This window comes from Lagenorhynchus albirostris, chromosome 20, assembly GCF_949774975.1.
Source record: "Lagenorhynchus albirostris chromosome 20, mLagAlb1.1, whole genome shotgun sequence".
NCBI classification, from domain to species: Eukaryota; Metazoa; Chordata; class Mammalia; order Artiodactyla; family Delphinidae; genus Lagenorhynchus; species Lagenorhynchus albirostris.
The window spans coordinates 42,000,911-42,126,084 of NC_083114.1; the positions used below are offsets into that span (position 1 = coordinate 42,000,911).

General features: G+C 52.7%; 5 protein-coding genes and 1 long non-coding RNA gene across 14 annotated transcripts; 3 read left to right on the forward strand and 3 right to left on the reverse strand.

The window, feature by feature from the left end:
- The first annotated feature begins 26,664 nt into the window (after positions 1-26,664).
- On the forward strand, positions 26,665-31,391 carry NAGS (N-acetylglutamate synthase). Its single transcript, XM_060136080.1, has 7 exons — positions 26,665-27,090; positions 27,657-27,931; positions 28,046-28,259; positions 28,560-28,740; positions 29,313-29,484; positions 29,583-29,765; positions 30,967-31,391. The coding sequence occupies exons 1-7, from the start codon at positions 26,665-26,667 to the stop codon at positions 31,118-31,120; spliced, it is 1,605 nt and encodes a 534-aa protein (XP_059992063.1). The 3' UTR covers positions 31,121-31,391.
- Positions 31,392-32,529: 1,138 nt separating this feature from the next.
- TMEM101 (transmembrane protein 101) lies at positions 32,530-46,753 on the reverse strand. 2 transcript variants are annotated; one of them, XM_060136112.1, is made up of 5 exons: positions 45,717-46,753; positions 35,835-36,199; positions 35,330-35,510; positions 34,302-34,448; positions 32,530-33,577 (listed from the first exon to the last, which is right to left on the reverse strand). In XM_060136112.1, exons 2-5 carry the CDS (start codon positions 35,969-35,971, stop codon positions 33,269-33,271), a joined length of 774 nt encoding a protein of 257 aa, XP_059992095.1. In that variant the 5' UTR covers positions 35,972-36,199; positions 45,717-46,753; the 3' UTR covers positions 32,530-33,268. The 2 variants fall into 2 exon arrangements, with proteins under 2 accessions (XP_059992095.1, XP_059992096.1); XM_060136113.1 differs by lacking the exon at positions 45,717-46,753 and having other exon boundaries at positions 35,835-36,417.
- A 127-nt stretch (positions 46,754-46,880) lies between these two features.
- On the reverse strand, positions 46,881-66,621 carry LSM12 (LSM12 homolog). Its single transcript, XM_060136126.1, has 5 exons — positions 66,431-66,621; positions 64,444-64,577; positions 50,889-50,998; positions 49,348-49,474; positions 46,881-48,561 (listed from the first exon to the last, which is right to left on the reverse strand). The coding sequence occupies exons 1-5, from the start codon at positions 66,552-66,554 to the stop codon at positions 48,469-48,471; spliced, it is 588 nt and encodes a 195-aa protein (XP_059992109.1). The 5' UTR covers positions 66,555-66,621; the 3' UTR covers positions 46,881-48,468.
- A 2,667-nt stretch (positions 66,622-69,288) lies between these two features.
- G6PC3 (glucose-6-phosphatase catalytic subunit 3) lies at positions 69,289-73,550 on the forward strand. Of its 2 annotated transcripts, XM_060133288.1 has the most exons (6): positions 69,298-69,628; positions 71,510-71,616; positions 71,933-72,023; positions 72,221-72,339; positions 72,523-72,664; positions 72,890-73,550. In XM_060133288.1, exons 1-6 carry the CDS (start codon positions 69,411-69,413, stop codon positions 73,251-73,253), a joined length of 1,041 nt encoding a protein of 346 aa, XP_059989271.1. In that variant the 5' UTR covers positions 69,298-69,410; the 3' UTR covers positions 73,254-73,550. The 2 variants fall into 2 exon arrangements, with proteins under 2 accessions (XP_059989272.1, XP_059989271.1); XM_060133289.1 differs by lacking the exon at positions 72,221-72,339 and having other exon boundaries at positions 69,289-69,628; positions 72,890-73,061.
- A 1,954-nt stretch (positions 73,551-75,504) lies between these two features.
- HDAC5 (histone deacetylase 5) lies at positions 75,505-110,375 on the reverse strand. Of its 7 annotated transcripts, none has more exons than XM_060134811.1 (27): positions 110,221-110,375; positions 104,636-104,846; positions 97,701-97,772; positions 86,524-86,783; positions 86,282-86,426; positions 86,057-86,171; positions 85,644-85,774; positions 85,362-85,508; positions 85,158-85,270; positions 84,733-84,864; positions 84,291-84,513; positions 83,107-83,318; positions 82,510-82,833; positions 81,533-81,698; positions 80,540-80,673; positions 80,062-80,182; positions 79,572-79,621; positions 79,322-79,429; positions 78,900-78,955; positions 78,675-78,762; positions 77,632-77,751; positions 77,282-77,379; positions 76,991-77,109; positions 76,380-76,513; positions 76,031-76,115; positions 75,722-75,887; positions 75,505-75,630 (listed from the first exon to the last, which is right to left on the reverse strand). In XM_060134811.1, the coding sequence occupies exons 2-27, from the start codon at positions 104,655-104,657 to the stop codon at positions 75,591-75,593; spliced, it is 3,381 nt and encodes a 1,126-aa protein (XP_059990794.1). In that variant the 5' UTR covers positions 104,658-104,846; positions 110,221-110,375; the 3' UTR covers positions 75,505-75,590. The 7 variants fall into 7 exon arrangements, 6 of the variants coding, with proteins under 6 accessions (XP_059990794.1, XP_059990793.1, XP_059990792.1 ...); XM_060134810.1 differs by having other exon boundaries at positions 97,701-97,775; XM_060134809.1 differs by lacking the exons at positions 104,636-104,846; positions 110,221-110,375 and adding exons at positions 98,968-99,046; positions 101,997-102,041.
- On the forward strand, positions 82,008-87,493 carry LOC132511566 (uncharacterized). The gene is made up of 4 exons (XR_009537646.1): positions 82,008-83,854; positions 84,050-84,184; positions 84,612-84,713; positions 86,310-87,493. It is a non-coding gene; the product is annotated as an uncharacterized LOC132511566 (long non-coding RNA).
- Positions 110,376-125,174: the final 14,799 nt, after the last annotated feature.

Below are 125,174 nucleotides of genomic sequence, written 5' to 3' on the forward strand. Positions count from 1 at the left end.
TGAACAAAGCCAGTCTCCGAAGGTCACAGACTGTATAATTCCATTTATATGACATCCTTACAAAGATAAAACTATAGCGATGGAGAACAGGTCAGTAGTTGCCAAAGATTAGGGCTTGGAGGAGGCGTGACTACAAAGGGACAGCCTTAGGGAGTCCTTCAGAGTGATGTAATTATCCTGTATCCTGATTACAGGAGTCCATGCAGGCGTTAAAACTCAGGACTGGGGCTTCCCTGGTGGCGCAGTGGTTGAGAGTCTGCCTGCAGATGCGGGGGACGTGGGTTCATGCCCCGGTCCGGGAAGATCCCACGTGCTGTGGAGCAGCTGGGCCCGTGAGCCATGGCCGCTGAGCCTGTGCGTCCGGAGCCTGTGCTCCACGATGGGAGAGGCCACAGCAGTGAGAGGCCCGCGTACCACAAAAAAAAAAAAAAAACAACTCAGGACTGTACAACAACCAAAAAAGTCAATTTTACTGCATGTTAATTCTTTTAATCTTTTTTTTTTTAAGTTACTATCTCTAAAGTGCTTAAAACAGCACCTGGCAAATAATAAGTTTTCTAAAACTGTTACTTCAAAAGAAAATAAATTCCTGGCTTTTCCAAGCCGAGGAAACTGCCTGTATAAGAAACATACGAGAAACACCCACTGGGGGGCTGCTTAAAGACCAGGAGAATCTCCAGCTTCACTGGGGTCCTTGCCTTCTACAAGGTCACATCCCAGGTGGTGTCTCCACCTAGGACACCACCTGTGTAAGCTGAAGGGAAGCAACATGAGGATTCATGATCATCCTGCACAGACAGCCCGCAGGAGGGGTGAGGTGGTAAGGGGTGGACTGTGGGGGGCGGGTCCTGACGCACTCATGGAGCATGCGGTCCTGCAGAAGCTCAGAGTTCAGCTCCGGAGTCTGACAAACCCCAGTTCAAGCCCTGCTCCAGCTGCTCGCTCGCCTCCGCGACCAAAGCGACTTACTTCATCTCTGAGCGTCGGCTTTGTCATCTGTGAAAAGTAGATCACAAAAGTGCCTGAAAAAGATTATGAGGACGTAATGACGTGAGGCCTGCAAGTTGCTCTGTAGCATCGCCAACTCATTGTAAGCGCCCGATAAAATGCTACTTTTTATGGCTATCATTTGCAATAGAGAGTGGCAGGATGCACCCTAAATGTGAACAGCAGGTAAGCTTTTGTTGTGGGTTTTTTTTGTTTGTTTGTTTGTTTGTTTTTGCGGTACGCGGGCCTCTCACTGTTGTGGCCTCTCCCGTTGCGGAGCACAGGCTCCGGACGCGCAGGCCCAGCGGCCATGGCCCACGGGCCCAGCCGCTCCACGGCATGTGGGATCTTCCCGGACCGGGACACGGACCCGCGTCCCCTGCATCGGCAGGCAGACTCTCAACCACTGCGCCACCGGGGAAGCCCTTGTTGTGGGTTTTTAATCCCCAGTATCTTATTATGAAAATTTTCAAACTTACAGCAGGTTGAAAAGACTGTTCAGTGAGTGTTGTTAGTGAGATTTAGGATGCTTTTTCTTTCTTTTGACTTATCTATAGTGTATCTTTTTCTTTTATTTATTTTTTAAAATCAATTTATTTATTTTTTAAAATCAATTTATTTATTTGGGGCTGCTTTGGCTCTTCGTTGCCGTGCACGGCTTTCTCTAGTTGCAGTGAGCCGGGTCTACTCTTCGGTGTGGTGCGCAGGCTATCTCATTGTGGTGGCTTCTCTTGTTGCGGAGCACGGGCTCTAGGCACACGGGCTCAGTAGTTGTGGTGCCCCGGCTTAGTTGCTCTGCAGCATGTGGGATCTTCCCCGGCCAGGGCTCGAACCCATATCCCCTGCATTGGCAGGTGGATTCTTAACCACTGCGCCACCAGGGAAGTCCCTAGTGTATCTTTTTCTACAGCAAATATAAACTACTTGGGTAATAAGCGTTAAATACAGGGGAGGGGAAAAGGAAAAACATGTTAAGCACAACAGGATGAAGGACAGAACCCCATGGTCCAAAGTCACTGCCTCCAACTGATAGGTCGGCTCTGCCGGCAACTGTCTTTAGAACTGGCCCACATCTAATTAGAAATTCTTCCGGCCATTGAGCCATTTTGCCCACACGTCAACCTTGTGTCCACAGGATGTCAGGAGAGATTTTTTGGGTGCTTTGCCGAAGTCCAGGCACAAGGAGCCTGCAGCACCTCCACCCCGGAGCAAGTAAAATCCCATCAATGGGGCAAATCAGATCAACCCAGAGTAATCTGTTCTTAGTGGTTTCTGATCCCGCCTTCTGCTTCCACATACTTGCAAATCAGGGGTAGTGGAAAGGGCCTGGACTCTGGAGTCACCCTGCTCCTGGCTTGAATTTCACTTGCATTTCTCAGCTGTGTGGCTTTGAAAAAGTTGCCTGACCTCTCTGAGCCTCACTGTAAAAAAGGAATAATAAATCCAGTGTCACCAGCTTTTTTTTTTTTTTTTTTTTTGCGGTACGCGGGCCTCTCACTGTTGCGGCCTCTCCCGTTGCAGAGCACGGGCTCCAGACGCGCAGGCTCAGCGGCCATGGCTCACGGGCCCAGCCGCTCCGCAGCACGTGGGATCTTCCCGGACTGGGGCACGAACCCGTGTCCCCTGCATCTGCAGGCAGACTCTCTACCACTGCTCCACCAGGGAAGCCCCACCAGCTTCTTTTGATAACTAAAATGATGGCTATATATGTCTCCCTCCCCATCCCAACTGTGATCTCCTCAAGGCCAAGGCCTGGGGCCTCCAATCTTTGTACCCCAGTGCCTGGTAGGAAGGAGGACCCTCACTCCACCTACCCCACATATCCCTTCCCCTCCCCTCTCTTCATCCCTGCCACCTGCATCTCCTCATCTCTCCCCACAATTCTCACCAACTCCCTTTCTACCTATTTTCCTCTCCTCCTTCACCCAGCATCTCTCCCTTCTCTCCCCCCCACTCCACCTCCTTGCCCAGCCCAAGTAACAGGTTCCATCCACCACCCTATCCTATGTCCCCAGTATCCATGAGCCACTGTGCAGCCTGTGACCTGCTCCTCAGCCCGCCCCCTCCAACCCCAACGTGGGGAGAGCTGTTGCAGGGGGCGTGATAAAGCGCTGAGAGCTGTTGCAGGGGGAGGGATAAAGCGCTGTCGACTCATTTACTCCATCACTTGTTAGCAGCTTCATTAGTTCTGAGGGCTCTGTGTGTGGAAAGAAAACCATTAGTGTGACTCAGTCTGGGCCATCCATCAGGGGTGGGGGGTGGAGGGTGACAGCAGAGAGAAGAGAAAACAAGAAAACAACCCACCGCCCGCCCTCGTGGCGCCTCCCAGGAAGACCGAGGCCCGGGCAGCTGCGAGAAAATTAGGGTTCCCGGGACCTTTCCTTGACAACCCCTCCACCAGGATTTTTCACCTCTTACGGAATACAGGGGGGTGCTGCCCCCAGCCAGAGGATGCTGGCCTGAAGCCTGTTCTGATGCCCACCCACCCCCGCTGCAGGCACCACAGGCCTGCCTGTTCCCCTGCGGGATGCATTCATGGTCCTCCGCTTCTGCCCTCCTCCATCCTCTGTCCACTTTCTCCTGCTCCCCTCTGCCCTGCTCTGTTCTGTCTCCTCTGTCCAGCTCTGGGATCGCTTGCAAGTGCAGCCCGGTCTCAGAGCCACCTCTGCCACCGCCACAGCAGTCTTCCTGCTTCAAGTCCCGGCTCCAGAATTGGGGCTATTCAGGAAAACCTCTTGAAACTGCTGTCCCAGAGCCTGGGGCTCCTAAAAACCACCACTAGCCAAAAGATGAAGATATTCTCTATGATCAGAGTTCTTAAATGGGGCCCTTCAATAAGTTTCAGGGGTCTCTGAACGCCTTGACGTTGTGTGGCAAAATTTGTGTGAAAGTACATCTTTCTGGGGGAAGAGAGTTCCCAGTTTCCACCCACTCTTAAAGCTTCCACCACCCTCTCCCAGATCACCTCTCCTACTGGCCAGGCTTGGCGGCACTGGGAATTCCACCTCGTATACCCAGTTTGGGTCCATGTCTCAGAGAGAAAAGCAACAAGCCATGCTCACATCCATTGCTTTCATTTGATCCTACAACAAAACTAAAGGTAGGAGGAAGCTGTTTGTAAGGGTCAACCCCACTCCCACTCCACAGCTGAGTCAGGGCCCGTCCCTGCATTCCACACAGCATAACCCTCAATGCCCTGCATCGGGAGGACAGAGATATTTGTCCATCTGGACCCTCCACTGTGGGCACCTTGCTTACAGTGCCCTGGACTTATTCCTCTCCATCCTGGCCCCCAGCCCAGTACCAGGCCAGAGAAGAGCGTCAATAAATGTGTGTCAGATGAGGATGTGAATGAGTCCCCGTTTCAGAGGCACATGAAGGTAAGGTGACTTGCCTTACCTGAGGTCACCTAATCTTAACCTGATGACCCTGGGTTCCCTAGCCCTGGGCAAATGGGGTGGGGTGTGCTCTTTGGCACCTCCTTGTTGCCCCCAATATCTATTCTTCCCTTCTCCATTAGTCAGAGAACTCCTGACTTAGCTGGCACCTGGCCATCCAGAATAAAAGAGCACTGTCCAACCTCCCTTGCAATTAGTTTTGTATATGTGACTAAGTTCTGGCCAATCAATTGCAAATGGAAGTGCTGTTTATAATGTCCAGGAAGTGTCTTTAAAGGCACTCTAAGGCACCATAACACTATGGGTTTGTTTTCCTGCTTCTTCCTCCTTCCTGTTTGCTGGAGGAAGACCTAATGGCTGGAGCTCAAGCAGCCATATTGGACCATGAGGCAAATGACACATGAGGCAGCCAGAATGAAAAGCTTGAAGGACCCTGGGTCCCTGACAATTCAGTGCCACCCCAACCCTGGCCTGCCAACCTCTGGGCTTTTCACATGAGAAAATAAAACCCTGTGTGTTTATGGAAGTCATTCTCAGAGTGAGGTCTCCAGATCAATAGCAACATTATCACCTGGCAACTTGTTAAAACTACACAGTCTCAAGCCCCATCTTAGTCCTACTGAACTAGAATCTGGGAATGGGGCCCAGCAATATGGTTGCTTGTTTTTTTAAGTTCATACTGTTTATTTTATTGTTTTAACTTTTTTTTTTTTAGATATAGTTGATTTACAATAGGTTATCTGTGTTTTAATAAATCCTCTGTGTGATTCTGATGCATGCTCAAGTTTAAGGACCACTGGTTTAAGGCCTTGTTGATTTGAGTTTATCTTCACTCAAAGCTGAACCTAGGGCTTTCCTGGTGGCACAGTCGTTAAGAATCCGCCTGCCGGGCTTCCCTGGTGGCACAGTGGTTGAGAGTCCGCCTGCTGATGCAGGGAGCACGGGTTCGTGCCCTGGTCCGGGAAGATCCCACATGCCGCGAAGTGGCTGGGCCCGTGAGCCATGGCCGCTGAGCCTGCGCGTCCGGAGCCTGTGCTCCACAACGGGAGAGGCCACAACAGTGAGAGGCCCGCATACCGCAAAAAAAAAAAAAAAAAAAAAAATCCGCCTGCTAATGCAGGGGACACAGGTTCGAGCCCTGGTCCAGGAAGATCCCACATGCCACAGAGCAGCTAAGCCCTGTGTGCCACAACTACTGAGCCTGCGCTCTAGAGACCATGAGCCACAACTACTGAAGCCCGCACACCTAGAGCCCATGCTCCGCAACAAAAGAAGCCACTGCAGTGAGAAGCCTGCCCACCACAATGAAGAGTAGCCCCCACTCGACACAACTAGAGAAAGCCCGTGCACAGCAACGAAGACCCAATGCAGCCAAAAAGAAATAAATTATTTTTTTTAATTATTTAAAAAAAAAAACAGTTGAACCTAATTCCAACTGATAAAACATCAAATGAGAAACAAGGCTTCCAGGCAAGGACTGCACTTGTCTATACAGCATCTTTGTGAAAAACAAATTTATAGCATTCCTTCCTCTAACAAAAATTTCTTTAAATATATTTGAATATAACTACATGACCTGAGCAACCAGAAGCAGGCCAGCCCTGGGAAAATGAGAATGTTGGCATCTAGATGAGGACCAGGAATAGAAGAGGGGGGAGAGGAGGGGGGGAGGAACAGGACAGAGAGAGTTTAACCAGTGGCATAGAGCTTAAATTCATCCCAATGGGCGCCCCATAAATGTTAAAAAAATTCTTTTCATCTTTTTGTTTGAGAATAGCACCTGTACATTAATACGCACAAATTGTAAACGTTCAGTTCGATGGGTTTTCGCAAACTAAACACACCAGTGTAACTAGCACCCAGCACAAGAAACAGAGCACGTTATCAACCCTCACCCAGAGGTCCTACTAGCTGCCCCCTTCCCATCACTTCCCTGCCTGATCACTTATCTTTACTTCTAAAGTATCAATGGAATCACATGATAAGTATTCTTTTATGTCCAGCTTTCACTCAACATTATGCTTGTGAAATTTGTCCTTGTGTGTAGTTATAGTTTGTTCATTCTCATTTCTGTATAATATTCTGTGAATATTGTGTGGATATGTCACAATTTATTTCTTTTTTTAAAAAAACTAAATTTATTTATTTATTTATGGCTGTGTTGGGTCTTCGTTGCTGCTCACGGGCTCTTTCTAGTTGCAGTGAGCGGGGGCTACTCTTCATTGCGGTGCACGGGCTTCTCATTGCAGTGGCTTCTCTTGTTGCGGAGCACAGACTCTAGGCTCGCGGGCTCAGTAGTTGTGGCTCGCAGGCTCTAGAGCGCAGGGTCAGTAGTTGCGGTGCATGGGCTTAATTGCTCTGCGGCATGTAGGATTTTCCCGGACCAGGGATCGAACCCGTGTCCCCTGCATTGGCAGGCGGATTTTTAACCACTGCGTCACAAGAGAAGTCCCTATTTCTTCATTCTACTGTTGATGGACATTTGGGTAGTTTCAGGTTTGGGGATATTATGAATACTGAGGCTATGAACATCCTTGGAAGTGTCTTTTGGTGACTACGTGTACACATTTCTGTTGAGTATATATCCTTGAGTGGAACTGCTGGATTATAGGGTGTATATGTTAAGCTTTATTAGATAGAGACAGTTTCCCAAAGTGGTTGTACCAGTTTACACTCCCACCAGCAGGATAAGAGCTCTGGTTGCTCCACATCCTTGTCAACACACGGCATTATCTCTCTTTTGCATTTTAGCTATTCTGATGGATGTGTAGTGGTAGCTCATTGTGGATTTGTTTGGGTTTTTTAAAAAATTTTTTGGCCATGTTGCGCGACATGTGGGACCTTAGTTCCCCAACCGGGAATCAAACCCATGCCTTCTGCATTGGAAGCATGGAGTCTTAACCATTAGACTGCCAGGGGAGTCCCTTATTGCGGTTTTAATTTGCATTTGCCTGATGACAAATAAAGTTGGGCATCTTTTCATATGTTTATTGACTTCTTTTGTGAATTTCCTTTCCTTCTATCTTCCTAGCCTTCTATCCAATTGTTTATCAAATTGTCTACCTTTTTCTTATTGATTTGTACAAGTTCTTTATGTACTTTGGATGGATATGAGTCCTATACAAATCTCTCCTTCTACTCTGTGGCTTACCTTTCCAATCTCTTAGTGGTATGATCACTACAGTCCAATGTATCAATTTGCATAAACATTTTAAATTGGCAGCCAGAGAACATATGCATTCTTTCAGGTACTGGATGAAATTATCACTGCGCAGACACACCTCCAGCTCTGTCCAGCTCTGCCTGGACAGGGACAGGGGACTCCAGAACCCCAGACAATGGAAGCCCTAGCCACATTCACACTTGAACCCACATTCTCACCCACACACATCTCCCCAACCCTGAATCTGAATGGCAGGTCCACGCTAATTGGCAAGCATCCCCACTTCAGAGTGAATGGGCTGGGAAGCACATCCCACGTGGCAGGCTGTCAGGAAAAGCTGGAGGACTCTGGAGCACAGATTGGATGGGGTCAAACCACTTGCACATGTGGGAGCCAGTGAGTGTGTTTTCCCATACATGGCCCTGGGTGCCTGTGTAGGCTCGCCTCTCAATCAAGGACTTGACGAGGAAGCCACCGCACGCTCAGATATATTACTCTGTGTCTACGATGTGAACGGTGCCTCTGAGACTCAATGCTCTAGTGCAGTGCACAGCCTGGATCCTAGTACTTGGAAGCCTTGCTTTCAAGCAGGAATCAGTCAAAATCAGAGAAAGTTTAGCCAAGGTTCTGGCCAAAGTAGGAAAAAAATGTAGATTTAAGCATGTGGCAGGAACAGGCATGACTGCACAGGACTGGACAGTCTTTCAAGCTAATCAGATGTCAGTAAGGCTTACACTTGAACTTGGGCCAGGCTGGATTCTGCTCTCAACTGGGAGTCTGGGCCACACGCCTATGACCAGTCTATGTTCGGCAGGCTTTCCTGGTCTGGGCAGTTGCTCATTTTTTCCTAGATAAGGCAGTTTCTCCCTCAGGCTACCTTGGGCATGGGGTATCCTAAGGAGGAGGAGAAGGGTGGTGGCCCCAAGTCTGCAGCCTCCAGCAGTATGTTGAGGTCCTGAAGGCACTAGGAGTGGAAGATGGGGGCCAAAGGAGGGATGTGGGGACAGAGCTGACAGCCCTGGGATAGAGCAGGCAGTGGGGCGGGGGGTGTTGCCCTCCAGGGGCTCTCTGGCCCTGACCCCTGCCTGGTGCAGTCCCCAGCTCTGGGGTTTGCTCAGTGTCCCACAGTCCCAGCCCTGCTGGGACACAGGCAGCCTGAGGCTCCCACTTCTGGGACCCCAGGGGTGTGGGTGCCTGTCCCCAAGGGGAGGAAGAGGAGGCTTGTTAGGGAGCAGTGGACAAGTAGGTCCCTGAGGCCTGGCTGGAGGGGACGCTGCAGGACATAAGGGCTGTGCCCTGGAGGCTCACACACCACAGGATGGCACAGTCCCTCTGATACCTACTAGTGCCCACTGCCAACACCCCACAAGCTCAGGCACCCAACTGTCACCTTCAGGGATGTAGACACTTCACACATGCTTCCATTCAGACCCGCACGGACTCCCACCGGCTCAGGGGCGCACCCTCCAGAAACTGACAACGCCCCGCGGCTCATCAGCACCCCACACCCCCCACGTGCCCACTCCCCACGCGCTCCCACCCGTCACCCCATACTTCGCAGCTCTGGCCGGGAAGTCGCCGTCGCACTCTCCCCGCCCGCCCGGGGGTCCCGAGCATCCCGAGGCAAGCGGCGCCTGTTTGCGCAGCTAAGTGGCATCTGTGTACAGAGCTGCGCGCTTATCTCAGCAAACACGGCGCCCGCCGCCCGCCTGCATTAGCCCCGGCCCGGAACCCTTCCCCACCGCGCGCTCATCCGGCCACCGCTGATAAGGAGCGGAGGGGACCGCCACTCCCCGGCACCCCACCACCTCCGATCGCTCCGCGGAGCCAGGAAAAGTGACCGGATCCCTGTCAGTGGAGCTCCAACCCAGGCGAGGCCAGAGCCCCTCCAGCGCCTCTCCCGTTGCTGCCCACTGCTGCTCGGTCAGCCCTGCTTCCTTCCTCTCCCCACCGCCCGGACCGTGGCCATCAGCCTCGCTGCCGCAAGAACACCTGGCTGTCCCGGCCTCCTTCCCCTTGTGGGATCCACGTCTTGACCTGGATTCCCAGTGGATGTAAGCAAGAGACTCAACAGGAATTCCTAAATATTACCGCTGCTGTTGCGGCTACTCCTAGTAGTAATAACAATAATCAAAATAATATCAACTTGACCAAGGCTTAGCGGGGGCACAGGGCTGCCTGAGAAGCATCCTTATCATCTGGTTTCATTTTCCCAGCAACTGAGTGAGGGAGGCAGTGTTATTAGCCCCGGTTTACAGAGGTGGAAACTGCTGACTTAGAGAAGTTGAAAACCTTAGCACATGGATTTGAACCTGGTGCTGCCTGAACCCAGAGCCTGCACCGGCCTCCTCAGAAGACACCAGCTGCTTAGTCCAGCCCCCTCGGTTTACCGATGGAGAAACTGAGGCACAGCCAGGAAGGCAGCTCCCAGACCGGCCTCGGCACTGCCACATCTGTCAGGCACCAAGTCGGCTCTGAGGTTACCGATGCTGATTATCTAAGTCTAGTCTCAACTGGCGAGGTCGTTAAATCTCGATTTTGCTCTTAATTAAATCCAGTCGGGTTACATAAGTCGGTGAGAATCACAGAGATGCCTATTTCAAAAAGTAAGGAAGGGCAATGCACAAATGACTCACAAACGTGAATTGATTCAATTCCACTATTAATCAAAGAAATGCAAATTAAAACAGATCCTTTTTTTTTCTATTAAAAAATGTTGGCAGGGCTTCCCTGGTGGCGCAGTGGTTGAGAATCCGCCTGCTAATGCAGGGGACACGGGTTCGAGCCCTGGTCTGGGAGGATCCCACATGCCGCGGAGCAACTAAGCCCGTGCGCCACAACTCCTGAGCCTGTGCGTCTGGAGCCTCTGCTCCGCAACAAAAGAGGCCACGACAGTGAGAGGCCCGCGCACCGTGATGAAGAGTGGCCCCCGCTCGCCGCAACTGGAGAAAGCCCTCGCACAGAAACGAAGACCCAACACAGCAAAAATAAATATAAAATAAATAAATTAATTAAAAAAAAATTTTTGGTAAAGATTTTTTAATGATAATGCCCAGTGCTGCCCAGGCCCCTTTGCAAACACCAGAGATAAGACTATAAAAGAGGGACTTCCCTGGTGGCACAGTGGTTAAGAATCCACCTGCCAGTGCAGGGGATGTGGGTTCGAGCCCTGGTCAGGGAAGATCCCACATGCCACGGGAGCAACTAAGCCTGCGAGCCACAACTACTGAGCCCACGCACCACAACTACTGAAGCCCGCTCGCCTAGAGCCCGTGTTCCGCAACAAAAGCCACCACAATGAGAAGCACACGCACCGCAACGAAGAGTAGCCCCCACTCGCTGCAGCTAGAGAGGGCCCGTGCACAGCAACGAAGACCCAACACAGCCAAAAATAAATAAATAAATTTATCACCAAAAAAAAGGCTGTAAGAGAACTTTCAGAAGGCTGATAATGTGTATAACCTTTCAACCAGAGTTTCCATTTCTATGAATGTAACCAATGGACACATCCAGAGATAAGCACCAGGATATTCATCATAGCTGCAATTAACAACAGCACACACACAATAAGAGAAACAACCCAAACCCCCAAATGGTAAATATAGTATATAGAAAAGATGTACTATTTTAACGGAACCATTAAAATCACGTTTTAGAAAAATGTTAAATGATATGGAAATGTTTATGACATATGCTTACATGGGGGGAAGCAGAGTACAAAAAATAATTCATATAGAATGATTCTGAGTCTGTAAATATATATATATATTTATAGGAAGAAATATTTCTATATATATTTCTAGGAAGAAATCCAGTAGGGATATTCTATACATTAAAATGTCAATATATGTCAACTGATACACTTTGCTGTATACCTGAAACTAACACAGCATCATAAATCAACTATACTCCAATAAAAAAATTGTTTTTAATTAAAATTAAAACAAATGTTAAGAGCATTATCTCTTGGGATGGGATTACAGGTGGTTCTTTTCTTTGTGCTTCTCTGTAATTTTTCTAGTTTAGAATGAATATGTATTTATAATCAGAAAAGTTCTAATTGAAAAAATCAAGAACAAACAAAAGAAATGAGAATAAAAGATGTATAATCGACCACCACCTCCCTGGCCCAGTGTCAAAGTCCAGCCCGCCTCTCCCACCCCTTCCAGCCTCTGGCCACGAGTGAGGGCCCAAGTTAGGACCAGAGCCCAGTGGGGCTGTGGTCTCAGCAGGGAAAAAGCAGAGTCCAGACTCAGGACCTGAGAGGAGCAGAGACCCACGATTCACCAGGATTAGGTAACGAGGTGGAGACACCCCCTTGGCCCATAAAGAGAGAGGTGAGTGTCCAGCAATTTCTCCCCTGAAGACACATGCCCAAGTGTATGTCCAGGGAGGACGGCCTGTGGGGTGTCTGAGGAGGAGGTTGGGTGCCCCATCGCTCCCATGGTTCACCCCAGGATGGGGTCACTTGGTTTCCTGTGACTTGTGTACCCCAAGTTTCTGTAGCCTTGCAGCCTAAAGGAAAGGGTCATTTGAGGACTGTGGCACCAGGCAGGCTTAAACTAGAATCCCAGCTCTACAACCCACTGTTTTTCAGCAAGCCACTTTGCCTCTCTGAGCCTCAGTTTCCTCATCTGTGAATGGGCATAAGAACACCCGCCACTCCCCGGCACCCCACCACCTCCGATCGCTCCGCGGAGCGATTACAATGACAAGGGTCATTGTAAGGACCACAAATAATGGAAAAAATGGACAGAGTGTCTGTTAAACGATACCCGAGGCTGTTTTGCCTGCCCCAGGACTCAGACCCACGGGACCCCGTCAGGAAAGCCTGCGTGTTCTGGACTCCCCACCCAGTCATCTGCTCCCATGTGGATTCTCACACCCAGCAGCCACAAACTACTTTTTGAATCCCGACTCTACATGTGTTTGCTGCACGCTAGACGCACTGCTAAGCATTTTACAGTTAATCCCCAGAGCAATCCTGTGAGATCCGTGTTATTAGTGCCATTCTACTGATAAGGAAACTAAGGCTCAGAGAGGTTAAGCAACTTGCCCCAGGCCCCACAGCAGGTAAATGGCAATACCGGGGCTGTGGGTCGGGCCAGTCTAGCCCTGGCCCGAGCTCTTTCTTCTGTCTCAGGCTGCCTCATGGAACCAGATGCCATCACATTCCTTGGGCCCCTGCTGTTCTGGTGGTCAGCACAGATGTGGGTGACTGAGGCTGTGAAGCCACGTTTCTATTATCGATATTCCCAGACTGTGCAGAGCTCTGCCTTCCTCTGCCCTGATTAATTACACCAGGAGCCTACTGAGAAAATCAGGTCCCTCTCCCCCAACCCCTGCTGTTCTCTGGCTTAATTACTTCTCCTCCTGGCTGTAATGAATGTCTCAGGAAGCTTCATCAGGAGCTGCGGTCTCCATGACTCAGCCCATGCCTCCCATAGCCCTGTCCCTTTGGGCTCAGACACAGGCCCAGCCTCTGCCCCTGTCTCCTACCCCTGCCTCTGTGCCCCGGCTTCAGCTACAGAGAACATCTGTGGGAGGGAGACTCCCAGCCCCTCAGCCTCCCTGCCCCCCATGGAATGCAGACCAGAAAACCAGACACAACAGGTCTGCCCCACACTGGGGGCAGTCCCTCGCCCAGCAATCTGCCCGCAGGCTTTGGAGCAGATGCTCGGAATGGCAGTTCCTCCTGGATCCCTACCTGCTTACAGCCCCACGGGGCCAGCTCAAAGAGGCCATTCTTTCCTTTCCTTCATTCACCCAATATTCCCTGAGCACCTACTCTGTGCCAGTCCCTGTTCCCGGCACTGGGAATACAACAGAGAGCAAGAGAGACAAGGCGCGCGTCCTCCAGCAGCTTACGGTCTAGCGGGAGCACAGATCCAAACAAGTAAACAAACTGATACGTACAATTATTTAAAAGGAGGGGGAGAGTGGGAGCAGAGAGTGACAGCTTGGGGGGCAGGGGATGGGCAGGGAGAGATGGCACATACTCCTCCATCCCATGCTGTCTAATCCCTGTGCTGGAAGTCCTTACAGCAGCCTGCTCTGCATCCCTCATACTTCAAGGCCAACGTGGTCTTACTGGATCATCACCTCCCATGACCCAGGGCTTCGGTCACACACACACACACCAGCCGTCACCCAAAAGAACCACAGGGAGGAGAGAGGGTGATGAGCAATGAAGGCAGGGTTCCTGGTAGCCACCAGCCTCCCCGTCTGCCTCTTTGCCTTTCCATTGGGGGTCCTTTATCCCCCCATCAATCACCAAAATAATTTCCAGGTAGATCAAAGAGTTAAATGTAAAAATAGACTGAACCACTGGAAACCAGGAAGAAACAGAACGATCAGACCTCTTGAGGGAAAAGCTCTTTATGAGCATAAAACCACTGGAAGAAATCATAGAGAGAAAGGTCAACAACAGCCTTGCCCACGGAAGCGTTAAGCATGTGTGCGTGTCATAAAAGCATAGCCGAAATTACGACTCAGACCTCCTCCCTCTGCCAGACTAACGCTTAAGCTCTTCCAGCTTTACTTACACAAGGAACTTGACCCCCACCCCACCGCTCACCCACTCTGGGTCAGCTGTCACCCCTGACTGCTCCCTGAACCCCGGCTGCTCGACCCTCTATCAAAGCAGACATGAAACTGCATTGGGACGGTGCTTTCTACTTCGATCCTCATGGTGCTTGGGTACCTTGATGTCTTCCTGTTTTTATAATCTCCGTGCCCAGCATATAAAAATACTTCACACAGAACTCAATAACCTTTTTAGTGTTATATGTTCTGCTTCCCTAGGTTTTGTGTTTCTTATAATTATAGTAATATACACATAACATAAAATTTCCCGTCTTAATTTTTTTGAGGAACTGCCATATTGTTTCCATAGTGGCTACACCATTTTGCATTCCCACCAACAGGGCACAAAGATTCCAATTTCTCCACACCCTCACCAACACCTGCTATTTTCTTGGGGTTTTGATAGTAGCCATCCTGATGGGTGTAAGGTGGCATCTCACCCTTGTTTTGATTTGCATTTCTCGGTAACTATTTTTTTTTCAAATGAAAGTCAACAGACTAAAAAAGAAATCATCCTTACGGTCGTTATGACAAAAGGTTAGTATATTTTATGTGTAAAATGAATGTACAAATCTCTAAGTAAAACAGTAGAATCTTTTGATAAATGGCCGTGAACGGACAACTCCAAAAGAGGAAAAGCAACATTAGAACAAATAGTTTAGCATCATCGGTTACAAAAAAGACAAAATGGGACAATATTTTACCTGGTAAGATTTCAAAACTTAAAAAAAAAGATAAAACTCACTGCTGGCAAGAGTGCTGACAAAGAGACACTCCTTCATGGCTGATGAGAGTGTATATTGGTACAACCCTTTCGAAAAACAACTTCCAGGGACTTCCCTGGTGGTCCAGTCGTAAAGAATCCGCCTTGCAATGCAGGGGATGCCGGTTCGATCCCTAGTCGGGCAACTAAGTCCGAGCGCAGTAACTACGGAGCCCGCGCCTCCTAGAGCCCCTGCCCCACACCTCACAACTAGAGACAGAAAACCGGAATGCCACAACTAGAGAGGAGCCTGCACGTCTGCGAGGAAAGATCCCGCATGCGGCAACTAAGACCCGACTCAGCCAAAAATAAATAAATAAATATATTTTTTAAATGTTGATCACTGTATTGTACAACTGTAACTTATATGATATTGTACATCAATTATATTTTCATTGGAAATAAAAAGAAATGCAACTTCCAAAGACTCAAGAGCATTAAAATTATTCATGTACTTGAACCCAGAAATTCCGTTTCTGGGCACTTACTGAAATAAACTCAATTTAGAAATCTAAGCACAGGGACTTCCCTGGTGGTCCAGTGGTTAAGAATCCGCCTGCCAGTGCAGGGGACACGGGTTCAATCACTGGTCCAGGAAGATCCCACATGCCTCGGAGCCCGTGCACCACAGCTACTGAGGCCACGTGCTGCAACTACTGATGCTCGCGCACCTAGAGCCCGTGCTCTGCAACAAGGGAAGCCACCGCAATGAGAAGCCGGCGCACCACAACGAAAAGTAGCCCCCGCTCGTGGCAACTAGAGAAAGCCCACGCGCACCAACGAAGACGCAACGCAGCCAAAATAAATACAGAAATAAATAAAAGAAATCTAAGCACAAAAAATGTGCACCACAGTTTATTTATAATAACAAAAGCTTGGAGGCATTATAAATATCTAATAATAGCATATTCAATATTAAATTTTAAAATATTCCTATTGCATAACACCATGCAGTCACCCAAAACATGGTTATGAAGTCTATGGGATGAGAAGCTGTCTAGGATCTAATGTTATGCGGGAAAAGCAGGATCCAAAATGTTAACTGCAATAACGTCTAAACTAGGGAAAAAATTAAGGGTAGTAAGTGTATATGAAAATATACGGCAGGCTGGTGGAAACTATCTCTGGCTGATGGACCTATGCGTAATTCTTCTTTTCTTCATTTTGCTTCTCTGTGCTTCCTCTCTCCACACCAGACCTCTCCCCAAACCGATAACATAATTAAAACATTTCCCAAACTTTTCTGAATATTGATCCTTAAAAAACGTCATTCAACAATATGAGGGAATTTTAATGCATAAAGTGCTAATTAGGACGTTGTTTATAATCATACAGAAACTGGACGCAAATCAAGTTTTAATAATAGAAAATTAATTAAGTAAGTGAGGGAATTTTACCCTTGTTGAAATCTTAGGCAGTCACTACAAGGCCGAGTTAGGAAGTGCTATCGGTTGAATTGTGTCCCCAAAAAGATACGTTGAAATTCTAACCCCTGTACCCCAGAATGTGACCTTATTGGGAAATAGGATCGTTGTAGATGTAATTAGTTAAGATGAGGTCATACTGGAGTAGGGTGGCACTTAATCCAGTATGACTGGGACTTCCCCAGTGGTCCAGTGGGTAAGACTCCACGCTCTCAATGCAGGGGGCCTGGGTTCAATCCCTGGTTGGGGAACTAGATCCCGCATGCATGCCGCAACTAAGAGCCCACATGCTACAACTAAAGATCCAGCATGCTGCAAGGAAGATCCCGTGTGCCACAACTAAGACCCAGTGCAGCTTAAATAAATAAACAATTTTTAAAAAATCCAGTAGGACTGGTGTCCTTATAAGAGGAGGAGACACTCAGGGAGAAGATTGTCAGGTGATGGTGGAAGCAGAGATTGGAGGGATGCATCTATTGATACAAGGCAAAGAATGCCAAGGATTGCCAGCAAACACCAAAAGTTAGAAGAGGCAAGGAAGGCTTCCTCCCTACCAATTTCAGAGAGAGCATGGCCTGCTGACACCTTGATCGATTTCTAGCCTTCAGAACTGTGAGACAATAAGTTTCTGCAGTTTTAAGCCACCCAGTTTGTGGTCCTTTGTTAAGGCAACCCTAGGAAATGAATGCAGGAAGTAATATGAAAGATGTTCGTGACATCATGATAAATGAAAACTCAGGACAATTAATATGTACACAATAACACAGCCATGTTTTAGAAATATATAAAAAAAGCCTGGAAGGAGACAGACCAAATGCAAACAGCAGCTGTATTACTAGACTAGGTGGGTTTTGTTTATCCAGTTTTTCAGTTGTTTCCCTAAATTACTTTTATAATGAAAAAAAGTTTTATTTTTTTAAAAAAGTATATCCTAATTATAACCACCAGCTCCTCTTTCCATTCCCACTGTCAGGACCCTGGCCTCTCTGCCTGGGATCCACCACTCCCACTCCTCCCACCCCATCCCACATCCCTTCCTTCTTCCAAGAACCCGGCTGGGATCTGGCCACTCTCCTCCTCAATATCCCTCAGTGGCTCCCCAGGTCTGTTTAATCCTCACCCACGGTACTGGCCTCAACCCACCCTGGGCTGTGCCCTTCCCTCCCCTTCGCCTGCCCACCACACTAACAGTCCAGTCGAGGAACATTTGTACTTTCCCTGAGGTTTCTCAGTCGGAGGCAAAACAACCGGTAAGGTAGTGAGGGAAGCGAGTTTTCTCCCTGCTGGGAAGACGGAAACAGAGGATCCATCCCTGCGTGGGAGGGAGCGAAAATCCTATTCAAAGCCAGCCCGAGGCCAGTCTCTGAGGCTGGGATCCGAACCCGCGCGTCTGAGCCCAGATCAAGGCAAGGACCGTGCCCGATCCCCGTCTCTACTCGCCCAGCGCCCTACCCGGTACCCAGTGGGAGCTCCATTAATGCGTCCTGTCCCGACTGAGGATGCCTGAGACCCCTCCTCCCATCTTTGCCCCAAATAATACCCCCACTCCTTTCAATGCCTTGGCCCCTGCCTCCCCTCTTTGACTGTACCCTCACTCCCTGACCTACGGGCTGGGTTTTCAGGGAAGAGGGTTGGAGTAAGGGATTCGAGAGAGGCACGCGAAGATGGGGTGGCTCTGGGAGGGTGCTGGCTGGGGGTGAGGGTGGCCAGAGCTCGGGGGGAGGGGCGTAAGTCTTGGCACGAGAGAGCCGGGAGTACCCCGCCCCCAGACCCACCGCCCAGGGTGCGTTCCCACCGGCCCCTCGCGCGGATCTCTTTACTTCGAGGATGTGGGCACTGCGGGCGGAGTGGACGCGGCCAGTCCGGGACTCACCAGGATCTCGTACCGCGTGGCCGGGCCGGCGTTGCCCTCTCGTGGCACTAGTGTGTAATTACAGCCTGCGGGCACACAGCGGAATCCGTCTCTGCCAGCCACTGAGGACCAGAAAAGTATTTTGGGGTGTGGACCTACGCCCTGAGTTCCCTGAGCCCCGGAGGCTGACTGTTCATCCTTAGGACAGTTTCCTGAGCCCTGAGGCCCCACAATCCCCTACCTACACATTAACCTCACCTCTTGACATGCACATCTTAGGATGAACCGTATGAAATTTCCATTAGTTGACCTTTCTGATGTATAAAAAACACACATACTGTCCCACATCTCACCTTCACACATGCCACCATACACATATACACACACACACACACACACACACACACACACTCCTCTCTCCTCTGGAGAACACACAGAGCTTTCAGCCACGCGACATGGAAATACTGTTCCACTTAGCACCACACCACCTTAGCCATGAGTCCCATACAACACCTAACCCCTGCCCAGCCATAAACGCACACGCAACAGCCCTCAGTCCTCACCCCAGTGTCTTCACCTCTCCCTCTTCACCTCCTCAAACTCACTAGGGACATCCCCATATAGAAAGCCACCTTTCCTGACCTCTAGGGACCAGCCCACATCTCTGCTCCACTACTTTTCAGACTTGAATGCCCATAAAAATCCCCTGGGGATCTCATTAAAATGCAGATGCTCACTCAGTAGGCCTAGAGTGGGCCCCAGATAGGGCATCTCTAAACGTCTCCCAGGTGACGCCACAGACCATACTTTGAGTACTGTAGCCCTGCTTCTTTCTCCAGCCTCAATTTCCCCAGGAGTTCCACGCTATGGTCTCATCCCACGCCTCTCCCCAACCCTCTGCCACCTGGTTCCCCCACCCTACCTCCCCACCACCCCACTGAAACAGAAAACTCACTAATGAGTGAAGCCAATGGCCTTTTTTTTTTTTTTTTTGCGGTACGCGGGCCTCTCACTGTTGTGGCCTCTCCCGTTGCGGAGCACAGGCTCCGGACGCGCAGGCTCAGCGGCCGTGGCTCACGGGCCCAGCCGCTCCGTGGCATGTGGGATCTTCCCGGACCGGGGCACGAACCTGTGTCCTCTGCATCGGCAGGCGGACTCTCAACCACTGTGCCACCAGGGAAGCCCAAAGCCAATGGCCTTTTCTCAGGCTTTGGGGCATCTACAGTGTGCGCTGCCCTCTCCTTCTTCAAACATCACCACCTGTGGATTCTTGGTGACTCCTGACTGGCCTCCTACTCTGGACCCCCTCCAACCTCTCCCCTTTCTACAGCCCTCCCTGGCAGCTCATGCCCAGGATCAGGGGTCTTGTCCACCACCCTCTCCACACCTCTCCCGCCCAGACCCCTCTCCTGAGCTCCAGGCCCCTTTTCCAGTTGTCTGCTAGGAAGCCCTGCCTATACCCTGAAAGCACCTTACCTCCACTTGTCTGAAACGAGCCTCCTAGGATCTCTGTAATAATGGTGGGAATTCTGTGGTGGCCTAGTGGTTAGGACTCCACTTTGACTTCCGAGGGCGCAGGTTCGATCCCTGGTTGGGGAACTAAGATCTGTAAGCTGCGTGGGGCAGCCAAAAACAAAAAAAGGTAAAGCCTAACTTCATGGCATCATGTGAGAATTAAGTAAGTTAATACATCTCATGTGCTTATAGCAATGAAAGCACTGAGTCCTAACCGCTGCACCACCAGGGAATTCCCAGAATTTGCTATTATTATAGTAGCCCTTCCTAAATACACCCAATACCTAGAGATTATAAACTGAAGGAAGACCCTTCCTATCATGGAGTTATGGACAAATCCTGCTTTTTCTCTCCCTCTGTTTCCTTCTATCATCTCAGAGAAAATGTCCCCATCAGATGCTAACATGCCTGCCTGTGTGCATCAGGGCATCGTCTTTCTTACACTGCTGATAATCTATTCCTTTTTTTTTTTTTAATTTATTTTGGCTGTGTTGGGTCTTCATTGCTGTACGGGGGCTTTCTCTGTTTGCGGCGAGCAGGGACTACTCTTCATTGCTGTGCGCAGGCTTCTCATTGCAGTGGTTTCTCTTGTTGCAGAGCACGGGCTCTAGGCACGCGGGTTTCAGTAGTTGCAGCACGTGGGCTCAGTAGTTGTGACTCGTGGGCTCTAGAGCGCAGGCTCAGTAGTTGTGGCGCCCCAGCTTAGTTGCTCCGCAGCATGTGGGATCTTCCCGGACCAGGGCTCGAACCCGTGTCCTCTGCATTGGCAGGTGGATTCTTAACCACTGTGCTAGCAGGGAAGTCTCTCTTTATTGGCTTTTGAGCGGCAAGCAGCCAGACCCCGTCTTCGGTTACAGATCCCTGTATAGCACAGGGAACCATACTCAATATCTTGTAATAACCTATAACGGAAGAGAATCTGAAAAAGAATATGTACATATAACTGAATGATATAAGAATATATAATATATACAACTGAATCACTCTGTTGTACACCTGAAACCAACACACCATTGTAAATCAACTACTTCAATAACAAAATAAAAATTAAAAATTTTTTTAAAAAAGCACATCTCAATTCAAACCAGCCACATTTCAAGTAATGAACAGACACATGTGGTTAATGGCTGTTGTACCGAACCCCTCAGAGTCAGAGAATTAAAAATAAAGGGGAACAATAATCGAAGGACAGCAGTGTTCAGAAAAGAGGCTGCCTGCCTGTTGCAATAGGGGAAGAGGGGTGGTGGTTCTCTGGGAAGAGGCCACCACAAGTATTGATGGAAACATTGTCATCATCTTCATGGTCTCCACAGAGCCTGTTCCACCTTCACCCTGACCTTGTGAACTAAGGATTACTCTCTCCTGATTAACAATAAGGAAACAGGTTCAGTAGTCTAAGGGCTGGTCCAAGGTCACACCGTGAAGGAGAACTGGATGTGGGATTCAAGCCCAGGGCTCGTGACTCCTCGTGTTGGCCATACCGTGCTCTGGAAGAACCCGGAACGATTCCTGAAACTCCAAGGGACTCTCGTGGCTTCGTTCTGTCCCCAGACCTCTCTCAGCTCCTGGAGGTCCCGTAGTACACTGCGAGCACTGCTCTCCGCTTAAATGATGGGGTGTGCTAACGTGCTGGACTCGGGGACACCACTGAGGGCACAACAGGGGCCTCCGGGAGGGACACCTAGACCTCACATAACAGAGGAAGAAGGAACGGAGACCCAGGACAGCACAGTGGGCAGGAGAGATGAAGATGAATGTAAAAGGGAGGCTTGGCGCCATCTTCCAAGCAGATCAGACTGAAGACCAGAGAATGGGTCGGATACCACCTCTGAGTTCTCATTTTTGTTTCCGGTAACATCAACGTAACTCGATGAATGGTGATTCCTGATAAGGAGAGTGTGCCCAAGCAAAGCAGGTCCGTTGGCCAACGCACAGCAAGCCAAACGCTGAGATGCCATGGTTCGCAGCCGAGAAAGGGTTTACTCACAAGGCAGCCAAGTAAAGAGATGGGAGAACAAGTCTCAGATTACCTCCCTGAAGTCCGGTTGTCTATTCCTTTTAACAAACCCCCGGGGCAGCAGCGAGAGAGAGGCAGAGAGTAGGGAGCCCCCTGCTGGACAAGAGGTTCATGGCACATTTGGAACTGAAAATCTTATAGCCATAAATCTGTGGGTTTCCTCCTCCACGTTGTACTATGTATTTGTGGAGTATTTAGTATTTCACATATTTATGCCTTGGAGGGAAACTATGCCTGGAAGGAGAAAACTAGCTTTTACTAAGTGTTTACATTATGTCAGACTGGGAACATGCACGTATGGGAATTCACTGAATCTTTAATTTTGCAAACGTCCAAGCATTCATAAAAGTTGGGAGATTGTATAGTGAATCCCCTGTATCCATCATCCAGCTTCAACAAGTAGCAACTCCTAATTCATTGTGGCTCTGTTCCCCCACCCCGCTTTCCCTTCTCCTGGGTTATTTTGAAGAAAATTCGAGGCATCTTATCTTTTCATGTATAAATATTCAGTATGTATACTAAAAGATATGAAATCATTTTAAAAACATTAACAATCATATCACATCTAAAAAATTAATATGTCAAGTATTTTTGTGCTCAAATGTTCCTGATCGTCTAATATTTTATGGTTTGTTTGAATCAGAATCCAAATAAGGAAGAAAAGAGGCTTTTAAAATGCTTCTTTTGATCTATAGGTTCATCCTTCCCCTCCTACTCTTTCCTTGCAACTTATTTGTTGAAGAAACCAGGTTGTTTGTCCTATAATGTTTGCGAGGGTTTGGCTGACTGCATGCCCACAGAGAACTTTACATCCTCACCACGATTCAATGAGAGTAAGTTTTCTTCCCCCCATTTTACAGGTGAGAAAACTGAGGCTCATAGAAGTTAAAAGCCTTGCCCAAACCTTTGCATTCTAGTAAGTGGCAGAGCCCAGGCCTCCTGACTTCCAGCCAAAAAAAAAAAAAAAAGGGACAGCTTCCTCAGAGCACCTAGTTCAGTACCTGGCACATACTGTGTGCTCCTCACTGGTGGAGAGGGCCACCTTGGGGCTGCCTGGGCAATCCTAGGGCCAAGCCCACGAACACAGATTCCACAGACCCCACAAACCATGAAGCCAGACTTTTCTTTCCACAGGCTCTGCTTCTTTCTCTCTGTCCTCTCTTCATTAATTTATCCAATAAATAACTACTGGGCACCTCTCACATGCCAGATGCCATCCGGGCATATGAATGAGTATGGCTGTGTGCCTCTGTACATGGGTAGATGGGTATGGTCTCAGGGAGAAGTGGGTTCTACTTCTAACTCTGCATGTAGTGTGTGTGTGTATACACAAGTCTGTGTACATTTGTATCTCCAGATCTAAATATCCCTGTGGTTGTCAATGACTACAATTGGCTATATAGTTGTGTGTTCTCAGTATCCTTCCATGTAAACGTGCGTGTGTTTCTATGTATGACACAGTCACCGAGAAAACCTCCACAAATGTACACAATTCTGTATGCTTATGTGTGTCTGAGTGGACCTGTGTCTCTCTGTATAGCTGTGTGTCTACACACGTGTATCTCTCTATGTGCACATATGTATCTGTGTGACTACGGATGCTGGAGCTCTCCATGTTATATATATACTCTGTGTATCTCTGTACGCTTGTGTGTCTACACACCTGTGTATCTGTGTGCATCTCAAAGGGTGGCGTGGGTCTCTACTTTTGTGTACTTTGTGTATCTGTGTGTATGTCCCCTCTGGTGCTGTGATTGGGACGGCCACCTATCAACCCTCACCTGCCCAGATTCCTGTCGCCTCCATGCCCACCTATACTAAGTGGCAGTCAAGGAGGACTCTCGTGGGAGGGAAAACCTTGGCCCTTCAAACCAGCCCCTGTGCCCAGGGCTGAGGCCCCTGCTGAGGGGAGTGTGTAGAGGGGTTGGAAGGTTGTGTCTGCTCCCAGCATCTCGAGGACCCGAGGCCTGATTAGAAGATAGGAGCCTGACTCTGGGCCCATTGACAATAGGCTTTGCTCTGAAAGACGAAACATCAGCCAGCTTCAGAGGGGAAAACATAAAATTCAAGCGGGAACCATAGGCCCACAATGATCCTGTAGGTCTTCAGTTCAGACGGGTGGGTCAGGTAGGGAGGTGGACCCCATACCCGCAACCATCTCCTCCAGAAAGCAGGGCCAATTCCCCAACCACGGGCTGGCCTTCTCCAGGGAGAGTGACCCCAGGGTCAGCCGGCCTGGAGTTAATCATCTACTCGGGGTATCCCTGGGCCCCATTGGCTGCCTGGGGACACGGCCCTCTGGGCTGAAACCCAAAGGAGAGGAAAGGAGTTCCCCAGCCAATGTCTGCCCCACCGGCCCAGGGGAGATGGGGAGGATGCTGTTGGCGACTGGACCTGGTGGGCCCTCAGGAAGCCCACAGTCTGGGAAGGAGACAGCAGCCCCCCGCTCAGGAAGCCCCAGTCTGAAGGGAGAGGCCATCCTTGCCCTCACGGGGGCCCCAACCTGGCAAGAAGCAGGACTCAGCCGCAGCTGGGGGGAAAGGACTTAAAAGGGGTGTACGCTTTAGTTGGAAGAAGCGAAGAGGGGCCAGGGTAGGGGCAGAGACCCAGAGCAGCAAAAGCGGGAGAGACCCAGAAAGAGGAAGTCTGAGTAAAGCGTGGCCCGGAGGGTGGGCGCTCTGACAACGGGCTTGGATGGAGAGACCAGGAAGGGGAAGCACATTTGAGGTTGAGGGTCTCTGAGAGCAGAAAGAAGGAAAATGGTTTGGGCTCCAAGGGTTAAGACCACCTCCTCTAGTGGATTCTGGGAAGTGTGGGGATCGGAGGGGCAGCAGTAAAGAGAGAAGAGAACGAAGGCCCTGGAGGTGGCCCCTCAGGGCAAGGGGTACACACCCTCCCTGCCATTGCTTCACTCTGTTGGAACTCAGGATTTCTAAGTAGGAAAACGGAAAAGTCAATGGAGGAGATCACAGAGGTCAGCTCCCGTCTCCCCCTGCCAGGAGTCTCCTGCTCAGGACGGTGCGTGCATGTGCTGTGCTGTGTGTGTGTATGTGCCTGCTCGTGTACGTGTGCACGTGTTCACGCGAACGTGTGTTTTGGTGGGGGATCCTTGGCAGGATCAGTGCACTCACGCAGCATCCTCTGGGATACCCAGGAGAGAAGAGCCCAGACCGCTGCTCCCCATTCAGGCAGAGCCTGACACCCAGCACAGGGAACACAGAGCTGTACGAAAGGAAGGAAAGAGCAGGGGGTAGGAACTCAGGATGTCAAGGGTCCAGCCATGACACTAACAAGCTGTGTGACCTCGGCCAAGTCACCTCCCCTCTACAGTTGATTTCACCGCCCTCTGTAAAGACAGAGGGTGGGACCCCACCGGGATAGAGTGTACCCGAGGGCAGGGTATGTACAACTGTTAGCACAGCAGGTGTTTTTAGGCAGCACAGGGGATACAGTATTAAGCAACAATGAATCACATCCTGTGAAAGTTTTCAAGTCCTTTTCAAATCTTGCTTAAGAGCATGGATCGGGAGCAAAACTGCTTTGCTTCAAAGACCAGCTCCACTGCTTACGAACTCAATGACCTTGTCCCTCACATATTTTTGTGCCTCAACTTCCTCGTCTATAAAATGGATGTAATAATAATACCGATTCTGGAGTCACTGTAAGGATTAAATGAGTTACTACGTGTGAAGTGCTTTGCACAGTGCCTGGCGTTCTGCATGTGTCAGCAGCTATTATTCTATCTTGGAGAAAGCCTCACAGTGTGCTGGGGGACCTCTACCACCTGGTGCTTGCTAACATTCTTTGTTCCCAAGAGAAGCAGACGACACTAACCAGCTGGAATTTATAACATTTTGTTCTCTCTTTATTTGTAAGACTTTCTTTCGAGTGATAATGGCCTTCTAGTTACAATCCTGATGTGGATAAATTTTAAAATTAAGAAGTTCATTTTTTTTAAAAGTCTTTATTGAATTTGTTACAATACTGCTTCTGGTTTTTATATTTTGTTTTTTTGGCCCCGAGACATGTGGGATCTTAGCTCCCCGACCAGGGATTGAACCCGCACCCCCTGCATTGGAAGGGGGAGTCTTAACCGCTGGACTGCCAAGTCACAGGATTAAATCTAGCCGCTCATTGAAGAGTCGACTGAAGGGGCAAGGGTGGAAGCAGGAAGTCTAATTAGCAGAGGATTGAGATAACAGAAGTGGGAGGTGATGGAGGCTTGCACTGGGGGTGATGGGGAATGGGGGCGTTGGTAGAGGAAGTAAGAAGGCATATGTCATATTTTTTCATAATTCACAATGTTAATTTCATTATACCATATTATAAGCTTTGGTTTCTCTGGCCAAAAAAAAAAGTTTAAAGAAAAACTTTAACACTAATAAGGGGTGATTTGAAGATATGACAAAATTCTTCAAGGTGGTACCCAGTGGCTGGCGTTTGGCAAACTCTGGTAACCTCGTGATTCCATCTTCTTTGAACTCCAACAGGACAGAGGCATCCCCGCCCTCCACGCTTTCACTCTTCCCCCACCTCTCCCTCCAGTTTCCTCCCTCAGCCAGGCGTCAACTGCAACCTGCTCTCCCCTCTTGCCCTAATCAGACTCTCCCTTAATCATTCAAGACCCCGCAGAGCGCCAAATCCACCTGTGGGTCCCCTGAGCCCTTCCTGGAACCGGCCTTGGCAGCAAATTAAAGACACCCAGCCACCGTTTATCTCTGCCTCGTGACTCTCGCTAGTGGGTTCCATCCCCCCACCCCAGGGGCGGGGATCCTGTCGGCGCCGCCTTCTGACCCATGGCCTGACCCTCCTCAAACGCACCCGGAGGCGACTCCGCAGCCCCCGTCGGCGCCCCGCCCCGGCAGTCCCAGCCCCGCCCCGCCGTAGGTTAAGAGGCCCCCAGAGCCAGGAGCTCTGGACAGACGGTCACTTGTTGGGGGGGCGAGCTGGTTTGGTTGTCATGGCGACGGCGCGGTTGGCCTGGGCCCTGCGGGCCGCCCCTGCGGGCGGGAGGCTGCGCGGCCCCCAAGGCACTGGGGGCGCCCGGAGGCTCAGCGGCAGCACGTGGCGGCGGGCGGCCAGGGGCACCAGCCCGGGACGCCGGCTCAGCACCGCCTGGGCGCCGGCCCAGCCCGCCCAAGAGGAGGCCGAGGGCGCCGTGTACGACATCCACGCGCCTGCAGCGGAGGAGCCGTCGTGGACACTGCCCCCCGCGTCCCCGGTGTCGCCCGACTCCCCCGGGCCCCCGGCCGGCCGCTCGCTGGTGCAGCGGGACATCCAGACCTTCCTGAACCAGTGTGGGGCCAGCCCCGGGGAGGCGCGCCACTGGCTCACGCAGTTCCAGACCTGCCACCACTCCGCGGACAGGCCCTTTGCCGTCATCGAGGTGAGAGAGTCCGGCGTCGGCCGGGTCACAGACAGGGGACGGGGGTTGTGTAGCGACGTTTCGCCAGGCATGGCAGGAATGCGGACTCTGCGCAGCGGAGCCAGGAAGGGGCTCGACGGAGCCCAGACGAGCGCCTGGGACTGCGCGAGGCTGTGCGCTCCTCGAAAAGTCTCGCGCCCAGCCCGGGTGAGGAGCCTCGGGTCCCCAGCCCGTCAAACGTGATGCACCAGAGAAGTCCTCCCAACCTGGGCGCATTTAGGGGTTCAGTTGGCAGTTAGGGAACCTGGATAGAAGCAGCCTGCGTCACCCCTCCCCCTATGGTGTCCTACAGTCCAAGGTCGCAGGGAGGAGCGGAGGGAGGAACACTAGTGTGAGATAAGAGGATGGCAAGACCCAACGGGGCAAAGGGCGAAGCAGGTGGGCGCAGGTGGCCAGAAATGGAGCCTGACAGCTCCTGGGCAGGGTGGGGGCCCCGAGAGGGCCCTGAGGACCCGGCTGTAGGAGCAAGCGGGTGCAGCAGGAGTCAGGGCCGGTGTCGTGCCCGTTGAACGCCCACTCCTCCGCAGGTGGACGAGGAGGTGCTCAAGTGCCCTAAGGCCGTATCCAGCCTGGCCTTCGCCCTGGCCTTCCTGCAGCGCATGGACATGAAGCCCCTGGTGGTCCTGGGGCTGCCTGCTGCCACGGCGCCCTCGGGCTGTCTTTCCTTCTGGGAGGCCAAGGCACAGCTTGCCCAGAGATGCAAGGTGCTGGTGGACGCCCTGCGGCATAATGCCGCCACTGCTGTGCCTTTTTTTGGCGGCGGGTCGGTGCTGGGCGCTGCTGAGCCAGCCCCTCATGCCAGGTTAGTGCTGACCCTGCGTGCCCCTGCGTCCTCAGATCACGCTACTCCACCCGCCCAGCCCCAGACCCGCGGGTCCTGGAGGCAACCTCCTTGAGCACCACGTCTGGCCCCCAGCTATGGCGGCATCGTCTCGGTGGAGACCGACCTACTACAGTGGTGCCTGGAGTCGAGCAGCATCCCCATCCTGTGCCCCATCGGGGAGACGGCCGCCCGCCGCTCCGTGCTCCTGGACTCACTGGAGGTGACCGCGTCGCTGGCCAAGGCGCTGCGGCCCACCAAAATCATCTTCCTCAATACCACGGGCGGTCTGCACGACAGCAGTAACAAGGTGTGTCTCCTCCTTTTGGACCCCACTCCCCGCAACTCTGCGCCAGGCTGAGACCCTCTCTTAGGTCCCCTGCACGCCTCCCAGACGGGCCCCAGAGTCACTCTCTCTCCAGCCGCATGAGTCGGAAATGGAGTGTCAGGGAAGGACTCAGCCTATGGTGCTCAGATCTGAGCCCCTCACCGGCCAAGGACTTCGGGAGGAAGTAAGGGAAAAGGGGTCAGTGAGGAGAGGTCCGTGGGGCGGGGGCACAGTCCTTGTCCGGCTGCAGGTCGGAGGCTCACCCCCTCGTCCTGGACACAGGTCCTGAGTAACGTGAACTTGCCCGCCGACCTGGACCTAGTGAACAACGCCGAGTGGGTGAGCACCAAAGAACGGCAGCAGATTCGGCTCATCGTAGACGTGCTCAGCCGCCTGCCTCACCACTCCTCGGCCGTCATCACCGACGCCAGCACGCTGCTCACCGAGCTCTTCAGCAACAAGGGTGAGGGCCGGGGCGGGGGGTGCGCCGGGGTTTGGGGAGCCAGGAGAAGCGGCTTCCTCTCCAGACAGTAAAGGCTTCCTGCTCTTGCCAAACCTGGGGGAGGTGAGCAAGGAGGTGGACGGCCCTGGGCTAGAACTTGGGTGGAACTAGACAGATGGGAGGGACTTGGGTGGGTGGGAGGAACCACAGACCCAGCGGAACCAAGTGGAATGGCCAGAGCTAGGAAACGTGGGCGGGGTTTGGACGGGTTGGCGGGACCAGGGGCGGGGGAGGGCAAGGGTAGGCGGGACTAGGAGAGGTAGGCGGGACTAGGAGAGGTAGGTGGGACTACAGGCGATAGGCGGAACTTGAGGGACAAACTGCCTGGGGAAAAAGCAAATCCCTGAATGAAAATCGCGCATAAATCTACGCAGATCTTAGGAAGCGTCTCACTATGGAGAGCTCCCAAAGAGAGTAATTGCCCCACCAGCCCCTGTCCTATCTGGAATCCCCACCAGGCTGCGCAAACGGAGGAGCGGAGGGGACGTGGATCTCGGGCCGAACTCACCCCTCCTCCTCCATCCCACCCCCAGGGTCCGGGACGCTGTTCAAGAACGCCGAGCGGATGCTGCGAGTGCGCAGCCTGGACAGCCTGGACCAGGGCCTCCTAGTGAACCTGGTCAACGTCAGCTTCGGCAAAAAGCTCCGGGACGACTACTTGGCCTCGCTGCGCCCGAGGTTGCACTCTGTCTACGTCTCTGAGGGGTGAGCCTGCGGGCCCCAGAGGGCAGGGACCAAGGGACAGAGCCGGGGAGCTTTGGACCAAGGAGAGGTCCCAGCCTGCCTCTCCCCCGCTGCGCCAGGTACAACGCGGCTGCCATTCTGACCACGGAGCCTGTACTTGGGGGTACCCCGTATCTAGACAAGTTTGTGGTGAGCTCCAGCCGCCAGGGCCAAGGCTCCGGCCAGATGCTGTGGGAGCGCCTGCGGCGGGACCTGCAGACGCTTTTCTGGCGCTCCCGGGTCACCAACCCCATCAATCCCTGGTAGGTCCCGCCCCTCCCGGCTCTGGGCTGGGCCCCGCCCCCACTCTCCTCTCCAGCTCTGGCCAGCTACGCCCCGGGGACCACCAGCCAGGAAGGCTGGGCCTCCCCTTCTTTCATTAGCCATTCTTCCCCAAGGGAAATGGCCCGCTCAGTGTGGCCCCACATTCCCCAGGGAGTGGACCACACACGGAGCCTGAGATTTCCCTAGAGGCAGAGCACACTTAACCCGGCTCTGCCCGGCTAGGGTAGATTCCTTGAAGACAGTCTCCACCGGGGAAGCAGCCTGCCTCTCCCAGGGTCTGCAGAAATCCAGCACCTCAGGGCTCTATTCCAGGCCGAGTTGCCAAGCTCTGACCCCAGGCCCACTGCATCTCCAGTGGAACACTCCCTCCTCTCTTTCCTTCTGCAGTTATCACCTCATCCCCCACTACTCTGCTCTGTGGGCACCAAGAAGTGAACAGGAACCCCTCCCCGGGCTGCACAGCCAAGGCAGTGTGCAGAGAGCAAAAGAGGGCCTCACTCTAACCCTCCTAGCTGTGTGACTCTGGCTAGTTAGCTAACTTCTCTGAGCCTTAGCTGCTTCTCTGTGAAAAAAGCATAACAACACCAGGCTATTGGCTAATGCTATAAGGATAAAGTCAGATTACACACCACAGGTCCTAGCAGAGTGTCCAGCATGTACAGGAATACCCCAGAGATATTGCCAGTTTGGTTCCAGACCTCCACAATAAAGTGAATATTGCAATAAAGTAAATCACATTAATTTTTTGGTTTCCGAGTATATATAAAAGTTATGTTTACACTATACTGTAGTCTATTAAGTGTGCAATAGCATTATGTCTAAAAAAAAGTGTATATACCTTAATTTTAAAATACTTTTATTGCTAAAAACTGCTAACCATCACTTGAGCCTTCAGTGAATAATCACCTATTTGCTGGTGAAGGGTTTGAAATATTGCAAGAATTACCAAATGCAACACAGAGACACGAAGTGAGCAAGTGCTGTTGGAAAAATTACCCTGATAGACTTGCTCCACACAGGGTTTCCACAAACCTTTAATTTGTAAAAAACGTAATACCTGCAAAGCACAATAAAGTGAAGCGCAATAAAACGAGGTATGCCTGTAGTAGGTCCTCAGTAAATGAACCAGTGAGCAGTGAGCACTGGCCTTGCCTAAAACCTGTCTCCCACCTCCACCAGGTACTTCAAACACAGCGATGGCAGCTTCTCCAACAAGCAGTGGATCTTCTTCTGGTTTGGCCTAGCCGACATCCGGGACTCTTACGAGCTGGTCAACCATGCCAAGGGGCTGCCAGACTCCTTCTGCAAGCCGGCTTCTGACCCAGGCAGCTGACCCTCTCTACCAGCCCTGCAGGCCCTGGGACAGCCAGGGTGGACCAAAAGCCATGCCTGCTGAAGGTGACCCGAGGCAGCCACAGGCCGGACCAGGCTTGTTGGCTGAGTGAGCTGCAGAGAAGGCAGCAGCCCCTACTCTACCCTGCCCAGAGGGGGGCACCCAAGTGAGGACAAGTGCAGGAAGGAGAAGGGCCTGCCCAAGACCCCCTACTTGCTCCAACGCCACAACCAGATGGCCTTGAATTTTCAGTCTAGGGATTTGGGGGGAGGAGGGCTTACCTACTCAAGGCTTAAGGATGGGCCAGTGTCTGTGGTCTCTGTGCTGTTTTGAGGCTCTCTTGCCCAAAATATCACCCACATCTGCCTGATATTCCACCATTCGTTTTAGTTCCTTCGGGTCTTGCAACTTTTCAGGAGACCTTGATTAAAATGCAAATACTTGTCTGAAAGTCAGCTCACACTTGAAAGGAAATTAGCAGTGACCCTCTGGAAACAAGATGTTGAGGGCTGGGGAACCTCTTCCTAGAGGGAAGAGAGGAGCTAAATGAGGCCGAGGCCCCCAGATGAATGCTGCCACCACCTCCCTCCCCCAGCTGTCAGCAGTCCCCAGAGAGACTCCCCTACCCCTTAGTTAGGAAACATCTTCCATGCCACAGACCAGACTGACAGCAGCCCCAGCTCCCTTTCCAGGCAGGGCTCAGGGCCAAGCCCAGACTTGGATGTTTTCCCCTGGGCCCCCCTGGAGGTTGTGTCTCCATCTTTGCAGGAAGAGAACATCTCAGACGGGTAGGAGTCCAAAGCCTGAGGTTTCATTTCACATTTCTGTCCCCCGCCGTGTGCCAGGAACCATACTGGCTGCTGGGGCTACTTTCTGTCAGGAGGTGTGCGGACGAGTAGGGAGAGGGTCACCATGGCACACACACGGGGCTGCTGTGACACAACCAACCCCCAAGAGAGGGCTGGTGTCCCGTACATATCTGGGCGTGGGCATCAGACAGACCTGACCTGGAACCCAGCTCTGTGGCCTGAGGCAAGCTGCTCACCTTCTCTGAGCCTCCGTTTCCTCACCTGTGAAATGAAAACCCCTCAGCCTCACAGTGACACTTAATATCAGTTCTCTCCCTCCAGCTGCCCTCACCAAAGGTTTCTTCGAAAAGAGCTGGCACCAAATGGGGAGGAAAAGCTAAGCCACGAGAGGGACTGAAGTGAAAGGTCAAAGCATATACCACAGGGAGCATTCGGAGACGCTCAAAAAGAGAGCCGAAGGACTGTGGGAACTCTCAGAACGGGGAAGATCATGGGCGGATCAAGGTGGGGCTTAACCAGATATGGTATTTCAAGAAACCCGAGATCAATCCCAGCCAATGGCTAAGTGCCCCGTGGGGAGAACAGAGAAGCAAAGCCAAATGTCTATATAAAATGTTTATTTTCGGAGGACTGTGTGGTCTGGTGTTTGGGCGGGCACTCACCCCCACCAGGCCAACCACGGAGCTGGAAACAGAAGGCCAGAGGCAGGAAGCTGGCTGCTGCCTGTCCCACCCCTGCAAACCCCAGAGTAAACTGGGGCCTGCTCTACCCTCAAGGTGGGTGACAGCTAGTGCTGTTTCTGCCCCTGGCACACCCTGAGAGCCCACATGACTTCCGTGGTGCCCGGCCCCTCTGCTCCTGGGCCTGAGCCACGTGTCAACGTGCACACTCACTCGCTCTCAGTCTCAGAAAAGCACTGCGGAGCCTAGCTGCGTCTGCCAGGTTCAAAAAGGGCTGTTTCACATTGGCTCACATCCGGTTCTCCTCTGTCTCCCACTCTCAGTACCCCACCCTAGCCCTGCCTTACTCCCTTCCCTGGGACAGGAGACCCAAGGGAGCAGCTGGCCTCAGCTCTCCTCGTAACAAACAGGAAAAAGAAACCTGTAAGGCAGAGTCATCAGGGCTCCCACCTCACCAAGGCCCAAGCCCAGGAACTGGGGAAGAGACCTGCTTCTTACCAACACACGCACACACATGCGTACGCACACACATGCACACAACTCAAGTGATCAAACAAACAGACCAAAAAGCATAAGTAAACATAACTGGGCCAGCAAGGAGGAAGGTAGGGTAGCCCTCACTGGCTCCCTGCACCCATCTCAGACTCCCGCTGTGCAACTCAGCCGTCGGTGGCCAGGATGACAGCGGCCCCAAAGATGCCCACGCTCTCTCCAAGGAGCTTCATCTGGTTCCAGAACTCAACACGCCGCGTGTTATGCCAGTAGGCAACGTTGCCATCAATGAGCAGCATAACCGGGGGCAGCAGAACAGCCAAGATCTGGGCAGCCAGGGTCACGTAGTAGCCTGACAGGAAAGCCAGGGCCAGGACGCCATACAGCACGAAGAAGAGCTGGATCATCAGCTCCCCGCCCGGGAGATGGTTCAGATACGCCAGCCGGTCCTCCTTGCTGTGCTGCAGTGAGTAGGCCTAGAGACACACCATCCTCTAAGGCTCTCCAACAGGCTGAGGAGCCTGTCTGGGTAACGCCACCCCTGGCATGCAAGCAGCCCCTACAAGGTGGGCTTCTGACTCCCCTCTCAGATTTGGGGCTTTCTAAAAGTAAAGCCTGTGTCTGTGTCTCCCCATCTGACTAGGGAGCTCCATGGGGTTAGGACCTCTGTCTCTCCGCACTCTGGGGTCTCAGAAGGGAGGAGGTTCCACGGTCAGACGAGGGCTCTCACCTCTGAATACAGAGCTCTGCACATGGGAGATGGTGCCCAGCAACTAAGATGAAGCCAAGTGACTTGGGGCCTGTTCACGTCCCCATCCACACTGGCCTCCCCGAGCACCAGGGAGGACATAACTGGCTACACTAGGCAGCCCCATCAGCTCTAAGCGGCAGAGTCCCATCTGGGACCTGAACTCTACCCAACCTCTCCTTTGTCCCCTCTCCCAGTCCTCTGGGGGCTGAAGCCATGAGAGGACCCGTCCCGCTTGCTCTTCTGGCTCTCAGGCTTGGGACTGAAGGGTCAACCCATCCTCTTCTCTCCCCAGTGGCAATAATGCCGGAAGAAGGGGCTCTCGGCCAGGTCTCAGGCACTTGAAGGGCCCCCGAGGCCCAGAATTTGGCAGGGGCCACTGCCGGGAGCCAGGCACGGGCTCACTTCTCACTCCCAGTCAGGCACCTCCAGCCCACAGTCCCCCAACCTACCACGCAGATGAGGTAGATGCCCAGGAAGACCTGGCCGGTGGACTGGAGGGAACGGCTGCGGGGTTTCCGACGGTACAGCTCCCCAGCACCGCTGGCCAGCACAAGAAAGCCACCGATGATGGCAACTGTGCGAGAGTACATACGGACCTAGGCCGAGGTGAGGGGACCCCAGTCAGGACCTGAAGCCACCACACTTCTCCTGGCTTCCCGGAGCGCAGAACTGCCCATCTCTATACATCCCATTCCACCTGATGCACCCTCTTACCATTTCCAAGTGTGGTGGGCAGGTAGAGCAGAGATAGGTAATTTTTTTTTACCAGAAGTAGAAACGGAGGCCCAGAGAGGTTAATAAAATTGTCCAAGGTCCTACAGAAAGTAAGTGGCAGAACCCAGATACCAAGCGTTGCCCCCCTCCCCACCCTCAGGTCTGCACACTCGAAGCCCAATGTTCTTTTTGCTATATAGTATACGCTGTTCCATAACTAACCGTTGATCTCACTGTCCTATAGCTATTCACACATCTGCCTCCCCTGTTGGACTGACAGTTCACTCCTTGCGGGTAATGCCTCGGTCCAGGCTTATCTCCAAGCCTGTAGTGCCTGGCACAGGTCCTGGCATCTACAGGCTTAAATGCTGCCCTAGGATTAGATAAATTTCATAAAATCGGTTGGGTGGACCAGGTACTCTCTAAGGTCCCTTTTGCCCTATGAGTCTGAGATAACTAATGGTTTAAAGGGTTCTGGGAACCAGGTGACCTGGGTTCTGGTCACACCTGTAATGCTAACTGTGGTGTAACTTTGGGAAAGACTGTTTTGCATCTCTGGACCTCAGTTTCCACACTCTGAAGGGGAGGTTTGCGTGGTGTCTAAGGTCCTTCCATTCTCGCCGTCTGTAATAACCTCTACACGCCTGGGGGTTCAGCCTTTCCAGGCTTCGCACTGTGCTCCTGGATAGCACCAGGCATCGCCCAACTGTCCCGGGCATTGGCTCCACCCCAGCGAAGTCCCACTTAGGGCCGAGGCGCTCACCTTCAGCCAGTCCCCGTAGTGGACGTAGCCCCCGATGTAGGCGGCGTAGGTACTAATGGCCAGCTGGAGTGCGGCCCCCAGAGCGAACCAGCGCCGCTTCACTCCAAAGGACATGAAGCTAGCGCACAGCACGGCCGCCCCCATGTCGAAGTACAGGTAGGGCACTGGGATGTCGGGCTTCCTGCGAGCCGGGAGGGGGGAAGGAACGAGGACAGCATGAAGCACAGAAGGAAGCGGGGAAAAGAGCCTCGAGACCCCTTAGGTTCCCGCAAGCTCCACTGCTTCCCCAAACCAGCGGCCCCTCTCATGGCTAGGACCCCCACACTACGCTCCATGCCCACCTTGCTCCGGACCAGAGTCCCCAACAAGTCCAAGGTCCCAATTCCTCCCAGTCCAAGGGTCCCAACTTCCGGGCCGCAACTTCTTCCCCACCTCACCGCACCCTCGTTGCTGGGACAGGCCGGACCGCCCCCACCGCGTTCGGCGGCCGCGCGGGCCTGCTCACCGGCGCGCCTCGGCCCTCTCAGCGTACAGCATGAGCTGGCTGAAGCAGCCCCAGAACGGGCAGCGTGTGAGCAACACCGAACCCAACTGCATGATCAGCTGCAGCATCCACCGTCGCGAACCTATCTTCGACGCCATCTTGAGGAAGGGCAGTCCGCCGCGGCCTCACCCCGCGGCCAAGGAGGCCGGCGCGAGGACGCGACGCACAACTTCCGGCCCCCGCGGGGTTTTTCCCCCCACTTCCGTCAGGAAACAAAGCTCTCGCTCTCTAGTTCTGGACCGAAGGAAGTGTTCTAGCTGCAGGGTTGTCTTTCCTTCTGCCCATGGAGGCTCAAGGGTCCCTTCTTGTAGCTGCAAAGTTGAAAACTAGAGTAGAGGAAGGAACAGTAAGCGAACTAGCCTTTGAATGCAGCTAAACTTAGGCTCCAACCCCTAATGCAACCCTGTGACTTTGGGCATATCGCTACACTTTCCAAGATTCATCTGGGAAAAGGAGATGACACCTATCTCACAGGGTTGTTGTGAGGTTTAAATGTGACAGAGTTGGTTCGAGCACATAGTAGGGGTTCAATAAATGGTGTACACACCCCAGAGGAAATCCCTCTGCTTCTGTTAAAGCTGCAAGTAAAAGGTTTTCCCCATAATTCAGAAAGACACATGCACCCCAATGTTCATTGCAGCACTGCTTACAGTAGCCAGGACATGGAAGCAACCTAGCCAGGACATGTCCATCAACAGAGGAATGGATAAAGAAGATGTGGTACATATATACAATGGAATATTACTCAGCCATAAAAAGGAACAAAATTGGGTCATTTGTAGAGACATGGATGGACCGAGAAACTGTTAAGAGTCTTTACAGAATGAAGTAAGTCAGAAAAACAAATATCATATATTAACGCATATATGTGGAATCTGAAAAAATTGGTATAGATGATCTTATTTACAAAGCAGAAATAGAGACACAGATGTACAGAACAAACATATGGATACCAAGGCGGAAAGGAGGGGGTATGATGAATTGGAAAACTGACATTGACATACATACACTATTGATACTACGTATAAAACAGGTAACTAATGAGAACCTACTGTATAGCACAGGGAACTCTACTCAATGCTCTGTGGTGACCTAAATGAGAAGGAAAACCAAAAAAGGGGGATATATGTATACATATAGCTGATTCACTTTGCTGTACAGTAGAAACTAACACAATATTGTAAAGCAACTATACTCCAATAAAAGTTAAAAAAAAAAAAAGAGGTTTTCCTAAGAGCCACTTGTAGAGAAGTGTGATCTTGGTCTGGCTTCCTTCTGTCCCCTGAGAGAAGAGAGATCTGATGTGGACATATGGGACAACTCAGGCAGTCCATTTCTCCAGCTCCGACGCTCCCACTCTAGCCCAAACTACCACCTTTTGTCAGTTTAGCTGCACCAGGTTTCCAGCTGGTCTTCCCCACTTCTCCTTTGGTGCTGTTTGTTCTTAGTTCCTCTATTTTATGTTCTCATAACCAAAAGGCACCCTTCCTTTGAATCAGCACAGTGGCAATTATATATTTGTGATTTTTTTGTTGTCATTGATGACAAGATTAACACTAGACTGTGAGCTCCATGAGGGCAAGGACAGTGTCTGGTTTCTGTTTACAATTATATCCTCCGGGCCTAGTAGACAGGATGCATTCAGGAAACGTGTGCCGAACAGATAAATAAATGAAAAGGTGTTACCGCTATTTCTTGCCTGAGGAATCATTTGCTGAATAAGTAAATGAGCAAAAGTTCTGGACATTCTGGGATTGCCACCACAAAGCCACCCCCACCTATCTTCCTGCACACCCCACCACCACCCTGCAACATACAAATTCATCTTCTGATATTCAAGTTAAGACTCTACAAGCACTTCCACAAGGCCATTTAATTCAGGAGGTCTGTTTTCATTTCCCTGGGAAAGGGGCCTCCTGCCCAAGAAACATTTCTGACAATATGAATTTAAAATTCCCAATCAGCCAGTGAAAGCTTGGGACAACAAAACATCTTTTCACATCTAATTTCTTACAAAGTCACTAGGATAAAGCCCGGGTATGTGAGAAAGGGATGTATCCAGGCAGAAAACTAGGGAATGAGATTTTGTGATTGCGGGGTGGGAAGACGCCAGTCAAGGGGAATGAGAAAAAAGACTGGGTTAAAGGTCATTTTGCCTTCCCCTCCCACCCCCCCCACCCCCCACCACATGAGGCAAGTTTTCTTCACCAAAATGCAGGCACATACTACAGAATCAACTTTCCAACTGATTTTCTTTTTCCAATCTCCTCACCCAACCCCGATTCAAACGGGACAAGACGCACAGCCATCGGGAAGGAGCTAAGGTGTTGAGAACTGGGATAGTGTACATCCACGAAATAGTTCTAGGAGCCTGCCTGGGTTGTGCTCACGGGAACAGTACCCTTACCCCACCTCCATCATAACTTTAGCAACCAGTTTCTGATCAAGTCCCCAACAGCAGAGGCCAGGGACATGTGTGAGGAAGGGGAAGGAGATGAGGATTAATGCTTTCCTTGTACCCATCCCACCCCAGTTCCCTCTGGTCTTCGGTTTCTACCTTTTAGTGTCCTCTTCCCCAAAGAAGTGTTGAGGACTAGGGGCCAGATCCCTCTTTCTCTAGGGCTGGAAAAGACGGCATTGTGCTAGATCGGGGGAAATATGTGAGGAGGGTGGTTGGCCCTCGGCCCTGAGAGATGAACACAGCCATTTCTCTCTCCCCTCCCACCATTCCTCCCACCCTGCCTGGGCAGACAACTGAGCCCCGAAGACTTCTAAGGACCATCCCTTTTCCTCTCTCACAGCTTCATCTTCTCCCCCTCCTCCAGCTGCCTCTCTAGAGGGCTCCCCTGCTCTCCAGTTCTCCTGGGGCCCCACCTGCACTTGCACTCAACCATGACCACAGCCACATTGACTAGAATGGTGCCCGATACCTAGCCAAGGCAGAGCTGGGGCTCCACACTGCTTAGCACCGCCCCGCCAGCCGCCCAGGGCCACCACAAGTCATGCTACCCAGGTCAGCCACACACAAGCGCCACAGGTGGTCCAGCTTCCCAAAGGCCCACCGCAGGTCAGTCGCAGACCCAGGGGTTGCTGGTCAGCAGCAGCAGCATGCCTGCTGTCCGGATGCCCGCCACATCTTGAACTTGACATGCTGCAGCAGGCTGCCTACAATAGAGAGCAGGCCCAGCGCCTGCAGGGCTGCAAAGGCCTCAGCCTCCTGCTTGCTGACGTCGGTCCCAGCCAGAGAGCACCTCCAGGCTGGCGCCCCAGACTCGCTGTGCCGGTTCCCAGCCAGCCCTGCCCGCACAGGTGGAAGAGGCCCCTGGCTCCAGCAGTGCCCAGCTCAGCCCGGCTGTGTGGCTCAGGTCCAGCTGCCCGAAGTTTCCCAGGCCCCACAGGCTGCAGGGCTCCAGGGTAGCAAGCAGGTTGTGAGAGGTCTAGACAGAGCAGAGAGCACAGGGTGATGGAAAAGTCTGGGCACAGGTGAGCCAGCTGGTGTGGCTGAGAGCCAGATGCTCCAGGAAACCCAGGCCCCTCAGCCAGGGCTCCACCAGCCAGATCCCACGGGACACTGTGAGAAAGCAGCGGCACCACAGTCCCCACAGGCCCTGGAAGGAGCCACCTGCCAGGTGGCTGAGACTACTGCGGCTCAGCTCTGAGAGCTAAACGGTCAGGGAGCCTGGAGGGGGCTGAGCAAGTGGAGGCGCCCACAGTCCACACAGTGCCCAAGGCTGGGCAGTTACATGGTGCTGGCCACACTGCCGCCAGACTCCCAGCAGGGCCAATGCCACCATTGTGGCCATGGTCACCCTAAGGAAGGAGTGGCCACACCTGCCCCATCCTTGCCCCGTGAGGGGCTGGAGTGAGGGTGGCACCGGGCCGTCATGGATGCTGACAGCCCAGGCCACCCTCCTCCACCCAGGAGCCTGGGGAAGCACGGTGATGCTAGGAAAGAAAAATACACGCAAACACCATTCAGAGGTCGCACCATGTTGCCAGGTCCCCCAACATGATCTCAAGGTCACCTTCCCTCCATCTCCCAAGATTTTACCTGCTACCTAGGCTTCTGGCAAAAGCCATTTCAGCCTGAGACCCCAGCAACCAGATCCCCCAGCCCCAGACACCCGCCCCCATTCCACTATTCCTACTAGGATGACAGGCAATCGAGGAAGGCGGCCTTTTTAATCCTTTCGACCTTTTTTACTCACACTCCTCACCCCACCTCACTTATTTCCCACACGATCGCAGGAGAAACGCTGTCTTCTCCCACAAGAAGAGCTTCAGCTAGATCCTGGCCTGATTTGGCCACTGAGGTCAGGGACTCAGGCGGAAGCCCTGGGCACTCACATATATTCCTGGCACTACTTGCTGAGTGCAATCCCAGCCCAGGAATGGCAGAGGAAGCTCAGCTCTAGTTACCTGCCTTGCTGGCCTCCTGCCAGAGCCCCACCCCCCAAAGCAGGAGCAATCAGCTCTCAGGAAGCCATAATCCTGAGGGTGGGGATGGAGGACAGGTTGAGGAAATCTCCAAGGCCTTTTGGCCTTATATCCAGGGGAGCAGGACCCTGCCCTGCTTTTCTAAGAGCAGGTGTTCCCCCCTCCACCTCTTTCTCCCTTCTGGAAACCCAGGCCCTCCTCTACTTCTTGTCAGGATGGCAGCTGGAGGCCCCTTGGAGCCCTCCCTCAAGTGAGGAAGCAGCCAGGTGTCTCTTCTTTCATTCTTACTTCCTGCCTAAGACATCTGGACGCAAAGGAAGGGAATGCTCGCTCTTGTTCTCACTAGGCCAAAGGTCAAAGTACTCCACTCTGGCCTTCCAGGAGTACCCAGCATCTCCTTCTGAAACAGAGGGGTCTGGGGCCAGGGTACCCCGTGCTTCTGCCTTGCCCTGGGAGGCTAAACAAGTTACTTTCTCTCTAGGTTCCTGAGTGTGCTCACGAGCCCCACCCAGCAAACTCTTAAAGAGAATAATAATAATGGCCGTATGGAAGAGATGGTTACCAAGGGCCAGGCATCTCATTAAAGGCTTCATTTAATTCTCAACTAAGACACTCATTTCACAGATGCGGGAACTGATGCTTGGCAGGGCAAGGTAAGTTGCCAAGTCATACTGCTAACTAGTGGCAGAGGTGAAATCTGACATGACTCAGGCTTCTTTGAATCCAGGCAAGCGCCTAACCACTAAGCTACAAGGCCCCAAAGAGTGGACCACTGTTTCCCATGCCAGCCAAACATCCCCCTAAGAAGTCAAGGTCCCAGGTGAATAATACAGATGATGCCCAGAATGGTAAGAGCAGCTGAGCCACCACCAACGTGGGAAATTAGTCTCGGCTTGTGGTTGATCAGACTTGAGCCCCTTTGAATTAATTCAAGTGTGATCTCGTTCAAGCAAATTATACCGGAAAAACTTGAGGAATCAGTCAATAATCTTTGAGAAAACATTACACACAGAGGGTTGCCAGAGACTAGAACTCAGCACAAGTTCCAGTTTTCAAAAGTCGATAAATGTAACAACAGTTAACAAAATTTAAAAAGAGCTCATGAAACAGGTAGTCTCATCAGTTACCGAAAGCATGATGGCCACTAGGTGCCCATGTGAGTCTACCCAAACAAGTTTATTTCCCTTTTTGGTAAGAGTTGTCATGTGGCTATCACAGACAAACATCTGGATCTTATTAAAGTCTCTCATGATATCCCTTTAGACAATATGAAAAGACAGTTTATAAAAACTGGAACACAACATTGGGATGGATAACTAGTATATTAGATTATAGCACCAAAATTTTTTAAAAGCTCTTAAGAGGCTGGAATAGTTGGCTAAAAATAAGCCATTTCACTGGAGAAGACAAGACAGCTCCCAGTCATATCTGCCTGTTTAGCTACTTCAGTGACCCTCACTCAAGGACATAAAGAGCAAGGACTAGAGTGCAGGAGACCGGAGCTCTAGCCTCAGTTCTAGAGCTGCTGCGTGGAGGACCAAACAGCGAGGTACAGCTATCACACGTTGCTTTTCAAAGTAATGAGCTCCCCATCAATGGAAGTGTTCGAGTAGGGGCAGCCTGTCAAGGATGCTATAAGAGTGGATATTTAAACTGGGAGGCAGTTTAAATATCCATACAAGCTCCAAAATCGTTGGCATTTCTCAGTGCTAGGATACCTGTGCTGAGCTTCGGACACCACACCTGGGCCACCCCTGGAACTAGAAGCATCCTGTCTAGAAGCACACTGTTCACACACTGCCTTCTGGAGTTACATGGCTGCATATCCTTCCATTAGCCAGTGCATGTGAATGACGGCACGACACTTTCATAAAGGTTAATCTGAGCAAGAACTGAACTGTATTTGACAGGAGCATGCATTGTAGGGGTCAAGGGACCACGGCTATAATCACTCCCCCTTGCAAACATCCTCAGCTGAATTCCCTTCTCCCACCACAGTACAGACCTGATAAACCTCCCATCCTGCTTATACCTAACCATCCACTCTCTGTCTACACCAAGTCACTCAATATGACTCACACAGTGGCCACGCGGTTACACCCTAATGCTTGAGCAAGCACCTCTGAAGAGCACTCAGCAATCTTAAGGTAGTTCCCTCACGTGTTTACTGAGCCACTGGCCACATACTCCTTCACCCCCAGCTCCCTGCCAAATCTACAAACTCACCTGCAACGGTACTATCTTCTCCTTCCTTCCTCTTTATTATGGAGGAAGAGCCCCCTTCAATCAGAGGCCAAAACCCCTACTGTGGCCATGGATCCTCATCCGCTTCTCGGCATTCAGGACGAGGTCACAACTCCTAAAAGTCTAGCTCCAGCCCACTCCTCTCCTCTGAACTCCAAGCTCGTTATCCAGCTGCCCATTTGCCATCTGCTCTCCAGCTTTTCATGGGTGAGACAAAATAACAGAACTCCACTTTCCCACAAACCTCTTCCCCTCCCACTGTTGGCCATCCACTCAGATGTCATTCTTAGTTCCTCTTTCTCTGACCACCTTGCCCTCACATCCAATCTATTAGCCAGTCCAATCAGTCCTGCAATGTTTCTGCCACCACCATCTCTTCTCTGAACCACTGCAACAGGCTCTTAATGCCAACAGTCTTTCTGCTTCCACTGCTGCCATCTAACATCAGCCTACATCCCCTGACAGCTTAAAACCCTCTAACACCTTCCCACTGTGTCTGAGAGCAGAGATTCCAGTCCCTGCTACAATGGCTACAAGGCCCTGCGTGATCTGGCTGCTGCCAAGTTCTTTCTCCATCTTGCTCACCAGGCTTCAGCCTCCTACATTCTAGCAGTTCCTAAACATCCCTAAGCTCCTGTCAACCTCAACTTTACCTCCTGCTGGTCCCTCTAACCAAGCACCCTTTGCTGGCGCCTTGTTCTTCAGATTTCAGCTTCAATTACATCTCAGGAGCCATCCCAGAATACTCTCTTTAGAGCAGTACACGTACCTCCCTACAGTAAGCATAAGCAACTACTTTAAGACTAACTGCTGCAGTCAGCATCAGGATTAGCTGGGGGAAAGGGAAGAGAGGTTGGTTGAGAAGTCACTAGAGAACTGCCTTACCTTGCCAGTTCAGGAACTTAGTTTTTTAGTCTTTTCAACAAAACTGGAAATTTGGGAGGCCACAATCTGACCTACCTTGGTCCTAGCTGCCAAAGTCTGCTCTGGAGAAACCTGGGGGAGGGCCCCGGTGCTGTTCAAGCTGGAACCCGGTAAACCCTCCTCCCCAGCTCCTCCCATGTTCTTTACTGGTCCCTCATCCTTTTTCCAAATTTGACTTCAAGCTTTCCTCAAAACTCAGTCAGCCTGGACCACTTTTCACCTTGGCTCAGGCAACTCATCCGGTTATTAAACTGATGACTTTCAAAACTCTACCTTCAGTCTTACCTTGATGGCTGGATGCTAGGGAATAATACATTATCCTCGCCTTAGGGCCTCAAAATTCCTCATCAGACCATTTAAGATAAACCCAAATAACTATAATGCAGGTTATACATGCCACACGGTATGAGTGATATAAACAAATTGTGGGAACCCCTTTCCATTTTCACTGTCAAAGATGGCTTCACAGGTGGCATTGAAGCAAGATATTGCAGGAAAAGACAGAGAAGATAAAATAAAATAGAACAGATTATTGAGCTTGGAAGTAATCTTAGAGATCACCTAGCCCCCATACCTTTTACATGTATCAGTTCTAAGGTGCCAACTGATTAAAGAGTGCACTCTGTGGGCTGGGGATGAGGGAACTGGTGGGCAAGTTTCTTTTGACATGGTGAAGCACGCTGCATTTTCAGAAATGCAAGGGTCAGGGAGAAGGGTGTTAACATCTAGAGGATATGAAAGATGTCAATAATGTTTTGGGGGGTGGTAGATGGAACATATTTGCCTTGCTTTCTCATTTTCCCGTAACAAGCCATGTAAGGTTTTTATAATAAAGAAGAACAAACCCATTCTGAAACTTCATTGCCCAGCAGCAGTCTATCACCAGTGGATGGCAGCCCAACAGCAGCCCTTTTTCACCTGTAAAGTACCTCACGCCGTTACGTTAAACGCCTGAAGTCTAGGCAGTACATGACGATTTCACGTTTCTTACAGGGGAACGTTCTGGCACCGGCGGCCTCCAGCAGGGATGGGAAAGCAAATCTGCCGCGTAAACAATGACTATCCTCCAACCCAGATGACCAATCCCAGTTCCCAAACTCTTGTCCCCAGCCTGTCCCCACAACACATCCCGTACAATGCAGCTTCTAAGCTTCTAGTATTACACATTCTCAGTATCCTCCACATCAGCAGGACAGTAGACTCTATTTCTGTGCATGACTGAAAGCCCTCTACATCTTCCTTTACCAGTATGTCTTATGGGAAAACAGATTTTTGACACACACACTCTTACCTTCAAAAATGTCAAGGAGGGCTTCCCTGGTGGCACAGTGGTTGGGAATCTGCCTGCCAATGCAGGGGACGCGGGTTCGAGCCCTGGTCCAGGAGGATCCCACATGCCGCAGAGCAACTAAGCCCGTGCACCACAGCTGCTAAGCCTGCGCTCTGGAGCCCGCGAGCCACAACTACTGAAGCCCGCACGCCTAGAGCCCGTGCTCTGCCACGGGAGGCCACCGCAATGAGAAGCCCGTACACCGCAATGAGGAGTGGCCCCCGCTCGCCGCAGCTGGAGAGGGCCCACGCCCAGCAACAAGGACCCAATTCAGCCAAAAATAAATAAAATTATTTTTTAAAAAATGTCAAGGAGCCTTTACCATGAATCAGTGGTTCCTAGGCTGCAGCCCCTTAACTAATATTGAAGTGCTTGAGCAACATTCAATACACGAAACATAAATCAGCAATGAGCTGTTCAGACTTACAACAGCACAGATTCAGTATCAACTCACCGTGGTAAGGCTGTTTTACCATACTGACCAGACGCTCTAATTAGCAGTAAACCCAAAGGCATGTATGTGGTAGTGCGGTGGTGACCGGGTGCTGGGGTGTAAAGGTATGTGTGTTTCAGGAGAAAGGAGAATGCCTAACTAAGGAAAAACTAAGGAAACACTGCAAAACCCCCTGTACGTGTTCCACCATAGATGCAAGCCCTCTGCACCACATTCAATAGTTCAATGTTCTTTCCATCCAGGGCACAACTCCTGCCCCTCTCACCAAGCTCCTCTGTGTTCCACCCCAAACCTGGCTAACAAAGTGAACAATACACATACCATCAGTTCGTAAAGTCACAGGGAAGCACTAGGAGCCCACAAGTGCATAAAGCCTGGGGTTTGTCCCAGCGCTGCCACTGTGGGCAGCGGCAGTTTCTAAACAAGTCACTTAGCCCTGGTGGAACCCACTCACCTTCTGTAAAATGAGTGGTTTTCAAATTATAATCAAAGAAACTTCTCAGAGACTTCAGGGAAGAGGTAGGGATGAAATCTGTAAGAGACTGAGAGGGCAGGGCTCCGAGGCCCCCTATCTCTGCCCAAATGTTTTACATATTAGCCTCACTTAAAATGGCATCTAAACAAAGACTTCTAAAACAAAGCTGGAGCTTCTGAAAACCAGGTAATTCAATCTCATCTCCAGATTTAACAACCCCAGGACCAAGCTAACATGTATACTAACATTTACAGAGTACCTTCTAAGTATTAAGCATTTTAAATATCTTATTTAACCCTTCACATCAGTTCTAGGAGACGAGCAGTAGTTTCATGTTTACAGGTGAGGAAACTAAAGCTTGGACAAATAAAATGACTTATCCACAGTCACAAAGGGAGGAAATGGCAGTGTGAGAATTTGAAGCTAACTATTTATGTCTCCAAAGCCTTTGTTCTTCCTTCCACACTGCATGTCTTTCCCACCATACTAACTCCACCTCTTGAATTGCTCAAAGTTCCCCCACATCATTTCATGAAATAAAACCAAAGAGTCAAAAGTGCTTCCTACCAGAAACAGTTGGTACCCACTGTCTCCCATTCACAGACCTAGAGACCAATGGGGAGAAAGTGATGATGTGGGACACGTGACACAGAGCTTCCTTCCAGGATTGCCATTTCCCATTAACCACGTTCACTTCTTTAATCACATCTCTCAGGTTTTCTAGACCTCACAAGGGCGCCTCTCTTCTCCCTCTTTTATCTTCTCCAGAAGTCTACATTTCCATGCGGACTAAATCAAAGGCTTGGTACTTTAAATCAAGTTTTGGCCAACGGCAGGTGATATGAAAGTATACTTCTTAGTCTTCTCTCATTTTTCCTCCAACCAGTCCTATAACAAATGGTCTCATGTATGTACCCACCCCCTTTATTTCCTCTACTCCACTTACATGCAGCTCCCAACCCTGGATCCCCTTCTTAACTTATATACCTGGCACTGTTTTCTAGATGAGTTCTCAGTGGTAGAAGGAGAGAGGGTAAAGAGTAGGAAGCCAGAGAGTTTAAAGGGAAAGCTTAAACCAAACACACACATCCTCAGACCCCTCCCTCTGGGGCCTCTAGAGCACGCACAAACCCGAGACATGAGTGATGGTTAAAAAAATTTGGGTTTTATTGTTTTTGCTAAACAATACTAAAAAAAAAAAAATTTCATTTTGAAGGCAGGGCTTGAATTATTTAATTTTGATCCATTTATTTAATTAAAAAAAAAAGGAAGGGGAAAGAGATCATGGCCAAAGCAATAGTAGTTAACCCCCACCCCACCCCCAAAGCTCTAGCCAGTCACATGAGCATCACCCACCTCCCACGCCACGGTGCCTGATATTCAGATGGTGGTACACTCTACCCACTGGACCGCCTTGCAAGTGCAGGGGCAACGGGTGCCAGTCTAACTCTCAGCAGGTTAGTCAAACCAGACAAACCGGTGGGCTGAAGTCCAGAAATTCTTCCCAGGTTTTCTGCCCATCGGCTGAGCACATACAAACTGTCATAAGCTTGTAAAACTTAAGGGGGGGTAGGGAAGGGCATAAGAGCAGGAGGTTGGCAGAAGAGAAATGATAGGTCACCCAAGCTTTCTCCTGGGCTAGTGGCTCTGGATACAGACTTAAAGAGAGGTCGGAACAGGCAGACTCCAGGTTTCTCATGAAAGAAAACCATCCTTCGAGAAGGAGCTGAGATGTGCCGTGCAAAACAGTTCTTCCTGCAGAGGGCACAGGAGAAAGGGCAGTGGACGCTCCCATCTAGGAGACAGGAGAGTGGTGAGGAAGTTCTTCTAGTACCGTGAAGTAAGACAAAGGCAGAGGGAGAATCCTGAGGTTTTTGCCAAATGGGAGACTGGTACACATACAGTTAAAGACTAAAAAGCTACCAGGAACCCTCAAAGCCAGATCCCATCTGCATACACTGGCTCTACAAAGTGCTGCAGGAGATTCTTGCTGTGAACTAAGTCAAGTTAGTTGCCTGGCTATGGGTGGTGGGGAGGACAATACACTTTTATTTTCAGAGGGATGAGGTGGGAAGAGTGGCCATGATCTAGTAAAAAGAGACCTGCAAGAAGCAGAAAATATTTAGAGAACATTTTAATATATATTTTCATATATATATTTAAAGTTAAGAAAAATAAAACTAATTCAAGCCATGCCCTGTGCAAAAAAAGAAAAACAAAACAAAACAAAACAAAACAAAAAAATTTAAAGTGAGACCTCTGTCTGCTGCTCTAGTCTCAACTTAAGTATCACAGTCAGCTTGTTACTTTTATTTTGGAAGAGAAGATGTAAAAGTTTCTTTCAATCACTCAGAAGGCAAGTGTAGCCACTTATAAAAACAGAATGGCAGAGACAGACTGGGAAAGGAAAGTCAGAGGTGAAAGGGCAGAGCAGGAAAGGAATTTTCAAAAATAAAATTAACAAGGTGACTGTTCCAGAAGGGGGCTGTGAAAAGGACATGGTGGACCGAAGTCTGTTAGTCAAGTAATGATTCAACTTTTAAATTATTCTCTTGTTCTTTTCTGTTGGGTGTTTTGTTTGTTCAAGTCTAAGATTTGGAAATGCTGACCCTTTGTTGACAAGAGCCAACAGGAAATATGGAATCCCTTCCCTCCCCCGGCCTGCCTCCGCTGAAGCCACCACCATCGCCTCCTTGGCTGGATGCTGGAAGAGTCCTCTGTATGTGTGGACTCAGGATGACAGGGCAGCCTCCTTCTGTGGTTGCTGGGCTTGTGAACGCTGCAGTATCTTTTGGCTTTCCACGTCTCTAAAATGTTTTTCAACCTGAAAGAGACCAGTCAGCCTAGATCAGGAAAAGAGATGGGCACACAAGGCCTCCCAAACAGTTCACTCTAGACGTCAACAGCCCGTCCTGGCTGTCTAGCTCGTGGGTTATTCAGCACCTTTGCCCTTGCTGTCTGTTGGCCTTCCCGACAAGATAGCTGGGGGGATCCTCTTGTTTCAGCCACATTTTTTTGCAGCTTCAGCTAAGACTGTCTAAAAGAAGGGGAATCTATAAAGTAGAGTATGAAGGGAGATTATTATGACCCAAACTCCCTCTCCCCTCCTTACACAAGTGCAGAATGAAAAGCTGGTGGGGAATTACAGTCTTAAAACTTTTTACATCCACAATGTTGGTCTCTCAATGCTCAGTTTGTTTTTACAAATGCTGCAACTCAATCTAGAAAGTCAGATGACACATGAAGGGTCACAGACTCCAACAGCCACTGATGTACACCAACCAGCCCTTCTCGAGAAGAACCCTGCCTGGGTTCAGACGCAATATCATGGGATGGTCTGGATAATTCCAAAAAGCCACACTGCAGAGGATACAGGGTTGACCACTCGCTTTATTCTGCACCGCCCAGTGGTTCCACACCCCCCAAGTGTCCAAGCCATGGCTGCAGAGCACCATGGTGCCGGGAGGCAGGGTGATCAGGCAGGGCTGCTCGCAGGCTGGCTATGTCGAAAGGGGCAGGGACTGTGGCGTAATGTCTTGCCCTGAGGCTGGCGGGGGGAGAAGGCTGAGGAATCACCCTCTCCCTAAGGTTTCACGGCTTCTTTACTTACTATTTTGCGTACATGGCTCAGTGCACTCCCCTCTTTGCCTTTACAGTTTTCCACTTGATATGGGGGTGTAATAACAACTTCTTCCATGACTACGATGTTTTTTTCTTGCCATTTACAGTCTTTAATGCTGGAAGGAGAAGAGAGCAGGTGAAAGTTACCTCTTGCGGGGCATCCCACACCTCCTGCCTGATGAATAAATAACTCCAGAAAGCTAACCCCAAGTTCCTAGCTCACCACTCAGCCAACAACTGGTTGCCATCAGCCCACAGGGAGAAGTAGCCAAGAAACATTTCCTGGGCACCACTGGCTAGGAAAAGCAATGAAACCAATGCACACGTATTCCAAGGATGGTCCAGAAGAGTTAAGAAGCATTAGGGACCTGAAAAACCGCAGAAAACTTGGTGGCAGCCTCAGAAGTCCAAACTCATTTGACTTACAAATAAATAGCTAGGCTCAGGCCACTAGATTCAATTTAAATAGCAGCCTAGGGCAGGGGTTGGCAAATTTTTTCTGTAAAGGGTCGGACAGCAAGTATTTCTGGCTTTGCAGGCCATACAATCTCTGTCACAACTACTCTGCTGCTGTACCTCAAAAGCAGTCACAGATGATACATAAACAAATGAGTAGATCTGGCCCACTGGCTGCAGTTTGCCAACCTTTGGCCTAGGGGGAAATGGTACCTTTAAAAAGACAGAACAAACTCCCCATCTTATTGCAATCTGTACTCTGCTCCCCACCACCCGAAATGATAGCTGCTCCTCAAACTGGCCCTTCTCAATTATCAGACAGCTGGGTAACTTGCCAGACTGGGAAAATCCATCCCAGTTCACACTTGGGGGAACCTAGGGCAGCTGCCACTGCTAAGAGAGTTCCTTCACATACCTGTAAATGCTTAGATACTCACACCATGGCCTCAAACAGCTCTGATGCCAGCTACCATCTGTGCACCAGACTCAGGTGGTTAAATAGGGTAACAGAAGGCAGCAGGAGGAAGGGGGAGTGTCAAATGTTTCCGTTTTTCAGCAGCTAGGGAAGCTAGTGGAGAGTCAAATGACTTCTGCTGTGACAAAATGTCTTTTATGAGGTGGTAATAAGGTGGCCTTCTGCTCTCCCTAACTCCCTATGTTCACCCCAATATATAATTGGGAAGAGGGAGACAGATATAACTTTCCCTTAATAAAACTGCGTCAGCTTTTAGAGAAAGGTACAAGATCAAAATAATAAAAGAGAAAGAAATCACTAGTTCTAAATTATGGAATACTAGGTCTGGAAGGGACCCTTAGGGATACTCTAATCCAAAACTAAGTTCTACAGATGAAGAAACTGAAGCCCAGAGCAGACAACTTGTTGGAGATTACACCATTCTGCCATATAGAAAGGCAACAAGCGCCGCACCCCTGGAAGCCGAGGTACTGCTAACACACTACCCAGCTTCCCTTGTGACATTCATAAACACAACTACCCCAAAATCATCCACCAGACAGCACAGCCAGGCAGCATCACCCCCGGGGCAAGGGACCCCTATGCTCCCCCCAACTCACGTCTTGTGTATGGTCTGGAAGAGCTGCTGGCCCTCTAGGGAGACACCAGCGCTGATTGCATAGGCCTGGCTCAGCTTCTCCTCCTTCTCTGTCCGTGCTTTGCTGGCAAGCTAGGGTGGGGGAAAGGAAAGAGACTCAGAAAAGCGTTCACCTTCATCCTTCCTTCAGGACCTAAGTTGAGGAAAAGGTGCTGGAAAAGACTGATTTGGGTAGATTCAGTTTTCTCAGAGATCAAAAGTGAAACAAACAAAAACACACACAATATACCTCAACAGTTTCTGCTATTCCTGGCAAACATGCGTTCCTTCCAGTACTTACTGAATGCCTACCATGTGCCAGACATTCACTGCACTAAGCTAGAGATACAGCACAGAAGGGGGCAGGGGAGACCGACTATAAACAAAAACAAACAAGATAACTTCAGACAGGGCTAAGTGCTAGGAAGAAAACAGAGCAGGACAAGGTTATAGAGTATGACTGGGGGGCGGGGGGGGCCCTACCTGATGGAAAGTGATGGTCAGACATAAAAGGTAATGCATACATTTCTACGAAAGGAAAGAATTAAGAATTTTTATCAGCTACTGCGCTAGAGCCTCAGGTTAGAAATAAATGTCTACCACACCTTCAAAGACCAGGATTTGAAGTTCTAAAGACTCAAGCATTCTAGTACCATTATCTGTACTCACATAGGGAGCCAGGACTCCAGGAAACCTAACCGTGGATACCGTCCACCGACTTGGGCTGTAGATACCATGCTCTTTAAAAAAAAGGAATGGTCTGCATTCTACCGCGTGTCTGTTCCTTAACTGCCCTCTAGTGGAACAACCATAAACTGATCAAGAATTGTAGTAAAATCTAGTAGGTCTACTCAAATCGAGTAAATCGCTCCCAGCAGGGGTGGGTATCCTGTCTATCCCTACTGCCCCTCTAATACATTTCTGGTCCCCAACCCACACTATTGGTTGCTAGACTACAGAAGTACAAATTCGAGTGGAAGCCAAAACAAATACACTGATGGTTTACACGAGAGGCAGATAATGCATCTGAAAGTCAAACAAATGACTTGGAGATTTTCAGATCCATGAACAAGAACATATACTTAGTATACTGATGCTGCAGCATACTAAAGAGATATGCACAAACATACACATGAGAACACCCAACCTGTCCCCAAATACCAGCTCCTTAAATGCAAAGAGAGATCATACCTCCAGCACATTCCCAAAGTACCTAGATGCTTGGAATTCTTAAACATTCATATTCTGCTTTAACAGTGACCTTTCAAACCATAAGCCAAACATAGTTCTACAGCGGGAAAAATAAGCAAAGTGTCTAATTGTTGGTAAAATGAAGCACTTTCTTAAGTGTGGGTTTGACTATGAAGAAGAGAAAAGGAGGCCTTCAATCAGGTTAGGGTAACTGAGGAGTCTCAACTGCCCCTGAGTTTCAAGGGCTGTCTGAGGGAGGAGGGGGTATGAGCACAGCTCATACATGCTGTCACTTCGGACTCCCTAGGTAAAAGCGGGAAGAAAGGCCAAAACGCTGCAGTGATTTAAAGCCAGAGCTCCCTTTTCACTTGGTCCCCAGGACATGGAAAGAGACAAATACAGCAGCAGTAAATAAATGATCTTTCAAGCCAGGTTCTACCATTGTGGTCCCACCAGGCTCCAACTTTACAGAGAAGGAAATGCACAGGGCTGAGTCCCCTGAGCACTGGCAATCCCAACTGCAGCAAGGAAGCCTCGTGGCTTGAAAGCACTCAGTTTCTATGGAACGAGAACTGCTAGGGGTGTGTTTTAAGCAGCAACAAGCAAAGCTTACTTGGTCACCAAGAAAACCCTAGTAACAAGGAGTTTCCTTGAGTCTCACTTTCCAAACAATCCTGAAGAAAATCTGAAGTCTCCAAGGAAAGAAAGGAAAACTGGAGGGAAGCAGAGCTCCCTTGGATTAACCAAGCTCCTGCAGAGCTCCTGAGAAGTGGCTAGTGGTCAGGCAGATGTTTACCCCATGAGCAGGCAGAAGGGTCTCACTTTGAGGTCTTTTAAAAAATATTTATCCCTGAAGACCAAAAACATCTCCCAATGTTGGGTCAGACAAAGCTGCTTCTATAAAGCTTGTGTTGCCTAGATAGTAACAGCACCCATTCAGGAAGACAAGAGTTGGCTCAGGAAAAGCAGGCATCCATGCAGAATATTTAAGAATGGAACTGACAAATTAAGCTGGGGTTGGGGAGGGGCAGGAAGGCTGGAAGAAGAACCAGTTTTGAATTTCTGCCAGAGGCAGAGTAAAATGGATATAAATCTCAGCCACAAGTGACTTGTTTAGACAGCCTGAGTCAAATCAACACAATGGTTATAGAACAATGATTTCAAAATACGCCCTAGCCACTCCCACCCCCGACCTCCGCCAAATACCTGTTGTACAATCTCTTCTAAAGGGTCTGAAAGCAAAGGAGAATGGACTAGATGACTCTCCATCTCAACCCATAGTGCAGACTGATCCCAAATGCTAAATGATACAAGGGAGAGCCTTGGAAAAGTCAGCAGAAGTCAGTGTAAGCTGACTATTTCAATTTGCCCCAATATCCTCAACTACTCTACCTGTACCTGCAATTGTGCTTTGGGGATTTGGATTCACAGCAAACCCTGAAGCCTCCAGCTGCCAGTTTATGAACTATTTTCATGGCTATCTGAAAATGCTTAAACCTAATATTCAGCTACACAGATCTGCTTTCACTAAGAAGCTGTATAAATGGGGTAAATTTCTGCCACAGAGAACTGCATCAATTAGGCAGGAGGAAGATTACCTTCACAAAAAGAATCTAGAAATGTTTCTTCTCAAAACTGGGGTGAGAAGGGAAGGGAGATTACCCTGCTCTTTTCACACATGTTCCTGAAAACCCATAACAAACGTGGATAAGCCTCCTTTTGTAAAGCAAGTGACTATCACTCTACCCTCAAGTTAGCTGTAGCTCTACATTTCCCCACATCATATTTTTGTAAACTAATGCATATCTATAAACGGTCCAGTTACTCCAAGTTCATAAGTTTATGGTTACTGTCAAATCGCCAGACAGAACCAATAAAAGCTGTCCCCAATAGAGAAGGTGTAGGGTGTGCCTTTTAGGCTTCGGAGGGTCTTCAGGACTGCAGTTTTTAAATTCAGTAACTATCACCATACTACATTCATTTTCAATGCAAGCATGCTAACTGCTGGCCTCTCTTCCAATCAAAACTGAAGCACTAACCGGTTAGAATCATAAAGAATGTTAAAGGCACCAACTTTAAGAATACACTGGGTTCAGGCAAACTGAGAAGCACAAACCTACAAATACATGTTACTAATGTACATGTGACCTAATTGAAATAACTGCACAAGACAACCTGCATTTATCTACCACTCCTTTTATTTTGCACAATTCCCAGTGAAAACATTCATTCCTTGTCTACTAACCAGTTCTTCCTCTCTTGGCCATTTTATATATAGCATCTTGATGTGGGCAAAACAAAGAAAAGTGCATGAACGTGACTCCAAAGCACATCAATATTAAAAGGCTTCTAGTCATGCCCGCTGCTGGGTAACCCTCAAGTGAGTGAATCAGTGAACAGCGGCAACACATCTCTCCTCCTGCACTCAGTGACATGGAGAAGAGGAAGCAGCCACAACAACATAATCCAAGCATCTTGTTATAACCTCATCTTGTTACTTGGTAACCAGCTGGGCCATCTTATTTCCACATACCCAGACCAGGAAAGCACAGGTGCTGTGAGGAATCCAGAGGGATTCCTACCGCAAGTATTTAACAGGCTGTGACAGCTGATCCAACAAGGGAAGCAAAGTCCAGAGAGGAACCTGCTGGATGTGACCTACTAACTCCACTGAGCCACTCTTGGTTTGTCTTCCCTCTGTATTCGGGCCTTCCAACCAGCTGCCCTCACTGAGGGGTTAGGAAGCACTGCAGCTGCTGCCCAGAACTGGCAGTGCTGCCTGCAAGGCCTGATGGAGGCTGAGGGACGGCAGACCAAAGCAGCCAAGAACCACTGTCATCTTAAGGGCCCACGCTTGCTCCTGCTGTTTCAGTTCTGGGGTGCACTCCTGGAAAGCCCTCATTCTTGGCTAGCAACAAGAAGGCTCAAAAATATTTCTTCTGGGGCTTCCCTGGTGGCGCAGTGGTTAAGAATTCGCCTGCCAATGCAGGGGACACGGGTTCGAGCCCTGGTCCGGGAAGATCCCACATGCCGCGGAGCCACTAAGCCCGTGCATCACAACTACTGAGCCTGTGCTCTAGAGCCCGTGAGCCACAACTACTGAACCCGCATGCCTAGAGCCCGTGCTCCGCAGCAAGAGAAGCCACTGCACTGAGAAGCCCAGGCACAGCAACGAGGAGCGGCCCCCACTCGCCGCAACTAGAGAAAGCCCGCGCACAGCAGCGAACACCCAACGCAACCAAAAATAAATACATAATATAAATAAATTTTTTAAAAAGTAACCTGAGATAGATGAATAATATGAAAACCCCAAAATAACCCAAATATTCATCAATATGAGATTCATTAAATAAAGTTATTTTAAAATATATATATATATATTTCTTCCAACTATCAATATCCCCAAGTCTTCCTGCTCCCTGGCTGAAAGCTCCTGTCTGAAAGTTTCTAAAAAAATACTGTTCTTTACAACCTCAGATAGCTGGGAACTCAAATAGAGAACCCTGCTTGAAGTCATGTCCCAGAATACATAACAATGAACCAAAACACTGAATCAAACAGGGGAACAGTAGAGTCCAAGAGGCCTGGCAGTGAACACTAAAATCCTAAGAGCTAATTTGTTGAGTGAGAAATTACTCCACGCAATGCACGGAACAACACGCTTTACATGTATTAAATGTTTAATCTTCCCAACAATTCTGTGAAATAGGGACTAAAATTACTCCAACTTAACAGATGGACTTGCCCAAGTTTACCAAGTCACAAGTGGGAGAGTCTGGATTTGAACCCAGACAGTCTGACTCCAGAGCTTGCATTCTGAACTCTGCACTATACTCAAATAGTTCCACCTAAGAGAAATGTTGAAAATACACTTATAAATTTGAATGTAAAAGAAAATGTTTTATAAAAGAGAAAACATTTTAAGCCTCAGCTGCCATCTTCTTTTTATCAGTGAATTCTGACATTTCCATCAATGTCCTCTGTACAGAACACAACTGTCTGCCTTTTAATGAAGGGCCTCTGTTTTCTGAAAAGGGTCCCAGTCTCACCCTAAACCTCAAGGACATCCTTTATTTCTTTGGTTGAAGGTAATTCATAGGAATGCATTTAAGAAAACAGATCCTATGTGAGAAAGCATTTCAGGCCGATAATAATGGGCATTCCCTGAACCCATCATTTTCTGATGTGCCAAGACTGGAGAAGGTAAGTCAAGCAAGTCTTCTGCACTAGAAAGTTAAGGTACATTGAGAGTGTTGAGCTCTGATGAAAAACACCGTGCAGCAATTAAACTCCAATAAAGATGTTTTAAAAAAAAAAAGGAAAAACACCCTTGCAAATCCAGGGGCCACAGTGCCACCTCAGTCTCCAGGCTCTGACCACCATATTGCTGTCATACAATACAGGCCAGCCTCAAGTCAGTCAGTACACGCTATAAGCAAAGTTTTATACTTCACCTGGCTTAGAATAAAAACTAGTTGCCAGCAAAGTCAATAGTTTTTCTTAGTTATTTGTAATTATGTCAACAAACACTATTCATAGCTACAAAAGACAGCTAAACCTCCTGGACACCAACAGAGTAACTTCCTAGTCCCAAGACCCTGACACCAGCACTGCTGTGGAACCTCCACAGGACTCTGCCAGGAAAAAAAACTGGCGCAGATATAAACTGAAATTTGACCTCAGCAACCTATCTGTGAGAGTACACGCTCAAATTAGCCATCTCACACATGGCCGTGAGGATTAAGGGAGATAACATGGGTGAAAGCACTAGGTGAGTTGTAAAGCACTGTACAAATATTAGCTGTTAACATTATTATTATAATAACATCATTATTATTAGCACAGAGAAGGTGGCTTGTGGGTTATTTCAAAAAAATTCATATAATCCAACCTTCCTTTAGCCAATGAGCTCAGGGCTCTCTCTCTTCTGCTTTCTGTAAGAGCTGCTAGAGAGGCTATAAATCCTTAACAGAATAAATTCCAAAATATAACTGGAATAGTAAGTTGGAAAATGCACTTTATGTGCCAAAATGGGGGCTTTGCTTATAGAATAAAGAGTTGATTTTATTCAGAGATAGTGAAAGAACCAAGTGCTGTCGTTTCCTGGGCTCTGAAGAGGGCAGAAAAAGAAAAGTAAAAATGAAAAGCCACCCCCTTGCCACCCCACCCCAAACAAAAGAGATTCCAGATCAAACCCCTACCTACCACTCCCTAGCTACATGAATCTGAGCAAGATGCATAACCTCTCTTGAGCCTTAGTCCATTCATGGGGGCCCGTCCTAAAGGGTTGTTATTGGAGTTCAGTAAGATACACATCTAACACCAATACTGGCACTTAACTAGTCCCTTCCTTCATTTCTAAGAACTGCCACCAGTTTAGCTCACTGACAGAACAGCAAAAGTTTTTAAAATTGCAAAGATGGACAAACTGAAGTCAATCCAAGTCAGCTTGATTCCATTTAACTTCCCTCCCTTTACCTAATGAATTGTGATTTATTCTTCAAGACCCTACTCCACTGTTACATCTGAGAAGGCTTTCCTAAAATGTTCACTACTCTAAGCCAAGGATTGGCAAACTACAGCCTGGGCCAAATTCAGACAACCACCTGTTTTAGTTAAGTTTTATTGGAACGACCATGACCATTTGTTTACATATCACCCACGGCTGCTTTTGCGGCAAAGGCAAAGTTGATAGTTGTGACAGAGAATGTATAGCCCACAAAGCCTAAAATATTTACTATTGGGCCCTTTACAGAAAAGGTTTGCTGCCCCCCTGCAAAAAGTTAAATGCTGCTGTCTCTCACCACTCCCAAACATGAGATTTTTGAGGGCAAAAGCAGTATCTTAATCATCCTGACATTCCCAGCACCAGGAAGGGAGGGGGAGAGAGGGAAGTCAGATCAAAGGAAAAGAAACCTTGACTATTAGAGATTCACAGAACAGTTCCCAATGGTTAAGTGGCTAACACACAGTCATACAACAATTCACTAGCAGCCCAGCTGTGAAAAGAACCCAGTTCTTCAAACTCCCCACATTCTACCACACTATACTGTTAGCTTTTGGCATGGTATATAGATCCTTTAACTTTCTAGTTCATGTACAATTTGCTTCACTCTCCAGGGTAGTTTCTGGTATTTATCTAAGCTAGCCTTAAATTCCAATGCTAGAACTTGACTGCACCACTTGTTTTTTTCTTCCCCCCAAGCCTGGTCTCTGCCAGGAAAATTAAACCAGTTAGAATGCCCCTTTCTTAACACTGTAAGAGATACTACCACTGAGCTATCAGTAAAGTGCTTATTTTGAATCGTCTCTGTGTCAAAGAGATAGAATGCAGGGGTGGCTGCAACAACACACCTATGGCACGTCTCTGCCAGTCACCTGGGCCGAGCAATCTGTCTTTTCACGTAGACGATTCTCCCCACACCCCTGTGATGTCAGGAAAGCCCCCTTCAGAACCAAACTCTTGACCTGAGGACGGCTCCACCAAGTCAGCTGGCTGCCATGCACTACAGCCTGAAGTGAGTCATGAGCTGTAGCCTGGAACACCGCACCCCCTATTATAGTTATCAGGTTGACCCCAATGTTTTAATGCCACCAAATGTGACCTCTTTCAAAGGTTAGTGATTTTTAAAATGGCAGTCAATCACCTACCTCTCTGACTTCAGCTCACACCACTCACTACTTACTGTGTCCCTGTTACTCAGCAATGATGGGTTCTTCCTCTTCACCCCACACTTGCTTGCATCTTCATGACACTTCTGTGAGGAAGCAGCTGTCTGCTCAGAGTCAGGTGCAAAACTTACTGGTGGACTCTAACCTGGGACTGTGGCCTTGACAACATATTTTAATCAAGTGAGCCAGTAGGTTACACGTAGCTTCTAGAAGCCAGAAAAATTTTATCTGACAAAAAAGTCTTGCCTTCCCTAGACAAGTTATTTTCCTTCCACTTTCACAGTATGAACACATTCTACCTTTTACTAATATATACATAGCTAAACATAGGGTGGTCAAGTCGTCTGATTCTACTTGGTGATAACTCCATACCTCAACACATTAGGGTCAAGATATGGTCAAGGTCTCAGCTAACAGGATACGTCCATGAACACAGGCCACAATGCAGTAGCTACCAACAACCCCAGGAATTTTCTCACACTTGAGGATTATCCCTCACATCAACAAAAAGCCGTACGGTTATGCTAAATCTTAGCTTTCAAGCTGGTTAGAAATCAAAACAAAAACCAAGTCAGTTCTTCCCTGTGTGACATCATACCTAAAGGTAAGCAATGACGTCAGTTCCTTTCAAAAGTGAACTTTGTGACTCTTCCATTTTCTCAGCCTTCCCAGGCCCTTCCACTCCCAGACCAATCTCCCAAGTATCATTTTTATCCAAAGGCAGCAAACTCATTCTTCACTACCAGGTGCTGATGAAAAGCTCTTTGAATCTCTTCTTCCTGGTTCTTCTTCCATTTAGTCACTCACTGCTGGTTAGTAAGGTACAAATGGGTAATAAATACTCAAAACAGGCTGATCAGTCAGTGGTTTGGTAAGGGAGGTAGATGCCTTATCTGTGGAGTTCACTTTTCCATGCTTTGTCCCTTTTCCTGCCTCCTGCACAACATACGAGCATCTCCTCCAGAAAGTCTTCTCCAAATCAGCAAAGTGAAAAGAAGACTTACATATCATTCGATGCACTGGAGGCATTTATCCAAACAAATGAATACCTAACACTTGCCTTGGCTGTCTCAGTGAGTTTTTTCCTAAGAGTCTCAGGAGTTGAAAGCACAACCTCTTAGGTTCTGTGACTGCTCACACTAACCTCCAGTACTCAGGCAAGAGTTCACTTAATTATGCCCCTTGATAACACTGCCCTGGAAACTCACGTTAATTCTGGTCACAACAAGAGGTATCCAATATAATTTTGATTTTCCCCAGTCTTGGGTTGGCAAGTTCTGATATCTGAGTGAATGTCAGATCCAGTATCAGGAAAGACTGACATAGGAACAGTGCCAATGTTCTTGGCTGCTTCCCTTTGTCATACTGTCCCTCTCCCCCCATCCTGCTCCTACACCATAATTCAAGGAACATCAACTGGCTGCACATAGCTAATGCGGGAGAATAGGACTAACATCTGCCAACTCTGGTCAACTTGACCTAATCCTCCAAACAACTCTATGAGATAGGCACTAACATGATCCCATCTCCATAGTGAGAAAGCTGATGCTTAGCAAGGTTAAGAGGCAGAGAAGTGACTTTAACGACTTATCCACTTGGTTCCAATGTTCTTTCTACAAGACCATTCTGCTCCTGACCACACAACACAGATGTTTCTCTTTACTCAGAAAGATTACTTAGGATTATAGATATCTGCATACTCATTTCATGTCATCAACCTACTCTATAAGTTCCTTGGGTATGCACACAGAAGCAGAAAAAACATGGGACTTTGCCATCAAAACATTAGACCTGAGTTCAAATCCCAGCTCGACCACTTACTAGTTGAATGACCTTAAGCTAGTGACTCATCCTCTCTGAGACTCAGTTTACTCTTCTGTAAGATGGTGATGGTACGCACACCATAAGAACTATTGTTAGGATTAAACGAGATGTCTACCGATTACTAGTTCAGGGCGTGGCATGTAAAAATACTAGTTCCCACACTACTTGCCATATAACCTAGAACAAGTCACTTAAACTGATAAGCCTATCTTCCCATCCGTTAAACTAAAAGGAAAAGAATACACTCTAAAGATCGCAAAGCATGGTTTTGAGAATGAACCGAGATGTGTCAAAGCTCTTTGTAAACTGTAAAGCCCTAGAAAAATGTAAGGTGTGGTCCCCAACAGAGCTTACCACAATGCCTTGCACAAAATAATTTTCAGTAAATGTTTGATAAATGCTACATAGAAGAGAACTCTGTTAATACTGACATGTCCCAAATCATCTGAGAGCACTGCTAACTCATGGGCAATCTCTATCCCCAGAGAACAAAATGTGAAGTCAACTCAAAGGAACTTGTTAAGAAACACTTTACTTCACCCTACCATGCAGACCCTGGGCTCTCATCCTCATGCAAGATTTAAACCTTCCTCGTGACAGAAAACTAATAAGCCACATGGTGAATAACCTGAACCTCACTTATGATTGGCTTTGGTGTGCTTTTGTACTTTTACAGTCAGGAAATTCTAAACAATTTTACAGGGTACAATGTTACTGTGGAGAAGATAAAATGACATTCAAAACTTCCACCTTCTGCGACCCCACTGTCGTCTTCCAAGCTTCCTCCTACATCTCACTGCTGTGGACAGACATAGGACATCTTAGCCTGCAGTGAAAGTGCCAACCAAAAACTAAGCAAGCTCATCTCCAAGAATTGCTAGTTCATACCATCTCTAGTTGGGCTGGAATTAAATATTTCCTTTAAAAGGCCTTCTATTCCATTTCCTGCTGGGTCGGAGTAAATATCCGGTTTATATCAACACGTTTAATTAAACACAGCACTTACTATGTCAGCAAGATGAGCCATCATGTGATGTTATCTTCCACTGCAAGTGGAGTACACAGGTAGTGCTCCCTAGACTGCAAGTATCAACAGTTTTCTTCCAGGGATTTCAAGGCACTTTAGTTCCCTTCTAAAATGCTTAAACAATCCTCCATCCTAAAAAAAAAAACCTCAAGCTCATGCTCTTAAATGAGATGAACTTTTCATGTCATTCAAGCAACATGTAGTTGCCCAGATTAGCTGTTTTCAGTAACAGTAAGAGCCCTCAGGAAGAATCACAAAGCATCCTCAAAGGTTGGTTTCAAGGGAAAACCAATATAGCTTATTCATAAACAACTCTACGAATGAAGAATGAATAAATGAAACCCAAAGATAGCCCTCCAACCTAATTTTAGTCTTCAGTTTCTGACTCCTTTTTCAAGACTTGGCTAGCAGGCCACAAAGTAAGAAAAGTAAAGATTTCTGGTATTCCACAATCTATTACTTTTGGCTGCTTTCTTGAAAGAGTGGGTAAACAACTAGTTTACAATAATGCCAGTAGACAACTGACCAGCAGAAAGCAAAACCCTAAAGGCAAAGATAATCCGCAAACTAATAACCAAGAACCATTTATACTTGAAGTCAAATGTAAGAAAAGAATTGCTTCTCAACAGCTCCCACTTAACAGTCCCACCCACACCACTCCAGCCCCTCTCAGATAGATGGTGGCACTTGGTGGTCATAAGAGCAGAATCTTGTATCTTTTAAATTTGAGAAAATCATCCCTCTTTCAGATAACCTTTCCTCAACTACTCACTAAAGGTTGTTGACAAACTTCTCATACCCTACAAACACTAAAGGATAACTTAGAGCCCCTTTCACCCTCAACATACCAGGCATAAACTATTTTATTTGAAACTTTTTAAATCTCTTCTGGGGACTTCCCTGATGGCACAGTGGTTAAGAATCCGCCTGCCAGTGCAGGGGACACGGGTTCGAGCCCTGGTCCGGGAAGATCCCACATGCCACAGAGCCACTAAGCCGTAGCACCATAACTACTGAGCCTGCACTCTACAGCCCGCGTGCCACTACTGAGCCTGCGCTCTAGAGCCCACGAGCCACAACTACTGAGCCTGTGCTCTAGCGCCTGCGCTCTAGAGCCCGCGAGCCACAACTACTGAAGCCGTGCGCCTAGAGCCCGTGCTCCGCAACAAGAGAAGCCACCGCAACAAGAAGCCTGCGCACCGCAATGAAGAGTAGCCCCCGTTCACCACAACTAGAGAAAGCCCGCACGCAGCAACAAAGACCCAACGCAGCCAAAAATAAAATAAATAATCTCTTCTGCTAACAGAAGATCATCCAAAGACGACCTATACTTTAATAGGAGGACTGAGCCAGTGTTCCAAAAGTCTATAAGTCTAAGAATGGGACATTCTGTGGGCAACAGCCTTTAATATGAAACCCAAGACCCTTCTGAATCTGTCCTCAGACATCAGTAAAACAGAAAAGTGTGGCACTTCCCTGGGACCTAGTAAGAAGGGAGCTCCAGATCTGAGGTAACTGCATTTTGCCGGCCTCAGTCACTCTCCTTTGTTTCAGCTGCCTGAGTGTCTCCCTGCTTTGCTGAATTGTAGCAAACACACTACATTCCCAAGAGAGGCAAGAGAATATACATTATTACAATACTCATATACAGGGAAAAAAACTTCCACGACACTAACTCAAGAGACTTAAGGCAACAGTTATGAAAATTGAAGGCCTAACTTACTCATTCAACAAGTACTTACGAAGCACCTACTCTGTGCAAGGCTCTGTATATTTAGTGATGAACAAAACAGGTATAGCTCTGATCCCCACAAAACAAATTTTGGTTAGATAGAAAAGTAAACAAATGATATACAATTATAATTACAAAAAAGCTATGAAGAGGGTAACCTTAAGTCGCAATTTGCCCAGGACACACCAATCTATACTTGGTGTAAAACAAAAGCACCACCCACCCCTTTACTCTCGAAAATGTCCCAGGTTGGACTGTAAATGATATGTCACCTTATCTCTGAAGGCTAAGGTACTGTAAGCGAGAATGGGGGCAAATCACTTTAGCCCGAATGATCAGAGAAGACTTCTTGAAAGAGGTGCCATTAAACTGAGTCCTGATGGATACGACTCCAGTCATTCTGAAAGGGTGTTCCCAGTGCAGGGGACAGCAAAGGCTACAACAGGGCTTGGGGTATTACTATTATTGATCAACATGAACTCTGGCTAACAGAACAAAAGAATCAGGAAAGTTATTTGAGGGTTCCCAGAGACCAATTTGTACATCCAAGATTAAAATATCCTAAAACTCTAATTTTGTTAGACCTCGAAATTCAAACATAAAGACAAAAACAAAGCTCTAAGGCAGTGGTTTTCAAATTTTTGTAGGTCATTAATCCCTCTGAGAATCTAAAAACATATTCCAAATCTTCACCCAGGAAACATATATTCTCATGTGCACACATACACAATTTCAGGAGGTTCAGAAGCAACGCCCCTACCCAACCCTCCCAACACTGGAAGTTCACACATGGACTGCAGGTTGTGGGGGCGGGGGGCAGGGAAGCCCTCTTTCACAAAGGACAAAAGCCAGCTCTCAGCTCTATTTCTCTATTTGGGCATTAAGACATTTCTTAAAATCTTCTGAAGATACCCAGGAATAAAGAGAAAAGTTAAACTGATATATTTTTTTAAAAAATATATCAAAACAAGCAATTGTAAATCACTGGAAAAAATGAAAAACAAACAATGGACAATGTATGTACCACCAAGAGTCAATGAGACTCAAATTTCCCATCATTTTGGAGAAACAGAACTGCCCTCAAGTCCTTACCTTACTAACATTGAGTGAAGCTAGGGGAGGAGGGGTTTCTGTTCGGTCATTAATTATTTCCACTTCTGAAACATACTGTAAGTTTATGAGCAAGATGTCTGCGTGGTTGGGCTTTCCACTGGAAGAGGGACATTCTGGTGAAAAAATAAAGTTAAGGAAAATAGGGGCAAGCAGAGAACTGACACATCCCAAAGGGGCATGGAAAACACAATTCACCCAAGGCTTGTGTAAAAGGTGTGCCACAAGCAAGAGAGGGAGCCTCACAAGAATCACACCTCTCCTCAGGAAATCTCTGCCTGTCACTTTCCTGCCGCACAACCCCATAACCAAAAGATCTCAAGCTTTTCAAAGCCAAACACGATCCAAAATTGGAAGCCTCAACAGTGTTTCTGTCACCTTCTCTTTACCGGTTTTATGAAGAGGCTTAATACAGTTTTAATGCCGTTATGTATACTGTTTGTCTTGAACCTAATTAACCACACTGAAGAGCAAGTACTTTCTGTTCTTGGTATAATACTCCCTATATCTAAACAGTGCTCTTTTCTCTTTTTCAGATTTGAGATTTCCCATTTTGCACAGGAAAACTACAACACTGGAAAGGAAGCTCACTCAAGGTGACCCAGCTAGCTAACCCATTCATTCATTAATTCATTCATTCACTCACTCACTCATTCACTCATTCTCCAACCATTTCTCAAAAGCATACTGTATGTCAAATAAAGGTAGAGTAATTCTTCATTCCGAAACCCTTCCAACTAAACCACTAATGTAAAAGGTCTTACTTGGTCCAGGTATGAAGTCTTGTGTTCAAAAAACAAAAACAAAAATTTAAAAAAACCTGCAACTCTTCTTGCTGTAATTAGTTTCAAAGGACATCTTCCTAAGCTACAAATCCACAACCAGTAGTTAAATGAATTAAAATACTTGCCAGTCAAAGGCAGCAGCAGACTCAGTAAGAAACTTCCTTTTGAAAGGTGCCATAAGAGATTACTTAAAAAAAAAAAATCCAAATAAACCCACCTGTGGCTCAAATAAAAGGGGAAGGGGTGGCATATTTATTACAACCAGGTAGTATTCCATTTCCACGACTGAGTTTCCTGGAGTAATTCAGAAATCACTTCCACCCCAAAGAAAGAGACCACCTTTTCCATTCTGTTAAACACTGACACATTCAAAAGGGAAGGCTACTGCTATGGAGAAGTCAGGACTCCATGTGCTGAGCTGACAAGAGAAGACAGTTTACTCTTTCACCTGTAATCCACACGTCCATACATAAGCCCCTGAAAAACGTGGTCCTCTCTCTAGACCAGGTTTCCAATACAAACATCCCCAAAACAGCAACTTCCAAATCACTGAGAAGCCGAAAATTCAGCACTCCCTGCCCCCAGCGGCACCACGCATACACAAGCACCAGCAAAACAAGCCCCTATCCCCAGTTCTGCTACAAACTCTGTCCTGCAGTTACTCTCCCCGCAAACAGGCGAGGCCCATTTGGTCACCACCCCACCGCCCTTTCTTGGACCAAATCCCATCAGTGGACAACCCCTCCTGAACTCCATACCCTTGTACCACTCACTAGCAGTTCCTTACTCTACACACCCCTTCCCCACATGATTTTACCCGTCCCCCTCCCATCCGGGCTCCAATCACCAGCCCCCTCCCACGACCACCCCTCTCCGGATTACTGTGTCCCCTCTCCTAGCGTTCCCCCCGAAAAGCAATCAGCGTGTCAAGCCCCCCTCCACCCACCCACCCTCGATCGGGGCCCAGCTCCCACAAGGGGTGGGAGACAAGGGTCCCCAAGGCGGACCGAGGGACCCACGAGAGGGGGAGGGGAGCTCAGGGCCGTGCGCATGCGCTCCGGGCGCCGCGGTAGCCGGTCGCCCCTAGGCCCGGAGAGGGCCCCAGCCACCGCCGTCGTCCCCCGCCCCCCCACCGCCGCACATACACGCCGGCCCGGCCTCGGGCTCCGCGCAGGGAAGGATACTTAAAGCCAGCATCTTGGACTGGTAGTCGAAGGCTACCACCTCGCCCTGCAGCCGCTGCTCCTGGCACGTCCGGCACGACACCTGGCTCCCAACGCTGAAGTACTCGCCCGGAGGAGCCGCCATCTTGGGAGAGCAGCCGCGGCCGGCGGCGGCGGCGGCAGCAGCGGGCGAAAGCCGGGCCCCCAGTGAGCGCCGCGCCGCGACGCACGGGGCGTGCTGACGTCACACGCTAGGGCGTGGCCTGGACTGGGTGGGGCGGGAGCCTAGGTGGATGAGGAGAAAAGAGGAAATAAAGAGGAATGTGAATAATTACGTTTGTGCGGCTGCGCCCGGTTTGTAACAGGCTTGCAAGGTCCGTTTTAGAAGTTAAAGATAAATGACCTACGTGGAATGAAAAGGGGAGGGAGGAGGGAACTGCAGTCTCCCTTATGTGCACACCTTGACACAAGAGTTTGATGAATGAACTCTATATTTTACAAATGAGGAATCCGAGGCCCAGAAGACTTAACTAAACTTGCTCAAAACGGTTACACCTAAAAAAAAAAAAAAAAAAAAAAAAAAAAAAAAAAACGGTTACACCTAACTACAAAGTGGTAGTGGAAAGAACATTGGCTGTAGAGTTAGCTAAAACGGAATCGGAATTCCACTGAGTTATGTGACCTTGAGCAAATTACTAAGCCTGATTCTTTTCTTTATTCCTTCTGTATTACCACTGTTGAGCATCCAGCAACCCTTCGATGTAGGAATCAATATCCTCATTTTACAGAGGAAGTAACTAAGTCTTAGACTAAACTTTGTCCAGGGGGGTCGCACAACTAGCAAGGATCCGTTCTACCTGTTTCCAAAGGCGGTGCTATTTACTGCTATGCTAATTAGATAATACCTCACAGAGTAGTTAGGAGGAGCGGGAGATAATGAGATAATGTGTACAAATGCATGGCACGTAGTAGATCCTCAATAAATGGTAGTTCCTCCGTGATCACCCATCACTGTTGGAACTCAAGATGCTTCCCCATCTCCCATCTTGCCCTCTCCTCTAGAAAACCGGGCAAAGAGCCAGAATGAGGAGCAATGGTATTGACAAAGGGAGCCTTGGGGCAGGAGTTTTGGGCCCCCCATTAATGACTGTGTAATATACGAAACAGTTTTCTTAACATGTAAGTACGATGCAGATGCATTTTCAAGCCCTACCATCACCAGTTGCCATCCCTAACCCACCTACCCTTCCACTAAAGAAATTCTAGAGCCTCATGTATGAGTAACAACAGGCAAAGAGAGGGAGGCAAAGGGCCAGTCCTGGCACTACTTAACCTGAACAAGTTTCAAAAGTGTTTCCTTGCCTTGCAAGAGACATCAACTTCCTAAAGTTGGGCCCGTATTAGTACAATCATTGTAATAGAAATAAACATACTGCTCCCTCATACTTGGGTTTTTCCAGAGAACTTTCACATCTACCCCATAACAAGTCATACATAACTGCCACTCCACCTTTTATATAACATTGTGATTATAGGTTCTCATAAATGACTGCCAGGCACTGTAAGGAAAAGCTTCCTGGAAGAACTGGAAAAATCTGAGATCTGAAAGACAAGCAGGGAGAGTGGCCACGTTCTAAGCAGAGGTAACTGCAGACGTCAGGACCCCTAAAAGGAGACAGCTTGGTGATTTCAGGGAGCATAGAGTAGCTCAGAAATATCATGAAACAGAATGTGGGACTGGGCTGGTAAAGGTTGTTGTGGCTAGAGGCCAAGCAAACTTTCAAAGACAGAAAATTTAGGCTTTTTCCTTGGGGCAATTGAAAAACATTTAGCAAGGGAGCAAAATGAGATTTGTAACCAGCTTCCTTTCCCCACACCCTTTTTATTATTTAATTAGTGAAATTAATCTCTTTCCAAGAAGAACCCAAATTTACATTCTCATTTTTACCCCTCAAAAACTCTCCAAGAACAAAGTTGCTTGAGGTAGGAAGGAACCACTTCACCAGTCTCCTCCCACCTCACCTCTGCTTCTAGGCAAGACCTCACCTAGAATTGCTGAGATTTCTATTTTCTGTGTGTTCCTCCAAGGGATTATTCCAATTTTTGTCGTGAGTGTGTGCCTTTCCTCTTCCTTTATCAACCCAGCTACTATCTCATGGTTTATCTGCCCAGCGGGGTTCTGGAAGGCAAGATGACAAGATGACGAAAGGAGAGGAGCAAGGCGAGCACAGAACTGGGAGGAAGGGTGATTTAGACTGTGCTATGCGTAACAACTCTCAAGCCGTTAGGGATGACCCCTCAAAATCAAGAGGCTGATCTGTCAGCCTCCAAATCAACAGCAGAGGAATTCAAGCAGGAGAGTCTTGGGCTGGGGGAGGAAGGCGTGTACCGATTAGCCAGCTGTGTGTGCAAACGTAGGGGCCCGCTTCAGCACCAACCAGGAATGCCCGGCTCCCCGGAGCAGGGGTTGTCCCTAGCCTTCTCTCCAAGAGATCTCGAAATATTTTTGGAGGGTAGCTGTACTGGAGGAGAAAGGTCTGGTCTGGAAGGAATCCTGGCCCGGGATATTACATATCCATCTTCACAGAAGTAAAGGAGGGACCCTGGACGCACCGCCGACCCTCAGGTTAGTCTGTCCCATGACCCGGAACAGCAGCTGGAGCCGCCTCTACGCCCTCTGCCCACGTGCCGGCAATAGCAGCCACGTGGGGCTCTGCGGAAACGCCTTCGAAAAGATTTGTCCCCTGCGCTGCCCAGTAGAGAGGGAGGCCCGGGAAGAGCGCAGGAGGAGGAAACGGTACCGGCAGGAGGCCTGGCTCGCGCGAGCTTGAGGCTGCAGGGGGCGGGGCAGGAGGCGGGGCTTTCCCGGCCAACGCCAGGGGGCGGGCCTCGGATCTGAAGGGTGGGCTTTGGAGGGCCGTGAGGAGCTGCTTCCTGGTCGCCTGGACTCCTCGGCTTCCGCCTTAGCTCAAACCCTGGCCGGGCCGGCCCCGTGGTCGCCATGGAGTCCACGCTGGGCGCCGGCATCGCGATGGCCGAGGCGCTGCAGAACCAGCTGCCCTGGTTGGAGAACGTGTGGCTCTGGGTCACCTTTCTGGGCGACCCCAAGAGCCTCTTTCTGTTCTACTTCCCCGTGGCCTACTACGCCTCTCGCCGGGTGGGCATCGCGGTGCTCTGGATCAGCCTCATCACCGAGTGGCTCAACCTCGTCTTCAAGTGGTGAGACAGCGAAGCCCTCCCGCGTCCTGGTCCCCCACCCCCAAAGGCCCTGAGCCCTGTGCAGTCTTTGATCTCTCTCGTCAGCTGCCTCAAAGGCCTGGCTTCCCCCCCACCCCACCCCGACAGTGAACCCATGGCCTTAAGACGTCCCACCCCTACCCCGTGGCCACTGACTTTTCCCCTATGAGCATCTTTGTGCATCTTGGACCTCAGAGTCCCCATCCTAATCACTAAACTAGTGTTTAACGGGCCTGATCAGAGAAATCACCTAAGGGGGCGTATTTAAAATGCAAATACCCCATTCCACCTCAGACAGACAGATTTTGAAACTCCAGGGGAGGGGCTGGGAATCTGTATTTTAACAGGCATCTGTGGTGACTTAAGTAGCAGAAAGTCCTGCTTCTCAACTCACTCTTTGATTCATTTATTCATTCGTTTATTTGACATAGTTTTTAAGAAGCATGCTTTGTGCCAGGCTTCACACTAGTGGCTAAGGACAGAAAAGGCTTGCAGATTAAGGTGTGGTCCCCCAGACCGTGGCCAGCAGCATAAGGAGCATTTGAAAACTTGCTAGAAATGCAGAATCTCAGGCCCCACGCCAGAGCTACTGAATCAGAATCTGCATTTTAGCAAGGACCCCAGGCGATTTGTGTGCACAGTAAATTTCAAAAAGCACTGGGCTAAAGCATTGCCTTCCAGGGAACACTTTCTCTTCTCCCTTTTCCCCTTCATTCACTAGTAGGCTCTGCACACAGACTTAGAAGCCAGGAACCCCAGGCAAGTGGGTGGGGCCCTTGGGGTGTATCTCTTTGTGCCACCTGTTCTCTCTTGGGTGCAGAAGGGAGCTATACTTCCCGCTGGGCATGCAGCTGCACCTCCCCTCACCCCTCACCACTGTCTCTGTTGCCAGATTGCCAGCCTGGGGGAGGGAAGGGAGGTTCATAGGAGACACTTGAATGGATGGGCTGGAATGACTTGCTGAAAAACAAAATACCTTCCCTTCCACTCTTCTCAGCCAGGGCTTCATCCCTGCTGTAAACGGAAAGCAATTGTCTGATCATTTCCTTCCTACTGAATTGCTCTTTGCTTTGTGCTCTCCTTCCTCAGAGTCTGTATAAGGCTTCCTCTCTAGTCCTGTTCCCCTAAGACCGCCCCCTTGGGTAGACACCCTTAATGCCCCCCACATGGCAGAGCCCCTGTTCATTTCCTAAGTATGTGTTGAGCATCTGGTGCATGATCCAGGCTCACTTTTTGGCAGGGAGAGGCAAGTCCCTACCGCACCTCCCTCCCCAGCACTTGGCTTCCTGCCAGCATCTCTTCTGCTCTCCCACCTTTTCTCTTTCTGGCCACAGCAGCCTCTGCAGTGTGTTTCCCAGGGTCCAGTGAAGCACCTGGCTAAGCCAGTGGATTTTGAATTTTTTTGTCTTCCTTATTCTCTCTCAGCCTCCTTGTCCATTCCCCACTCCCATTTTCAAAGACCAGAGGCTTACCTAAGTAACTCAGGCTGGAATTTGGGAAATGGAGAGAGGAGAAGCAGGAGGGTCAGTGAGGGTCTGGGGAGGGAGGGCGAGGGGCAGGTCCTGGGCTCTCTATAGATGGCAAGAGCAGAGCTGGCCCTGTAGCGGGAGGGCTAAGGATGGGACTTCTGAGCATCTCAGAGCACACACACGCACACACCACAATCTCTTGCCTCCTTATCACTTTAAAAAAAAAATAGCATGCTTTCTCCTGTTCCATGGCAAGGCAATGGCACAGAATTGGACACCCTTTCTGACTCCAGCCTGTAAGCCCTCCAGAGTACTCCAGGTGTCCTTCTGCCTCAGCCCCCGTTCCCCTGGCTGTGTGTGCGTGTCATGGCATCTCGCATCTGTTCTCTTCTAGGTTTCTGTTTGGAGACAGGCCGTTTTGGTGGGTCCATGAGTCTGGGTACTACAGCCAGGCTCCAGCCCAGGTTCACCAGTTCCCCCCTTCTTGTGAAACTGGTCCAGGTGAGAAGCCTCAAACTTCCCTCTCCCAATGTGGTTAGGGTTCAGTGAGTGTTTGGTCGTACTTTTCAGCTAGGGCAACCTAATCAGAGGCCCAGCCTCTCAGTTACTGGGCCAGAGAACAAAGAAACCCAGGGAAGACCATGTTGAATTATAGGAGGAGAGCACCCATGCCGCTTCAGGGCAGAGGGAGCTAAGGGTCAGTGCTGGAGGAAGGCTCCCCCCTCGGCCACGGGGAGGCAGCCGTGTTGAGCGATCACCAGGGGCACCTGGGTTCCACCAGCATCCTCTCACCACAAGCTTCTGCATCCCCTGGCAGGCAGCCCTTCCGGACACTGTATGATCACAGGAGCAGCCCTTTGGCCCATAATGACGGCCATCTCTTCCCAAGTGGCCACTCGGACCCACAGGTACACCTTGGCATTGCCCACCAACGGGGGCAGAGGTGATGGTACCCTGGACCCAAAAGACCCAGCAGCAGGGCAGCCTGGGAGCTGGAGTTCTGCAGACGCCAGGGCATCTGGTCAAACTGTGAGGTGCCTGGGTGCTGAGGGAAGCCCAGCTGTGCGTGGACGCCTCCTGAACCATTTGCCTCTCTTCTTTTTAGCCGCTGGGTGAGGGTGATACCTAGCTTGGCTTATTGCACCTTCCTGCTGGCGGTCGGCTTGTCCCGGGTCTTCCTCTTAGCACATTTCCCTCACCAGGTGTTGGCTGGCCTAATAACTGGTGAGCAACTGGGGCAACAGGGTGGACCCAGAGGGTGCCGTTGGCAGTGGGAGGACCAGCGTATGATCTTCCCATTGTACAGCCAACCCCAAGGGCCCCCTTCTCCTGCCAAACTACCCTGCGGCTCGGGGTGGGGGTCATATCCCCAAACTCCTTGAAGCTGCTGTCACCCCACTTCCCTAGGTGCTGTCCTGGGCTGGCTGATGACCCCCCGGGTGCCCACGGAGCGGGAGCTAAGCTTCTACGGGTTGACCTCACTGGCCCTCTTGCTGGGTGCCAGCCTCATCTATTGGACCCTCTTTACACTGGGCCTGGATCTTTCTTGGTAAGTCCTGCTTTGAAGCTTGGGCAAGTTGGGGTCTCACCTATACCTGGCCCGGTGGGTCTCTGGTTGGTTGTAGCTAAAACGGGACACATTAGCTGTTCACAAACATTGAGTCTCCTGGGGTCACGGCAGAACATGGCGGTAGGCCCCAAAGGGGTGGAGAGCCATCAGCCCTCTAGGACCCAGGGGAATCTCTCTCCTGGCAAAGACTCTCGCTCCCCACAGGTCCATCAACCTAGCCTCTAAGTGGTGTGAACGGCCTGAGTGGGTGCACTTGGACAGCCGGCCCTTTGCCTCTCTGAGCCGTGACTCAGGGGCCGCCCTGGGTCTGGGCATCGCCCTTCACTCCCCCTGCTATGCCCAGGTGCGGCGGGCATACCTGGGACATGGCCAGAAGCTAGCCTGCCTTGTGTTGGCCATGGGGCTGCTGGGCCCCCTGGACTGGCTGGGCTACCCGCCTCAGATCAGCCTTTTCTACATCTTCAATTTCCTCAAGCACACCCTCTGGCCATGCCTGGTCCTGGCCCTCGTGCCCTGGCTGGTGCACACGTTCAGTGCCCAGGAAGCACCACCCATCCGCTCTTCCTGACTCTAGGTGCCTCCTACTGCCACTTTCCCTCTCCCAAAGCCCACACACTCCGTGACCTCCACACTCCGGGGAGGCAGCCCCGTCCCCTTCAGGCCCTGCTCATGGTGAATTTTCTACTTCTCCCACCACCTGGTCTCAGCCCCAAAGAAGGGCCTTCTCTCTCCCAGGAAGGCTGGTCCTCCTCCTGCCTTCCCTCCCATGTCCCCAAAGGGCAAAGGCAACAGCGAGACCAGTGGGTTCCTGCAACACTGTGAGGGGCTCAGAGCAGCCCCAATAAAGCCCTTCCACACCTCTGGACTCCTCTCTTGACTCTGTGCACATCTCCACTGGACTTGCCCGTGTGGCTGCAGGTGGAACCCTTGCCAGGCCACCTGTTCTGCACCCGCTTCAACCCTGTGCCCCCAGAGACTGAGAGTCAAAAGGAACAGGGAGACCTTCAGCCCGGACTCTCTCCCCACCATCACCACGTAGGCCACACAGAGGTTCCAGGAGATGCTGTGGCTACGTTCAGTGAAACCTTGTTCTTAACCCACAGGACAGAGATCCCACTCCCTCCCACCCCAGCCTCTTGTTTCCTAAATTGGCTAGTCTAGGGGCTGGAGAAAAGTAGTTTTTTTTTGGCCAGGAGGGGGAATGAGACCCTCAACTCCATTTGAGAGCCCAGAGAACAGAGACATTGGCCCCAGAAGGCACTGCCAGAAACAAGTTTATTTACACAAGGACACACAGTGTAACAGGTTACACAATACTTAACTGAAATCCATGTCCAAGGAGACAAAGCAAGGAGTGGGTTTACATGAGAACCAGACCAGCCGTGGGGAGAGGGAGGGTAAGCGGCCCGGAGCTGGGGCTCGGCATGGGGAGGCCTGGTACCCTGGGCCCAGCTCCATCCCCATCCCCCAGGAGGATCTAGAACACACTAACAACACACAAGACACAAGCGCACAATGAACCAATGGTGGTGGGACTCCTGCCCCTCCCCTGGCTCCCTCAACCCTGCTCAGGCCCCCATTAGGATAATAAATATGTAAACAGATTGGTGGAGCCCTGGGGACGGCAGGAAAGAAAGTATATGCGGTGTTGGGGAGAAGGAGGGAGGAAGACTCAGCCCCCTAGGAGCTGCTTCCCATCTTTGGTTTCCCACAGGCTGGAGAGCATTTGCTAGAAGCCTTGTGGGCTCCTAGCCCTGGAAACAAGAAGGCTAGCAGGGCTTCTGGGAAAGAGAAAGGGCAGTGCCCAGCCCCATCCTGGTCTTAGTTCCCTTGGGCTGGTGGCCCACAAAGGAAGCCCAGGAGGAAGGCAAGCTACAGCTGAGGGCAGACTCCTGGGTTCTGGCCCTGCCCCTTCTAGAACTCCCACTCACCATCCCCAGGCGTCAAAGCCAAAGGCCCCAGGAGAGAGGTGGGCCACTGACCCTTCTGCTTGCAGCGTGCTGGACGGCTGGGGAAATCTGGTCCTGAACAGCAGGGGGCTCTCACCAGCCTGGAGCCCCCCTGCGGGGACCACCTTCTCCCCGCTCCCCAGACCATGCCAGCAGAGGGGCAGGGAGGCCGACAGGAGGATGGAGAGCAGGCCCGGTTCCGCGCCTCCCCTCGGCCCCTCAGAACCCAGGAGTGCAGCTCCAAGCCTCCCCCCACGCTTTCACCCTCTCCAGCCCCTGAGAAGGGGAAATAGGCCCTGAGGAGGGTAAGGCAAGACAGCCCTGCCCACAGACCTCAGGCCCACGTCCACGGCACAAAGCTTCCCTTCGCTGCTGAGGCCAGGAGAAAGGAGGAGAGGGGTCTGTGTGGAGATGGTAGGACACTGGGGGAAAAGAGTGAGAATCGCAGGGCGGGAGCCCACCTCCCCTCCACTCTACACCTTAAGACTGTAGAGGGACCCTCCGGATCCTCCCCTGGGGCTGGAGAGGGGAGGAGGGTGAAATTAAGGCATTTCCCCCTAAGTCAGCTGAAGCCAAGGCACCAAACTTACTGTTCCCTCCTCACTCAGGGGGACCCCAGGACCGGAAGGTGCTATCTGGGCCCCAGGCCCACCTTGAGCTGGCCCAAGCTCCAAGGGGGACAAAGACAGAATGCAGGAAGTGGGTGTGGGATACAACGTGAGGGAAGGGCTGGAAAGGGTACCCCTGGCCCTACAGAGGGCGCAAACTTCTAGAGCTGAGACATGGGCCACGGGGGGTGGGGGAGAGGGGGGGCCTGAGGCAGCTTAGAGGAGCAGGAGGGGCGAGGCTGAGAGACCCACACGGCAGACGTTGTTGAATGTGTGACTTTTTGTTTTTTAATAGAAAAAATAAACAAAATCACAATGATGAAGCCCAGAGGGGTGGGGGCCAGGGCGTCACAGGGCAGGTTCCTGCTCCATGGGCTCCTCTGCCGGCCTGTGGGCACAAGCACAGGGAAGGGCACTGAAGCACTGTGGGATGGGGGGCAGCAGTCTGGGCGAGGGCAGGGAGCTGGGGGGCACCTCACCTGGGGCTGTGCTCCCGGCCTGCAGCAGCCTGGGCCTGCTCGGCCCCCACCGACAGCAAGGCCATGGCGCTCACAGTCTCAGCCTCCTCTGTCTCACCGGCCTGGGCCTCCCGCAGGGAACGGCCTAGACCAGCAGCGAACCTCTGCACACAGCTCCAGTGTTTGCCTGTGGATGAGGGATGGGCCGGGGGTCAGGGAGAGCCAGAAACCCCCAAACGTACGGACACCCCCAGCCCTAGCCCTGGCGTCACGCAAGCTCCGCCCCCTTGGCAAGCTGGGCCCTGAGTCCCTCTGCCTGTGCCCACGCACTCTGGATCTCGATGACTTTCTCTAGCGTGGCCACTGCGTTGACGTTGGGCTTTTGTTGCAAGACTGCCTCGTCCAAGGGCTGCAGCTGGCAGGGGAAAGAAGAGAAGGCTTAGAGTGGCTGCCCCTCTAACCATCCCGCCGTTCAGCCCCATGACAGGGGCAAGCATAGCCTTTCTGGGGAAACCTCTATTTAGAAAGCCTTCCCTGGCCACCACCTGCCCTCAGGAATCAGGAAAACCTCCCCAAGGGCCCTCGGTGCTGCCTGACCCAGGAAAGGGACCCTCCCTCGCTGGCCCCTTCCCCCTGGCCTACTGGCCCACCTCCCCCAGTCCCGCTGTGCACCCCTCACCTCCACGCTGAGCAGAGCGGAGACACAGGCCTCAGAGGCATCACAGATGGCGGTCAAGTCGTGGCCTCCCTCGAGGGCCAGCACCACCCGGCCCCCTGCCAGTGTCATCAGCTGCCTGGTCAAGTGGCCAAAACCTTTAGGGACGGGTGAAGGGAGGAAGAGGAAACGGTTAAAGAAAAAACTCAACTCAAGAAAAAGTCAGAAAGGAGAGAAAAAGAAACAAGAGATGCGACAAACAGCACAAAAGAAGATGGTGGATTTAAACCCAAATAGATATCCATAATAAAATTCAGTGTCAATGGACTAAATGCTCCATAAAAGACAAAACGTACGAGGCTAAAAAGATCCAATTACACGTCTCCCAAGGAGCACCATGAAAAACCACCACTGAAACATGAGGGATCAGCGAGCTCCATCCCTACAACTCCTGGAGGAGATGCTCCCCCCCCACACCTGCTTGCCCCTCAAGGCCAGGGTTGGCAGAGGGAGAGTGGCAGGATGCTGCCAGGACGATTCCAAGTCTTAGACCTGCCTTCAACCCTCCTCCCAACCTCCCACTCGACCCCATCTTCACTGCTCCACAGCCTCCCTCGATCCCCCCACAGGCTCACATCTGGCAGTGACCGAGTAGCCACCCAGCGGAGACAGGTGTCCCTCGACAGCATCAAACCCGGCGGAGACCAGGACCACGTCAGGTGAGAACTCGTGGGCAATGGGCATCACCACTGTCCTGCAAAGGGAGGGCCCAAGCTGACCCTGGCAGGTGGCTCGGCCAGGCCTCCCCAGGCTCTGCCCCCCACAGAGCCGACCCCCTCCACCCATGCGGAACTGAGTGCCTTCTGCCCCTCCCGTGGCAGGGCCCGGGGGTTCCCACCCCTCCCTCGGCTCTTCTCAGTCCCCACCTGAAGGCCGTTAGGTACTCCACGTCTCCGATGGGGGGATCCACACCTCCCGTCCATGCCACGTTCACATTGTACCCCACGCCCGGCCCTCCGCCAACCTGGCAGCATGGTGGGGGAGGGGTTACTCTCACTGCCTGGGGATCCCAGATGTTGCCCCGCCCTCAGCCCTGCCTCCAGCCCTCACTCCACTGACCTCTGTTCTGCATGGAGGGGCAGTTGGCTGGCGTGGTCCTCCCACTAGGAGCCCAGACTCCCCAGCTACCAGCACCACCACGGGCCTCCATGGCTCCCTGCCAGGTCCCATTCTGCTATCTCCCCGAGGGCCCCACGTTTGAGCCCAGGAGCTGTACCTCTTCAGGAGCCCCAGAGCCCGGAAAGAAGTTCCCATTGTCATAGCGATGCAGGGAGATGTAGAGCACGGAGGGGTCGTTGTAGAATGCTTGCTGGGTGCCGTTGCCGTGGTGAATGTCCTAGTGGGAAGGGGTGGGAGCATCAGGGAAGAGGCCCAGGGTCTGACCCAAAGGTCAAAATTCTGCTTGGCCCACCCCAACCCTGTGGTGGACTCTGGGGGTGCAGCCCACCACTAGCTACGGAGCATCTGTGTTCTGTCCGCCACGGAATCACCCCACGCTTTTCTAACCAGGGTCTGCGGGCCGGGACATGGCACTGCACAGAGGAGACACAAAGCCAGGGGACGAATGTGGTGGATCTCCCTGCGAGCCCACTCTGCTCAGCAGTGTGGAGGGAAACAGTACGGCTGGTCAGGAATTGAAAGCAAACAGATGCATTCTGAAGGAACCCAACGTCGTGAACTTTGAAGCCCAAGCTGGGCTTCGGAGAGATTAGATCCCTCCTTGCTGAGGCCTGCTCCTCACAGGGAGCGGTAGGGGCCTTTCCCTCTGCTGTGAGAGGCAGAGGCGGAGAAGCACAGCGTGGCAGCAGGAGCAGAAATGCCGGGGCCCACAGGCCTGATCTGAAACCCAGTACCCAACATCCCAAGCTAAGTAACCTTGGTTGGGTAAGTCCCCCAACAGCCCAGTGTCTCTGTGTATCGAAATGGACATCCTACTACTTAGGAAGCAAGGCGGCCGCGAAGCAGCACCACGTGTCTGGCACACGGTCAGCCCCCAGTCAACAGGGACTCCAGCAACGGCAGGAGCTGTCCCTACCACGCAAGGCAGAAAATCTCCTCGGCCGCTCAAGGCTGCGGGCTGGGGGCCAAGGCGGACCAGGGGCTAAAAGCATTTCGAGTCTCCACTAGTGAGGAGGGGGGCCCCATGGGACTGTGAAGGCTGGGCTAACAGCCCCAGCACGGGCACCTGAGGACGAGGGCGTGGGGCTGGGGTGGAGGCTTCCTGAAGGCTGACCCTGGTCCCACCAGCCCACTGCCTACCCAGTCCACGATGAGAACCTTGCCCACATTCAGCTTCTGCTGCAGGAGTTTGGTTGTGATGGCTACAGAGTTGAAAAAGCAGAATCCCCTGCGGGGGTGAGCGGAGAAGAGGGCAGGTCGTCAGCCTTAGTGGATGTTTGCTCACAGATACACGCGCATCAGCTCTGCTGAGAGGGAGACGGTGTGAGGGCAGTGGGTCTGGGGCAGGGCTGCGGTGGCACTCACATGGCTGTGGACTCCTCCGCGTGGTGTCCTGGGGGCCGGATGATGGCAAAACCATTCTGGAGAGGTACAGACGGAGGGACAAACAAGAGGCAGACAGGCGGGCAAGGTGGCCACGAAGTGGGTGGACACAGAAGGAGAGAAGCATAAGCCAGGACGAGAACATACGTCGTAAGCGTCAATCCCACAGCCTTTAGGAACGCCAGCCGAGGGCCACGTGAGACCCATGACAGCACAGACCTTAGTGCCTCTTGGTCGTTCCCGCTTTACCCCTCACCCCCCAGCTGGCCTGGAGCTAGCACCTCCTCCCCACATCTGCACCTGAGAGTTGAGATTACAGAGGATGGTGCTTTACTGACAGGAAAGCCACAGCTGCCCCCATCACCCGCTCCTGAGGCAACAGGACCAAGGTCCCACACACTCACCTTGAGCTCCCCCGTCGCCACCTTGAAAGCCAGCTCCACCAGGCAGCCCACCGCCATGCGCACGGCACTGGAGGAGTGCATCTCATTCCACACGGTGTCACTGTCTACCTGCGGGGGCAGGAGAGCAGGCTTCAGCGTGCCCCCTGCAGGGGGAGGGCGAGAATGGGGGTGCAGCTGTGGTGGGCAGGAAGGGAGGGACTGGAGCTGGGAGCACCACCCACCCATCCCCACTGGCAGGTGCCCTACTCACCCCGATGCCCCCACAAGGCAGCATGGCATACATCTTCTGGCTGATGGGGCCTGCAGGGAAGAGGAACAGAGCTACTCTGGAAGTTGCCTCAACTGCCAAAGCCGCAGGTTGGGGTGTGCAGAGGGCAGTAAACTCAATCACAGAAAAAGAAGGCCAGGCCCCAGCACACGACAGGCCTCTGCAGCCCATGCCAGCTGGGAGATGTCTGTCCCCCGTGCTGGGGGGGGCATCCTACCTCTGGGGCAAATGGCAGGGAGAAAAAGGGGCCTGACAGGTTAGGGAAAAGGGCAAAGCCCATCACCAGGCCTGACCTGTCACCTCCCATCCTCCTGCACACATCCCACCAGCATGCCGTAGTCTGTGTGAGTGGCGCCCTCTGGAGGCGTGCAATGTAGCAACTGCGCCCACGGGAACCCACCCGCCTACCCCAGTCCCACCGGGGCAGAAGACCTGGCCTGGCCCACGCCCCGCCATCGGCCGGCCAGCTCACCGAGCAGCTTCTTGCTGTCCAGCTTCTGTCGGTTGAGGGGGCTGGTCCCATAGAGCAGGGTGTGGTATTCGGAGTGCACCGTCTGGATCTCGTCCAGCGTGGCTTTGCGACCCCGGATCCGCTGCCAGGAAGAGAGGCCGGTGAGAGGGATGGTACCACAGGCTCAGCTCCCCCGAGGCCCAGCCCCTCTCTCTGCCCCACAGCCTGGGGCACATGGGGCCACTTTCTAGCCTCGGGAGATCAAAGGTTGTTGAGAAAGTATGCCCCGGTCCCCCAGGGACCCCAGTCCAGGACCCTCCCCCATTCAGCTGGGGATCATGGGGGAACCAGGCTACAAGGGATGGAACTGGCAGGTGCCTGGGGGGCCTGGCCCTGAAGTCAGGGGTGGAAGAGACCCAGACAGAGGCTTCCCCGACAGGGGAAACACAAAGGCTTTCGCTGGGTTTGAGGTGGAAGCTGGAAGGACGGGCTCCCTTACCTCACACTTGCTGAGCAGGCCTGTCTCCTGCAGCCGAGACCAGATGCTCTGGATCCGGCCAGCGTGCTCAGGGTGCACGTGTGTGTTGCCGCACATGCACTGGTGCTTCAGCATGAACGTGTCATAGACCACACCTGGGCCAGAGACACACCTGTCAGCCAGCACTGCTCTGGGCTGTGTGACAGCCTGGCCCCCGCCATCCTCAGCAGAGCTCACTGAGCTTTTCCCCAGCCCACCCTGGTCCCAGCACCTCCTCACAGGCACCCCAGCTGCCCTCCCACACACCTGCCCCTCTTCTTTTCATGAAATTCCTTTCCCCCATCGCCGCCTGTCAAAAGCCTCCCTGCTCCTCAAGGCTCCAGCAGGCCGCCCTTGACACCCCCGTCGGTTTTGACCTCATGGCGCATCCTCCTTTCCCCTCCTGTCACAGCCCCTGTGTGCTGCCCCTCTACCCCCCGATGCACCCCACTGGTGAGTGGGGACCGTCCTCAAGCATCTGTGCCCCTCAGAGCCCAGCACAGAGCAGTTTCACATGGAAGAGCTTCTGGAATGGACTGAGGCCTCACAGGGCAGAGAGGGAGCTAGAACAGCAGGACCAAGCTGAGACAGTGGGCTCCCTCCACCTAGGCCTCCAGGGTGCAAAACTGGTGGTCCCTCAGCAGTGGTGGGATGGGCCCCTGACAGACGACGCTGCCCCAGTGGGCAGGGACACTCACCGCCCTCCCACTGACGCAGAGGCTGCCACCACTACCACAGGTGGCTGTGGTGCAGAGGGAGGGGGCCAAGGCCTGTTTTCTCTCCCTTCGGGATGCTCTGAGGGGCCCTGGCCCTCTCTCCAGGGCAAGGGCTGTATCTTATCTCTTCACGATGCCCAAGGCTGGATGCCATGCACAGGCCCCCTGGCAGACGATGTGAGGACAGCGATGCCCAAGGCTGGATGCCATGCACAGGCCCCCTGGCAGACGATGTGAGGACAGCGGGCGCGGGGCTCACCTGTGGTGAAGAGGTGCTTGGTGGGCTGGTCCGGGGGGCTCTTCATGCCCCCAGGGGCAGCAGGTGAGGACTGGGTGCGGCCCAGGGCCTGATGAGGCACAGCGGCCAGGCTGAGGGGCGCCTGGTACACCTGCAGAGGCTGCAGCTGCGGGGCATCTGCAAACACCTGGGAAGGAGGAGAGTGGGAGGGAGCCTGGGTGAGGCTTAGTCTGAAATGGAAGTGAGGACAGGTGGCCTCCCAGGGGGTGGGGGGCCTGAATCCAGCCCTTCTCTTCTGTATCGCCTCCTCCCCCCACCCTCCTCCCTCCAGGGACAGGAGACACTCCAGCCTTAGCCATCCTCATCTCCATCTCCGAGGAGATGGGGAGAGATGGGGGGGGGGGACGTGATGAGTCATGCTACCGGAGTAGCATTGAGGTAAGAGGCTGGGAGGGACGGGGGTGTGAGAGGGGGTGGGATGAGTCAGGCCCGGAGGGCTCAGCTGTGTCCGCAATGAATGGAGTGCGTGCTAGGCACCAGGGCAGACTGTAGTAACAGCGGGGGCGTGTGTGTACACACGCACGCAGAGACCGACGCACAACCGGCCCTACGCAGGCAGAAACGCAGATATACACGGACCACGTGCACGTGCACGTGCACGCGCGCGCGCGCACACACACACACACACACACACACACACACACACACACACACACACACACACACACACACACACACACACACACTGAAGCAGACAGGCGGGGGCAGTCACAGACGCAGGGAGGGGCTGGCAGACGGGGCACAGACAGCTGTGAGACTGACACAAGCAGCTCCCTCCCTTCCACAGCCCCTTGTCTCTTTCCTGCTCCCCTTTCACTCTTAAAAAGTTGTTCCTGCACAGCCTGGAAACTGCAGACTGGGGAGAGGGAAGGGTAAAGGTGGAAAGATAGCGGGGAGGATGCAGGGGTGGTGATCAAGGGCTGGGGCGGACGGGGCACCTTTTTGTAACCAGCACTGGACTCCTCCAAGTCGGGCCCCTCCTCAGCACCACTCTCGCCCTCCTCATCCTTGACCTGGATGCAGTCCTCCTCCTCCTCCTCCTCCTCCTCCTCCTCCTCCTCCTCCTCTCCCTCCTCCTCCTCCTCCTCCTCTTCCTCCTCCTCCAGGTCTTCCTGTGTGCTCTCACTCTCCGTGGAGCCTTCTCGGGGTATGGCCAGGGCCCCCTCCCCCAGGAAGGCCTCCTGCTGCTCTGTCAGCTCCTCCTCTGTCTCCTCGGGGTGGGTGGTGGGCTGCCGTGGCAGCTCCCCAGTCTTGGTGAGGATCTAGGAGCAGAGCAAGGAGGCACGTCAGCTGGGAGGGGGCGCAGCTGTGCAGCCTGCGGCCCAGGAGGTTCTATCCTTCCCTCCTCTCTCCCCGGCAGACAGCCGCCCAGCCCATACAGACCTTTGATGTGAATCAGAAAAAGGCAAGGCGGCTCCTCTGATGCAGCCTGGGGAGTGGCCTGGGTGTCAGCCCCCTGCCAGCCCCCTGCCAGCCCGGCACCCTCCGTGTCCTGACCCCAGCACGGCCCCAGATGTTTGCTTCTCCCGGCTCACCTTGCCCAGCTGCAGCTGCTGCTGCTTCTGCTTCTCTAGGAACTGCTGGTGCTGCTGCTGCATGACCAGCTGCTGCAGGGCCTGGGGGCTCTGGGGCAGCGGCGAGGACTGAGTGCGGCTCAGGGGCCGGTGCCGAGGGAGCTTGCCCACCGTCCGCATGCTGGTGGCCACGCGCTCACCCGTCACCAGCGGGGACTGCCCGTGGAGCGGCACTGTGGAGGTGGTGCGGGGAGGGGAGTAACCATCACTGTCAGGGCACCAGGCTCCCACTCCCACCCCGAGACTCTCCCCCTTCTGGAACAGCACCGCCTCCATACTCAGGAGAAACCCGCGAGGGGCCTGGAGCACCCTGCCCCCAAACCTGAACCCCATTCTTCCTCCTCCCCACAACTGAACAGTCTCGCAGCTCAGAGCCACCACCTCCGGCAAGACGTCCTGGATTCACTTACGAGCACGTATAGTCTCGGGCCCTCCGTGTGCATGAACAATGACTAGTTCTCCCCAACTGCAAGACCTCCCTGATCATGGACGTGGATCCCACCCAGCTGGGAAGCCTGGAGGCCAGGATCACGTGTCTTTTAAGCAGAACCTCTTCTGATGCCACCAGCTACTTATGGGCTGACTGTCCAAAGCCGCGCTGTCCAATCCCATAGCTGCCAGCCACACGTGACCACTGAGCACTTGAAACATGGCCTGTCTCAACTGAGATGTGCTCTAAGTGTGAAATACGCACCAGGTTTCAAAGACGGTATGAAACAAAGTAAAATGTTTCATTGCTAACTCTTCATATTCATTTCATGCTCAAATGATAGTATCCTAGATATACTGAGTTAAGTGTATGTTATTAAAACTAATTTTACCTGTTCCTTTTTACATTTTTTAACGTGGCCACTAGAACACTTTAAAGTACACATACGGCTTGTATTATATTTCTACTGGACAGCACTGCTCTGGAATGTGAGCTCCATTACGACGGCAGAGTTCGGGAACAGTGCCTGGCCGGCTGTAGGTACTCAATAACGTCTGTAGAATACGGAAGAAATCAATGATGCCATGGAGGGGAGCTGTGACAGGCCTGGTGAGTATCCCTGGCTACTTCTCCCTGGCAGTTGGTCCTTCCTTGAGCCCTCAGAATGGGGGGGGGGCCTGACAACCCCTCCTTGGACAGCTGCCCGCCCACTCACCAGCAATGAGGGTGCTCTGCTGCCGGGCCTGCTCCAGCAGCAGCACATGCTGCAGCAGGGAGGCATGCCCGTGGGGGCTGGTGTCGCCCTCCAGTGCCACGCCCAGCAGGCAGCCGGGGATAGAGGATGTGCTCATGAACTTGCCCGTCAGTGCACCACCCTGCCGCAGGGACTGGAGGGCCTGCCTCTCGGCCTCCTGCTGCGTCGAAAGCTTTGGGGAGGCCTGGGGAGAGGAGATGGAGATGAGGGAGGGGTTTATACTGCCCCCAGTGCTGCCGACTTTGGACCAGCATCCCTCACCTACCCTCTGCCCACCCCCAGCTCTGGGGGAGGGCCATCTGATCTCCATCAGGACCCTGGGAGGACAACAGCCCAGCCGGGGACATCCAGGACCGAAGACCTCAACACCAGAGGGAGGACAGGGTATGTGCCCCGTACTTACGGTGAGGTGCGAGTTGGTGACAGTGACCGTGGCCTGCAGCCCTAGGGAGATGTTGGGCAGAGAGGGAGACGTGTAGAGGCTGAACTGGTTGGGGGAGCTGTCCAGAGGGAGGGCCCGGTGCTGGGGGAGCATCTGGGGAGCAGTTGGGAGAGACAAGCATGAGAGCAGGCAAAGGGGGGCCACCTGGGGCCAAGGCTGAGGGCTCTGAATGGCGCCCCGCTTCCTGCACCAAGCCCCACCTTGTGGGGGGACTGAGAGATAAGAGCCATTCAGAGGCCCGTGGGACAGATCCCACTTCGGGGCAATAGGTCCCTCTAGCCTGTCCACGCAGGCAGAGGGTCCCTGCTGGGCACGCTCAGCCAGACAGACCGGACGGGACAGAAAGCAGCGCTGGCCCACCCGCCCAGCCCTTGGCAGGCCTGTACCTCGGTGGGGATGTTGGGGACTGAGCCAGTAAAGCCATTCTCGGCGATGGTGCTGTGGGAGCTGTTAGGAGAGCTGGGGCCGGAGCCTGGCGCGCTGTTGCACACGGCTGCCGCTACGGGAGAAGTGGCTGTCACCTGGGCCTGCTCGGAGCCACCCCCCCCACTCCCCGGCCCTCAGAACAGGGACAGGAGAGGAGCCCTCACCTCCAGGCCCGGCACCTGTGATCTCAACAGCTCTCTTCTTAAAGGTGCTAATGACAGTCCCGTCCTTGCGACGCAGGAGGGGACTGCTTCTCCGCTCGGCCACCTTCTGCTTTAGCCTCGAACGTACTTTTAAGTTGGGTTCGGAGGCTGGGGAGAAGGCACCCGGGGCTCAGACACACGCACACAAACGGACACACCTGCGGCCTAGCCTGGCCCCTCCACATTCCCACCTCTGCCCACCCCGCCACCCATACCCTGGGAGGCCAGGTTGTACTCACTCACCTGTTTTGCGGAGGGGGAAGTCATCACGGCTGTCGTAGGGCCCAAGCAAAGGCAGTTTGTAGGAGGGAGGCGTCCCAGGGGGGCCGCTCTGGGGAGGGGAACTCTGGTCCAAAGAAGCATGGTGGGCTCCCCTGCAGGGTGGAGGGAGGGGATGGAAACAGATGTAGGTTATCACCCAGGCAGCAGGACCGGCCACCCAGCAATCTACATTTATGAAACATCCGCTGCATATGGGGATAGGAAATGGATCCTGGGGAGGGCAGCGAGGAGACAAACAGGGGTGGGAGTCTCGTCTCCTAGGAGAGGTTACAGGGCCCCTATATGGCTTCGGGCCAGGAGCCCCTTGCCATCCTGCAGCCAAGCAGCCCCTGAGCAGGACACCTGTGCAACCCCTGCCTGCCGAGGGCCATTACCAGCATTTGGGATGCTGTGGGAGGGAATGGTTGAGGCCGCCTGGTGTGGGCTCCTTTGACTTCGACAGGAGGAATTCCTGGAGCCTCAGCTTCACCTCGGTGCTGGCGATGGCACCTGCGGGACAGGGCACAGCTGACCCGGGAGCTTGGGGCCAGGTCCCCACAGCTGGGAGGCGTGGGGCAGGGCAGGAGTCCCAGCTGGCCCCGGGCAGCCCCAGGCCTTACTCTCTTTGCTCTTCTCCTTGTTTCGCAGGATGAGCAGCTGCTGCTCCAGCCGCTGCTTCTCCAGCTCCTCCTGCCGTTGCTGCTCCCGCTGCCGCTGCTGCTCCAGCTCCTGCTGCCTCTTGGCTGCCAGCATCTCCTGCTGCTGCTGCAGGGGCGCAGGGGGAGCGAGGCAGGGTGAGCCGGGTCTGGGCGGGGGTCAGAGGTCTGGGTGGCCCCCCACCCCCGCGCCCTCCCTCGCTCACCTTGAGGTGCTTCTGCAGCTGGACCTCATGCTGCCGGGTCAGGTGGTCGTGCTGTTTCTGGAACTCAGCGAACAGGAGCTGCTTCTGCAGCTGCTGCTGCTGCTTGAGCGCCAGGAGCTCCTGTTGTAGCTGCTGCTCCCGCAGCGCGGGGTCCACGGGGCCTGCCAGCGCACCCCGCAGCTCCACGGGGCTGGGGCTGCCTCCTCCCCCGCCCCCCATGGAGCTGGGCATGGCTCCTGGCAGCACCGGCTTCACCTCCACTGCGGGGAGAAGAGACAGGCAGGGGTCAGTGGGCCATCCCAGACCCCACCAGGCCCTGGCTGCTATGCCTGGGGCCCAGAAAGCTACCAGGCAGGACTACTAGACCCAAAGAGAATGGGGGAGGGGGGAGTCAAACCCCTCTGCTCTGTGGATACAACCTTCTGCCTTAAATAGATGAGATCGAAGCCATGAACTTCACTAAGAAAACGTGCAGGGCTTCCCTGGTGGCGCACTGGTTAAGAATCCACCTGCCGATGCAGGGCACACGGGTTCGAGCCCTGGTCCGGGAAAATCCCACATGCCGCAGAGCAACTAAGCCCGTGCGCCACAACTACTGAAGCCCGCGTGCCTAGAGCCTGTGCTCCGCAACAAGAGAAGCCACCGCAATGAGAAGCCCACGCACTGCAATGAAGAGTAGCCCCTGCTCACCGCAACTAGAGAAAGCTCGCATGCAGCAACGAAGACCCAACACAGCCAAAATTAAATAATTAAATTTATTAAAAAAAGAAAAAAGAGAGAAAACATGCATAAGCAAAGCAGGGTACCTGGAAGATCACGAGTGTTCAACGAAGAATATCGTCATTGATAGTTAAGGCCACTGGGCATTTTATGTGAGTTACTTTAGTGATAAGGAAACTGAGGTTTAGAGAGGTGTAAGTAACGTGACCAAAGACATACAGCCAGGTGATCAATGAACCAAGATGTGATTCCAAACCCTATACTTTGTTTGTTTGTTTGTTTTTTTGTGGTACGCGGGCATCTCACTGTTGTGGCCTCTCCCATCGCGGAGCACAGGCTCCGGACGTGCAGGCTCAGCGGCCATGGCTCACGGGCCCAGCCGCTCCGCGGCATGTGGGATCTTCCCGGACCGGAGCACGAACCCGTGTCCCCCGCGTCGGCAGGCAGACTCCCAACCACTGCGCCACCAGGGAAGCCCCAAATCCTATACTTTTAACCACCGTCCTTCCTGTGCCTCCTCCCCCACCTCTCAACACCACACAATCCCCGCCAAGAGGCCTATATACTACAGGAGAAACCGAGGCACAGACGTTAGTTCTAGAACTAACGTGGCTAGCAGCCAGGGACCTCACTAAGCCCAGGAGAGGCCTGTGGAGAGCCTCTGGGCATCCCTATCTGTTCTCCTTTTCTCTGCCCCACACTCAGCTAGGGCAGATGGGGCAGGCAGGAGAGGCTATGGGAATACGGGGTGGGGTGGGAGCAGGAGACCGCAGGAAAAGGGGGGGTGCAGGGCTGCACCAAACCAGGGACAGGAGGGGGCTGGGAGTCAGACTCGCTTCCTTTGCTGGATTATCTCCTTTCAACAGTTTTATTGTAATTACCCTGAAAATGCCGCTATATATAGAGTGAGCCAAACAGCAGCTGTGCCTGGGGGGAGGGGGGAAAGAGAGAGAGAATGGGCGGGCAGGCGCAGGGAGGAGGTGGGAGGAGGAGACAGGAAAGGAAAGGGAATCAGACAGGAAGAAGGGTAATGGCGGGGGGGGGGGGGGGGGGGGGGGGCGGGGGGGGGGCTGGCTGGAGCCAAGGCAGAGATCTCAGAACTCCAGTCCCAGGGAGAACCCGCGGGGAAAGGGGAAAGGGGAAAGGGGTGGAGGGACCTGCTGGGTCCCAAGACCTTGCGTCCAGGCCCCCATGTGGACCATGGACCAAAGGGCCCCAGGAAGTGGCAAAAGATTCCAATGGGCTTATGGGAAAGATGGGTCTCGACCTCTTGATCCCTGTATACTGTCCTCTGGTCACTGAATGTCACTCTCCACCACTGCCCTACGGTTGCCAGGGCAACTGGGCAAACACCACGCCAGCAGGGAGCCCCAAGCCCAGCCCACACCCCACAAAGCCTCCTGACGCCTGCAGGAAAGGGAAGGCAAGCTACCCACTGCCTGGAAAGGAGGAAGTGAGAGAGGCAGGGCCAGACCGTCTTGTTTCTTTTCCACTTCTTTCTCCAAAGACAGCCCTCACTTTCCCCACTCCAGCCCAGGGAGGCCACAGGGAGCTGGGCAGACTTTCCGGTGGCAAGGAGGCCCACTCCAGCCCAGGCCTGCAGAAGGAAAGACCCCACCATCCTGATGGCTGCCGGTGTCCCCTGCCCTCGCGAGCAGGCCTCTGCCCAGGCCCCCACTGCCATCTCTTATCAGGAGTGGAGAGGGAGGCGGGAGGGGGGCTAAGGGCTGAGCTAAGAAAGGCTCCCACACCCACTGCAGTCTGTGAGCCTGGATCTCTCCAGGGAGCCTGCACTGAATAAGTGTCCCCCCAAGGCAGGGACAAGGCCTGCTGAAGGCCAAGGCCATGCTACCCTCATGGCTGAACATGGCTCCTGGGACCCATTGGAGATGGGAGAGGGAAGGTGGCCTGAGCAGAGCTATCTTTCATGCTCCCCATTAGCCCTTCTTCCCCCAGCACTGCCGGGCACATTCCTCTGTGGTTTGCCCGCCAGCCACACTGACGACTCTGCGGCCACAAGGCCAGAGCCACATCTGCAGGAGTGGCCAGATGTGACCAGGAGGGTGGGGTTACACACACACACACACACACACACACACTCACTCACTTTCCCTCCTAACCCGTGTCCTGCCCCAGCACCAGGAGGAAAGGCCCTGGGAAACGACAGAGGCCCTTTCTGGAGGTGGCCGGCCCTGTCCAGGGTGCAAAAGTAGGGTGGCAGCAAGGACCCAGCAGCCAGCCTCAGGTGTCCCCAGCCCTGGAAACACTCAGCAAGGTCCCGGGCTGGCCGCAGTGTTATCTGTTCCTAGGCGAGGCTGGCTTGGCCCACGGCACTCTGATCACTCAGCCAAGGTGGACAGGCTTCAACCTGCTGCTCCCGGCAGTGCCGGGGCTGTGGGAGCCGGATGCCAGCCCGCCCGCCCGCCCAGGGAAGGGCAGGGGTCCAAGTGCTCCTGGCTCCCAGCAGATAACCCTGCTTGGGCTGGAACTGCCGCCAGCAGTGCTGGCTTCCCTTGCAGGAGCCCTGCAGAGAGGGCACGGGCTCAGGCGAGGGGACTCTCCCACCAGGGCTCCTGCACAGCCACTGCCACCGCGGCAGAGATGCTAGGTCCTGTGCTGCAGTCGCAGCCTCAGTCCCATTGGTATGCAGGTGGCGGGGCGGCCGGCGGGCTCTGCCACACAGCCTTGTTCCCACACAAGCAGGAAGCACGAGCGACTGGGAATATTAATCTGCAGGCCCTGTGGGGCCTGGACAGGATGCAGCAGCCCGTGGGTCTGCAGGTAGTAGCCCAGCTCCATCCAAGATGGAAGGGGCTGCGGCTGGACAGCTGGAGTCAGGGAAAGGGTGGGGGGAGGCACAGAGCCCCCCAAATGCAGTTTTCTGGGCATGACACCTAGAGTGTGGCTGGCCTTGCTCCCCTCGAGGATCTGTGCCCTCTGCAAGCTTAGCATGAGCAGAGCAGGTGGTAGTGGCTGCCTTGAGAACCAAGCACCTGGAAGGGGAAATGGGAGTGTCATGATAGGAGGAGGCTCTCGACCGCCTCCTGGTGGACTGAAAAAGGTGGCAGGACCTCTGGAAAGGGAAGAAAGTAGATGGAGGACAGGCTGGGGACTCTGGCCAGCAAAGGCCTGGGAAGGGGTCACATGGGAGGGCGCGGCATCCTACCCCAGGGCTCCTCCTGACAGAGAGCTGCAGAAGTGGAGAGGAAGCCGGTAACTGACCCAGGGACCTCCTGCAGAGGCAGACAGAAGGGTTCAGGTCTGCCCGCTCCATACTCCTCCCCTTCCGGGGACTCTGACCCTGCCTCCTGGGAGCTGTGGCCTTAGGAACTGGCAGCAAGAGCATCCTGTCCTCCAGCCTTCGGAAGGACTAACCAACACTGCCTCCCCGGAGAAGCCCCGGCCCAGGCAGCTGGGTAGGCAGCCATCAGAAGGGCCCCGCACACACCAGGCTCTGGCGTAGAGCAGACCACTCTGCCCAGCTCATGGGCACAACTGAGCAGCGCCAGCGATACTTTAGTGACACTTCCTTCCCATCTAGCTGGGCCTCCGATCTCTCCATGAGCCCCACTGCCCCATCAGCCCAGCGGGGGCTCCCACAGCAGATTCTCTGGGCAGTACAGCCAGGGATATCCTGACTCCTCGGGGCGGGGGCGGGGCCGGGGGGGGAAGGATGACGCAGGTGCTGACAGGGTAACCTCTGGGATGACTGCCAGCACAGACTTAGACTAAAAAGAGAGTGTCCAGGCAAAGGGACACTGCCCCCCGAGCAGACAAGGGGTTCTAGGACACCAAGAGCAGGTTTTTAGCAGCACCTTTGGGAAAAGGGTTCAAAATAAAAACCAAGGTCAAGCCTTCCTCCTTGCTCTGAACACAGCACAGGCCATGCCCCAGCTCCCAGCCTTCTCTTGGAGAAGTCACCAACTCCAGTATCCCTGTGACCCAAACCCTAGCAGCAAGGAAATGGTACCTTGAGTTCCCCCTGGAGAAGCACCAGAGTGGGTAGACTGACCTGGCTGACCTAAGCAGCTTAACAATTGGCTCTAAAAAGACCCTGCTCCCAGAAGCCACCAGCCACAGAAGGCTGGGGGGAGGAGGGGAGCCAGGGTACACAGAGTTTGAGGGAGGGGTGTATTAAGCGGTTTGGAATGTCTACACAGGATGAAAACGAGGCCTCTGCAGATAAGCCCTGGATCTGAAGAGCTACCCCCAACAACAAGAGCGAAGAGGGAGAAAGGGGAGGGACCATCTGCTTCAGCTGCCTCGTGTCACAGACAAGGAAACCAAGCCTCTCAGGGACTCAAACCCAGGTGTCCTGGCTCCCAGCTCAGGCGGGCTCCGTCTGAACACTAACCTATGCAGTGCTAACTCCAGTGCGGGGCATCCTGGGTGCTCAGCAAGAGCCAGCCTGGCCCCTCTGGAGAGGCAGCAGGCTGGCAGCCCACCCTAGAGGGCAGTGCCTTCCACCAGCACCCAGGCCCTCCGGAGCTCCCTCAGCAGTCTGGGGTGTCAGCAGCTTCCTTAAATGTCAAATGACCTCGTTCTGTTCCTCTGGAGAATGGGAAAAGGCTCTTGTCCCCTTGCTGGCCTTGAGGGATTTTGGAAGGAGGCAGGGAACAGCATTTCACACTCCTCCCCATGACGCCGATGACCCCTCCCCACCAAGGACGGTTTCCCATGATCTATTTCTGGGCTCTTACGTGACTAGGGAGGCCAATTTAGGCTCGACAGGTTCTACCACAATGCAGACAGTATTTCCACATGTGCGAGCTGGGGATGACGCTCACCTAGCAATTTTCCCAACTCCCCATGCAGCGCAAGCCAACACACATCACGTAATTGGTTAAGAGCGAGGGCTCTGGAATAAGAGAACACCAGGGTTCAAGTCGGCCTCTGCCACTTCCCAGGGCAAGACACCAAGCCCCTCCTTGTGCTGCGTGCGGGCATCTGTGAAATGGGAGGAAGACCAGCACCCACCTCCCAGAGCTGCTAGGGCTCCGGAGAGATAACACGTGCAGTGGGGCTTGGCGCAGAGCCTGGGAAAATCTCAGGAGGCACTAGTAGAGGCTATTAATGGCTGACATTTGTGTGTGTCCTGGACCCCTCTGGCGGCCTAGTGAAGCCTAAGCCCTCTTAGCGCTCTCATTTCAGACCGTCCCAAGGTCACTCTGTGGTCCTGTCCCAATCAAAGCCCTTCCAGTGGGCCCCACACAAGCTGGAGCAGCCGGCAGCTGGATCCCAGCGCAGGAGGAGGCATCCCTGGGGAGAGCCTCCTCCCGATGGCAGCTCTTCCTAGCCTGTCTCTCCGGCCTCCCCTGCCTTGTTAGCTCCAAGAAGGGCCACCCTGTCCTCTGAGGCTCAGCCCACAGCGGTGGGATCCCTCAGTCCCTTAAAAGCATTACTTAACACAGGTGAACACAAGCTTTGGTCCCTGCTCTGGGGCCCCAGTTCCCGGCAGTCAGAAAGCCTTTCCAGGTATCTAACTTCGCTGTGCCTTCTGCAGGCAACACCCCTCTCCCCAGGACCATTCTACATCCACCTGGGGCCAGGACTCGGGTGACCCGAAGCCCCTCTTAGGCGGAAGCAACGTGAAACTGATGTCAAAGACTTAGAATGTCACTGAAGGAAGTGCCAGCCGGATCAGCCACTCAACTCCCCCAGCTGACAGAGGAGGAAAGCAAAGCCAGAGATGGAAGAAATTCATCCAAAGTCACCTGGAAAGGAGGCAGAGGAGCCGGGGCTTAACCCTGGGTCTTCTGGTTCTCTCTTGCCTCCCACCAAAACCCAGGAGAAATCTTGAAGGCTATTCCTGAACTTAATGACAGCAGGGAGACAAACTCCGTATGAAGGATCCAGGGATCTAGATGGGAGACCTGGTTGGCCCCAGAACCCCAGAGCCGTGAGCGCAGGGGAAAAGGGGGCCAAGTGAACGGAACCCCCAGAAACCTTGAGGTAGACTGTGCCTCTCAAGGACTTTAAGCTTAAGGGATGCAGAGCCCTGGTGGAAGGCACAAAGCATCTCTCACCGGCAAAAACAGAGTTAGTCACTGGTCTTGAGCAGCTCTCCGGAGGAGAAGCAGACTCACTTCTCCCAGCCCAGCCATTTCCAGGAAACACTTGGGCACTGAGCTAGAGGCAATTAAAAGGCACACTAACCATTCAAAGTCTGCAGATGTCGCTGGGACTGCTCGCTCCACACCTGGGGTGGACAGCAGGGGCTCCAGGGCAGGAGCTCTGCCTGCACTACTCCCCGAACACAGCCCAGCCCGGAGCGTCCAGCAGAGCGCCCTGTCCCCCTGGCCACTTGTCATAATCCCCTGCCCCGCTGGGATTTAGACACCTGCTCCCCAGTGTCTTAAGACATCCTCCGTCTCCAGACTGCCAGGCTGCTGGGAGCTGGATTTGAATCTGACTGAGGCAACAGCCTCCCTCCCTCTGCAGCTGGCCTTCTCCCAAGAGTCCCAAAGCCCATCGAGGCCTTCTAGGGAGACGGGTGACATCCACGGGCAGGCTGCTAGGCCCCATGACCCCTGTCCATAGGACCCCTGCCCATACTCCAAGCATGGTCTGAGCCTACTCACATCAAAATCATCTGAGATGTGTTAAAAATGCTGGTTCCTGGGCTGCCCTACGGAATCCGAACCTTGGGGTGGGGGGGTAAGGCTTGGGAATCCGCATTTTAATAGCTCCCCTCGGTAACTCTGTGGCAACGGAAAGTTTGAGAACTACTTTCTCACAGTGTCCCCCGCTGGCGGCATTTCTGCTGCCAACCTGACAGCTGTTACAGCTGTGTGCGTGGACACGGTTAATCTGATTTCCTGTCTGGCAGCTGTGCAGCAGGGAAGGGACAGCTGAGGGTCTCAAAAACAAGAAGAGGGGATGGGGTGGGGGGGATGGGGGCAGGGGAGGCTGTCTGAATGGGACAGGGTGTTCAACTTTGTTCCTGAGCCCGCTTCTCCCCCCTTGGGCCGAAATCCCTACAGGGGGGGAAACAGCTGATCCAGCGGCCCCCAGTATTGGTAGAAAACAGTCTCCTCCCAGAAACCTCAGGAGCCCCCCAAGACCAGAATGGTCTCTCTTGTCGAGGAGCACAAACTTTGGAAGCAACAAAGGCAGACCCACCACATAAGGTTGTGCAGGCTGTGTACTGCACAAGGGCACCCAACTGAAGGGGCAAGTTGGGGGCTGAGGTCTAGCCCATGTTCCCAGTGCTAAGCCATGCACTCTGGCTTGAGGATACAGACACCTGGAAGAAGGGCCGCCTTTAAGACATTTGTACAGGGAAGCTCTTGTATGGCTTAGACGTCGCCCTACACAAAGCCCTGAGTCGGAAGCCCAGCCGTCATTTACTCTGGGACCTTGCGCAAGTTCCTTAACTTCTCAGATCCTCCTCAATTGTAAAACATAGCTATTAATACCTTTCCGAGGGAGATAAGGTAAGGAAAGCACCCCGATACCCATCATTTAGTAGATTATAATATTAATTCCCCTCCCACCCCAGTCTCGCACTTCCGACCTACCCACACCCCTATGCCTACACACCCACCTACCTAGCCAAGCTTGGAATGGTATGAAGAACGTGAATAAGAATATCCAGGGGGAAACCTCAATACCAAAACCAAACCCCAAGGCACTTCCATAGCATCCCTTCCTGGCATAAGCGGGATTCACACCCTCCCTCACTGGGGAAAGAAGACTCCTCCTCCACGCCTGCTTTTAACATCCTACACGTTGCCCAAGCAGCAGCGCGCTGCCCAGTCCAGGCCAGGAGGAAATCCAAGGCCCAACAGAAGGGAGGCAGGGGATCCCCCAGCACTGCATCCCTGGGAAACCCTCACCAGAGTTCAAGCTCCTGGGCTCCCCGAGCTGGGACCGAGCCTGTACGAGAGGGGTGTCCACTGTGTGCTGGGCTGTTGCGGGAGGAGCCAGGCAGAGACCCCATCTATCAAGGAAGACCTGACGGCACTAGCAGAAGCTGTGTTTTGTCCCCGTCCTCAAGCAGGAACAGAGGAGAGCACCCCACATCCTTCGTGGGCTCGCCTGCCAAGACTCTGGCTCACCCACCAGGGCAACTTACCATATCTGTCTATTCACCTAGAGGGCCAAGCCCCAGAATAGAGCCCAGGAATCCTGCTGTGAACCCTGGATGCCAGTCCCCTCAAGCAACATTCATTCATCCATGTGCCAGGCACTGTGCTAAGTGCGCACAAGACAGTCCAGAGAGCCAAGGATGCCCCTAAAATAGGGCTCCAAAGACTTACTGCTGGAGCGGGCAGCAAGTTCAGGGCAGACACCCACCGTGCAAAGCCCCTTTTCCACAAACCCTCCGGCTGGGGAGGCCTGGCAACACACACGGCCCAAGAAGCGTCCCTGGACACCTGCTTTTTTAGCCACAGGCTTTTGCATCCTGTCTGGAGACTGATCAAGAGATGGAGAGAGGAGGTGGCGGGGGAGGGTTGGGGGGGAACACCAGGCTGCCTGGCCCTCATGGCCGTGTTTATCCGGGGTGGATTTTTTTTTAACCCAAAGGTTAAAGCGTTTCTATTTGAAACATCTATTTACATTCCAGAGTCCAAAAAAAAAAAACAAGGCAGCCGAGCTCCAGGCCTATATCTGTCCCCAGCCGCGTCACAGACACAGCATCAGAGCTGCGCAGGGGGAACATTCTTAGCCCTCTCCCCGAGCCGCTGAGGTGACTCACGCCTCCCTCCTGCCAGCATGGACCACGCCACCGCTCAGAAGGCTAGGCAGCGTGCATGTGTCGGGGTGGGGGGTGGGGGGAGGGACTGGCTGGGGGGTGGTCTATGCAGGGACAGGGAGCCTTAGGGAAGTGATGGGATCAGCAGGGTTCCAGCCTGCAAGGACTCTGGGGCCCAACTAGAAAGAGGATGAGAGAACGTGCTGAGGAGGAAACTTCAGGCCAAGCGCCAACTGCTTCTGGGAGGCAAGGGGCAGTGGGGACAGGAGGGGTGGGCTGCTATGGCATCTGCCGAATGGGGCAGAAGCACCCCCCAGGCAGATGCTCTGCACAGTCAGCCCTTTGCTTGGCAAGGGACCACCTTGACTCCCAGAGGCTTCAGGATAGGAGCGAGCAGGCGGGTCTTTAGCTAGAGCTGTGAGCTCCACTAGACCAGGGCTAGAACGGCCCTCTGCGTTTACACCCCTCCCAGGGGACTGTGCAGAGACTCTGCACGGCTGGCCCCAAGGTTCCACCCCCCCCATCCCAGGGGCCTGCACGGGCACTCTCAGGGCTGGTCCCCAGGGTTATGCCGCGACCTTAGGAGACTACATGGGCATCCCTGCTCAGGCAGACGGTAGGCTTGGTTTGAAGGCTTTTCCAAATGTTCCCCAAACCTCCATCCTCTCACACATCCCAGTCCAGCTGCAACCTTATCCCTGGACAGCTTAGAGTCAAATCACTGGCACTTACACAGGCACACGGCTCCCACCTTCCAGTTCAAAGCCTGGGACCCACACCCACATATCCAGAGGCAAAGACTCCTCACACATACACACACAGACGCCCACACCCAAGTGCCAAGCCACTGCCAGGAGGGGCCAAGCGGGCATGGGTCCAGCAGGCCCCTCCCTAGAGGAAGCATCTTGTGGTGCCGGCCTGGTGGGGAGGCTGTGCCAGGAAGGCCTGATGCTGCCAACAGGTTCCTGGGAGGGAGGGAAGGAGTGGCCCGGCTCTGGGGGACGCCACCCCCAGCCGAGAGCCAAAAAGGTCCCCGCTGAGAAGGTAGGAGGGCTAGGGAGTCCTCAAGCCCTGTGAGCCTGAGTAACATTCCTTCATCCTCATGGGCTGAGGATAAACCAAAGCTTGGGGGGAGGAGAGGTACGGGGGAGCCAGAAGCCAAGGCAGCCAAGGCCCCCAACATCCCAGCTGCCGGCCTCTGCCTACCTCCACCACAACTGCATCAAGCCTCCTCCCCAGGTGTGTGATTCCCAGGGCACTCCTGACCGGGCACCGGCAGAAATCACTGCACTGGACCCTCTGACCCTAAGAACCCAGCCAGAGGAGTGGGGGTAGCCTTTATTCTTATGGACACTCGGGCCGTGGGTTCCTCCCTTGTCCAGACCGGGGGAGCAGACAGCCTGGAGGCAGGTCACTGACCCACTTCCTCCCCTCTGACCATGGTGCCAACTAGGCCAGGATCCTCTAGTAATCCACAGCCCCCAGCAGCTGATGTCGACCCTGCCTGAGGCCAAAGGGACTCGAAGAGATGCAGCAGAGTGCAGCTGGAGGGCATGGTGGGAGGGCAGGTTTTGGCCCAGGGAGAGCAGGGAAGCCCATCCCGGTAAGCACACCTCCCCTGACTGCACATATCCTCAACAAAGACCTCCAGGAAGATCCAAGCAGGACCCCATCTGGGTGAGACTTGGAGCCAGACGCTCAGCCCCAGAGGCAAGGATGCCCAATGGCAGAGGGCAGGCGGGGACACCGAGGCACTTACCTGCCACAGGGAGGCCATGTAGAGGGGTCCGAGGCAGGATTTCCAAGGATGGTTCCCGGCCTGGCATCCCATCTGCTGAGAAACAGGATTCCGTCTCATAGATGGTCTGCAGCATCTCCACAAGCCCCTGAGCCTTGGGCACCAGCAGCATGCCCGGCAGGGGGCCGCCTGAGGCGGGAGTCGGCCAAAGGGAAGGTGGCTGGGCGGGGCCCTCGCTGCTCGGGGGCTCCCTCAGGCCACTGCTGCTGGGACCCGCGCTGCGGGGAGGTGCCTCATCCGGCCTGGGCACTGCAGGCGGCAGGAGGAGCCAGGAGCTCCGGAGCCACAGGCCCAGCTCCCTGCTAGAGGGGCATCCAACCACTGGCCCTTCCAGAGCTCCCAGAAGCGGGTATGGCTGAGCACTCAGGGGACAGGAAGGGGAGCTGAGCAGGCAGGCGGGCTCTCTGCGTTCCCTCCCAGCCCTGGGTGACAGCTCTGGGCCCGGCTCCCTGCTCCTCCTTCCCGAATGAGCCGCCGGCAGCTGGCAGGAGACTGAAATAGCAGTTGGGGGAGGGCCCTGTCTATAAATAGGTGGAGCATGCTCAGGGAGCCGCCGGCCGGCTGCCAGGAGCCCGGGCCTGGCGGAGGCCCCGAGTGGGGGAGGGGGAGGCGCGTTCCACCCCAGGAGGAAGCGCCAGGCAGGGGGATGGGGACAGGGGAGGGCCTGCATTCAGGGCCAACGCCACAGAGCCGGGTGGCCAGAGCCTGCGCTGGGGAAGGGCACCCGCTGGAATACCCACGCATCTGGGAGCAGCTCTGGCGCTGCTCTTGGCAGGCGAGGGGCTAGAGACCAAAAAGCCAGATTTCCTCCTCTATCTGCCCTCTTGCCATCCAGAGCAAGTAAAGGAGCTGGAAGGGTCTGGGAGAGGGTGGCAGACAGGGCCACCTGGCCTAAACTTGCATCTTCCCTGGAGTCCCTCTAACAGCCGACGGATGGGAGTTGATTTAATTTCTGCCCTCTTTCCGAGCTGGGGGGTGGCTCCCCCACCCCCTCAACCGGCAGGGAGACCCCCGAGCAGCAGCTAAAGGGCAGCTCCCTCCTACCCATTAGGGGTGTCACCTCCAGAGGCTGCTCGGCTTCCTTCCAGGGGGCAGGGAGACTCTTCCTGGACGGGCCTCACCCCACCCAGGGAAGGGCGCCTGGGAGCACCTGCCCGTTCTCAGAGCACAGGTAGCTCTTCCTGTGGCAGTGTGCCAGGTGTAATGCTAAGAGCAGCACATACATCACCTCGTTTATTCTGCACGATGACCTCAGAAGAGAGGTGCAGACGGGGAAACCGAGGCACAGAGAGATGAAGTCGCTCACCCTAGGTCATACAGCTGTTTCAGTGGTAGGTCTGGGATGTCTGAAGTTCAAGTCTGAGCTCTAACCACCACAGCCCACTGCCTCCTGCACAGGGAGCACACGAAGCTGCCCCAGGGTTTCCATTAACAGGTATAATGACCCCCAGTTCCCAGGCAGGAAGAGACTTGAGGTTGGAGCCCCTTCAGGAAGAGTCAAGCGGCTGCCAGCATCCAGCCCTTCCCCACCAGCCAGCAGCCCCAGGCCTGGCAGAGCAGCCCCGGCTCCTGGGGCCCTGCTGGCACCTAAGGCTAGAGCGCCACGAGGACTGGTGACACCCGCCTACCCAGCCCACTGCTGGCCCATCCCTCCTCCTGAGGTTGTGCCTCCCACTTGGCCCCCTGACCTCACTGGAGCCTTTTAATAGCCTGGTTATTCCTGGGTCTGCGTCCCCCTCCCCCTTCCTGACGTCACAGTGGCTATTTTGGAGCCCCCTCCTGGCCCCCTTTGCCCCCAACTCTAGGCATGGAGCCAGGGACACCTGTCCTCTCCCTGGACTGGATGACCTCACCCTCCTGTCGGGAGCCCAGGAGGAGCTGGCCAACCAAGGTCACAGTAGCTGTGGCTCCCGCCAGCTGGGGATGGCAAAGGGGCCCCCTGCCCTCAGGTGGGGGGATCACGTGGATGGGTAAGGGGCAGAGGTGGGCTTTCCCAGGCCCTAGACTGGCTGGCAAGATGTACGTTGAGGGAGTTGGAGGTCAACAGGAACGAAACAAAGCTCTGGAGCCTCAGCTTCTCAGCCAGGGCAGACTCCAGAAAACTGGTGATGGAGCGATGCTCCCCACAGGGCTCTGGAGTCGGTGGACATTTCAGGGTAGGTCTGGGGACTTTGCCCAGCACCCCTTGCCCCAATCTCATCCTAGCCAACCAGGCTCTCTCAAGAGCAAGGGAAGGGAAGGTCAAGGTCTCCTTAACAGGTGACAGGCAGCAGACTCAAGGGAACCCAGAAAGCTGGGGGCAGCAGCCCCTCCCAGCCAGGACTCCACCCACCCACGCTGAAAGCAACCAGAAGGGCTGGCTAGCCCTGTCCTGACTCTCTCTGCCTGCCCCAGGCACAGGAGAGTATGGTAGGGCAGCCCTGTTCTGGAAGAGAGGAAATCATCAGTTACAGTGACTCAAAAGCAGGGGCGCCAGAACGTGGAGCAGTCAGAAACCTAAGGAAACACAACTCCCTGTTTAGGAAAGCTGGGAGCACCCAGGAGACTGGGCGCCCAGAGGTGGCCAGAGCTGGGGACTCGGGGCAGTTCCCAGCACTACTATGACTTCCAGTAACAGCTTGAAGTGGGAAGTGAAGTGTCAGACACAGCCAGACAATCCTCAGTGTAGTTCCCAGAATCCTCCAGGGGAAGAAGACAGGAGGCCTGGGATGGGGACAAGTGTCTTTTTTTTTCCTTCGGAGATTCAAGTCATGCAACAAAGTCTTCCTAATGTCTAACCGCAATCCTTCTCGCTTTATAGCCCCTCTCCTTGTGGTTCACGTCTCTTCTCCATCCCCACGCATCTAGCTCTCCCATGTGTCATCCCACAAACCTTACAGAGCACCCACAAAGCGTGGGTGGGTTACAGGAGCCTCGTTAGGAACAGGCACCGACCCCTCCCTGGTGCCGCAATGACCTTGCTCACTCTGCTCCCTCCCCTGAAGGCTGGGCTCAGGCCTCCTAACCCTCTAAACCTGGAGGAGGAGAACCTAATGTGGCTCCTTGAGCTCTCGAAGGCTCCCACTTCCTGGGCTCAAGAGGCTGGAGTGGGGGCCTGACCGAAAAGAAAAAAGCAAAGTCTGCTCTGTGCACAGTAAAAAAGCCAAGGGCTGGCCGGGGAGCACCCCAGATGGAGTGTGGGGTGCCAGCTGCCCTGGGGTCCTGGAGATACAGGGCCTGCCTGCCCTCCGGTTCTCTCCTGCCCCTGCAGCCCAGTCATGCTGGGGCCCGTCAGCATCGCCCAGGAGCTGCCATGCGCCAGGTCCCATGCTAGGTGCTGGCTGAACCCTCTCATTTGAGACCAAGTCTGGGAAAAATGTGAACACCTACTTTGGCATCTTGCACATCCCCTCAGGGCTGACCCTGCCTGCTCCGGACGTCCCGTGCTAAGCCTTCAATCCCTCTGGAATGATGGGACAGGGGAGGGGAGAGTGGGGCCGATCCTGATCTACAGTGAGCACAGAGGTGTGCCGGGGGGCATCTAAGTGGAGAAGGGACACCAGAGTCCACTTCCCAGACCCCCCGCCCCACGCCGACTCTGACCCACTTTCTCCGCCTTCCCTGGGGGCTCAGAGGCAGAGCCCAAGGCTGGGAGGCGGGACGCCGAGGTTCCTGGCTCCACCCCACGCCTATGCCCCAGTTTCTCTGGTCACCCAGAAAGGAGGGGGCAGCCAGGAAAGGGAAGGAGAGAAAGTGTGCAGCGAGCTGGGAGGTGCTGGGCCAGCAGGTGTTGTCATGAAGCTTCTCTCCCTCCCAAGCTGGGGCTAAGGAACCTGGCCACCTTCTTTCCTGGGGCCCTGTCGCCCCACAGACTGGCTCGAGCCTCACCCTTGCCCTCTCCTCTGGGCAACAGCATGGAGGACAGGGCAGGCACCAGAGTGGGCCCAGGCTGGCCAGGGGCACAGTCTGTCAGTCCTTCAGTCCCACTAAGGGGAGCAGAAATGAAAATAAAGCCTCGCTCCTCAAGTCCCCCGTTGCCTGAAGAGAAGCCAGCCCCCGGGCAGTGGCCTCCTCAGGGAAGCGGGCAGCCCATCAGCGGCTCTGCCTGTACTCCCGAGACTGCAGGAGAGGCAAATCAGGTCAAACGCTGGCCCTCGGCCTGGCCCAGAGGTAACTGGATCAGCTCCCACTCCCTGGGGAGGACGGGCGAGCCCCAGAAGTAAACCTCTCCAAATCTCTACCTGCCACCCCTCACCCGGAATGTGCTCTCTTACTAACTTGTTTGCTATGAAGGCCGGGATGGACCATCTTCTATTTTTCTTTTCCAAACAGGGAAGTTCCTGCACTGAGAGAAATGGAGGGAAACTGCCCCTCACCCAGGCCTGCCGTTCTGCGCCCTAAGGAGAGAGAAGTGAGTCTCGGGACGGGGTGGGAGGTGCTCAGGGGCCGGGGCACCCAGGCCCCGGGTACTAACCGTTCTCATCCCCACCTCTATCCCCAGCCCCACAGCCTCATGCTCTTCCTGGGGCGCCCTGTGAGGTGTCTACCCGGGATGTGGACATCCAGCTACAATTCGTGGTTTCATTTGACTTCCGTGGAGTCCAAGCATGTGGTTTCCAGGCTTCTGCCAGGCGCCGGACACCCGCAGCCCCAGCCCAGATGCCACCCTGAGCTCTGGGAATGGCAAATGCTGGGCCCCTCGAAGGGGGAGGCTGTGTGGAGGCTGGCCCTCTCCCTGGGCCAGAGCAGCTGGAACTCCACAAGCGGGAGAGCCAGGCCCGGAGCCCCGGGAAAACTCGGTGGGAAAGACTTCAGGGCGCTGCCCTGAACAATGACGACGATCCCAGCTCTGAGGTCTGGCCACAGTCCTAAAACCAGCTTCCCAATCTCTGGCCCCCTCTCTTTCTCCCTCCTTCCTGAACACGAGAAGACGGCATCTCCCCCTGCTGGGGGGAGCGGGAAAGCCAGCCAGGAGGCACGGCCAATTCCATAGGCCCCACTCTGGAGGCCCCTCCTGGCCCAGCTCAGCGCAGATGGATACCTCCAGCCCCTGCCAGCCCTGGCACCAGTGGCTACAAGGGGGGACTCGGACCACCTGCATGTGGAAAGGCAACCCACTGACCTGATCTATCTGAGGCTGATTACCTCAGCCTTTCACTGTAAGGGAAGAAAATCCCAAAGCTGGAAGACGTCCTCCCCAAGCCACCAACGGATGCCTCTGGGAGGCTCCTGTTCCCTTGGCCAAGGGTTAGACCCCAGGCCCGGTGTGACTGGAAGTGGCTCCTGGACAGGTCAGCATAGTAGCTCAGAGGAAGGAAGCGGTTGGCACCCCTGCCGGGCACAACTGACCCTGCAAGGGGCAGTGTCCAGCTGAGATGGCCGAGGCGCTGATGAGAACCCACCAGGCCTCTCCTTCCCTTCGCCAGCCCCACCTCAGAGGAGGAAGCAGGAAGTCAGGGCAGCCCCCCTCCAGCACCAGAGTCACACAGACCTCTCCATGTCTAACACCTGGCACAGCCCCTGCAGGGGGAATGGAGGCAGGCAGAGGCGGGAGGACCTGAGGGGGAGCCACAGACCCTGCAGGAGGGGGCCCATCGGCAAAGCTGACCTGGTAAGTCTCAGGAGCCCAGCCTCCTCCAGCTGGCTCTCTACTCTCTCTGTGCCCGGGGTATGTCATGCTGGAAAGGGGAAGGGGAGGGGGCACAGCCTTGACCAAAGCCAAGCAATCCCGCCAGCTTCAGCTTCCCTGGATCGAATCTGCTGGAAGCCCTGGGGCCGTGGTCAGGGCCACAGGTCGCCAGCAGGGGATCCTCACAACAGGAAGCATGAGACTTAGCACAGTGACAAGGACAGGGAACGAGAGGCGAAGGGGCCTGCATTCCTCCCTGCTGCTGCTTCAGTACCATCCTGCAAGTGGGTTTTGGTCTCTAGGCCCTAGTTTCCCTATCTCTAAAGAAGGAGAAATAGCTCCCACCCCTACAGAAAAAGATGTTAAGTGATCGGATGGCCTGTTGTGGGGGGGGGGGTTAAAGTTGAGCAAGATGGACTCTGATCCTTTAAGTCTGTGCAGAAGGAGACAGCCAAGGAGGGAAGGCAGTTATTACTCTGACCACACTGACCCAGGACCCCCCTGTGACACTCCTGAGGGTCCAGCTCAGGCCATTTGGACACATCCTCACGGGCACGAACCCAGACCCACCCGTTCACAAAGCTGCCTGGAGTCCCACCCCTAGACTATTTCTGGAAGCACCAGGCAGGCTCCCTCCCACGAGCAGAGGGGAATAAGAAACCTCAGAGACCCCGAATTAGGACTCTCCCATGTCCAGGGCATGTCTACCTGGACTCAAAGGAGAGAGCCGAGTCTCCTCCGCCAACATGTCACTGCACGCCCACCCCAATACCACATATCCCAACATAGGCTAAGGCTGAAGGCCCTGCAAAGCTCCAGTAAGAATAAAGTATGGAACACAGAGAAACACTCCACCAGGAAGAGGACACCACCACAGAAAAGGAAGCTGGACGTTCAGCTATCATAGGGAACTTCTTCCAACATCATCCCCGGACCGCCTGCAGAGGTTCAGGGGCACACATTCCCCTCAGCCCTGCCTGTCTTGGTGAACAGGGCCGGGTGGCACGGAACTGAAGGCCCCCGAGTTGAGAGGCCAGGCCTGGGGACAGAGTTGAACCCATGCCCTCCCAGGGCCAGGCTGGACCGTCAACCCATCAGTCTCAGGTCTACCCCATGGTCAGTCACTTTGGGTTTGCCTCTGTCCTTTTCTCACGATGCTTCTCCACTCCTGACCCCTTGTTCCCTTACGGCTCAGACCCTGAAGGGCAGCTGGCCTGGGCTGGATACCCATAGAGCCCATTACATCCAAAGCCACCCCAGGTGCCTTCTCCAGCCTCCCAGCTCTTACCCGACTCGGTGGGAGAGTTCATGCCGGCTCTGGGCCCGCAGGAAGCTGGCGTTGGGGGCTGGGACGGGAGGGGGTGGAGCTGCGGTGATGTCAAGAGAGACAGACGATAACAGACAGACGGACGGGACAGGAGCCCGGGGCCGCTGTGCCTCTAACGCCCATCCGAGGCCATCCTTCGGGGCGAGGCAGTCAGGCACTCAGAACGGCATCCCTGGGGAGAGATGGAGCAGGGTTAGAGGTCCCCAACTCTGGAATCTGAGAGTCGAAGGAGACCTTGGAGCTTGTCAGTTACACCTAGGGAAGAGAGGGAGGGCCACGGGCCCAGGGGCACAGAACTGGACCAGACCCTGGTTTCTTCTCTTTCTAATTGGTGAGGACGTCAGCCCTCAAGGGAAGGGAAATGGCTACAGTAGCCACAACAAAATTCTTTTTTAGGTGACAAGGTCCACTGCCAGGTGGGGAGACCTCACAGACTCCCAAGGGTGCCTGACGTGGGAGATGGTGCTCACCAAAGGAGAAAGTGCAGGCAAAGTGCTTCTGAACTCTGTCCGGGGCAGTGGGGAGATGCAGAGCTGACCTGGAGCCCCTCGCAGAACTTAAGGGAGAGACTGGTATCCCAGCCCCAGCAGCCTGAGGTGGGACTCTCATCTTCTCCCTACTCCCTGATCCTTGTGCCACCCAACTCTGGAAACGTGATGTGCTTCTGTCTTGGTCTCCCCCATTCAACACCAGGTCAGAAAAAAGAGGGCAACAATTGCTTTTCCTCTACCCATTAACCATGCTGTTTCCAAGAATTTCGAAAGACAGAGACGTTCATCCCACATCCGGTGCCCTCTGGACTGGGGGTCCAAGGCCCAAGCCCAGGGCCTTGTGTGTGTTGTATAGGTTGTGCCCTGTGCAACGAGGTCTGAAATCCAGCCTTTGCTCTGCCTGCCAGGCTACACAGGCTAAATCCACCCAGAATAAGGGACACCGTTTTCCAGTTTGTACAAAGGCACCAAAAGGCCCAGCAGTACATCTGCTGAGGCCAATACAGTAAGAGAGGATGTCCCCGTATTGCAGGACCATGAGTTTGCCAACCTGTCCCCACCTCTCCAGCTCCCCACCTCGCTCCAGCCCCACAGCTAGTCCTCAAGCCTCAGACACTACACACGCACCCACCTGGGCCCATCCCTAAACAGTCCACGATCCACCCTAGACACGATCTCATTCGTTTTCTTCCAGATGAAGGCAGGCCCTCCAACACCCAGTGAAATCGAGGTAGCTGGAAGCGATCGATGAGGCTGAGATTTAAACCCTAACTCTGCTCCCCAAACTAGGAAGAGACACTCAGCTCCAGCCCAGGACAGCCCACCTCCTGGCAGGATAAATTCTCGGTAAGCTCTGCATTCTCAAGGATCGCCAGGCGTGGGGTCCATTTGGAGCCGAGGAGCGCAGGAGTCAGCCACGGCAGGGACACAGGAACATACACACAGACATGCACACACGTATGCCATGCACAGAGTAGGAAGACCTCAAGTCCTCCTAGGCCTGCTGCCCCCTAGGTTTGGACTCTGTAGCTGGAGAAAGGTGCACTCAGATGGGGAGGGGGGAGGAGGCAGAGAGAAGGGGCTGAACTGCTCCCAGCAGGTACAGGTGTGGGGCAAGGACAAAAGAGGCTGCGCAGGACCAGGGCCAAGCTCAGGAAGGCGGCAGGTGGGCTTGTTGGTGCCCTGGCAGGGCCCGCGTGGGCAGACAGCTCAGCCCATGCACACCCCGGGGCTGGCGTCCAGCCCTGCTCACACCCTTTCCCATGGGCTGGGGAACACAGGTTCAGAAATTCCCACGATTCCCAGCAGCCCGAGTGCCCCAGCCCATCTCCTTAGTGAAAGGAACCTCAGCAACAGGGCACTCAGGAGGGGCAGAGCCTCCATGGTACACAATCTGCGTTAAGATCTGCCCTGAGCCCCCATCTTCCTCACCCCCTGGGGAGAAGAGGAAGGGGGGGGTCCTAGAACTCCCAAGGGGCTCAGGACTCTGTTAGGCTGCACTCCTGCCCACCCTGCAGGATACAGCAGGACCCCGGACCCCCATCCACCTGTGGAGAGTGTCTGCCAACACCCCCATCAAGCCTCCCTGGGAAACAAAGCAGCATTCACGGTCTAATCAGGACAGACAGGACAGGTGGAGATTTTGGACTAAGGAGGGCCATGCAAGGGGAAAGGGCAGCTTTACGGTTAAAACCTGAGCTGTTGGGTGCCTCCTCGGCCAGAGAAACTCACTGCTGACCATTTGTTGTAGGAAGGTCTTGGTGGGCAGTCAGGGACCAAGGGCTGTGTGGCTCCTGGCACTTTGCTGCCAAACCAGTGAGCAGCCTGGCTTCCGTGACATCACAAGTAGGCAGACCCAGGGCCCTGGCCCCATCCCCTGAGAACTCTCTCTTCCAGTCAGACCTCTGTCCCACTCCAGGATCCAAACCCACTTCCCACCTCCAGCCAGGGCTGCATCTCACCCTACAAGCTCATGGCTAAGCCGGGGGAGGAAAGGCAAAAACCCTAGGGGAATATCCCGCGCTCCATTCACGAGCAATAAAAGCTCTGGCAGAGGGTGGCAGAAGGGCAGACAAGTGAGGGACATGAGGAGGACGCAACGCCTCAAAGGCCAGAAGTTCACAGTGCTGCCCTGCAGGTACCTTGTCCCTCAAGGAAGCTGAACTCCAGCACCACCAGGTAGCCGCTCTGCCAACACACCAGCTCCAGCCCTGCTAGAGGCAGGCGCAAGTCCTGAGCACTGAGGCTGGGGACCTGTCCCCAGGTCAAGGCAGCCAGGTGAGCTGTCTGAACCAAATCCTGTGAGCCTGAGACTGCTCACGATATGAGATGTGCCCCAAAGACGTCATCAGAAAGCTACGAGCCCAGACATCCCATCCCAAGGCACAAAGGAACTCTCATCTTGACCCCTCCTGACCGTGGCCACGGCTGATCGCTTTCCCCAGCCTCCAAAAGCTTGCATCGCCGTGTGCCTTCCCCCAAGCTGGCCCACCAGAAGCCTGCAGACATCAGAGCCAGGAGGGATGGCTGACTTGGATGTCCAGGGCCCAAACTAACGGAGGGGGGAGGGCAACAGGGGAGGAAAAAAGGCACCAGGCTGACAAATTCATTTTTGCAATCGGCCCATCTCTGTTTGTCTGCTCAGACGCAGCTCCAGGCATCTGCACAAGCCAGATGGACGAGGCTGCTATTTCTAGAAAAAGAAAAAGGGTGGGGGGGGGTGAGAGGGGAGGGAGGGGCAAGACGGAGGCAAAGGGCAGAAGACCGCGTCTGTTTGCCCTAAAACCTCACGCAGAACGGTACCCCCTCACCAGCACTACCAGACAGAGTCCCCATCCAAGAAACGGCTGGGGCCGAGGCTGGGGTGAGGTGGGGTGGGGGAGAAGAAAGGCAGAGAAAGTTTAATTAGCCAAAGTCGGCTACAATAGGCCCCCTCACGGGCTGCATCAGGTTTTCATTCATGAGCAAGCAACAGTGCTCCAAAAATGCCAAGAACCGCACCCCCTCGCCGTCTCTCCCCCACCCCCCACCAACAGAAGTGCGTCCTCCAGCAGGCTGGCTGAGCCTGATGCCGTGTTCCAGACATCCCTCCTCAAAGGGATGTGAGTAGGAAGAATTAATTATTAAAGAGCAGCTGGTACTTCGGCACCAACTGCACTCCCCCCAGCTCCTATAGCTGATGCCCCCTCCCCCCTGCAGAAACACAAACTCCCCGCCCCACACCACCACCCCCCAGCCCCAGCCCCCATTTCTAAACACACAGCTAAGATGCCACCCCTAGGGAAGGGAATGCAAACCTTTGTCTCTGCAGCTACTTAGAGTGGGTGGGGCATGTGATAGTGCTGCCCTCCCCCCGCCAGATTACTCCATCCAGCCACAGAGGAGGATATATTGGGAAGGGGAGGCTGGCATGGAGCTAACATGTCCTCCATCCTTGCCCCCAAGTAAACTGCACCTGGTATGTCTCTCTGGCCCCTGGCAGGCATACATTCCCGGCATACAGTGGAGACGCTAGGGGCCCACCCCTCTAACTCAGAGACGCCCACCCTGCCTTGTCTGGACATAGCCCAGATCCAAGTCCAAGGGGAGATAGAGCAAAGAGAAGATTCAAGAGAAGGGGCAGGAGGCAAACTAAGGGCTCCCCAAGCTTTGTGTTTAAGAGGAAGAGGAAGGAAGGAAGACTGAAATGAAGAAGCAGGCAGCCCCCAACATGGCTCACCCACCATCCCCAGCCCAGCCCAGCCCAGCCCAGCGCCTAAACAGCCAGCATAGGCTCAGGGCCCCTGTTGCCTGGAACTCGAACTGAGGACCCTCCCTGCCTACATCCTCTGAACCTGAGGAGGCCCAGGGCAGGACCCAGCTCCAGGCTCCAGTCCTGCAAAGCAGTCTGGTCATGGGTCCTTCTGGCTACGACTCCTGATCTCCCACCCCCTGCCTCCTTTTGTTCCTATGGTCTGCTCCATCCTTCCCTCCCAGTTGGACCCTGAACCCAGTCACCACCATCATCACCCCCAGTCGCCAAAGCTCATTCCAGGCCCCAGAAGCACAGTGGTCACTGTCAGAGCGGTGGGTCTCTTGAGCACCCCCAAGAGCAACTGCAGCTGCTACCCTTCCTCTTTAGGGACACACCTCATCTCAGAAGGCCAAAGGGGGATATCAGGTGGTCACCTCCTCCCCCAAACGGGGTGCTCCCACCTTCCCCTCTTCTCTCCCCACAACCAGACTCCCAGATTAATTACTTATCACCCAGCCAATTCTCATCTTCCCCAGGGGCCCAGGGAAGGGTGGGGTGGGGAAGCAGCCTACCCAAGTTGAAAGGCACAGGCAGTGTCCCTCTCTCTGTGAGATACAGACCCAGGATGAAAAATGGGGGGCCTCCACCCCAGACAACAAGGGGGGCAGCTTTCATCTCCTAGCTCTCTCTCTCTGGCTCCAGGGTGTCAGACGGGAGAAGAGGGTGGGAACAAACGCAGTAACGCCTCACGGGGGAGGGGGTGAGAATAATGGGAGAGAGAAGTGAGGTGGGCCCGCAGGCCCCCTCCTCAAGCACGGATGTCAAGGACACAAAATCAAGGATGCGTTCTGAGGTATGGCTAGAAGCGCTGTGGGGTGGGCAGCGCCCCTCATCTCAGAGTACCAAGAAAGGGTGTCCAGCGAAGAGGGCTTTGCACAGAATCCGGGTGCAGGGCTCAAAACGCCCTGCAACGCACCACGCGCCTCCCGGGAGAGGGCAAATCAGACATCCCCGGCCGGTCTCCCGGCCATCTGGGGGTGTAGGTAGCGGGAAGACGGGCCCCTCCCTTACCTGCAGGGAAGGCGCCCCTGCCTGGGAGGGGCGGGGAGGGGCGCGCGCAGTAACCCAGAGGCCCGGCTACCGGCTGGCGATGCTCCCGGGGGGCGCCTACTGGCACCCGGGCGCCGGGAGGGAGGAAGGGGGGCGCGGAGCGCGACGCGCGCTCGGGGAGCCCGCGGGCAGCGACGGCGGGAGGAGGGGGCGCCGCGTCGAGTCCGGGGAGCCTGGGGGAGAGGGGATCGGGGCTGGTGGGGCGCGCTCACCCCCTGCGGCTCGAGCTCCGGCTTCGCGGGCGGCGGCGGCAGCAGCGGCGGCGGCAGCAGCGGCAGCACCTCCTCGACGGCTCCTCCATCTTTGCGGCGGCTCCTCCGGCTCCGGTCGCCGCCGCCACCAACAACAACATTCGAGACGTCACTGCCGTCACGTGACTCGACCCGGAGCTAAAAATAGACCCAGACCACCCCCCCACACACACCCCCACCCCCAGCTTCAGCCACCAGCAACCCCTCCCCTCCTTCTTGGCCCTCCCCGCCGGGCGGGGCCAACAGCGCCACCGTGACAGCTTCTAAAAGGGCCAGTACCCAGCAAAGAGTTGGGCTGGGGAGGGGAAGGAAGGCAAGGGATCGGAGCCCTGGGAGTAGTGGTTGAAGGAGCCCTGGGAGTAGCGGCTGAAGGAGCGCTGCAGGCTTACGGGCCTGGCTGCTGGGGGCTCGGCGTTTGGGATGCACGACTTTCCTGCCTGAGCTTCCTCCACTTCCTTTTCAAACCGTGGATGGTGCAATCGTTGCCTGCCTAAGCGGCTCCCTAACACGCCCTCCCGCGGTGGGGGAGGGGAACTGGGGATGGATTCCTAGGGGCTGGGAGGGCCGTGGAGGCCCCAGCTAGGGATCCAGGCTGGGGGTGGATGTCTGGGACAAGTCTCGAACCCGCCAGTTCCGACCGCACACGCTAAATGTGTGCCAAGCAAAAATAAAGAAAAAAAAAAAAAAAAAAAAAGAATGGGAAAGGCCAGGGTAGAGCTGTAATGTAGTAACAGTCCAAGGCCTTCAAAGGGAAGACTTCCGGTCCCTGGCTTCGGCGCTATCCTCTTCTACAGCTCCCCTTAGAACACAATATGAGTGTGTGTGATAGAACCTAGGTGGTTTGTCGTGACCCGGTCATTCCACTGACGAAAATGTATTCTAAGGAAATAAATATTGTTGTGTTCAAAACTGAGTATAGAAGGAAAGAGATCGCTTCTAATGATGTGAAAAGTTGGAAGCAACCTAACTATCCATCGGTAGGGGATTGGCAGTAAACCAAGGCACATCCATTCAGAGGAATACCATCCAGATCCAGACATTTAAAATGCTACGTCCATAGTGACCTGAAAAGGTGCTCAAGGTATACGGTTCTCTTGAAAATCAGAAATCAAACAAGTACTACAGAATTGTTCCATTATTATAAACAACAAAAAACTAGATCCATATGTCTGAATATGTTTGTATATCAAAAAGCCTATAAGAATATATGCAAAATATTTACCTTTGCTTTCCTCTTTATCTTTTTCTGTATAGCTGAAATTTTGCAACTATCATGTGTTACTTATCTGATCGGAAAAAGTGAATATATAAATGTTTCTGTAATAAATTTAATTATTTATTTTTGGCTGCACTGGGTCTTCGGTGCTGTGTGCGGGCTTTCTCTGGTTGCGGTGAGTAGGGGCTACTCTTCATTGTGGTGCGTGGGCTTCTCACTGCGGGCTTCTCACTGCGGTGGCTTCTCTTGTTGTGGAGCACGGGCTCTAGGCTTGCGGACTTCAGTAGCTGCAGCACACAGGCTCAGTAGTTGTGGCTCGCAGGCTCTAGAGTGCAGGCTCAGTAGTTGTGGTGCACGGGCTCAGTTGTTCCGCAGCATGTGGGATCCTCCCAGACCAGGACTTGAATCTGTGTCCCCTGCACTGGCAGGCGGATTCTTAACCACTGCACCATCAGGGAAGCCCAATATTCTGTAATAAATGATAAAGGTTCTTGCTACAAAGTATCTCATGAATAGGTCCCACCTGTCTTCATCCCCACCCCTTTTCTGAAGCCAAATCATGCCTCACCTGAGATATTATAGCTGCCTCCCCAACCAGTCCACTCCCCACATCCATCCCAGCCTTCTCCCAAAGTCAGAATGACCTTTTTAGAACACAAATCTAATCAAGGGAGGGCTTAAAACTTTTCCAATTTTGTCACCGAAATCTGTATCTGTCCCAGAAGAGTGGTTTTCAAACTTTAGGGTACTCACAAATTACCTAAGGAACATGTTCAAAATGCTGATTCCGGAACCCCACTGACAGGTGGGGATGGGGATGGGCCTAGAATCTTCATTTTTAGTAAGTACCACAGGGAATTTTGCTGCAGCTGGTCATACTTCTCCTCATACTTGGATAAGAAACAGCCTAGAAGCTTCTACATGATCTGGTCCCACCTCACCTCACTTCCCTTAGCTCTCTATACTCCAGCCATTGTGGCTTTCTCTCATGTCCGTGAATAGTGTGTCCCTTGCTCCCCAGGACCTTTGCACAGGCTGTTTTTTCTTTCTGGAATGCTCCCTTCCCCTCTTCTCTTTGCCGAGCTAACTCTTACTCATCCATAGAGCTCAACTAAATATCACTTCTTAGGACTCTGCACTTTCACTGCCAAGGGCCTGGGTTCAATCCCTGGTCAGGGAACCAAGATCCCACAAGCTGCAAGGGCGTGATCCAAAAAAACATCACTTTCTATAAGAGGTCTTCCTTGGTCCTTTGATTAAATAAGATCCTCTTGTTACATGTGCTTTCCTTTTTAAAAAAATATTTATCTATTTATTTTTGGCTGCGTTGGGTCTTCATTGCTGCGTGGGCTTTCTCTAGCTGTGGAGGGCGGGGGCTATTCTTTGTCGTGGTGCGCGTGCTTCTCATTGAGGTGGCTTCTCTTGTTGTGGAGCACGGGCTCTAGGCACGCGGGCTTCAGTAGTTGTGGCACGTGGGCTCAGTAGTTGTGGCTCACAGACTTAGTTGCTCCGCGGCATGTGGGATCTTCCCAGACCAGGGATCAAACCCGTGCCCCCTGCATTGGCAGGCGGATTCTTATCCACTGCGCCACCAGGGAAGCCCACATATGCTTTCACTGATGCTGATAACAATTTGTAACTATACATCTATTTATGGCATATGGCATCTCTTCCCCTAATGAGTGTTAAATGACTTAGCCAGGATAAGCACTTTTTGACTGTGGACTCTGAGCAGAAAGGCCACCCCAACAAAGTCATCCTGTGTCACTCCAAGACAGGGGTCTTCTTGCCTCTATCCTGTAATGATGGTGCCACCCGTTTCCCGTTATTCTTGTGCAATCTTATGATGTCTCTTGGGTGGTTAGGTTGGGTTGGGATTTTGCTTTTTCAGTGCATATACTTTACCTCCCCGAGCAGAGTATGAGCCACTTGAGAAAAGCCGTAAGATCATGTATATTTTGTTGCCTTTCCAGCACCTAGCACATCACCTGACATATAGCAGATAAAGTTTCAGGGACACTGAAGACTCTGGAATTTCTTCTCTCAAGGTCTCAGAACATGGGGAAGAATCTCCCCATGTGGTATGATAGATGTCAGTAACTGTCCTATGGCCAGGCCCTTTCCATTCCGCAGATGAAGGGACTGAGGCTCAGAGAAGCTAAATAACTTGCCCAGTCACAGAGTTCATGCAAGCAAGAACTAGGATTGAGACCCACATCTCTCTGGCTCTCCCACCAAATACTAGGAAAAGGGCCTGGGGCAGCTGGGCTCCCAAGCCCGGCTCTCCAGCCCTGTTCTCTGTAGGTTTCTGAGATCAACACCTTGTCCCGGCCAAATGCCCCAGAAGTTAGGAGAATTCACCATATGGGGCCCTGATGAGCCTTCAGATTTTTCCTTCTCTGGTAAGTGGGGTTAAATAATTCCACATGAATTCTTCTTACGTTTCTTGAGCACAAACGGTAGGTGCTGGAGATATAGAGATGAAACTGCCTTTAAGGATCTTAGGGTCTCTCACAGAGAATAAAACTATCTTTTGTTATGAGTCCCTCGGGTGGGCCATTGCCAGGACCATTCACCATGGAAACAGGAGTCACGGGGTTGTCTCCTTAACCAGTGCCTCAGTTTCCCAATTTAGAATGATCGGGCAGATGGGATCTAGTAGCTGACGGGAAAACTTCTGACCCTGGGACCCAGTGGTGAATTTGGCCTCTTGGTAGAAGGAAATCAATCTCGGAGGAGAGCCAGGTGTTTAACCTATAGCCTGACAGGTTGGCAGCACCATTGGACTTTGAGAAGGAGGCATCAGGGCTGGGGAGAAAAACGAGGAGTGGTGAGCAGCAGTGCCAGGGGCTCTGGGAGCGGCTACTCCTGTCTAAAATCATGAGAGATGTCCTGGCCAGTTCTTGGAGCAGGACAGAGAGCAACCTTCCTCCCTGCTCTTCCTCCCTGCTCGGTGAATGCTGCGGAACTAACAGCTACACCCATCTCCCTCCACATCCCTCTCACTCACACAGCGTCTAAAGTTAGCATTAGGGACTTCCCTGGTGGTGCAGTGGTTGGGAGTCCACCTGCCAGTGCAGGGTACACGGGTTCAATCCCTGGACCAGGAGGATCCCGCATGCCGCGGAGCAACTAAGCCCGTGTGCCACAACTACTGAGCCCACGCGCCACAACTACTGAGCCCGCGCGCCTGAAGCCCATGCTCCACAGCAGGAGAAGCCACCGCATTGAGAAGCCCGCGCACTGTGGCCCCTGCTCGCCGCAACTAGAGAGAGCCCGTGTGCAGCAATGAAGACCCAATGAAGCCAAAAATAGATAAATAAATAAATGAATAAAAATAAATAATAATAAAGTTAGCATTACCTGGGGAACAGACAGGGCACCCAGTGCCAATGTGCTCTTACCTGCAAACTCTCACCCAGAATCTCTCCTGGGATAGAAAGCCTCAGACCCATGGATAGAATTCCAGAGGCTCTGGGGTGGCCCTTGTCAGAGTGGTCCAGCCCCCAGCTCTGGTCCCCGGTGGAGCAACACTTTTTAGGTGGCCCTGCCAGTCTCCAAAGGGTGCCTGGTGTGGAAATAGTCCAGCCGTGCCTAAATACAGCCTCGGGTGGAAAATATTTAATATAGAACAAGGAAGAACTGAGCTGATAAACTCATGCAACACGGATTTACTGGATATTTATCAAAGGAAATACGCATTCTTTAAAGCTTTTATCAATTACCAAGGGCAACTTGTACATAGAGGCATGTTGTTTCTAGTCCATTCAGCAAGAATTTATGGAGCTCATTGAAAAATTGTCAGGCTAGCACAATACTAGGTACTTTGGGGACTGCAAAAATAAATAAATAAATAAGAAAACAGGACAGGAGATGAGAAAACCTAGGTCCTAGGATCAGCTCCATCCGGGTGTGCTATTGGATGAGTCCATCTGGGCCTTGGTGTCCTTATCTGGGGAACAGGACTGGACTTCTGTTCTCCAAGGTTCCTTTCAGTCCTGACCCTCTGAGAATCCCAAATTAGATGTGATGACAACATCCAACGTAGTGCTAGGCTTCGGAAGTTTAGGCCGGACCTTCATTCCTTCAGCATGCTTTAAGGTTCAGTCCTGCCCATGGGCGGTTTACAATACATTCAAGAGTCAAGAGAGTTTATTTCAGGGCAAACAATTCATGTGCCCCAAGGCACAAAGCAAAGGAGTGTCACTGAGGACTGAGCTATGCAGAGTGTAATGAAAACTGCCCCCAGGATGCCTGAGCGTGACCCTGGACAAGTCCCTTCCTCTCCGTGGGCCTCTGTTTCTTTACCTGTAGGATGAGAGGGTTGGCCTGGATTTTCTTCCTTCCAGCTGGAGACATTTCTGGAGGGTCCAACAGGTGAAGTTGAAAAGGAAAGATGGAAAAACAGTTTCCTCCTCCCCTCCCTCTCCTGCCTTCCTCCCAGGACCCCCTCCTCCAGGCTTGGGGCAGAAGGAAACCTGTTTCAGGCCAGCATCCAGGATATAGTCACGCTTGACTATTTGAGATGTTTGGAAGAAGAGCAACATACAGGTGCCTGGGAAGGCTGCTACCCCCTGGACCTCACTTTGCTCATCTGTAAAATGGTATAATTGAACGGATGACTTCTGAGGATTTTTCCAGCTCTGTGAGCTAACGATTCTACAGCTGTAGCTCTAAAAAACCAAAAACAAAACAAGTGGCTAGAGGAGAGGGCCTCAGTCATTCCTCACCTGAAAGCCTTACCTAGCCCTCGACACTTTCTGTCCTTTCCCAGGCTTCCTACCTCCTACCTTCCTGGGCCAGAGATTGGAAGCCGGTCACCGTCTCTTCACTCGGCAATGGCCGAGCCTTGAGAAAGCCAGCGCTGTGGCTCCTGGAACAAGCTGTGAATTTGTTTAAAAATAAAGACAGGGCTTCCCTGGTGGCGCAGTGGTTGGGAGTCCGCCTGCCGATGCAGGGGACGCGGGTTCGTGCCCCGGTCCGGGAGGATCCCACATGCCGCAGAGCGACTGGGCCCGTGAGCCATGGCCGCTGAGCCTGCGCGTCCGGAGCCTGTGCTCTGCAACGGGAGAGGCCACAGCAGTGAGAGGCCCGCGTACCGCAAAAAAATAAAAATAAAAATAAATAATAATAAAAATAAAGACAATTCTGGGTGCAGCTACCACCATTTGTCATGGTACCTTTAATATATATGTTATGCAGAGAGAGAAAGCAGAAAAAGCTGCCAGTATATCGACCAAGGGCCTCGCATAGCAGCGAGCTACCTGCTAAAGGACAGCAGGTGACCAGGAGGCCTGGGACAGAGGTGGGAAAAAGCTTCTCAGCCTAACTCCACCCCCGCTACCCGCCAGGACCCAGAGTGACCCACACGGAGGCTTCTTACCCCTCTAGCAGCAAGAAGAGCAGGAGGCCCAGGGGACTGTAGCTGAAAAGGAAACCTACGGTCTCCCCCACCGCCCTGCTGGGACCTGGAAGTGAGGCCCAGGATTTCCTGGACTATACGGGGTTCCTGCCTGCCCGCTGAGGAGTCAAGGCCACATGAGCACAACAGTGCAAGGGCGGTTATGGCCAGTCACATTCCAAATGTCTGCAGGTCCCTCCAGGGCATCTTCTCTGGGTGGGGTGTGCACGTCGGGGAGCGGACAGAGGGTGCAAATGTGCCTGCCCTCTGGGACCTTATGATCCTGTGGAAACAACAGAGCCCCAAGAAGCAGAGTGAAGCAGTGGTGAAGGAGGGAACCTGGGAGACACAGGCCAGCTCTGCCTATAGAGGCTCAGGCAAATCATTTGCCCCCTCTGAGCCTCAGTTTCCCCTCTGTGATCGGAGGTTTGGACACTGTGATTCTGGAAGGCCCTCTTGGCCCTGAGGTCATGAAACCATAGAGAACAAGACACAATGGACTGATGCTACACGGAGGGGCATGGGCCACAGCCACACCAAACTGGCCCAATTTGTGTCCCTCCAGCAAGTCATCTTTGGTTGACAAAATTTTGTTTTGTTTTGTTTTGTTGGCTGCACTGGGTCTTTGTGCTGCACACGGGCCTTCTCTAGTTGCGGTGAACAGGGGCTACTCTTCGTTGTGGTGCACGGGCTTCTCATTGAGATGGCTTCTCTTGTTGCGGATCATGGGCTCTAGGTACGCGGGCTTCAGTAGTTGTGGCACGTGGGCTCTACAGTGCAGGCTCAGGAGTTGGGGCACGCAGGCTAAATTGCTCCGCGGCACGTGGGATCTTCCCGGACCAGGGATTGAACCTGTGTCCCCTGCATTGGCAGGCAGATTCTTAACCACTGAGCCACCAGGGAAGTCCTGACATACATTTTGCCCCCTTTCTGCTAAACATTTATTGAGCAACTTCCTTTTGAAAGGCCCTGTCACGTGTATTACCATTCTCACAATTCTACAAGGTAGATGCTATTCCATCTTATAGATAAGGAGACAGAGGCCCAGTGAGGTTAAGCAATCAGTAAGTGTCAGGACCAGGGCAGAACCCAGGCTCTGTGGGTACAGTGCCAGATGAGGTCTCCCCAGGTTTGAAGGGTCTCCCCCGAATACGCAGAGACATCGCGGTGTCATCTTTCTCCTGGGAACTCCTTGCGGAGCCAGGACCCCCCAATGAGAAGGCCTTGATTTACATGTCTGGAAAGGACATTCCATCATCCTCAAGCAGTAGGGCCTCTCTAGCACACCCACTGAGGACTCGTCCTGCCCAGCAGACAGACGGAGCAGCAGGCAACAGACTTTACCTGCACCATTTCACTTCATCCTCCCAACTCCACAAGATGAGTGTCCTGTTGCTATTATTATTGTTGTTGTTGTTATTATTATTGCCCCCACTTTAAAGAGGAAGGATCTGAGGCTCAGGAGACTTAAGGAACTTGCCGAAAGCAGCAGACTCAGTAAGTAAGGATACAGGGATCTGACCCCAGGTTATCAGAGCCCAGAGCGCGCGATCAATTTAACCACTGGACCCAGCCCCAATGAAAGGGTAAAGACCTAGACCTGAACTGATGCTCTGCCACTTACCAGCTATGTGAACTTGGAAATTTACTTTATCTCTTAGAATTTCCTCACTCATAAGAAAGGACAATGACCTCCTCCTCCCTGGGTTGCTAGAGCAGGATGTGGGGTACCTGTGTGAAGAGCTAGCACAGGGCATGGCAAAGGGTAAGCCCGACCCTCACCTCCAGCCTTGGTGTTACCACCCCTTGGTTCAGGGCCAGCTGTAATGCTCCGGCCACTCCCATTCCCTGAGCAAGGAACTCACCTTCTACACTGGAAATGATCTCTGCCCCACCCTCTCTCACCTTGCCGCTTCCGACTCCTGAGATCCCCATCCCACTCTCCCAGACTTAGTATCTATAGAATTGCCCTAGGGGTGGGTGGAGGTGCAAGCCCAGATGTCCACCCCCAGGTCTGTTTCTCTGCCCCAGGGATGCTGTAGGAACAAGGATTCCAGATTAAGGTTGCCAGAATTGGGGGGTGGGGGGAGGATTCCCAGTTAAATTTACATTTCAGATGAACAAGGAATAATTTTGTATACTTACATAAAGAGCTCCTGACTTTTTTAAACTTATTTATTTTTATACTTATATTTTAAACTTATTCCTTATCTGAAACTCAAATTTAAGTGGGTGTCCTATATTTTATCTGGCATCCCTACTCCTAGACCTCAAGTTCAGGTTGGAAGACAGCCCAGCAAATGGCTTTTGTTAAGAGTTAAGAGTTTTTAAACAAAAAGTTACCCATTTTAAGGATACAATTCAACATTTTTTTTTTTTTTTTTTTTTTTGCGGTACGCGGGCCTCTCACTTTTGCGGCCTCTCCCGTTGCGGAGCACAGGCTCCGGACACGCAGACTCAGCGGCCATGGCTCACGGGCCCAGCCGCTCCGCGGCATGTGGGATCCTCCTGGACCGGGGCACGAACCCGTGTCCCCGGCATCGGCAGGCGGACTCTCAACCACTGTGCCACCAGGGAAGCCCCAATTCAACATTTTTTTAGTAAATTTACCAATTTGTACAACCATCACATAATCCAATTTTAAAACATTTTCATCACCCAATAAAATGCCCATTTACAGTTAATTCCCATTACCACCCTCACAAATGGCTTTTTAAAATATTTAATAATTATTTTTTTCTGTTGTAAAATGTCACAAACTCTTTTTTTCTTATTTAATTTTTTTTTTTTTTTTTTTTTTTTGGCCGCATGGAGCAGCATGCAGGATCTTAGTTCCCCGACCAGGGATCGAACCCATGTCCCCTTGCAGTGGAAGCGCAGAGTCTTAACCACGGGACCACCAGGGAGGTCCCAAAAATCACAAACTCTTAATGTAGAGGGAGATCAGAGAAGTACAAAGAAGAAAATAAAATCACTCCTAAGTGCATAATTCAATGAGAACAATTATTAGTAATTGGGTAAATGCTTTTCTAATCTTTTTCCTATGTTCATATTTTTTCAAGAAATGGGCTTCCCTGGTGGCGCAGTGGTTAAGAATCCACCTGCCAATGCAGGGGACATGAGTTCGAGAAAATCCCACATGCGGCCAAGCAACTAAGCCCGTGCGCCACAACTACTGAGCCTGCCCTCTAGAGTCCGCGAGCCACAACTAGTGAAGCCCGCGTGCCTAGAGCCCGTGCTCCGCAACAAGAGAAGCCACCACAATAAGAAGCCTGCGCACCGCAACGAAGAGTAGCCGCCGCTCACCGCAACTACAGAAAGCCCGCGCGCAGCAACGAAGAGTCAACACAGCCAAAAATAAATAAATAAAGTAAATAAATAAATTTTAAAAAAAAGAAAAATTGTATCACACAGTATACAATATCTATCTAATTTTTTAATGTAATACATCATGAAAATATTCCCATGGCATCAAATCTTCCACAACATCATTTTTAAAGGTTGCACAGCATTCCATTGTGTTGTTTTACCAGTTTCTTTATTCAATCCCTTTTTGATGGAAATTTAGGTTGTTTCAAATTTTTCACCATTTTAAATAATGATGTGATGCACCCTCTTGTAGCTAAATCCTTGCACACATCAGTTTTTATTTTCTTAGGATAAATTCTTAGAGGTAGAGCTGTTTTGTCAAAGGGTCTACACATTTTTAAGGTGTTTGATGATTTATTTCCGACCCTGTAAGGGACACCACTGTGGGACCAAGTTGTCCAAGCCCAGGTGACATTCAGCCCAAGAGAAGAAGGCTGATTGATGCTGGGTGGTGGGGTTCAGGCTGGGGGTTGGGGGAACAGGTAGAGGAGGGCAGACGAGAGCATCTACCAGGTTCTGAAGATTGTCGTACTGGGGAGACACTATGTGGGACCTCCCTGGAAACCAGAGGAGTGCTGCTGCCCTGCCCCATCCCCTCCTCACCACTAGCCACAGGTGCTCCAGACAGCAAGCTTCACCAGCTCCTTCCCTGCTGACCACTGTTGGTCTTGGTGCTCCAGGCAAGCTGGAGGTCGGCTCGCAGAGACCCAGCCGGCTGCAGCCTGCCCTGAGCCCCGCCCACCCCCACGGTTCGGAGAGAGTCAGCCTCCCGTCCAAAGCCAGACCTTGGCGCCCCACCAGGTGTCCAGCCTCCTTGCCCCCCATCTCCCAACCTTGGAAGAACACCATCCGCGAGAGGCTTGGGGGAGGTGGGTGTTGGACTGGAGGCGTAGATCTTGTGATGATTCACATGCCACCGGAGGGGAGAAAGGGGCTGGAGGATGAATGGATTGCAAACCAAAGGGAGGGGCCAAGGAGATGAGCTTTAGTGCCTTGATCCGCCCGCGTCAGTTTCTTCAACATCTGCAGTGCGTGGGGTTGAGCGATCCCACCGGGGGGTTGGGGGGTAGGACTGGGAGGCTGGCTGACGTTAGCTTCCCGCCTGCTGGGTCGGCCAGAGCAGTTCATGAATGACTCACCTCATTGTCAGGCTGATTCACTGCTCGCCTGGGGACTTGCGGGGGGTGGAGGGGGGAGCTGGTTGGGGGGAGGCGGTAGCAGCCCCCTCTGTACGTCTCACACGCGCGCACACGCGCATACACGCGCGGGCGGGGCTCCAGCGGGTCTATTTCCCTGCTGGGGTCGGGACGCGATGGATGGGTTTCCATGATAAGAGGGAGGGAGAAGCACATCACTTGGTCTGTGGAGAACAAGTTTGAGGTTTCTGTCAATAGTCTACCTGTGACTATTTACATTTAAATTAATTAAAATTAAATCCAATTAAAGCTTCAGTTCCTCGATCTCACCAGCCACACTTCAAGTGTTCAATAGCCACATGTGCTCTTATTAACAGCTACTCTATTGGACAAGGCAGAAAGTTCTATGCGACGGTGCTGGTCTACACAGCCTTCACACACATAATGCCACGCAAACAGACCAGCCCTTCCCCCACTCCCATACACTCAGACCCCCACCCTCGTAGGTAGCACACAACACACACTTAATTCCACACACATTCCACACGCTCATTCAACATGCAACACCCACCCACCAACACAGCCACACAAAACTCTCAGTGTGTGTACACACTTCCAGTGTATGCCACTGTCCATACCAAGACAATCGTAAACACATAAACACGCATCATCACCCTGAATTGCATACAACTGTTCATACGATCAAAATACAAATTAGGAAGAAATGCATTTGCAAATATGCTGAAATAGATACAAACTCAAGCCTTGTGGTTCCCATAACAAATCTCAGCACAGATTTGCAAACTCAAGTAGAGGGGGAAGGGAACCCACATTGTTTAGCCCCTGCCAATGTGCCAGGCATGGAGTTAGCCATTTCAATGCATTAATTCCTTTAATCTCACAGCAACCCTGTGAGGAAGATGCATTATTCCATTTTCATAGAGGGGACAACTAAGGTTCAGAGAGGGAAAGCAACTTAGTCAAGGTCACACAGCCAGTTAGCAGCAGGGTCAAATATGAACCAACATTTGCCTAACTCCATAGGCAGTGCAGCATGCTGTCTCCAAACACACACACACACACACACACACACACACACACACCCCACACACACAAATACAGGTGTTCTCTCACTTGTGTCTAAGAAGGTGAGGCTCCGCTTCCAATAAGTACAGGTACTGTACAGGGAAGTGAGCATGGATTTACCTAGACTCCTTTGCACTCCCTTCTGACAAAGGGCATTAGGTCATTCAACAAATGCTTACTCAGTGTCTTCTGTGTGCCAGGTCCCATGCCAAGTGCTGGCTCACAAAAGTGAAACCCTACGGTCAATTGCCCTGAAAGAGTTCAAAGGCCAGCAGGGAGGTGTCAGGGAAATTTGAAGGCAATACAGGGCATACAAGGGACCTAAGCTATCACGGAGGTAGCCCCCAAGTGCAAGGAACCAAGAAGGAAACCTGGGTCTGCCTGGGGCAGTCAAGGAAGGCTTCTTGGAGGAGGCAGCATGTGACATGAGGCATGAAGAATGAGTGGGGTGGAAAGGGATTGGTATTGACTGGGATATTGGTTGAGAGATGAGATAGGGCAGGGGATCAGATGCCAGGGCATTGCAGTCCCTGGGGATTTTATATGTCATCCTCCGGTGACTGGGAGGGATTGAAGAATTTTTACAGTGGAAAAATAGTACGCCATTTGCATGTTCAAAGAGTGGACAGAAAGGAGGAGAGTTTGGACTAGGGAGACCATGCAGGAGGCTATGGATGGCAATAGCCCAGGCAGGAGATGGTAAGGCCTGATGTAGAATGTAAGGCAGCCAGACAAGATAAGGGATGGAGGGGGATGAGGGGTTAGGGTGTATCCTGGTCCTGAGACAGTGCAAGGCAAAGCCTTCTGACCCATGAAAATGTAATAAAAGCCATGATTTTCTTTCAGAATAAGGCATATGTGCATAGGCGCATGATGTTTTGGGCAATTATAAGGGATTCATATTCCCTAAATCCCCAGGTTAAGAACCTAGCTCGTTGGAATTCTAAAAGGCAAAACAACATAATGGGGACTTCCCTGGTGGCCCAGTGGTAAAGAATCCGCCTTCCAGTGCAGGGGATGCAGGTTCATCTCTGGTGGGGGAAATAAGATCCCACATGCCTCAGGGCAACTTAGCCTACGCACTGCAACTACTGAGCCCGTGTGCTCTAGAGCCTGTGGGCCACAACTGGAGAGAAGCCCCTGCGCGGCAACAAAAGATTGCACATGTCGCAGCAAAGATCCCGCGTGCTGCAACTAAGATCCAGTGCAGCCAAACAAATAAATAAAAATAAAATCAGGGGCTTCCCTGGTGGAGCAGTGGTTAAGAATCCACCTGCCAATGCAGGGGACACGGGTTCCAGCCCTGGTCCAGGAAGATCCTACATGCTGCAGAGCAACAAAGTTCATGCGCCACAACTACTGAGGCTGCACTCTAGAGCCCACGAGCCACAACTACTGAGACCACATGCCATGACTACTGAAGCCCGCGTGCCTAGAGCCCATGCCCCGCAACAAGAGAAGCCACTGCAATGAGAAGCCCGCACACCGCAACGAAGAGTAGCCCCCACTCGCCACAACTAGAGAAAGCCCGCGCAGCAACGGAGACCCAACGCAGCCAAAAATAAATTAATTAAAATAAATAAATAAATAAAATAAAATTGGAAGATGGAAATTACGGTGTGAGTAGGAGTTGATATTATTCCTTTTGGCTTTTTGGGCTCTGTGGTGTCCCTTCAACTGGAGCTGACAGAGCCCAGATCCAGGGTGAGCTGTGCCTGGGATTCCTGGGAGGAGAGGGGGGCTGTAAATGGGAGGGTTGGGGTTTTGTCCTCTAGCTCAGAAGCACAGAGCCCTTGAAGGAATTCCTAACTTGAATGAGAATTAGAAGTCCAGGTTTCCTCTCTCATCACCATTCTGGCCTCTATTCTGACATATGACAGGTTAGCTGGTCCACATGGAGTAATGATGGAAGCCATAGGCTGCCCAGTGGTCAGGCCAGACCAAGCAGGCTACCCTAGGGAAGATCCGTGGCTGGTTCAGATCAGATTGTTAAGAACTCGAGTCAGCTACCTTCCTCCTGCCTTTTGAGTCCTCAAAACCATGCAATTCTTGTCTCTCTGACTATCTCTCTTGTGACAAGCAAAAAGGGAAACTGAGGTTGGGCTGAATCAGCAACCACAGTAGGCTTTAGTGATAAGAGCTGGCCTTCGCAGATCTCTGGGCCCCTGCCCATCTGTCTGCACAGCTCTCCTGGACTGTATCTTTTGATCTGTATCTCCCTGACTTGTTCATATTCTATTTATTTATTTTATATATTTTTTGGCCACCGTGCGGCTTGTGGGATCTTAGCTCCCGAACCAGGGACTGAACCCATGTCCATGGCAGTGAAAGCACATAGTCCTAACCACTGGACCACCAGGGAATTCCCTCCCTGACTTGTTCATGAACTTGAGAGCACAAGGAGTCATTCATTTCTTCATCTCCAGTGTCAAGCACTGTGCCCGTTAAATAGTAGTCGCTGTGTCACTCATTCAATAACTCTATGGGTCATTGTTCTAAGTGCTGGGAGACAAAGTTGAACAAGCCAGACAAGGTCCCTACGCTCACGGGGCTCATATTCTAGTGAGGAAGACAGACAGTAAAGATGTAAATCATGGGACTTCCCTGGTGGTCCAGGGGTTAAGAATCTGCCCTGCAATGCAGGGACGCCGCTTCTTTCCCTGGTTGGGGAACTAAGATTCCACATGCCTCAGGGCAACTAAGCTTG

Coding starts and splice junctions, on each gene's coding strand:
- NAGS (XM_060136080.1), top strand. CDS start 26,665: ATGGCGACGGCGCGGTTGGCCTGGGCCCTGCGGGCCGCCCCTGCGGGC. Junction 27,091..27,656: donor GGCCCTTTGCCGTCATCGAG/GTGAGAGAGTCC, acceptor ACTCCTCCGCAG/GTGGACGAGGAGGTGCTCAA. Junction 29,485..29,582: donor TCTGTCTACGTCTCTGAGGG/GTGAGCCTGCGG, acceptor CCGCTGCGCCAG/GTACAACGCGGCTGCCATTC.
- TMEM101 (XM_060136112.1), bottom strand. CDS start 35,971: ATGGCGTCGAAGATAGGTTCGCGACGGTGGATGCTGCAGCTGATCATG. Junction 35,511..35,834: donor GAGAGGGCCGAGGCGCGCCG/GTGAGCAGGCCC, acceptor CCCGGCTCGCAG/GAAGCCCGACATCCCAGTGC. Junction 34,449..35,329: donor ACTACGGGGACTGGCTGAAG/GTGAGCGCCTCG, acceptor ACCTCGGCCTAG/GTCCGTATGTACTCTCGCAC.
- LSM12 (XM_060136126.1), bottom strand. CDS start 66,554: ATGGCGGCTCCTCCGGGCGAGTACTTCAGCGTTGGGAGCCAGGTGTCG. Junction 64,578..66,430: donor GTCCAAGATGCTGGCTTTAA/GTATCCTTCCCT, acceptor TTTTTTCACCAG/AATGTCCCTCTTCCAGTGGA. Junction 49,475..50,888: donor TTCCAGACCATACACAAGAC/GTGAGTTGGGGG, acceptor TTCTCCTTCCAG/CATTAAAGACTGTAAATGGC.
- G6PC3 (XM_060133288.1), top strand. CDS start 69,411: ATGGAGTCCACGCTGGGCGCCGGCATCGCGATGGCCGAGGCGCTGCAG. Junction 71,617..71,932: donor TTCTTGTGAAACTGGTCCAG/GTGAGAAGCCTC, acceptor ATCCCCTGGCAG/GCAGCCCTTCCGGACACTGT. Junction 72,340..72,522: donor GTTGGCTGGCCTAATAACTG/GTGAGCAACTGG, acceptor CCACTTCCCTAG/GTGCTGTCCTGGGCTGGCTG.
- HDAC5 (XM_060134809.1), bottom strand. CDS start 102,026: ATGGTCCATCCCGGCCTTCATAGCAAACAA. Junction 80,183..80,539: donor GCCTGCTCAGCAAGTGTGAG/GTAAGGGAGCCC, acceptor TCTTCCTGGCAG/CGGATCCGGGGTCGCAAAGC. Junction 76,116..76,379: donor CCGCTCTGCTCAGCGTGGAG/GTGAGGGGTGCA, acceptor TTCCCCTGCCAG/CTGCAGCCCTTGGACGAGGC.